The sequence below is a fragment of the Mauremys mutica genome, chromosome 24 (assembly GCF_020497125.1).
Source record: "Mauremys mutica isolate MM-2020 ecotype Southern chromosome 24, ASM2049712v1, whole genome shotgun sequence".
In the NCBI taxonomy this organism is placed as follows: domain Eukaryota; kingdom Metazoa; phylum Chordata; order Testudines; family Geoemydidae; genus Mauremys; species Mauremys mutica.
The window spans coordinates 2,467,692-2,589,587 of NC_059095.1; the positions used below are offsets into that span (position 1 = coordinate 2,467,692).

The window sequence follows — 121,896 nt, forward strand, 5'->3', positions numbered from 1 at the left end:
TGCCAAAGGCTCAGCTGACGCCCAGCGGGGCACAGAGCGCACGGGCGCTGGAACTAGGGGTGCCGGGGGGCTGCCGCACCCCCTGGCTTGACGGGGATCCCATCATACCCAGGGGGTACAGTTTGGTTCCATGGCTCCCAGCCCCCGCCCCCACTGTACAGTGTTCCCAGCCCCCACCCACCCTGAGCACAGCCAAAGGCCTTGAGGAGTCAGCCAGGGGCTGGTATTTCTTAATGTGGGAACCGCCCCCTCCCCCCAGCTGGAATGAAAAGCGCTGGGATCGCTTCACCCATGGGAAGGAATCGGGCTGGTGAGGGGAAGGGCCTGGGCCATACGCGGCACGAGAGTCAGAGACACGGGGGGGGGTGTACGTACCCCCCCCCACACACACACACTCCCTGCTTGGAGCAGGACCCAGAGGAGGGGGCTCGGCTCTCGCGGGCCAGCTCCGTTTATTCACAGCTGGAGAGTTGGGAGCCAGGTCCCCTCGGTCCGCACGTGCCCCTGGTGTATCCCTGTGCCTCGCGCATCGGTACCTAAAACCGGCAGCCCTCGCCTCGCCCCCCCCCTCCCCGTAATCCACAGGGCTGCTTCAGCAATCAGCCCCCCTCCCCCCTGGTTCCGCGGACATTACACGGGACGGGCCTGGGGAGCGGGCCCAGGACCCGAGTCTCTTGGAAAGTTGGGGCGAGGCCAAGCCCCATCTGGCAGAATCCGCTGGTTTGGTTTTTAAATGAGCCACGTGTTCTCCCCTCCCTTCCCCCCCAAAACACTGAAACCTCCTCTCCGACGGTCACGGGCCCGCTGAAAGACTTGAGCTCGGAGGACAGGACGGGGTGGGAAGGACAGATCAGGGCATTTCACTCAGGGAAATAGCGTCATTTGACCCCTCCCCCCGCCGCTATTCCTCGAAATGTCCATTTTTAATCGTTTTCCTCCTCCGCAATTGGCGGGTGGGACGCTTAGGGTTCGGGCGCTGTATGTAACCAGTTTTCGGAAGCTCCGCTTCTCTCGCGGAAGTTCCCCGACGCCCCAAATCTGCTTGAGCAGAAACGCGCCCTAAAGCAAACCAGACCGAACTCGTTCCCAGCTGGTATCTGCGGCTCTTGGCGGGCGATAATGCCTCGTGTTTGCTCCCTATTCCGGGCCACGCTCGGCGTGGAGTCACCCGCCACCTCCCTGCAGCCAACCCAGGGCTCGGTTCCAGCGTCCGAACCGATTCCTACCGCGAACCGCAGATCAAAAAGGGACCCGATTCCCTGCGAGGAACAATCGCAAATCGTCCCTCCCCGAAGCTGCCCACGGCAGCTACACCCACAAGCTTGCAGAGAAGCCAGAACTAAGGAAACCCACAACATCTCGAGCCTGTTGGCATCGAAGCCATGGCTCGGTTCTCTCGGGGGTTCTACAGGTTAACGTCAGGACTGGGAAACAAACATATTTAGTCGTTAAAAAGGGGCCCTGTCATTATTTCTGGTTTTATGAACTTTAGGCGAGGTCCTGGGAGAAAGGTTTAAACACATTCGGGGGAGCGGGGCTGTGTCATGGCAGAGATCGGAGCTGGGGGGGGGGGGGGTTGCGGGGCTTTAGAGCTTAAATACACTCAGCTGCTGCTCACCAAAAAATCATCCCAACGTCTGCAAAACACCCGATTTCCTGGTGGAGTCTGGGATTTTACTGACTTCCTGGCCTAGCAAAGGGGCAGCCGCCATTCCCTCGTGCCAAGCCAGACTGAGTTACCCAGCGCAGGGCGACGCCCTCTCCTTGGGAGCCGCTCGCCCCAGCCCCTGCATTCAGCAGGCGCCTCCACACACCCCATGTCCGTTGGTCTGAAGGGGTCTGACATCTCCGCGGGTCCCTTCTAGCGGCCTCGAACCAGGGGAGAAGGGACGGAGCAGTCGGGCGCTTTGCGGGCCCAGGGGGCTTCGCCGACGGCTTTGCTTTTTCCTCCAGGAAAGATTCGCGTTGGGGGCTGGTTTTTTACGCTACTGAAACCAGTGACTCCCCCCGCCCTCGCAGCCGGGACCGACCACCGCTTCCTCCACCCTCCCTGCGCGGCGGCCCAGCAAGGAACCCAGCTGCCCCAAACCTGGAGAAGACTCGTAACCCGACCTCCGTGTCTCCGCTGCGCAGAGCCAGGCTCCCTTCCCCCGAGGGGCGCCGCGGCCCAAACCCGCCTGGGCCTTCGCCCCACTGTTCCAGCCCAGACCTGGGGTGGCAGGTGGTTTTGGGGGAAGAGCCCAAGCCGCGAGCTGCTCCTCACCCTTCCCCTAGTTCCTGGGCCCACCAGCTCCTCACGCTCGACTGAGAACCTCCCCCACTCCTAGTTCGACACCCACCTCTCCTTCAGCTGCTCCGTCCCCCTCTTCTAGCTCGCCACGGGGGGGGTCTGCTCCCTCCGACCCCACGCTCTGGAGCTCGTCACTGGAGCTAACTGGGGTTAGCGAACAGCTTTGCAAACACTGAGCGGACACGCCACAGGGCTGGGCTCCAGAACAATGGATACCGTGGCGGTGCTGAACCCTGCATGTGGTGGAAACCACTTCAAACCAGCGGGGGCACCAGCCCCCCTAGCTCCAGCCCTTATGCACGGGGCTGCACATTCTCGTCTAGCTCCACCACTTTAAACCCTTTCTAGTCTGCAGCCCGAGACACCGTCAGCAGCCAGCTCCCTCCTCCTGCCGAGAGATCCCACTTCCCGCGCCCCCCTGCCCTGCAGCTCTAAGCACATTGTTAACACGTGCCCCAGACCTGGTTGCCGCCATGAGCAGCTGAGCCGCATTTCAGCCCCCCTCCCCCGCCTCTTCTGTGCAGAGCAGGGTGGGGTCACGTGCCCAATTACACGCGCGTTCCACGGAGCTGGTCAGCAGCGGACACGGCCGCCCCTTATGCCAGTTTCGGGCAGAGACTCGGTGCGCGAGAACCGCCCAAGCACCCGCAGTGGAGCCCCCAGGAGGACTTCGTACTTTGGGTTGTTTTAATATTTTAAGACCGATTTCATACGCCCACGTGTCCTGGCGCTCCGCATATCACCTCTCAGCCCCGCTTCCCTGTTCAGACTGGATTTGGGAGTCAATTCGGAGTATCAATGGACAGCAGCCAGACCCTTAGGAAGTCAGCTGCCTTATGTCCACAAACGTCCTCGTGGTGTAAATACGCTTCGCTTAGAAGTGATCTTGCTATCAGCTAAACCCGCTGCCTGCGGGTTTTCACGGTGATCTTTACCTTGGTCCGGAGTTTGGAAGAAGGAACCAAAGGGAAATAAAATCATTATCAATCCCCGCTCCCCCGAACCAGGCTGTGCCATCGCTGCTTATGCGTCATTGATCTTTGGGGTGAAAACTCTGCCCCCAGCTCCCCGGGACAGGGTGGGGGCCCTGCCTGGATGCCGAGATTTGAACACCAGCTGTGGGCTCCCACCGAGGTTCGGACACCGAGTAGTTTGCTCTCACCAAGGGTCTAGAGAAGGAAAAAACACCCAGCCCAGGCCAGAGGCGGCTGGTAGGTCCGATCCACCCCCAGGAACCAGATAGATCCCGGGTCTCTCCTCCGAGTCCTGTTCTAACATAAAATAAACCAGCGCCCGCCTGGCGCCAGGTCCCGGCCCGGCAAAGGCAGCTGGAGAACGTACCCCGGACACAATCTACCCGCAGGAGAAGGGCTCGGGGGTCAAGAGAGCGAGCTCCGGAGTGGGGGGGGGAGGTTACAGGCCGTCCCGCCGCAAGTCACCCTTAGCGACTTTGCCTCCCCGCCCCCACCCCACGAGCGATCGATGGAAGAACCTCCGTGACCTCGCACTACTCGACCTCGCGCCCTTGTATTCGCCCAGGAGCCTTCACTCCCCACCTGGCGCGACATTCGGGTTTGAGTCCCGGGGGCCTGATTACCACAGACCCGGGCGCAGCTCAACACACTTCCCGGATTGGGCAGGAGCCAAGGGGGTCCAGCGGGCGCCGGGCTGACCCCTGCCATAGATACAGGGCGTGCAAAAACCAACCCACCCCTCCCGAGACCCTCCCTGAAGGGGGGGTTACCTGGGGTCATCACACCCCCCCCTCGCCTTTCCACTGACCCCCCCCCAGACACCGGGCCTCCTGTGGCGGGAGCGAGGAATGTTTCTACACCGGGTCATTTCACTCTCGCTTATTTCCCCAGATCCCATTGCAAGGATCCACCGTAAGCCTCCCCCACGCTGGTCTCCGCCCCTCGTGTGCACCAGCTGTCCCAGGGGAGGCATTTCTACATACAGGAAACGACTGAGACCTTTCTTTCTTTTCAGCCACTAAAGCCAGTCCGACACCTGTTCTATGGTGGAAACTGAGCGTCTTATCCTCTCAGCTACCAATAGATTACGAAGGTCAGAGCTGGGCAAATCAGAGCAGTTTCTGAATTGCTTAAGAGTATATTTTTTCCCCAATCAAATTACCTACTCGGCTCCCTCAGTTTAGCCTGGTCTATGCACGCAGCCATACAGACCAGCGTTCCCTGACTTTCCTCGCCAGCGATCTGGAATAAGGCTGAGAAAGGGATTCCTTGGAAGCGTAGATCTACTGAGCAATTCGCGTTAAGCTGCAGGGCATTACAACCTGCAGATCCCGGGCACGCTCGGGAACACTAGACACCTTGTCTGCACAGATCAAAGCGGGCAAAGGTATTGTGTCCCCCAGATCCTCACAACAATGGGTCAGGATCTATCATTTTCCAGGGAGCTGGTCATTGTCATTGCAGCTATGGAACCGTTCCGAGCGCAAGACAAAGTACCAGCTGTTAGATCTGCTCCAGGACCGTCTTATCGTCGTGCAAAGATTGAAACGCTACAGTTCAAACGCTTCTTCCAATGCAGGGGGCTCCTCTGGAAATGCACCCAGACAGGGAGGAGACAGAGAGAAAAGGATGGCACTGGGCAAAGATCACAGCGTGGAGTTATGTTTAATCTCGCAGGCCGATGTCTCTCCTGGGAGGAGCCCAAACAGCGGGTCCTAGTCGGCTGGCAATTTGCTGAAAGATCTCGCTGTCTCCACGCGATCCGCAGGCCCGATGCAAGCCGTGCGCTTTCCACCCGCCCCTGCTAGGCGGGGCTGGATGTTCCACTCGACAACCAGCTAAAGCCGCACGATACAGGGGGAAAACCAACAAGCGAAACTGCAGCTGCCCAGGCAAAGCAAAACCCGGCTCCATGCATGCCCCGAGTCTGGACTAACAGGAGGAATAGTGGGAAACATTTTCATTTCTCTCCCTCCTCCCCCCCCGCATCATGCGCTGGGGTTAGTTTCGAGTTAATATAAAGGTCGTTTTTACAAATGTTATCACCTTGATTAGACAGACAGACAGACAGACAGAGGGGCTGCATGGGGCTAGAGAGATGGCTGGATGGGGTGTGTGTAGGGACAGACAGACAGACAGAGGGGCTGCATGGCGGTAGAGGGATAGATAGATGGAGGGTGTAGGGGGACAGACAGACAGAGGGGCCGCATGGGGATAGAGGGATAGATAGATGGAGGGTGTAGGGGGACAGACAGACAGAGGGGCTGCATGGGGATAGCTGGATGGATGGATGGGGTGTGTAGGGACAGACAGACAGAGGGGCCGCATGGGGATAGAGGGATAGATAGATGGAGGGTGTAGGGGGACAGACAGACAGACAGACAGAGAGACAGAGGGGCTGCATGGCGGTAGAGGGATAGATAGATGGAGGGTGTATGGGGACAGACAGACAGAGGGGCCGCATGGGGATAGAGGGATAGATAGATGGAGGGTGTAGGGGGACAGACAGACAGACAGACAGAGGGGCCGCATGGCGATAGACAGATGGCTGGATGGGGTGTGTGTAGGGACAGACAGACAGACAGAGGGGCTGCATGGGGATAGCTGGATGGATGGATGGGGTGTGTAGGGACAGACAGACAGAGGGGCCGCATGGCGATAGACAGATGGCTGGATGGGGTGTGTGTAGGGACAGACAGACAGAGAGACAGAGGGGCTGCATGGGGATAGATGGATGGCTGGATGGGGTGTGTAGGGACAGACAGACAGAGAGACAGAGGGGCTGCATGGCGGTAGAGGGATAGATAGATGGAGGGTGTATGGGGACAGACAGACAGACAGACAGAGGGGCTGCATGGGGATAGATGGATGGCTGGATGGGGTGTGTGTAGGGGCAGACAGACAGACAGATTAGATAAAAGGGTGGGGGGGGTCGCTCGCTAGCTAGTATAACCGAACACGCAATAAGCAAAGTAACGCCAAGTTTTGTGGGTAGCGAATAGCCGAAGCAAACGGCTTTGCAGGCGATGCACCGCTAATTGCATTAGCAAGTTTTACTTTGTTGCTCCGTCCCACTCTGAAGCAGCAAGTCACAAGATCCTTTTTTACAAGAAAATACTCACAAACCCCGGGCGGTTAAGCGACGTGTTCCCCGAGCCTGCACCGTCCCAGCTCTTCTGAACACCAGGGAGGAGAAGATGTTTATTTTTTCTGGAGTAAACCTTGGCCGTGCACGTCCCTTGTTTAGATCACAAGCGAGTTTTCCTCATGGTTCTTATTTACTATTATTTCCGTCACCCCCCAGACGCAGCCGCCGTAGAAACGTGCTTAGCCAGCGCTGCTGGCAGGGCCCCGCCCGCAGACTGTGTCCGGCCCCTGGCTCCGTGTCCGTTACAGCCAGAGGGAAGAGGATGCTGACGAGGGGGGGAATCTCCCCCCCCCCCAGGGTTGTACAGTAAAAGGCTTCGATCGCAGCCCAGCCCCCGTACGAGGGGGAGCTCGACCCACCGGAGCAGTGAACTTGGCCAGTCGCACGTGTAAGGACCGGCCTCATTTCACCCCGGGCTCCCAGCTTGGCTCGGCTGGATTTTCAAACCCTCCCACATGCCGGGTCCGAGGCAGGGTCCTTTATTTCCGCTACAAACTGAAAGGTACAAAATTCACCCCCTGCCTCCCCTTCCTGAGGGCTGCGGGTCAGCGCCCCAAGCCCAGGGAGCCGCAGGCTGCAGCTCCGCGTTAAAACAGCCTCAGTTTAAACACGATCACGTCTATTTCTACGCACCCACCGCCTGGCTTGTGCGGGTTGTGTTTGTTTATTGGGAGAGAAAAAACAACCAACCCATTTGTACATTTCATCTCCTAGGACGCTGGAGAAACGCCCCCCCCCCGCCCCGAACATTGTTTCGCGGAATATTTCCCGTTATCTCCCAATGCAGGTGTCTGTGAGCAAACCCGGCTTGTTTTTAAACGAAACTACTGCATCCCAGTTGTCGCTGAAACACCAGGCGGAGGGGAGCGGTGTCTGTTCAGATACCAGGCAAAGTTCCTAGGAAATGGCTAAGTTGGAACATTCTTTATGGAAGGGATTTTCCTTCAAGCGATTTGTTATTTGAAGCCCTGCTATTCCATCGATTGTATCCCGGGGAAATTGACTCGTTTACTGTATTTGCTTCCGAAAATAAAACAAAAAAAAGGGGGAAAGATTTTGGAAATGGTTTTACTGGGCCGCTAAAACTTGTCGTTTTGGAATTAAACTTTTTAGGGGGGGGTCTTTATTTATTCTTTTAAAATATTTCCATGGGAAATATCAATTCTAAGTCCTTTCTAAAGCTGCATTGAGAAAGCCCAGGGCCAGGACAGCTCGAGGGAGCCAGCTCTGACAATCTGATCGGTCTGCTGTCCAACTTCATTCTGAAATTAACAAGAGACACAGCAAATGGGACAATTCCTTTAAATCCCCACATCTCCCTGAGCCACTAGCCCCACCTGCACGTAGCATTTTCCCAGGGTTGGATATTAACATGGAAGGCTCCGCAGGAATCACTTGATCTTTCTATTTCTTCCCAAACAAACACCGAATTTAGTTGCATAAAGACAAGCAGAAATTCCTTCCCAGGCCGATCCAGCTACCCCGCCCCCTTCGATAGAATCAAGGGAGCCAGGACAATTCACACCAGCGGAATCTGCCCCCTCCCTCCTCCCACAGGTGAACGACTCTTTGGAACAGGTGCCAGCCAGGTCCAAATCTATCCCCCCAAGGCTGGCAAGGGCAAACCCCCCTGACATGACAATGGGTCTGCGGGGGGAGGGGAAGAAGAAGGGGTTGTTAATCGTTTTGCACAATCCCATCAGCTCCTGGTTATTTTTGAAAGGGGGGGGCAGTTGGGTCTGCGGCTGGGCCCTTTTCCAAACTCCGAAAGCCTCGCCCCGGAATTTGCTCCTTTGAGAATATTTTTCGGTGGTTGATTTTCTGTCTTTTATTTTTTTCTTCTCTAGAAAATCCCTGCTCTGGCGTGTCAGAGAAAGGGGGTTTCCTCCGGCTAGCAGCTGATGCATTTCTGATTGCGGAATGACTGGCTGATTTGTCTCCACCTCTTGCCCTTCCTCTGCAGCCGCGGCTGGCTTGTTTTGGGGGCAGAAGAACGTGTAGCTGTAGCCCCCCCCATGTGCTAACCTTTCCCCTGGCTTTCCTCTGAGAAAAGTCCCCCAGTGATGCCGTGAATGTATCATTCACCCCCACAAAGCTGCTACCTGTTCTGAGAATTGATGGTTCCCCCCCACACACACACACTCCCCAACCAACTGTGCGGGGAGACGCTACTGAGGCAGGATTTCTATGGGACGCACAGACACACCATTGTGTGACTTTGGCAGCAGGAAGTGTGAGGGTGCGCGTCTGTTGTGTGTGTCGGTCCCAGGTGTGTGTGTGTGTCCATCCATCCCGCATCCTAGCACAAAACCCCGATGAGAAGGAGCTTGGTGCAGAGGCACAGCCCCGCGGCAGCCTCACTAGCTGGCCGGCCCTATGGGGTGGTTAATGGGGGGAGCAGGCAGGGGAGGTGGGGGTCCTGGAGAGGGGTTTGTGCAGGAGCTGGTTACACAGACAGCAGTTTCCCCCATGGGATGCAAGGCCCCTTTGCCCCTTCTCAGGCACAGCAGGCGGCCAGGGCTTTGCTGAGGGAACACAGACCCTCTCCCTGTCGCTGCTTCCCCGTTGCACAGCAGCCAGAGCTCTGGGCCACCTCCGCAATCAGAGGCTGCCTCCTGCAAACCAGCGTCCCAGGCCAACACCAAGGCCCAGGAGCATGGGCCTGCGGGCACCGGTCCCAGGAGGCAGCACCTTTTAGCTGGAAGTGATGGGATAATGTGAGGAGGGGGCTCAACCCACAGCCTCTTTCTTAGTCAAGCCGGCCACTGGGCCCCATTCCCCTCACAGGCCTCTTTAAACCCCCGTCACTCCATTGGCTTCCACAGGCCCACAGATCTCCTAGCCACTTCACTAGGGGCCGGATGGGCCCCCCAGCCTGAGCCTGTAACAGGCAATGGTAGTAGGGGTGCTGGGGGTGCTGCCTAGAAGTGGGTTCCATCATGTGCAAGGTTTACAGGTTACAGGCTCCCAGCACCCCCACTGTACACATTGTTCCAGTGCCTCTGATGGGCAGCGTTGGGGCAGATGTCAAACGGGAAGCGGATCGGGGCCCTTCCTGAGCCTGCGTGGAGACAAGCCCCTGCCACCGAGAAAGCAACTGGTTTTGGTTTCCCAGCATTTGGGCAAACCCAGCCTGGAAGGGAGGTGGCCTGAAAATCAGTTCAAACATGGTGGGAGCCAGCGGCCAATGAACTTCCTGGGGAACTGGGCAAATTGCAGGATCCAGACGCCGCCAATAGTCTCTGATCATCATCACAAGGACCTGGAGTGGGAAGTTTTCCTGGGTTGAGCGGCACAGCAGCCCCCACTGATCACACATCATTGCAGAGTTGGGGTCTGTTTCACACAGCTGAATGTGAATTTACCTCCAGAAAGCCAGGGGGATCCATGCCCCTTGCATTGCTTTCTGGGTAGACGCTGCTGCTGGCGGGAACACCCAACACTTTGTGTGCCGTTGTGTTTTATATTCCTGGGCTGGGAGGATATCCCCCACCACACACACGCCGCTCCCGCTCCAGCGCCATCTCTGCCTTAACCTCATTCTGACATTTCCTGGCATCCATTCCATGCCAGTAGGTTGCCATAGCAAATTTAAATCTTACAAACAAAACCCAGAGGAGAAAAGCCCGATTAGCATATATTCAAATGAACCATGCAATAATACAAACCATAAATCATGCAGTCATTGCTATTCAATCAGTGTCTCACAATTCACCCCGTCCCCCGCCTTATTCTGCCCCCCATTCCCTGGGTTTCTCAGCTTGCTGCTACCATTCCTACATCCCTTGCTGCCTAAGGAGGAGCTGTCCCCAGGGCAGCCCTGACGCTTTGCTGGGGCTCCTGCTACAGTAGCCGTCGCTGCTCCTTATTTTTTAAAAAACTCTGTGATTAGAACTACATTAGCAATGGGCCAGGCCCCCCCTCGGCCCCAGCCCTTCCCCTCCCCCCAGACTACAGGATGTAAAAAGCAGAATCTGTCTCATCTCAAGCCATGAAGGCCCCTTCACACAGGGACATATTGCAGCACTGGATCGTGCTAATCCCGTGTTCGGCGCGTTACAGAGCAAGGCTGCCAGGGCCTGGTTGACACATGGTGGAGGAATGCACAGGAAGCCTCTGGTGGCCAACCTCTCAGGTCCTTGTGGCCCCCAATCACCATAACATCTGAGCCCCTCACTAGCTTTCTTGCTTTTCTCCTGGGGGGCAGGGCTGCGCTGTTATCCCCGTTCCAGGTGGGAAGGGAGGTCTGTCTCCTCCAAGGGGGTAGGATCGTAATGAATCAAGACCCTGCCTTTTCTCCCAGGGGGCTGGGGCTCCTGTCACATGTGCCCTCTCCCCAACCTCAGCGCCCTCACTCCCACTCGGGCTGGCTGGGACACCCGGCTGGAGACATCCGAGCGAGTTGCCATGGAGATGGTGGCTTGGTTGCCAGCTGCACTTTAGCCGTGTTTATTCTCTCCCAAAGCTGGGGCCTGCCGTGGCTACTGCTCCAGATCCCCGTTTCCTCATCTCGCTCCCCGCAGCCCCTCCAAAACGAGCATGCCTGGCCCATGTGCCCCCACGCCACATCCCCTGGCATCAGGTGTGAGAGCCTTCCCAGCTCCCCTATTCCACCTCCAGCGCCGCTCCTGGGCCTAAGCCCCAGCCCTCCGTCATCTCCTGCAGGTCACCCCGTGATCTCCCCAGCCCAGTGCACCAGGCGGCTGCCTCTCCTTCATTTACAGCTCCCCAGCCACTCAGCGCTCCCTGGCACACGCTCCAAGTTATCTGGGACAGGGCATAAACAGGGCTGCTTCCCTCCCCACAAGCCGAGCCCACGGCTGACCGACGCAGGGTTGAAAAACAAAGGGGAAGATGCTGCCTCAGTGGCTCCTGTGTGAGCCAGGGGTGCCTTTTCCCCACCCAGCTTCCTGGAAAGGCCTCTGCCGCTTGGTACCGAGGGCTTGGCGTGGCTTTGTGTAGATAGAGCCGGCCCTGAGCGAAGGGACTTGAACTGAACTAGAGTTTGTGGCTCTCTCTTGCCTGCCTGCCCTGGCCGGTGTCTCTCCATTCTATCCTCCCAACGCACCCTTGGGGCGGGGGCTGCATCTCTGGGCCTGGAACAGCACTGGTCGTTAATACACAATTAATATTATGAGTGCAGTTTGCAAATCAACTGAGCCCATCTCCCCTGCCAGCAGCTGGGTGTGAAAATCCAGCCAGTTTTGCTGGGCCTCTTCCAGCCTCACTGGGAATAAAGATTCTGCATTAAGAACTTAGCCAATGACGCATAAGGAGGAGTAGACGCTGCACTGGTCTCCCTTAGCTGGCGAAGGGGACCGGGGAGTTGGCTGATGGGACACACTCTCTCTAGGCAAATTCACATTCAGAGGGAGGTTAGCCCTGTGACACGCATGCACAGCCTTGCCTGAGTGTAACAGAAGCCATGCCATCTTCCTGGGACCCCCCTTACCCTCTCCCCCACCCAAACCTGCGAGCCAAGATGTATTCCGAGCAAAGCCCAACACTGAAACATGCAGCTAGTGATTCATTCTAGCTAGGCCGCCACTGGTTACTGCTAATTGATTCAAAGCAGCATTACAAGTTTAGCCAGCACCTCTCGCTCTCCCTGCATACACTGCACTGTTTCTAACACTGCTATCCTGGTGCTAGCATTAAAGCAGTGTCCCAGACACGCTGCAGTCGAAGTCCCGCTGTGCCTTCCACCCTGTCTGCACCCTCTGTCTGTCCGGCTGCATCTGTGGTGCAGCCAAAAGCAGGAACCCGTCATTGTCCTCACCTGGAGCCCTGCCTTGGCACCGTCCGGAAGGAACAGAGTGAGGCGCACGCAGTGTCAGACGTACTGGAGTTTGCTGTGTTGGCAGGCTAAGAGCCCTTCAGCACCAGAGCTCGGTTTGAACAGACAAGTCCTCCCACAATACGCTGCAAAACAGCTCCTAGAATGGCTTGACTTAGCGAGGGCCTAAGTGTTATGGAGTGGGACATAGGCGGTCTGGCCTAGTGGGCAGAGCAGGAATCAGGTCTAGTGGGCAGAGCAGGTGTCCAGGTTGGGGAACAAAGGCCAAGGATCGGCACCAGAGTCAACAGCCAGTTACCAGAGCCAGGGGTCAAGCCAGAGTCAGAATCAGGAATCAAAGCTGAGGGTCAGCGCCGAGGTCAGATACCAAATGCCAGAGCCAGGGGTCGAGCCAGCATCAGGGTCAGAGCCAGGACTGGTCACAGGCTTTGGAGGGGAGACGAGGATTGAGCACGGATCAGGAACAAGGTGGGAACTGGGCTGGAGGCAGATGGAAGCAGGGCCCACCGCAGTCCCAAGGGAACCCACCTTGCTGCTTGGACAAGCTTCCTGTTCCGCCTCCTGGCTTAAATAGCGTAACTGGACCAATCAGCAGAGCCGGGTGACCCTCCAATCAGAGCTCCCATGGGGGGTGCCTCGGTACACTAAGAACCACGGGATATGCCCCCAGAAATCCTGGCGCATGACCAGGGAGGTCAGACTAGCCCATCACAATGGCCTTGGAATCTATGACGGTTGTTGCCGGGCCAGCGTGGGCATGAGGTGCATGCCGCTCTGCCTGCGGCTGCTCATAGCCGGCCCGGTTAACCTGGGCTGCCAGCCAGTGCCCGAAGCCCGGTAAACTCTGCAGTGAAGAGCTACCCAAACAAACCTAAGCGGGGGCAGGGACAATGCACAATGTCTGGGGTTTGATACCCATCACCCATGGACCAGCAGCATCCCGTCCTGATGCACCAGCTGTTTGCTACATCCTGTGCTGGTTAGTTACACCACAGCCACTGATTAGAGCCCATCAAAACGTGGCATTGACTTGTTGTAATGTAAGATGACAACTTTGGAACAAAATGGGTTTGTTCTTCCAACCTCCCCAATCCAATCCCCCCCCACCCCCGGCCTATGCAGTTGTCACAAACTAAGTCTGCAAGGGGAGGGTGTTTTTCAGTGAAAATCCACATTTTGCAAAAACTAAGTACACCTCTACCCCGATATAACGCTGTCCTCGGAAGCCAAAAAATCGTACTGCGTTATAGGTGAAACCGCGTTATGTTGAACTTGCTTTGATCCACCAGAGCACGCAGCCCCGCCCCCCCGGAGCGCTGCTTTACCGCGTTATATCCGAATCCGTTATATCGGGTCACGTTATATCGGGGTAGAGGTGTAATAATTTATGCCTTTTCAATTTTAATTATTTTTTCCCCCCAAAAAACAAAATAGGTTTCCAGTCAACGGTCACCACAAGCCAAGCCATCTCGATCGGAATCTGCTGGACATCTTGGGGGTCTTTCTCCCCAGAGACCAAAATTAAGATAACTGATAAAATCTAAGTCTCCCGGGAATTGTTTTGCAATTCTGCAGTTTTAACACCCCCCGCTGCTCAGGATAAGCTCTTGGCTACTGTGCGCTCCCCTGCCTGTCTGTGGCATCTGCCTGTTGTCTGCAGATTTATAGAGATTTTGGGATAGGGCCTGTTTCTGCTCTATGTGTGTGCAACACCTCGCGCTGCAGGGCTGTGGCGTCCAGGTGCTACCACAATATCATGATTAGGCTCAAGAGTCACTGCCTGGAGTTCTCGGGCCTGCGGTGCGCAATGGGTCAGACTAGCTGCTCTGGAAATCATTGAATATTGTCATTCTGCTGGCTCCGGATGCCGTGGGTAATGAGTGAGGTGATGCACTGGGCTCAGCTTTGGGTTCTCTCTAGCCACAGGATGCAAATTCTCTGGGTCACTTGATGTCAATGAGTATAGCTCGGTGTGATGCTGATTGACACCAGCTGAGGATCTGGCCCTCGCTTGCTGCGTTTGGATTGCCCTGGGCTCCCGACCATTGGAGATGTCAGCAGAGCTCTCAGCTTCTGCCAAATCCAGTCTAAGGATTTATGTCAATCTCTGGGTTTGTATTAAACGGCACAAATTCTTCCCAGGATTAATCCTCCTTCTGTGTTTTAATCTCAAGGTACCGTTACCAATAATCTATTCATGAGTCACCCGGCAGATTGCAGGAGAGAAATGGCCAAATTCACATTTTAAAGTAGCCAGCCCTGAGCTGACAGCCCAGTCACCCCTGATGTGAGCTGCTTGCCACACGGGATGGGTTGTCATCATTAAAATTGAATCAATGCAGGGAGGGGCCCAATGTGTGTGTATAAAGAGAGACGTGCTCTCCACCCCTCCAGCGGCTCAGCACATAAAGGTTGCCAACGAACAGGTGGCAGCGTGGGCTAGTAGATAAGGCACTGGGCTGGGAGTCAGGAGACTTTCAGTCTAATCTCAGCTCTGCTCCTGACCTGCTGAGAGGCCTTGGACAGATCACTGTGCCCTCCCAGCCTCATGTCTGTTTAGAACCTAAGTTCTCTACCATCGTACAAATAAAACCTGGGCCTCTCAAACTTTGCTGTCTTTGGCTAGCAGGGCTGGTGGAATCCCAGCGCTGCATTTGAAGCACAGGTGCCATCAAAAATCACTGATGCCCAAACTGTTGTGCAGTGTTGCTGTATGCGGTTGCTGCACTCCCCCAGAGTTGGTTGCAATTTAGTGTCATATCAATGTATCAGGGGACGGGTCTTCTGCCTGACTAGACCAGATTCAGTGGGTGCAAGGGAACAGATGAACTGAGCTCAGAAGCCTGTTCCAATTATAATTTCAATGATCCACTAAATAATATTAACTCTTTCTGTTCATGTAGCATCTTCCATCTGAGGAGCCTATAGCACTTTCCAAGCACTAACATTATGGCCGTCTGCCAGGGTCAGTATTATCAGCCCTCAACCACGGATGGGGAAACTGAAGCACAGAGCAGTGAGGTGACTTGCCCATCTCAGCAGGCCCAGGAAGAAAACCCAGGTATGATTCCTTGGCCTGTGCTCTGACCACATGAGCATCCTGCAGGCCCTAGAGCTATGGAGATATTCATACTAAGCAATGCTTCCTCCGTGGCTTTTTTCACCTGCTCTGCACACCAATGATCCTTGGAGGGAAGCCAGGATCCTTAACTCCCAAACTGAACCCAGAATCTTCTGGCTGGGATGGGAGGTGGAAGAGCAGCTGTGGGATCAATTGAACACCCCCCTCCAGCAGCAAGGCTCCAGCTGTCCTGCCAATCCGGGCTGGCTGCACACTAGGCATCGCTTCAAAGGACATGGGAGGGGGGTGGTTCAAATCTAGTTTTGCAGGAGGCTGCGGCTGTTCTGGATGGCCTGCGCAGCTCCCTCCAGCAGAGCACTAACAAGGAATTCTGCCAAGCCAACCACCACCTTCCAGATCTTTGACTTGTGGGCAGACCTTAAAGCCTGTGAATTAACCCGACAATCTGCCGACCCTCCTTATTTTACGGACGCAGGAGATAGGGCACCAGGCTATGAGGATAAGCTCTGTCCTAAGCCTTCACCCAGCATGTTACCAAACCCGAGCCAAATATTTACTGTGGTTTGACAAAGTTTGGTTCAAACTTTCTTCCATTGTTTATTTGTGCTCCAGGCCATGATGGGAAGCTGAGGGGGCCGGTCGATGTCCCATGGAGGCAGGGTGGTATTTCCAGCTCCGTTTTACAGAGCTGTGAAGTTTGGAGAAGCAGCCAAACTTCTAAATGCTGATTGGAAACAAGCCACGGAGGCCCAGGGTGGTGCATACTAGTGAACACGGCAGGGTTGAGTTTGACCAAGGTAGAAATGTACCATTTTCACAGAGAAATTGCCATATTTTTAGTGGCCAAAGATCAAATGCCTGTTTTATGAAGTTGATTTCATGTTAAAGAAAAGAAAAGAAAAGAAAAGAAAAGAAAAGGCCAAACGGAGAAGGATCCAGGTCTGGCCTGTCAGGGGGCTGGAGTTCAGGCCTGCAGGGCATTGCCATATCTGAGTGGGGGAGGGGGCTCATGCCAGGCCTAGCAGGGGGTGCTGCAGGTCAGGACTGAAGTGCACTGACAGGTGGGGGGAGGGAGCTGCATAGCTGGTCAGCATGGTGGGGCATCACAGAGCTGGTGGGGCAGCCTTGAGGGGCACCAGCAGAGCTTGGGCAGAACCCAGAACTGGAATAGCAGCACGGCTGCAGGTGAGGGGCATGGATAGAGCTGGGGGAACACAGGAGGGACCCCAGGGCTGGGATGGTAGGGAACCGCAGGGCCGGACGGAGGGGCACTGGGGGGCAAGGGGAGCCCGGGGCTGGAATAGCAGGGGGGCCGCAGGGCCGGACGGAGGGGCACTGGGGGGGCACTGGGGGGCGAGGGGAGCCCGGGGCTGGAATAGCAGGGGGGCCGCAGGGCCGGACGGAGGGGCACTGGGGGAGCACTGGGGGACGAGGGGAGCCCGGGGCTGGACTAGCAAGGGGGCCGCACGGAGGGGCACTGGGGGGGCACTGGGGGACGAGGGGAGCCCGGGGCTGGACTAGCAAGGGGGCCGCACGGAGGGGCACTGGGGGGGCACTGGGGGACGAGGGGAGCCCGGGGCTGAACTAGCAAGGGGGCCGCACGGAGGGGCACTGGGGGGATACTTGGGGGCGAGGGGAGCCCGGGTCTGGACTAGCAAGGGGGCCGCACGGAGGGGCACTGGGGGGGCACTGGGGGACGAGGGGAGCCCGGGGCTGGACTAGCAAGGGGGCCGCACGGAGGGGCACTGGGGGCGAGGGGAGCCCGGGGCTGGACTAGCAGGGCACTGCGTGTCAGCAGCGAAGGGCAGCAGCAGGATGGCGTGTGCAGCTCAGCACTGCAATAGCAGCCTCGCCACAGGTCAGGGATGGAGGGCAAGAGGCTTGTGCTGGGGTCAGCCCCGGGTGACAGAGCGAGACCCTGCAGAGCCTGTGGAATGGGCGCCCGGCTCCATCCTTTCCCAGGCGCGGCTGCATGGCCGGGACCAGGCCTCACTGGGGTCACGCCTGAGGCCAGACACTGCAAGCAGCCTGGAGAAACCCCGCCCTGAGGAGCTCCAGCCCCCTGACGATTCCCTGTCCCCCAGAGCCACCCCGGCTGCCTGAGCCCCTGGGGCTTCGGAAGGAATTGGGGTGTCAGGGCACCAAAGCTCAGCAGACAGCGACATCTTGTGAGCAAAGTGAAGAACTGCAGCCCAGCCCAGAACACCCCCACTGAGCCCTTGAGGTCACCACTCCAGCCGCCCCATTCAGCTCCAGACGCCCAGCTGGATAATGGCAGCCAGACTCGTTTTCATCCAGGCCAGACCCGGGCCGGGGTGCATCACATGGCGAGTGATGGGCCCGCTCCCCGCCCGTGCTGGCATCACTGAACTGCTCGGGTGCCAGGCCCCTCTGCACCCCAGGGCTCCACGCTCAGCCCTCCAGGCTGCCGCTGAACGTCCGTAGGGCCAGGCCTTGGCCTCTGCCCGGGGAGCGGGCTCTGTGCCGGGCCTGAGTGCGCTGGCTCTTTGAGTGGCGTGGCGACCTGCTGCCCGGGGGCCCAACCCCTCAGAGCCGGTTTCAGTGACACGGATGCCTATCCCTTGGCTTGCACTGGGCTCTCACGGTTCTGGGGACAGCGTGACGCACGCCGGCCGTGACACCAGCTTCACCAGCAGGGTGCGCTGTAACACAGAGCACGCCCATCCCTGGGACTCCTGGCTCCCAGAGTGGCCCCGTCTGTCCAGCACGAGACAGAGAAGCAAACGGGGGTGCTGGGCTAGGGTCTTGCTCCCATCCTGCCCCCTCCCTCCCAGTGCCCTCAGCCAATAGCTGGACGCTCCCCGCTGTGTCCCTGCTGGAGTATGTGTGGGAAGTGGGGTTCAGTACCTGGGAGATGCAGAGACGCCAGGTTACATCCCTGGGGCTGCCCAGGGCTCTGTGTGACAGTCAAACGCTCCCCAGAGCGGTCAGTGACCCGTGCCCCTCCCAACCCCCACATTCAGGTGCTGCCCCACCCCACCCCACATGCCGTTCTTCCAGCCGGCGTTATCCCAGCCGCTCAGGGGCACCGACCACACCATGGGGCCGGAAAACCCAAATCTTTATTGGTCGAACCCGCGGCTGGATATAACATAATAAATAGAAAATAATCCCGAGCGGCACCTGAACACTGCGAATCCCACAGGCTGGCCCGGCTGAGGCTGGCTCTGTGCCGAATCCCCCCCACACGGGGGCAGCTCAGCCCTTCGCAGCCTGCCCTGTCCGCGCTGGCGTGCCCCACGCCTGTGCCCCGCTGGTGCTGCACTGGCGCTAGCGGAAGGGTGGGAGGCGTTGACGTGGGCATCAGGAGCAGACCTGCAGCTTCCGAGGCACCTGCAGCTGGTCTGGGGCATTAGGAGTGGGGTGGGGGGCAAGTGAGGGTGGGGGGGGGGCTTGCCCACGAGGGCCCCAGCCCAGCTCAGAGGAACAGACCTTCCACCCAAACATGCATTTAACATGAAATCAGAGAGTTGGAGGGAAAGAGGCTAGGGATGTATTTCAAACCGAGAGGGGGCTCCCCGTGGGCACGCTGAGCTCATGGGGCTCTGGGGCAGGGCACGGAGGGGGGCTCCCCACAGGCACCCTCAGCCCATGGAGCTCTGGGGCAGGGCACTGAGGGGGGCTCCCCACAGGCACTGTCAGCCCATGGGGTTCTGGGGCAGGGCACTGAGGGGGCTCCCCACAGGCACTCACAGCCCATGGGGCTCGGCACTGAGGGGGCTCCCCCCCAGGGACTCTCAGCCCATGGGGTTCTAGGGCAGGGCACTGAGGGGGGCTCCCCGCAGGCACTCTCAGCCCATGAGGTTCTGGGGCAGGGCACTGAGGGGGGCTCCCCGCAGGCACTCTCAGCCCATGGGGTTCTGGGGCAGGGCACTGAGGGGGGCTCCCCACAGGCACTCTCAGCCCATGAGGTTCTGGGGCAGGGCACTGAGGGGGGCTCCCCACAGGCACTCTCAGCCCATGGGGTTCTGGGGCAGGGCACTGAGGGGGCTCCCCCCCAGGGACTCTCAGCCCATGGGGTTCTGGGGCAGGGCACTGAGGGGGCTCCCCCCGGACAGACTCAGCCCATGAGGTTCTGGGGCAGGGCACTGAGGGGGGCTCCCCCCCAGGGACTCACAGCCCATGGGGTTCTGGGGCAGGGCACTGAGGGGGCTCCCCCCCAGGGACTCACAGCCCAGGGGGTTCTGGGGCAAGCCCATCTGGGGCAGGGCACTGAGGGGGGCTCCCCCCCAGGGACTCACAGCCCATGGGGTTCTGGGGCAGGGCACTGAGGGGGCTCCCCCCCAGGGACTCACAGCCCATGGGGTTCTGGGGCTTCCCCCCGCCCCAGCACTCAGCCATGCCTGTGGGTCGCCGTGGCTGCAGGGGACCCCAGGAGAAAGGTACAAGTGCTTCCGAGCAGAAGAGGAGGCTGTGACACACTGGGCCTGCCACTGCCAGTACGTACACGCAAACAGCGCGGGCGTCCCCCCACCCCAGACAGCCGGCCCCACTATCTCTGCCAAACGTCCGTCCCTTGCAGGCGCCGCATGGGGACACCCCCCTGCTGCTCCTCTGCCAGCGGCCGGGACAGGACCAGCGGGTAGTGATAGGCCTTGGCATACTCGTCTCGCTGGGGCGGGTCCCCGGGGCCTCTGGGGACGTCGCCGAGGGAGGACAGGGAGTGCTGGGGGGTGGCCGAGCTGCAGCTGACCACAGGGGAGACCCGCTCAGACTTGATGCTGACGGCCTGGTGCTGGGGCGAGCTGCTGGGGGCCGGGGCTGCCTCGTCGGTGGGGAGCATCCTGCCGCCCGCCCTGGGGAAGGAAAGAGGAGGGCGTGAGCCCGGCTGGGAGCCAGAGGGAGGCTCCGAAGGAGGAAGCCACCAGGGGATCTCTCGGCCCCAAGCAGCTGGGCTGTGGATGCTCTCGGAGTCCTGCCTCCATCCCAAGGCAACCAGAACTTTCCCTCGGCGAACTCCCTGATTGGCTGGGGTTGGGGAGCAGGGGAAACGTTTGCTGACCTTTAAAAAAAATGGCCCCTTATTCCTGGCTGCATTTCCCGCCCCCATCCCAGGCAGGAAGTTGGACTGTAAATATCCAGCCCCCCAGCTCGTGGGGACAGGGGGCATTTCCCCCCTTTAATCCCCTGGCTCAGGAATGGGGGCTGCTGACATGCCCCCACTCGGGCTTTGCACTGGGGTGCGGCTCCTCTTCTAACCAGCTACATGTGTGTGGGGGGGGTCCAGTTCCCTCCCCACCAGAGCCACCAGCAGGGTGAGCCCCCAAGCCAGATTAGTGGGAGATCCGCTTTCGTTCCCACCCACTTTGAAATGTCTCACATGCCCAGCATGCTGGCAGTGCCTGCTATTCCCCCGGGCCGAGGTTCCCACACGCTGCCCCGCCAGTGTTCCCAGACCTCCAGCAGGAAGTTGCTGCCCACGGCAGCCTCTGCCGATGGGGTGGCCGGTTTGTGCCAGTTCTCTGGGCGGCGCTGGTGCCAGGGAGACACTGAGATCCACCAAACACGATTCACCCAGCAGCCACCAGACCCTAACAGCTTCCTCGCTCCTGGCCGGAGCTAGATGAGAACTGGCGGCCCACAAGGTGCAACCCACTGCGGCACCAGGTTCCCAAGCGCTTCCCCACCCACGCGCCTGGGAGAGCAGCTGGGAGCCTGGCTCGGGAGGCTGGGGGGCCCTGTCCCCTGGGCAGAGCCAGTTTTAAATAGGCTTTGCAAACATCCCGGACCTGCTGGGAAGGCAGTGGAGGGTGTTCCCAGGAGCAGGGCTCGCCCGGAAGCAAACCCACCCCCGAACAGGGCCATCCGTGCCCAGCTGCGATCACAACTGTGTGTTGGGCCCTGCCACAGAGTCGCTGCTCCCGGGGCCTGGGGCAGACGTGGGTCCAATTACCCCCGGGGACGTTCTGGCCGAGGAGCTGGGAGCTGCCCAGGCTGGGGGGAGCTGCGCTGGTCAGGGAGAGGGCGCCTGTATCTGCCAGTCCAAGCGCTCGCACAGCAGCCAGGGCCACTGGAAGCTGCAGCCGGCCTCTGGCAGAGCTGCCCCCTGCCGCGCTGCCAGCTCCCTCCGTTTGGCTGCCAGCGTCCAGAACATGGATGGTAACGAACTCCCGGTGGGGAGCAGGCAGAAGGCACCAATCTCTTCGCCAGCCCGTGCTGAGCTCCTGCCACCAGGTGGCACCAGAACCTATGAGGAGACGCGCCTGCCCGGCCTGTCTGGGTTTTACCCTCAGCGCCAGCGGGGCTAAGGGGCCCAGTGATGGGAGCGGGGAAGGGAGGTGGAGGGAGAGCAATGGGGAAAGGGAGAGGGGGGATGCAGACGTGAAGATCTCACCCCTGCACCCAGCCCTGCTGGCCTGTGGGGAGAGAGGCTGGGGAAGGGATGGTAGCTTGGGCTCCTGCCCCCCAGAGAGAAGTCCCGCTCAGCCCCCTGGCCGAGGCTGGGAGTTGGGCATGGTTCTTACCCTAGCGGCAGGTGCGCGGAGGCTGCCATGTCTCGGTGGTGCTGCCAGGAGGCGATGGCGTTGGGCTGGAGGTAGCCAGGGTGCGAGGAGGCCTCACCGGGCCCGTACTCTGCCAATGAGAAAGCAGACGGGACATCAGGAGGAGAAGGGCTAGCGGGTGAAAGTGGAGGGAGCTCCTTGTCCACTGACAGTTTACACCAGGGCTGAGCCCAAGGGAGGGATTCCAGGGGCACGGGGCTCCCATCTGGCCATTTGGGGGTGCCTGGCTCCCTTCCCCGTGGCCATGCAGTGAGTGAGGAGCACAGCTCTGGGACGGGGATTCGAGCTGAGCCCCTGGCCAGGTGTGGGGAGACATCTAGGCACTGGGTGAGTGGGGGTGTGGGGCTAGGAGCTACCCACCAGGGCTTACCTGCTTGGCTTGAGGAGAGGAAAGGGAAGCCCCCTAGGCCATGGGCTGGCATGCTGCCACTGCCGGCGGGCAGCATGGGGCTCACGGTCTGCAGGCCAGGGTAGAGCGATCGCTGCTGAGACAAACAAGCATCCTTCGTTCAGGCTTCCAATAAACACCCCGCTCGAGTCCTTTCCCCGCTCCCCTCCGCACCACTCTGACCCCTGGCCCACAATCGCTCCCCTCCGGAATGGCTGAGTGTTTCCCCCTCCTCCTCCCATCTCACCCCCCGGAAAGGTGTGCAAGGCCATGGGTGTGCCTGCCTGGTGTGAGAGTGCCTGTGCGACAGGGTGTGTGTGTGACCATGTGCATGTGAGTGTGTGTGAGCATGTCTGGGCACATGTATCCGGCTGTGCAGACAGGACTGTCTGCATGCATGCGGCTGGGTGAGTGTGCAACTGGCATGCGTGTGCCAGACTGTGCGTGTGCCTGCACCTTGTGCATGCAAATGAGTGAGTGTGAACTACGTCCCCAAACTCTGGGCTCTTTCCAAGCCACGGTTTCATCCCTGACCCTCTTCGCCCCAGACTCCAAGCTGCCCAGAGCAGGGGCTGCCGGCAAAGAGATGGTTCTTTTCCCCAGGGAGCCTTGCCCCTCCCGGCCCCCCAGTACAAACCAAGAAACTGGGGATCCCTAAAGTACCTGCAAAGGGAGTGCTCAGCCCCCCTACGCCCCATGGCTCTGACTCCTCTGCCCGCAGTGGGGCAGGTTCTCCTCTCACTCACCCGCTCAGTGCTGGTGCAATCCACCCCTGCCCATGGAGCGACTCCTGAGCTGCCCCCTCACAGAGCAGCTGCCTGGCTGGAGCCTCCTGAGATCTCAGAACAGTGTCCTCCTTCCGTTAACCCTTCCCTCTCCGCTACCCCCGTGACAACCTGGCGCTGCTCCTCCTACGACAAACCCCGGAGCCTCCTGCAGTGCCCGCCGGGGGCCCTGCGGAATGGATGGTGGAGGCAGCTGCAGCCCAGCGGGCAGTTCTCATTAATTAAACACAGGCTCTCACAGGGGTCTGTATTTCAGAGGGACCCTTCCCAGACCCTCGTCAGCAGACGCACTGAGAGTGGCACTCACCGCTGATGTCAGATTGCTCCTGGCGCTGGACAAACTGCTGTGGACATCCACCCTGCGGCCTTCTGCCGCTAGGTAGAGAGGGGGAGGGGTCTTGGTAGCCAGGGCTCGGTTCAGGTTGCCATGGGAGAAGAGAGGGTAGCCAAGGCCTAGGCAGGGAGAAGCAGGCAAAGGTTAGTGCATCTGGGAAGCACCGGGGTGAAAGCCCAGCTCAGGGAATGGCAGGTGATTGCACAGGAGTCTGAGATAAGGCACAGCAGAGCTGCGTGCCCCACTCTGGGTACGTACAGCACCTGGCACAGCGCGCTTCCTATGCGCAGTCATAACGATAACAAGCCTTGAGGCAAATTCACCCTGTCAGAAGTGGGCTCAAGTGCACTGGAGGCGACGACCTTGTACGTGGGGTGTGGCCGGAGAAATCTCCTTTGGAGCAGGGTCATGTTTAATTCATAGCTACGTTTCTATGTCCCCAGCTGCCATCACATCCAGCCTACATCAGAGAAGAGATGCCACCTGAGCAGGAGGATTGGTTACAAAACAACCTAGGAAGGCGGAAGAGCTGCCAACTGTGGAGTCTCACACGACAAGGTGGTTTTCTTAAAGCCCCAGCTCCTGGAGTCAGGGGATTAGGTGAGGCTCTCAGCTTTCCTTAAAAAATATAAATGTCTAGTACTGCTGCCTGTGGAGAGAAGCTGGGAATTGTGAGCCACATGCAGCCCAAGGGCTCGGAGAGAGAACTCCTCTTACCCCCACGAATCACTGGTTGAAAAGTCTCATGATTTTTAAGCCAATCTCATGATTCATCATTGTTGAATGCTTGAGGTTAGTGATACTGGGGCTGGCACAAGGCACACAGGCAGGACTTCAATAGTGCCCAGGCCCTGTGCCAGGCCTCTGCACAGAGGTGAACGCCACCCTTGGGAAGCAAAGGATTCTGGGAGTCCCAGTCCAGATAGCAGAGGTGGCCCTTTGGGAGGAAGGGGACGCCGTCTCTTGGCCGAGCCAGGTCGGAAAGCCCTGGGTTCCCGGAGCGGCGCCTGAAAGCAGGGCCACTCATCTAAGAAGTGTGTGTGAGGGGAGGGAGTGGGGAGCTTGGCGGAAACCTCCTCTGCTTCTGTGACTGCAAACCCACTTCCTGCGAGAGGCCGGGCCCCGGGGCTCCTCCGAGCTGCGCTGCACCTGGGCTGTGGCCGGGACGCCAGGGTCAGGTGTGGGGGACATGACGCCGCCAGCAAGGAACGGAAACGATTTGCTAATGTGGGCTCTGAGCCCAGGACTCGCAGCCCTGCTCAGTGGCAGCACTCACAGCAGGCTGGTGCTACATCCCCAGGGCAGCAATTCCCAGGATCTCTGGCTTCCCACGGGTGGCAACCCCCCCTGCCCATGGGCAACAGTGCCCGCTCTCTGTCGCCCATTCCTCCTTATCCCCCCTGAGCCCCGCATCCAGGCCTGCTCTTCACCCGCCATGGGGCGATGGGGCCCACGCATCTCCCACAAGCACCCCGACTGCCCGCTGGCCCCAGGGCAGACAAACACACGGGACGATGGAGAGAGCCGCTCTTGGGAACACAGGGCAGCAGGACCCGGGGTGAGCCCCCCATCAGCTGCCCCCACGACCCAGGCAGAGGAGAGGGTCTGGGGTGCAGCAGGGCCCCGCTCTCACGGCTGGTTGACAGGCTCTGGGGGGGTCTCAGTCCAGCACCCAGGGACAAGAATCCACATCATGACTGTCCTCTTGGCTGGCAGCCCCAGCACAGAGGGGTGGCTGGCTGGGCCCCTCCAGACCAGGGCCGAGGGCTGGCAGGGCGGTGTGGGGAAAGCGCAGCGAGATCCGGCCCGATCGGCTCCCCTGGCTGGGTGGTTGGAAACCTCCTCCTCGGCGCACATTCCACCAGGCCTCCCCCGTGAGGAAGGGCCGCGCGCAGCGAGGACCCTGCACAGATCACACAAGCCCCGCCCACGGAGTTCGGGCTCCAGCTTTACGCGGCCGCAGCAAAGCCACATGTTACCCACCAACACCTTCGTCACCCACCCCCCCTTTCCCCCCACCCCCATGCCTGGGGAGTTTCCACTGGTCAGCCTCAGTCACTTTTTCCAGCTGACAGTCACTTCTGAGCCCGACTGCACTGAGAGCAGCTGAGGTTTCCATCTGTCCCCCACCCAGCCCTGCTTACCCCTCTGAGCTGGAGACAGGGGCCAGTGAGAACCGAAGATCCTGATCGCAGAGCAGATTTCAAACCCCACCCAAAATGCAGGGGAGCTGGGAAATGCCCATTACTAGCAGAAATGTGTGTGCCTGTGCATGTGCCTGTGCTCGCACATGTGTGTGTGCACGTGTGTGCATGCAAGTGCATGTGTGAGTGTGCAGGTGGGTGCTTGTGCATGCCTGTGAGTGTGAGTGTGCAGGTGCATGCCTGTGAGTGTGCAGGTGCATGCCTGTGAGTGTGCATAAAATCAGCACTCATGACTCAGCAAAACACAGGAAGCAGCTGTGTGGAGTGAGATGGGGCCATTTTCACAGTCGCTTTGCAGACTCTGACTGCACATTAGCCCATCCCCGCTGTCCACTCTTTGAATTTGTTAATGACCCAGGAGAAATTACAGTAACAAACACTCTGCACGTCCCTAGCGCCGGCCAACTCGGGATCCCCCAGCGCGCTACACGGGTCAGGATTCCAGCCAGTCGGAAAAGTTCCGACAAGACACTTTGTCCTCGGAACCTGCCGGTTTGTCAGACTCAAAACGGTTAATGGAGCTGGTTCAATTGACGTTCTAATGGAAACCGGCCGGGCTCCTGCCAGCTCACCTGCCTGGCTTCTCGGCAGCGCTCCTGGCAGGCTGACAGCGAGCGGACACTGGAAGGCCTGGAAGCCTGATTCTCATGCTCACGGCTTCTCAGCAGCCTGGGCTCCCAGGCCTGCCAGGGTCGGTGACTCCCGGGTAGCCAGCCAGGCAGACTGCCCCGCAGCCAGGGCTCCCCTCCCTTTCACAGAGAATTCCAACATTTTGGGCTTTTGTTCCAAAATGGAATGAAACCAGGCTCCAAGATATTGAAATCCTCCACGTGGCGGAATGACTGCTCTCCACCCGAGGCAGGGGCGTGATCCGCCGAGGTACAGCTGGGGAAACCGAGGTGCAGATTTGCCTACGATTGCATAGCGAGTCAGGGGCAGGACTGGGAACAGAACCCAAGAGTCCTGACTACAGGGCCCCAGCTCCTCTAACCACTAGGCCACAGCTTCTTTAACCAGGGCAGATCCAGGCCCTGGGCACTCGCCTGTTACCACAGGCCACAGCAGCGGGGCAAAGCTTGGGGAACACTCACTGGGTGTTGGCTCCTTCGTCAACCTGAAGGGGGCGCTGCTGAGCAACACAACGCACAAGTGCTGCCTCTAGAAGCCAAACCGCGCCCCCCCCAGATTCCGTGGCCGAGTCTCCCCCCCCCCCACACACACACCCTGGATTCCGTGGCTGAGCCCCACTTCCTCTGCCCAGGCCTGGCCACCGGGGAGACCTCACCTGGTGGCAGTGGCCCCGGGGAGCGCCCCGACGGCTGGCCGTGCTTGGGGATCGCTGACTTGAACGCAGGCAGGCGGCTCTGGTGCTGCGGGGACCCGTTGGCGCTGCTGAGCCCTCCGTCGCTCCCCGAGGGCGGTGTGCCCGCGTAGGCCGCTTCGTGGCTGGGCAGAGGGGCTGACGCCTGCACAGGGAGAGCAGGGATGTGGGGGTCACAGTGGGGCCCATGGGGGAGGGGATCGCCTTGCCAGGCCGCCCCTGTGGGTGGGGGAAGGGCACAGGGTGGATCTTGGCCATGCCAAGGCATCGCCATGGTCTCAGCCCCCTGGGTGGGAAACTGGGATCCAGCCACTCACGTAGAGTCTGGGCCGCGCCACCGTCAGGTCCACCCCCTCGTTCAGCTTCCGGATCTTCTCCACGGGGTCCAGCCCTTCGTCCAGCTCCAGCTCCTGGCTCTCCAGCCCCAGGCCCTTCCGCTTCAGCGTCTGGCAGGGAGGGAGCCCGGAGTGAGGAGGCCCAGCCGGGATTCCCTTGGCAGGCGTTGAGGGGGGGAAGGGCCCAGGGTCTCCTGGCCCTGCCTCTCCCCCCTCCCGCTACTGCCCCATCCCCCGCTCCTCACAGCTTCCTTCCCCCCAGACCCTGGCACAGATACAGCAGCTGCTCCCCCCCACCCCACTCCCTGCACGCTCAGGCTTTGCCTTGGGACAAGAGGGGCATGTGGGGCACAACTGTGTCCTTCCCTGCCTGCCCCCTCCAAGGCCCTCTCCCCCCTCGGCCTCTCTGCTGGGGCTGCCAGCAGTTACTGCCAGTGGTCACCTGTCTGCTAGGATCCGGGCTGAGACACTGCAAAACTCATTCCATGCAGCTGCCTGCCGGGCCGGCTTTGCTGCTTCGCCTCTCTCATTGCCCTGGAAGCAGCGTCAGCTCTGCCCTGCCGCCCCCGCGCGCCCGGGCGGCGTTACCTCCAGGATGTCGGAGTTGGTGCGGCTCTCGTGCGGCTCGCTGTACTCCGTGTACTTGAGCAGCACCTTGTCCATGTCGGTGCTGGCGTACTGGAAGAGGCGGTTAGTGCTGTTGAAGATGATGAGGGCGATCTCGCAGTCGCACAGCACGCTCAGCTCATAGGCCTTCTTCATCAGCCCGAACTTGCGCTTGGTGAAGGTTACCTGAGGGGAGGGCACAGAGCTCAGGGCAAGCGCAAGGCGCCGGAGCGCCGGGCCTGCAGGGCCAGACTCGCACCAGCGTAACTCCCCTGACCGGAGAGGGGTCACACAATGCCGCCCTGCCGGGACGCAGTCCCAGGACATATCCGGGCCAGAGCCGCAGGTGCGGGGCCCCCACAGCCCTGGCACACCTTCCACAGACTTCCACTGCCAGTCGGCATCTCGGCCCCCGGCTGCTCCCGTTGGGACGCAGGCGCTCAGCGGCCTGACGCCCAGCGTGGGAAGCGCGTCTGAAAATCTGGCCCTGTGCGTGTGTGGGCGACAACACAGGGCCTGCCGTCAGCTGGGAGTATAATTAGCACCGACCTCAGAGCACTGAACTAAATTCGGCGCTCGGCGCTTAGCCTGAGCGCTCCCTTGGTGAGTGCGTCACACACCCCCGCGGCGTGTCCAGTTTGCACAACGGCTGTGACCACACGCACACACACGGCACTGCCACACGAGGGTTATTTTTAGCGAACCAGTGGTAAGATCCTAGTGTAGACGAGACAGTTTGCAGCACTAGCAGGGTCAGGCAAGCCTTAGGGGGAAGGTGGCTTTACCCCATGCAGCAATGGGTGTGGGACCTGCAGACTTCTCCACACGAGGGTCGTCCCGGGGGCTAGTGACCACGGGTCGCCTATCACACGGCCAGAACACACCCTTTCTCCTAGCACAGCCAAGGCCCCGCAGTCCCCGTATGATCCCGGCCTGGCTGCAACACCTCCCTCTGTGCACGGATGCACTGAAGGGGCAGCTTTTCCGCAGCCCATTCTAAGAGCTGACATGCACTGCGTCCAGCGGAGCGATGCTCTCAGCGGATCAGAGCTCTAGAGCGCATGGGTGTTTGGTGCCCTGTGCCAGTGGGCACAGCTTGCACCAGCTGGGAGCCTGGACCTATCAGATCTGAACCTGTGCCCTCCCCCGGCAGCCCACCAGGATCCTGCAGACCCACCTCCTCCTGACTCCCCTTCTAACCTCCCCTTCCCCGATCCTTGGCCAATGCCAGCACGGGCAGCAGCTCAGAGGGCTTCCTGCACCTGGAATTCCCCCCCCCCGCCAGCAGGGTCTCAGTTTCTGTCACTGTGCAGACTCCACGCTGGGCATGGGCAGAGGGGCAGGTTACAGGAGGGTGCTGTGACTCTTCTCCGAGCTCGCGGAGCATCTCCCGGATGGAGACCCCGGCAGAGCGGGCAGGGCAGCACTAGCCGCTCGGAGTCTGCAAATCCGCATTGTCCAGCAAAAACTCATTTCACTGAAAAATTCCCAACCAGCTCGAACCTTGGGTGCGGTTCTCCACCGCCCTGCTCCTTGTGCAGCCATTTCTACCAGCGACAGGGGGAGCCTTTCACACCCACCTGGCGCTGGGGTACATGACCGTGGGGGACTGGGGCCACTGAGGCAGGCGGACCCGGAGGCGCAGCTATTTCAGTTAAGCAGATGAACTTCTGGGTGCTTATCGGCACCAGCCCTTGCCCAGAATGGACAATGTCCTCTGAGAGGATGCAGCCTGGCAGAACCTGGAGCAGCCATGCCCAATGAATGGGCTGAATTGTTGCCTCTCCTGCTAGCTGGCTGCTGCTGGTGGCTTCTCAGCTTCACTATAAATATCATCTCTCATTAGGCGCATAACTGAGCTCTCTGGGAGGCATTCTCCAGACGCCGCTCTGGAATGGCATTGGTGGCACGGTGCCCACTGCCTTTGAACTGCCAGGCAAACCTCTGCCCCCCGGCGTCACTGGCGGTCGTGCTGCCTCAGGTCACGCGAGCAGGGGTGACGCAGCATCAGCTGCGGCCGTGCACGCTGCATGCTCCTCACAGCGCTCGAGGAGGCGCATCGCGACACTGGCTGTTATAACAACCCGGGTCACATCCTGGGCCAACCCTGCGTAACACGCGCCAGGCAAGAGGCTGCAGTGCATTGGGAATAGCCTATGGAGGCTGCTACCGCTAGGTTGCTGGGTCAAGCCCAGTCCCAGGTTGAGAAACTGGCTGGCTCAGGGCACTGTGGTGGGCTGCACAGCGCATGTCCCTCTGCTCCCTGACTCCAGTCCTGCTCTCGGCTTGTAGGGATTGGACATTGCCCCGTCTGATGCCAAAGGAGCATGCAGAGTCCATGCTAGTGCGCTCCGGGCAGCCCAGGCCTTGGAGTGACAGAGACTGAGCATCTCACTGGAGGTCCTGCCGGGAGGCCCGGTGCCTGAGGGACGGGGTGCAGGAGCAGTTTGCTCTGACTCTGTGCGCGGGACATTTCCAGAGCCAACAATCCAAACCCCTTTGCCCAGCCTCGATATTGACTCTCCAGTGATTCCCCAGACCAGTGTCTGGATGGGCCTGGGGCTGGGCCTTACCTGACGGTTGCGCTGGTCCAAAATTCGACTGATCTGTATTTTTTTCCGGCCCATTTTTCACTGCTTGTTTTGAGAGGATGCTGGAATACAGAAAGAAACGGTTACTGCAGCGTCCGCATTGACAGCAGCCCACTGAGCGTTAGACGGGCTTTGCAAACAGGGCTAAGAACCACAGGATCCAGGTTTCTGAGCCTACTACCACTGGGTCACAAGATGGGCCTTGGATCTGAATCCAAACCTGACCTGGGGGGAGAAGGTGATTCTGGGGTTAACGCAGCTCTCCGGGAGCATCAGCTCCTAGGCCAAGACGCTTTGGATCCATCCACCTCTGGCTTGGAGGCCCAGAACGCTCTGCCCAGTGCCGGCAATGGACTTCACAAAAGAGGACATTTTCCGGGGCGGGGTCGGTCACTTCTGATTAAATTTTTCAATGAAAAAAATAGAAACCAAAAATTTTAACCAAAAACGATTTTCAGTTAATCAAAAAATGGAAAACGTTTCTTGGGGAATTTTGACAAAAAACTATTTCATTTTTCAAAATTCCCATAAAAATAATTGGCAATGTACAACCCCAGCTGTGTCGATCCCGCTACCCCTCAAGGTGAGGGTCTCCAAGGGGGTCTTGCTGAATTCCACCCAATGCCTGTTACAGTCAATGGGACTTGGGCACCTAAATCCCCTAGGCAGTTGAAAATGCCTCTGCCCTATTTACTCAGAGTCTCCCATTCAGACAGAAGAGGGAATCTTTGCATTTCAAAACTCCAGCCCCAGTATAAAATAGCCGTGTGCTTCTTCAAGAGTGACACTAAATGATCTCCTGCAGATTTTTATTCCTGACTCCCGGGTCTAGGTTACTTGGAGAGCAGCCACACAGGAACGCTGACCTGGCTGGGGGGTTTTCTCCACAGGACAAAGGGGATGTTTTTAGGTTGTGGGAGAGGGGGTGTTACAATTTTTTTTAAGCAACTTTTTTTTTTCTTTCACATACAGACTAAATTTGACCTCAGACATGTTCGGGTCAGGAAGTGGTTGCATGAGAAGTTGTAAAATGCAAACCACCCACTTCTTTCATAGTGTGTGTTTGCGAGAGATGGGGCAGGGGGACTGGAAGGGCAGAAGAGAGAGACCCCAAATCTCCTTGCTGCCCCAAAGAACAGGGACCTTTTTCTTCTTTCATATCCCCCCTAGGATATGACTAACTCCTGCAGGACTCCTGGGTCCTGAAATCTTGTTAGCTCCATTAAGTAGGTCCCTAGTAGTGAGCCTGGTGTGAACTGATTCCAGTGAAGGTCCTGGCCCCCATTAAGAAATCGACTTGTTGCAATGATGAATCCCATGAAGTTGTGCTGAAAGTGGCCCAAGCGCTAGCCCACACAGGACCAAACCGGGTTCAGCTCTGGCTCCACGGGCCCAATGGCGGACAGTTGGCTAGGGCTGGAGCAGAAGAGGCATTGCAGGTACCCCAGCAAGCCCCTGGCGTCCACATGCAGCAGCTGCCAGGAGCGTTGGTTGTAGCAGCTGGTCATGAGGCCGGGGGGAAGGTCATGACAGTCTCACTGCAAACTAGGGAAATGAGCTGTACATCAGCGGCTCCCAACCTTTCCAGACTGTTCCCCTTGCAGGAGTCTGATTTGTCTCGTGTGCCCCCAAGTTTCACCTCACTGTAAAACGACTTGCTTATAAAATCGGACGTCAAACTACAAAAGTGTCACAGCCACACTAGTACTGACAAATTGCTTCCTTTCTCATTTTAAACATATAAAAGAAATCAATTGGAATATAAACGTTGTATTTACATTTCAGTGTATGGTCTATAGAGCACTATAAATAAGTCAGTGTCTGTCTGAAAGTTTAGTTTGTACTGACTTCTCTAGTGCTTTTTTGTAGCCTGTTGTAAAACTAGGCAAATATCTAGATGTGTTGATGTACCCCCTGGAAGACCTCTGTGTACCCCCAGGGTACAGGTACCCCTGCCTGAGAACCACTGGTCTAGATGAAATTACTATAAGGCGCGAGCAGAAGTGGTTGAAATACACTCAAAGCGGAGTTATTCACGGTTCACTGTCAATCGGGGAGGTGTATCTCGTGGGGTGCTGCAGGGGTCGGGCCTGGCTCTGGTACTACTCGATACTTTCATTAATGACTTGCGTAATGAAGTGGAGATTATATTTATAAAATCTGCAGCTGACAGCAAACCGGGAGGGGTGCAAGTAGTTCGGAGAACAGGACTAGAATTCAAAATGATCTTGACAAATTCGAGAACTGTCTGAAATCAACAAGGTGAAATCCACTTCACTGAGGAAGGGAAAATCAAACGCACAACTCCAGAATGGCTGGGTTGTCTCGCTGCTGAAAAGGAGCTGGGGGTTACAGTGGATCACAGACTGAATGTGAGCTGCCAATGCGATGCCCTAGGAGAACAGCTGATATTCTGGGGTGTATTCACGGAAGTGTCAGATGTGAGCCATGGGAGGTCATTGTCCCGCTCTGCTCGGCACTGCTGGAGTCCTGTGTCCAGCTCTGGGCACCGCGCTTTAGGGAAGATGGGGATAAACTGGAGAGAGTCCAGAGGAGAGCAACAAAACTGGTAACAGGGCTAGAAACCTGCCCTCTGAGGAAAGGCTAAAACCCTGGGCATGTTTAGTCTCGAGAAAAGAAACCTGATGGGGGGACCAGAGAACAGTCGTCAGATCTGTTAAGGGCTGTTATACGGCCAGGGATCAATTGTTCACCATGTCCACTGAAGGAAGGACAAGAAGCAATGGGCTGATCTGCAGCAGGGGAGATTTAGGTTAGATAGTAGGGAAATGTTCTAACTCTATGGGTCATTAACCTCTGGACCAGGCTCCCCAGGAGGTGGTGGAATCCCCGTCACTGGAGATTTTTTAGAACAGGTTGGACAAACCCCTATCAGGGCTGGTCTCGGGTTACTTGGTCCTGCCTCAGCGCAGGGCTCGGTGACTTCTCGAGGTCCCCTCCAGCCCGACATTTCTAGATCCAGCTGAATCAGTGCCACTTGTTGGGGTTTTCAGCCTGGCCAGGAAGCCACGAGCTTTCCAACTGCCCTAGTTCAGCTATTTCTTCCTTCCCACGAGGCAATTACCCCAGACCCCCTGGGCACTCCGGGAGAGGAGCTGCAGGAGTCCCAGAATACTATACAGCTATACGGACAGACCCAGCAAATCCCCCAGCATTGGGACCTGCTATACCAGCCAGAGTGGACCAGCTGTCCCCAAGTGGGGGAAGGAGTCTGTGCATGCTGACCTGCTGCTAACCCCAGGGGACGGGGTGGAGGGATGCAAGGAAGAAACCGACAGAGAAAGGACCAGGGTGCAGCTGGCAGGAAGATACTTGGAGGCAGGGATTCTTGTATCCAGTTTTTCCAGGCATCTCCAAACCTTCCTTCCTATTTTGGATTTAGACCTGGGTCAATTTGGGCTTAAGAGCCGTGTACAGAAGCTCCCCAAACCTTCTCAGTCTGACCCTCGATCTGGGAACCTCTGCAGACTGGGGATCTCTCATGATCCTCCCAGGCCAGAACTCCCAGGGGAATGGTCCTTCGCTGAAGCATCCCCAGCTCTGCTCCCAGCCCCGCAGAGGCACTGTGCAGAAAATTCACCCATGCCCCCTTCCCCTGAATGCTCAGTGACTGGGACTTTTCCCAAAGCTCTGGGTGGGGTTGAAATGCTGGGGCTGGCTCATCCCACACCGCCCTTCATTCACTCAAATGCCATTTCGCATCCCGCTTCCTTCTCACAAGCCCTGGCCATTTACCCTCTTCCTCGGCTGCTATATTTAGCTGATCAAAACTAATTTTAATTTATGGAAGGAAATTATGCTGGAGTTCCCACGACCCGCCTGCCACTCTCTGTCCTCAGCCCACGCATGACACGAAGGTATGCCCGGCGTGACGAGAATACCCCAGCGCTCGGGACCTGCGGCTCCGGCGGGAAGGGACTTACCGGAAAGAGTCAGATATTCCCTGGTGAAAACTTCCCAACTTACTTCTCCTGCTGGCGAAGGGGCCTGGCTCTCAGTCGCCCTGCCTGGGTGCAATCGCGGGCACTGGTGCAAAGCAAGGGGGCCGGGCCAGGAATGGTGGATTTTTACACCCAGGCTGCACAGGATGCAAGGCCGTGGGGAGTCCGGCCCTCAGAGCGGGTCTAGGCTAGTGACATTTGCAGCTGCAGTGCAAACACTTAATGCAGGTGCAGCTCACTCCAATGCTACATGTCCCCTTCTGAGCCAAGGCACAGAGGTGGAGGTCTGTTGCAGCCTCCTGTGGCTGAGCTTAAAGCTGATTGGCCAAACTGGTGGCCATTACATAAACACGTTATATTTGTTCCCAGTGGGGCTTGCACCAGCATGACTCACGGTGTCCTCGCTTACACTACTGCAGTGCGTTTGCACCAGGATAATGGCGTTGGCATAGCCACACCAAGACACTCAATCCCGCCATAAACGAGGGACTCGGGTCCTGCCAGACCCAGTAGCTTTGTGCATGTTTATTCTCGTGCCATTGCTGGGGGGTCACCTCATCACATTCATTTTCAAAGGGAGCCTGCAGAGTTAAAACCTCACAGAGGAGCCCACCCACCAGCGGGGAACCAGCAGCGGGAGAACACAAGAGGAGACAAAGCCACCAGGTTATAAGCTCCACAAGCCGGGTCTTGTAAACTCCCTAAGCCCCATCCCCAGCCAAACAACCCTCCTCTCCTGCAGCGCTGGTCAGCTCCAGATTCTCCGCATGCGCCTGGCTCCCCATTCCTATCACCGCCAGGGTCTAAATACGCTTGTGGGCCAAAGGCCCCGGGTAAAAACCCCTCCACAGTGAGTGGGTCCAGCCCCAGGCCCTGTTCCTGCCAGCACCCACACAGCCTCTGGTGGCACCTGCAGGGAGATGGCAAAGGGCCCCTCTGACATCAGAGAGCATCTGGCCAGGAGATCTAAAGTAACAGCAGCTAATTAATTCTCTCCCCGCTTCAAGGGCTTCCTCTCTCCCCTCACTTAACCCTGCGCATGCTGGTCCCTCCTTCCTCCCCTATCAAACTGCATCTCCCCTCCACCCTTAGAGCCAGTGGGTCACTTAACACAGGCTCAGGCAGGCCATAAGCTATGAAGACAAAGGGGACGGCTTGGGAGGAGTGGGATATCGAAGCACCAAGGGGCAGAGCCATTGCTGAGCCAGCACAGGGTAGAGGGGATGAGTCAGCGGCTGGCAGCGCAGACTAAAGCAGCCCTGAGGCTGCCCTAAGTTGCCCCCTGATGCACTGGCTCCTGTGGGGCTTTGCAGGACTGCACCAGCCCCAGCATGTAGGTCCATCCCACTCCTGCCTCCTCCAGCTTCTCCTCTACACGCCCACTCTCCACCCCAGCATGCCCACTGCACTCTGGGCTGCTTGCCTCCAGCCCCAAGCCTAGCCGCTATAATGGGACCGGCCCCAGGCTCCCTGGACCCAGTGATCTATTCGGAGCAGGACCAGCTCAGAGGAAGGCCCATGGACTCCAGTGCAGGTAACTGACCTCCCCGGCACAGCGCTGCCCTGCACGGACATCCCAACCCCCCGGGTGCTGGGCCTTTGCCTCTCTGTCCTTGGCCAAACATTCCCCTTCGCCTCGCTGCTGTTCCCCAGAGGTGGTTGCATCTCCCTGCTACTCTTGCAAAGCGCCTTGGCATCCTTTGAGATAAAGGCCCTGGATAAATATTTCTATTCAATCACACAAATAGTGTCTGGTTTTCAGTGGGTTCAGGAAGGACCAATCCCTCCATCTCGAGGGCCAGCAGAGCCCTCGAGATGGAGGGATTGAAGGTATGGAAATCCCAGAGGTTTTTCTGTGCCCACCCTGTTCTGTGGCAGGGCAGGGCTTTCCTCTCCCCCTCGCCCCCCCCGAGCAAGAGAACCCAGTGAAGGAAGGGATTCGAATAACCCCATGCCCTGTGAGTGACAGGTCACGTCCCCTGGCCCCCCACCCACCAGCAACTGCAGAGCTTGCTGGCGTCACAACAAGAGCGCTGCGGTCACTAGCACGAGGCTGAGAATAGAAGGGGGGGAGGAGACGTGGAGTCTAAAGTGAGAAAAGGGGAAGTTTCAGCAGTCGCCACGCAGGGATGGGATGTCTCTGGAGAGCAGGAGCGGTGCAGGCCTGGGGCCACGCCGGGATCTCCGGTGCAGCAAGCCCTGGACTTCAGCAGAGCCACACGGGGCCTGGCCTAGGGTATTTAGCGACGAGGCAAATTAAAGCCAAGAGCAGCTGAGCTCCAACCCAGGGCAGCTAAAGGGGCACAAGGAAGAAGAGCGGAGAGGGTGGATCTTAATCCCAGCCCTGTCCCTGATCCCTGGGCGCTGCATCTCTCTCCCCACCCACCGAGCTCCCATCACCTACAGGGTATTCACTGAATAACGCAGGTGGGGAGGGCTCATGCAACAAGCAGGCTGGTTTCATCAGCTGCCTCCCCGAGCAGCTCATTACAGGGCAGAGGGAGCCGCTTTGCTGCAGCTTCGCTGGTGCTCGGGCAGCAACGGGCAGCAGGGGTGGGGCCTGGCTGCCTGGGGGGGTGTCTCTGATCTAGACCAACAGGCCAGATGGGGCCGAGGTTTGTGAAATCAGTTGGGTCCTGCATGTGCACCAGGAAAACACACGGCAGCCTGGGAAAAGGGCGATTTCCCACCAGAAGCAAAGTCCCCACTTGGCTCCTGGAGGGGGAGTGAAGCGGGGGGAGGGGGGGCGCGCTAGTCGGTCCGGAGGCAGGGGAGTGGGGCAAGGAAGGGTTGCCTGATGGAGAGGGCACTGCCCTGGGGGTCTGGAGAGCCGGTTTCAATGCCTGCCTCTCACAGAGATGTTCTGTGTGACCGTGCGCACCCTGGGTCTCAGAGCAGGTGTTTGTGGTGCTCCAGGATTTGTCCACATGGCATTCGGGAGCGAGCGGGAGCAGCCACCGGGCCGACAGACTCGGGCTAGCAGGGCTCGCGCTAGTGCTCTGAACCCAGCCGTGGAGACAGCGCTTGGAAGGGGGTGGGCCCCAGGCCCACATCATCCCTCCGCTTCAGAGCCCACAGCACCAGCCGCAGCTTCGAGCCCTAGCGGGTCCCCGGGCCTGTCAGCTCAGGCTGGGAGGCTCGCTCCAAACTGCTGTGCAGACCTGGCCCCTCCTGGCAGAGGCCCCGAGCACCTCCCAGTGCATAGGTAGTACCCCCGCCAGGCCCGCGGCTGCTCTCACCCCCACCACACAGGGGTCCAGGCACTGGGAGCCTGGGGCAGAGCTGGCGGCTGAACGTGGCTCTCAGCTCCCAAGCCAGTGCCCTGGTCGCCATTCCCTGGGGAAGAGAAAAATCCATTCATGAGCATGAGCAGCCCAGCTGCATAGTGCAGAGCATTGGCTGCAAACCCCTGCGTGAGCCGGTGGGAGACGCTCAGGAAGCACCAGTCAGCAGAGATGCCTGCACCTTCCTGTGCCATGACAACACCCTGCAGCCTGCCCTGCCCTTCACACCCCTTCCCCTGGCAGACTGCAACTCCCACGCTGTGCTAAAATCAGAGGTGAGCGTCTCGTCCTCTGCTGGGGAGCAGCATCCCCCTCTGCTGTCCCTTCCATCTTCAGTCTGCCTGGTGTGGTGAGTGCACCTCCTCCTGTTTCCATTCACCGTCGCTCCCGTGCAGCAGCCTTGTAACTGCTTGTAACTGGGACACGCAATCTGCGGCTCATCCCTCAGGTCCCACCGCCCTGGGATCAAACCTCTGGCCTTTCCATCCATCCTACCTTCCTGCCATACCAGGCGGCTGGTGGGTCTGGGCTGGTACCCTGGCACTGGGCGAAGGGTACCAGACCAGAGTGGCCTTTCTTGAGTGTGGGAGGGAGTGGGTATCCCCTGAAGATCATTCCTCGTTCCATTATCCTCTTCTTCTTGTGGTCTGGAGCAGGCCCGAGGATTTGCTGTTGTTTTAATATTGTGGCGAGCTCAGGTCACTGCGGTGATGTTTCTGGTTCACTTTCCCAATGGGCCCCGGGGAGGAGGCTGGATTCCTGTTGGCTTCGCTCCATTAGGTATTAAGGAGGGAGATGTTTTCACTCCAGATTTTAATTGCTTCACCCGCTTGCCTGGCTGATAAGCAGATAAGCAGCATTAGTGCTGCAGACAATTATCCCATCCTGTGCGCGAAGGGCAGAGGCCCGGGCTGCCTTTCTCATCTCCAGGCAGCGGGGTGCAGCAGATTATTAGGAGCAGCTGCCCTCTGAGCTCAATCACCGCCCGCAGGAGCCTCGCCTTGCAGCTCCGTGGCTTTCAGGCTGCAGGGTCAACCGATGTGTAGACGTGCCAAGGACTCCAGACTTGCTCCTGCTGGGCGGCCCGTAGCTCTGAGGGCTGGCAGATACTTGCACCAGGCGTCCAATGAGTGGCTGGGCTTAGAGCTTTTCACCTCCAGGCTGCCACTTCCAGCCCAGCCCCAGCTCAGGGATAACTTGTGCCGTTCAGATGCTGTTCTGTGGGCTGGTGGATCCCATTGGACAGGGGCTAGCGAGGCCCCTCACTGTGGTCTAGGAGCGACGTCATCACCCAGACTGGCATTGGTCTGAACCGAGCAGTCTCAGCAGAGAGGCCATGGACTGAACGGACCATGAGTCCTCCCAAGTGAATGCTAAGAACCTCCCTGACCGAGTTCCCCCAGTGCATCCTAGGAGCCCCACTGCCTCTCCCCCTAGACTTCTGCTTATCCCAGTGCCCACTGGGAGCCTCTCAGCAGCCCCCCACCCCCAACTCTTGCTCACGGATGCCCAGTGGCAGGGGGCATGATTGTTTGGGAGCCATGGGCGAAGAAGGGGTGCTGTGGCCGGGATGGGGCAGGGAGGGGATTGAAGACGTAAGAAGGTGGGTGTGGAAAAAGCAGCAGAGTGCGATGTTCTGCCCCAGGTGTGCCTGGAATGTCCTCCAGACTCGGGGACCCCAGCTCCGTAAACCCCCTCGGCAGCAAGATGGAGTGAGGGGAGCGGGTAGGGGATAGGCCCCAGGGGAAGCCCTGCTGCTTCTAATTGCATTCTTCTCCCCTGCTGCGAAGCAAACAGCTTCCTCATTAGAGAGGCTGCCACTGGGGACTTGTGGGGAGAGGGCTACCCAGCTGCCAATCAAAGAGTGACTCAGGTCAGAGGGGAGCTCCCTGCTCGCCCCAATGCACCCCAGCGTTGGGAGTTACGCCCCCTGGGCCACTGCCATTCGAACAGGGCCAGGGCAGGCAGTGGGAAGCAGAGAGATGGTGCGAAAGGGACAGGCTGAGTGTGAATGGGGTGGGGGGTGGACTCCCCGTGAAATGTACTGTACCAAGGAGCAGGGACAGAAGGGACGGGGCTGGTTCTAATCCAGCCAGATGGCTAAAGGCGCTGAGGTACGGCTCTGCTCAGCACTGCCAGGCCTAAGTGAAGGAGGCGGCTAATGCCCAAAGCGCCCGAGAAGCCTGCGATCGGAGGTGTGGTTGCGGCTCGGGTTAGCACACCTGCGCGAGCAGGGCTAAGATCAGCAGCGTGCATGCTGGAACCATGTGTACATCCTCAATGCCTAGCCCGTACTGGCCATGTCTTTCCGGCTATTGGTAGCCACACTAGCTAGCTTAAAGCTGGCTGGCCTGAGCTGCCGTCCCACCTCCTGCTGCAGTGCAGGCAGGCCCTAAGACCCGCTGACTTTCAATGAGAATTAGGCTCCTAAGTCACTTTTATCACCTTCAGACTCGGGGTCGTAGAGACCCAGCATCACTCCCTGCTGATGGGAGGCCCCTGCCTGGAACGAGCTCAGGGGTCTCTCAGCCCATTGCCATTACAGCAGCCAACCTCCGGGCGAGTGGTAAGAGGCACAGGGTCCTGGGGACCAGCTCTCTTTCTGCACCAGGAGGAGGTGGCTGTGGCTTGGAGGTACGTGGAGAGGGGAATCCTGTTCCCTGCTCCCTGGGATGTAGCTGTTCTGGGGCCAATATTATTCCTGAGCCCTAATCCTGCCCTCCCTCCTGCGACTCCCGGGGTGTGATGGGGTCACACCAAGGCTGGCCTCAGCTCTCCTTGTTAGCAGCACTTTACAAGGTCCTAGGACCTTCATGGTGCCCTTGTGCATGACCCAAAACCTTCGCCCTTGTGCACTTGGGTTCACCGAGGCCCACAGAGGGGGAAGCACCTTGCCCTAGTGCACCGATGAGTCGGTGCCGGAGTTGGGACGAGAGCTCCCATCCACCGCGGCTCAGGCCAACCTCTCGAGCCAGTCACACTCCAGAGCTCCCAGCCCAGCCCTGTGCAGCAGACATAGGCCTGGTCTGCACGAGGGCAGCAGGCACCAACTGGTGTAAACTGATTTACACCACTTGAGCATCGGGCCCTGGGGCTTAAGCTGCTGATACAAAACTCTAATGCAAGCCCCTGGTGCAGACACGATTCCCACCAAGGCAGTGCCACTTGCCCCTGTGCAGCTTATCGTGTTGACGCTGGGGGCTTGCAGCTAACCCCACCCCTGTGCCTGGAGCAGACGAGGCTTTCCACTCTACCAGACGAACGGCTGCAGGGCCTGCTGCTGACTTGATTTTGCCCAGCTGTGGTTCCGGTCGAGCTCAGAGGCTGTAAATCCTTCGGTGGGTTTGGCCAAAATGGAGCCCGGATGCGAGCTGAATTGCTTCTGCTCTGGAGACTCAGAATATGCCAGAGCGTCTCCTTTTAGCTGCTCTGTCCACTTCCCCCTTCCCCAGACGGAGCCGTCCCGCGGGCTCTGGTTTGAGCAGCCCTTCGGAAGCCTATTTTCAAAAGGCAGTGTCTGGGCTCTGCGGCCACGCCATTTCACAGCCACATACGGTCCTCCAGGGCGTTGGCTGCAGGGCTACTGCTCGAGGAGCCAGGGACCGGCCCCATCCAAGAATAACAATAGCGCCCTGCGGTCACACGTGCTCGCTCACCGCAGCCTCCCCCGCTCTGTGCGCGAAGCCAGGCCTATCGATGACGGTGACCGTGGCCTTGAAACACGGCCGGGTAAAAGGACAAAGCGGGGTGTGAGCAGACGGGTGGGCTGGGTTTGGCAGACAGTGCACCTCTCCGTGCAATTCAGCGCCAGGAGACGGGCGTGTGTGGAGGGCTGCGGGTGTCTCACGGGGGGCATGGGTGAGGGCGGCTTTCATGCTATCCTGTGGCCTCACCCATCATTTAATTCCCTCCAGAAAGGCCCATCCGTGGTGCATTTGGAGGAGCAGGAATTCTGAGCGAGTTGGCGTAAAAAGTTGACATGGGGAGGCGGTTCCTAACAGCTCCATTCAACCACACAAACCAGTGCCTGCCGTGAGCTCGAGCTAATCCCTTTCCAGATTGGCTCCAGAGGAGCTCCTCCCGCCCAGCTCTCATTGAATGACATCACACTCAGCCAACAGCGCGGAAGATGGAAGCATTACCTCCTGAGAACTTCCTCTGAGTGGCTGAACACAACCTGAAGGCAAGATGCTGACTCAGCAAACTGCAAAGAGCTGATTCACTTTCTCCTCAGTGTCCCATCCAGCAGGAGCCCCAGGGACCATTCGCTCCATCCCGCTGCCCCACAGAGCTCGGTGCAAATCCATGAAGCTTGAAAAGGCTGGGCATGGCTCTCTATAGCCTCATGGGTCACGGAGATCCGGGACTGAATGCCACCCCAGCCCCCATGGTCCCCCGGCTTCTAGTCCACCTGAGCCCCCGCTGGAACCCATCTCCAGCCTCCGTTCGAACCAGCTGATGTTAAATGCAGACGTGATTCTGATCGACATGCCCCCACAACCCGCCACGTGCTGACAGGTCCATTGACCAGAGCTAACTCTCATGTGCTCTGTATTTTTTGCGTGCTCTCTCGCACACCCCCTGGCTCCTCACAAACAGTCGTGTCCCATCTCCAAGGCCTTCTGCCTCTCGTTCTGAACGTTGCTCTACAGGGCAGGGGAAACATCGCAGGAGTCCCGAAACTCGCAACCCGTCGCTCCATGGCCTTGCTGCTGCCACGAGGATTAATATTAACTCTGAAGTTGTACTGCACATTTATGGGTCATTTGCATCGCAGCAGAGTGTGTAAACTTCCTATCTGAAGCCCTAATTAGTGCTGTGAGATGCACTCGAGCCCCCTGAGGAGAGCAATGTTTTTCCATGCGTTGCAGCAAAGTCCTAATGTCACACGGAGCAAGGAGCGAAGCCAGGGACTCTCTGTGGATGTAAACCCTGCTCAGAGTTTGGTGACCACAATGGGCAAAGCTCCACAGGTTTGATCCACAGGAATTGATGGGCACTGTGGTGCCAGCTCTGGTCCTTGGGGCATTCCCACCCTCTGTGTCAAGTTTGAGTGAACCCAGCAAGGCAGCCCAAGCTGTCCAGTTCAACAGCTTTCACTCAGATCCAGAACTGCGATCCAAGCCCCCCCAGATCTCAGCCTCCCCAACCCAGCTAGGGTCCTGTGAAGAGTTTAGCAAAGAGATCAGGCCCTGGGCAGCCCCCGCACACTGCTGCATAGTTTGGTGACAGAAAACGTGGCCAAAATGTTTGCAGAGGACTCATCAATTTGGGGGCACCTTGACGTTTTGAGGCCAAGCGTGTGCCACCTGAGTTTTGAGGAGCAGGTGCTCAGCACTGAACACCTGGTCCCTTTCAGCTGTCCCATCTCGGGTGTCCAAAAACGTAGGCAGACAAAATCCCCACTCACCTTTAAAAACAAAAGTCAGAGCCTATATTTCCAGGGGATTTGGGGGCCCCAATTCATCCTTGATTTACCCACGATTTACACCAGTGCAAAGTGGGGGTAACCGGTTTTCAGATCAGACTGGAAGAATTTTGCACTGGAGTGAATGATTGTGCAAGGTGAAGGCAACAATGAATTGGACTGTACATCCCCACAGGAGCTGGGGTCCCTGTCTGGGCCTGGGGAGGTTTTTATTTATCTTTAATCCCAATCCCTTAGTGGGTGGCAGGTTTTTTCCTCTGCTGATCATGGAGCTTTAGCAGAATCACCCAGGAAAAGCAGGAAATTGAAACAAAGCCACCTCTGGTGTGAAAACAAACAAAACAACAAAGAGAAAACCAGCAGCTCCTCTGCAGGAAACCACTAGAGAAAAACTGTGCAAACCACAAGAATAGAAAGGAAGGGAGTCCCGTCTCTAGGAATGGATGCGAGACACCAAGCCCCTCTCCATCCACTGCGGTAACCAACTAACTGCAGCGAAAACAGCCAGGAGGGTAATTCAAGGCCTGCGGAATCCCACAGCTCCTATCAAAATAACAAGGCACCATCCTCGGCAGAAAACTCTCAGCTATTTGGTTGTCCATTGAAATGCTCCCCACCTACTGAGGAGACCAGGACGTGACAGACATGAGTCTGGTGTCTAGCCAAGGGTGGCTTTACTTTTGCAAGTGTGTCACCTGGTGACCAACTGTCACGATCAGCAGTTCTGGCTTTCAAACCACTTGCCCAGTAAACCCTGCATTGTGCCTGCGTTTCTCCCAGGGCCGGCTCCAGAGCCCAGCGGGACAAGCACCCGCCTGGGGCGGCCCTTTCCCGGGGGGGCAGCAGGCTGGGCCGGCGGACCTGCCGCAGTCATGCCTGCGGGAGGTGCACCGGAGCCCCGGGAGCAGCGGACCTGCCGCAGGCACGACTGCGGGCGGTTCGCTGGTCCCGTGGCTCCAGTGGACCTCCCGCAGGCATGACTGCGGCAGCTCAACCGGAGCCGCCAGACCTGCGAACCGCCCGCAGCTGCGGGAGGTCCAGCCGAGCCGCGCGACCAGCGACGCCTCCCGGGCATGACTGCTTGGGGCGGCCAAATTTGTAGAGCCGCCCCTGGTTTCTCCAGCAAAGCCAGGGAGAGCACCAAGTGAGATTCCGCCTGGGGAGTTTTCTCTTAGCTCATTTCTCTCCCTTATGGGTGGAAAGAGATGAAATTTGCATGTTTCTCCCTGTTTTTGGATCCCAGGATTACAGCTCTGACATCAAGGGCTGAGTAGGGAGAAAGGTACACCAAGAAGAGACACACACACAGGTTATTTCCTAACACACCTGATGCTGAAATACCAAAAATGGGCATTTCTGTGCCATCTGCAAAAAGCAACTTTTTGGCAAAGTCAGACCAGTGTCTCTTTTAGAGCTGGGACAACATTCTTCCATCAAAATATTGTTTCTATGGAAAACAGCATTTTTGAAAAAAACAGAAATTCTCAGTAAAAATGTAATTTTTTGCCACAAGTGTTCAGGTTTTTGTCAAAACCCTCAAACCTGAAGATTTTTTGGTTTTAAACTAATTCTGGATGGACGGGGGCCTGGAGTTTTGGTTGTTTCTGTTTTGTTTTTTTATAAACCCCTCCCCCCCCAAATGGCAAAGAAAAATATTGACAAAAATGAGAAAAAAATCATTTTCATCAAAATATTTTGCTGGGAAAAACAAGTGATTTCCCAAGCAGCTCTAGTCTCCTGCACCAGCCTGGACAGACGACTCCCAGACCAAACCGGTAAATCCCTGGTGATCATGCCACACTGATCTTCTGCTTCATTTGGGGGCTGACTAGTTGAATTGGGCCTGAATCAAACCCAGATCTGAACCCCCTGGACACCCCGAGAAAGTTCGGCTCCTGATCTGCTTCTCTGTGCCTGGGGCTTCATCTCCTCATGCGAGTTTCACACCGAATTCTGCTTAAAGCAGCATTTTACCCCTGCCTAGCTCCTATCCCCTGCACAGTGACTCTGCTGAACTGTCCCTTCATATCCCAGAGATGCTACAACCCAGCAGAGCTCCTTTCTCTTGACAGTCCCAAAGGGACGGTTGCTCTTGGTTTCTGGGGCCTCATAATGCAAACAGCATCCCAAGTCCAGCTCAGGAAAAGTCAAAGTTTACCAGCATTTTTGCTAGAGTTTGACAGGGCTTCCTGCTTTTTATAGCTTGTTTAAACAACAAACCAGGATCAACCAGAGAGTCTGAAATGCAGCACAGAACTGTGCAGATAGAGAGAGGGGGGAAACCAGTGCCACTGAGATTCCAGCCTAAGAAAAAAAATTTAAAGAGACTTCTGCAGAGGAGAAAACATTTGAACCTAATAGATTTACTACACCGACGGGGCTTAGACTGCACAGATCAGATCCTGGGAGTTTGACTAGTGTTAAATGCACTGATGGCACATATTCTGTCTTCCAGCAAGGACTCTCTCTCACTCTCAACACACAGGTTCAAAGCAGCACCAGAAATTTTCACAAGAGCCAGGGCATTAATTGTGGGGTCCTGGGCAAATTCCAACAGGCTAATTACATTCTGCCTCCCTAAGAATCCCACCCACTTCAGTCTGGATACAGGCACACCCTTCTCTGCCTCCTTGAGGCTGCTGTGTAGCGCTGCTGTGCGCTGTTACAGAGAAGCTGGGTAACATCCCTGAAGTGGCTGCATTTCGGCAGTGGGCCAAGCAATCACCTCTTATAGTCTGTAGGCTCTTTGGGTGATAGGCCCTTGATACACATCAATCCTTTTATTCCATTTCTTTTAAAGAAACTGGAGCCTATTTTGCACTTGATGGAACCCCCAAATATTTCAGCCTGAGGAAACAAAGTGGGAACACTTCATAATAAACGAGCCAAATATCAGAGACGGTCAGGGTATTGCATGAGACACCTGCTTCTACCCACAGCCCAGTTTGTGAGCCAGACTGGCTAACAGGGCACATGCGATTTGCATTCACAATTCCTTTTTTTTTTTGCAGCATCCTTTAAAAATCAGGTCCAAAAAGCCTTTTGAAAATCCATCATCTCCCACACAGGAGACCTCTATAGACTGAGCAATCTTGGTTCTTTCCCCACCCCAGTCTCTCTCTTAAAATCCTGATCCGTCTTATGGATCAACAGCTGGAAAAATGGAATCCCATCTCCTACCACCACCACTTCCTCCTCTGCAGGGGCTGCTGGATGACTGTACTGCACACATTCAGAAGTGCAGTGAAGTGTTGCACTGGCCACACCGGGTGCCTGCACAGAAGGAGCCCAGCTATGCTGACAGTGATGCAGAATGAAAGTCCCACATTGTTTCGATGCATCACAGTTGTCTCGTTGCAAATCCACTTACAGTGAAACTTCTGCAGAGGGCGGAGTATTTTCTGTTACAAAAATAACTGTGATGGAATCATAGCAGATCAGCGTTGGAAGAGACCTGAGGAGGTCATCTAGTCCAACTCCCTGCTCAAAGCAGGAAGAAGAGGATTCTATTGTACCAGAAGGAGAAGGCCTGGTCTTTTTAGAAATGGATGAAACACAAACACACACTTCGGCTGCCTTCACACGACGAGCTAGGGGTGCGATTCCCCTGCTTGTGAACACCTACTTGAGCTAGCGTGAGTAAGAACAGCCAGGCAGCCATGATCACAGGAGTAGCGGCAGCAGAGGCAAGGCTGAGCCAGGCCAAGTATGTACCCCCTGGTTTTAGGCGGGCGTGTACTCGGCACAGCGCAGCCACGCCTCAACTGCTGCTCCCCTGCGAGCACGGCTACCTCTATTTATACTCACACAGTGCGAGGAGAGGTAGTGCGTCCATATGTGCACGAGCAGACGAATCACTCCCCTAGCGCGTAGTGTAGACACAACCGTAGAATATTAGAGCTTTGGGACGGGACTGTCTTTTGTTCTGTGTTTGTACAGGACCTACCACAATGGGGTCCTCGGTCCTGATGGGGCTCCCAGACTGTACCGCAATAGCAGTGATAAATAAACACTCACAGACAAACCCTAACACCCTCCCTTTCCTTCTGGCCTGAGACCTTCTGTGGTTCAGCTGGGAGTTTTGTTTTGTTTGTTACATTGGAAAGTCGATGGGTTTGTTGTTGTAGAGTTCTGGCCAGGGGCTGAGCACATCAGTGTGTTATAGGTGTATGGATCATCACACGGGTTTGTTATGGTAGGGTTACGGGCGCTGGGCTGTGAGGGCTGGTTTGTTATGGTAGGGTTACGGGTGCAGGGCCACGTGTGTGGGTTTGTTATTGTAGGGTTACGGGTACTGGGCACACGTGTGGGTTTGTTATTATAGCGTTATGGGTGTGGGGCCACGCATGTGGGTTTGTTATGGTAGGGTTACGGGTGCAGGGCCACGCGTGTGGGTTTGTTATGGTAGGGTTACGGGTGCGGGGCCATGCGTGTGGGTTTGTTATGGTAGGGTTACGGGTACTGGGCACGCGTGTGGGTTTGTTATTGTAGGGTTACAGGTACTGGGCACACGTGTGGGTTTGTTATGGTAGGGTTACGGGTACTGGGCACGCGTGTGGGTTTGTTATTGTAGGGTTACGGGTACTGGGCACACGTGTGGGTTTGTTATGGTAGGGTTACGGGTGCGGGGCCACGCATGGCAGTTTGTTATTGTAGGATTATGGGCACTGGGCCGTGGGGCGCTAGGTTGTTATTGTAGGGTTATAGGCGCTGGGCCATGCACACTGGTTTGTTATTGTAGGGTCATGGGCACTGGGCTGCACATGCCGGTTTGTTATCGTAGGGTCACGGGTGCCGGGCCACGCATTCTGGGCCACGCGTTACTTGGGAGCCGTTAACTATTTTTGTTCAGACAAGTGCTGACGATCCCACCTGCCCCCACTCGACAAGGCTCACAAGGAAAAGCTCAGATTTATCTTCATGCTGTTTCTTCGTGAGCTGGATTTAAATCACGTCCAACCCCACTGTGCCAATGATTCCCCAGCTCTTGATCCCATGCAAACCCCACCCGCTCTGTCCCCATTTCAGCGCCAGGGTTACAAGTTATAATCCCTGATCCCTCTGCACCCTCTCTGCTCTGACTGTCCCAGGGCCAGGACCCGTCCTCAGCCTGGGCGTTCTACAGGAAGGAGAGCTAGGGTGCGAACGAGCACGCTGGTCGCCACTCACAGGGTGGGGGGGGACCCTTAGAAGTTTGGTGATGAAGCTTTTCCAACCCCCAAACTCTGGACCTCTCCTCCCACCTTTCCCAGCTCCCCTGCGCCCCCCTTCCTCCACACAGCCCTGACACCCCCTTCACTTCCCTCTCTCCTGTGGCTTCAGCCATACAACCCACCTGCCAGCCAGCTTACAGCTGAGATCTCTGCCTGCTCCCTGCTCCCAGCACCCCCTGGCCGCCTGTTTCTAATGCGCCCGTCACCTTGGTGCCCAGCCTCATTCTCTGTCCCCACCTCCCACCCACACACACCAGCACTGGCTGATCAGGCGTCCAGCCTCCCTCAGCAGCCCCCCAGAGGGAATCCTCCTGGGTTCTCCTGATCACTGCAAACTCGCCTTGAGCTCGGGGCTCCTCTGCACAGCTCCACGGGTGAAATCCTTGGCCGCTTTGACACCGATGGCAGTTTGGCCCTGGACTTTAACGGGGCCAGGATTCCACCCCATGTCTTTACATGCAGGCCCCTGTTGACGGCTGCTTGTTTCTCAAGACACAGAACCTGAGTCTCATGGTCCCTATGGGGATATAGGGACAGCTCCTTGTTCCAGCAGAAGCTGCTCCCTGCTCACTCCAGGGTGTCATGCTGGGCAAGGCGCTGTGTGGCACAGGGTGAGCTGCCCCAGACACTGGCTGGGCCAGCATCCTGGGAGAGGTGGAAAGGGGGCACTCAGCTGAGGAACCAAGAGATTTTTCAAGGTGGGGCGGGGGAGAGAGAGGAAAGATCATTTTCCTCAAACACTATTTTAAGTTTATGTCAAATTTGGGGCCTGCCAGCCTTGACTGCCTCCCTTTGCCCCAGGGCGCCCAGAATTTCCCAGGACAGTCCCAGAGTCATCCACTCTCTCCCACCCCATTTCATCCCCAAGTCAGCTGCTCTGATCCTGCAGGCACGAGAGTAAAATGTAAGTCTCCCCAGTACACAGAGCACAGCTGAACTGCATGTGATTTGTAACCCGTTTGATTAGCTGGCAGGAACACAGGGATCGCTGGCCTGGGTCAGCCCAGTGCCCCATCTAGTTGTCTGTCCTGTCTCTGACAGTGGCCAGCATCAGATGCTTTAGGGGTAGGTATAAGAACCCTGCAGTAGCAGATGAGGGATAATGGGACCTATGAGGTGTCATCCTGGTGTCTAATAGCTAGGGCTTGGTTTAAGCTCTGAAGCAGGAGGTTCTTGCCTTCTAGAAGCTGCACAGATCTCACCAGCAAGCTGCAAAATTAATTGCTTACTCGTGAAAACCCCTCTCTAAAGTTAGCAGCCCTAGGAAACTTTCCATCACTGTAAGAGTAAAGCTCTCAGGGACAGGGTCTTGCCGGAAATCAATTGCAGGTGGGCAGCAGAATACCGCAGAAGATTCGCCGGACCTGTCCCCAGAGAGGAAGTTTAAGGTAATAAGATGCACTTGTACCAGACAGGCGGGGGCTTCTGCTGTAAACTGCATATGTTTATAATAAACAGAGGAGCGTGGATCAGATTCAGGGCCCACCTAACACAGACCCTGGGTAAACACTTGCTCTGGGGAGCTAGTTTGCAAAGCTGGTCCCACCAGTAACTTAATAGATCCTGTAAGTAGATTCTTGGGCACGTGCAATATTCTTTGGGCAGCACGACCCACGATGTTAAATTAAAGCAGAATGAAACCTTGATCCTGCAGCCCCCTGCAGTCAATGGGACTTGGCACAGGCTCCCGGGGTAGTTCTAGGTGATCGTGAGACAGGATCAGGGCCTTAGGTATCTGACCTTATCACACTTCCCTCCCTTTAGCCTGCCAGAGGCCAGACTGCCTGCAAAGCCACCCTCCTTCCTTGGAGTTCAAGACAGGGCTGCGTGGCAGGACGCCTGGAGTCAGTATTGCTATGGAGGTGAGGTGTGGACCATGGTTTTCTACTGTGCATTTTAATTACCGCTGGAAGTGCCCAGTACAGCAGATGGCATTTGAAATCAAGTAAAAAAAAGAAATCAGTCAATCAGTATAAAGAACCTTTGCCCTCAATGCGTTCCTGTGATGCCTGTAAGTCATCTGGGGCCAAACATATACCTGGAGGAAGCAGGTGCAACTCAGCCCTTACTGCTACAACTTGCTACACGCTGTGCGTTTAGATAACGCCGAGAAAGTCAAGGGACACGAAGGTTATTTTTTGGAGAGCGAGTGCTCTGTGAATCTGAGCTCCACGGAAGCAGTGATGCGTAGTGTACAGTAGAAGACAGACAGTCTTGTTTAGTGGTCAGAGCAGGAGTCTGGGAGCCAGAGCCGTTGCTGCCTTAGCATATCTGTGATTTTGAGCAAACACCCTCAACTTTCTGTAGTTCAGTTTACCCTGCTGTACAATGGGCGTGGCAGAGCTGACGAGGGGGTCGAGAGGCCTAGCTGATTAGTTATGGTCTGGAAGGTGCTTGGAGACCCACGGCAAATGGCACTAACAGAGGGACACTGTGTTTTTACGACAATCTGCACTTTTGGGTTAAACTCAGACGTTCCTCTCTGAGCAGACACAAAAGTAAAAATAACTGCCAAGTACAAAGTTAACCACAGGCTTTTTTTAGAACACGATCCCTAAAACAACAGGCCACTTAAGCAAAACTTTAAGCAGTGCCCAAACACACAGCTACAAGGCCTTGGCATGGCTACAGTCGCTCTGTGTCCCTCTGACTCCCAGCACTTAGCAGGAAATCTGGTAGCCTCAGAAATGCCTCCAGCTTTCTCAAACAGGAGCGCCGAGAGGTCCCGATTGAGACTGGAGCCCCATTGCACTAGACGCTGTGTAAACAGGTGAACCCCCCAGCCCTATTACAACCAATGACAAAACTCCCACTGATTTTAATAGCCAGGATTTCAACCTAAGTCAGAGAAAGCCCCTGCCCCAAAGAGTTTACAGTCTAAATAGACATGATGGGCAGAGGCCAGGAGGAGGAATAGAGAGGGGAAGTGACTTGACTAAGGTCACACAGCAGGTCAGTGGCAGAACCAGGGTCTCAGGAGTACCCAGCCAGGCCCCTTTCTATTGGACCACTTCCTGCTCAGTCCATAGCTTAAATACTGCAGCCTCTTTCGTAGCACTGGCTTTGGATGTGCGACTAGAGACCCTTGTCCTGGATTTCCAGAACCGCGGAGCATCCAAACTCCAGCCAAAGTCGACGAGAGCCGCCTCCCTAAACAGCCTGATTTCCAGCGACACCCAGCAGCTCCCAGTCAGTCCCACTGGCGAGACTGGGTGTTCAGCACTTCTGACAATCCGGCAGCTCCCTTTGGTGCCTGCCTACGACGTAGGAGGCTAACCATGGGCCCCACTTAGTGAAAATCTTGGCTCATTACAGGGCCCCCCCAAAAGGGAGGCTCGGAAAATCCGTGTCACTACTGGGAACGTTGGTGTAGGACTCCAAAGCCCAGCCATAGCTGGGAAACGTGTGATTAACGCCCAGGGCAGCCACAGGAGATGGGACCAGACGTGGCATTTTCAAAGGCTCACTCCGGCCCCTTGGGGTATCTCGGTGATGCTGGAGCGGGCAGGCTGCCCTGTGCCATCACTGTCCCTCGGATAGTTTCAGTGACAGCACCTGGCCACCAAGCTCTCAGACTTTCTGTGCCATCGCACAGATTGGGCGTTAGCAACCCCCCATCCCCCACTAGTCCCTCTGCCCTCCCACCACGCTGAACCTTGAGGCACAAATCACATCACAGACCTCCTGGGCACGGGGAAGCGAGCTCTGCAAAGGAGAATCAGCATCAACCCCACCCTCCCGCCATCTGCGTGGCAGAAGCACACAGGGTGTGAATCCCCCACCCCCCCCGGCTCAGCGCCAGGCGAGGGATCCGAACCTGTGCGTGCGCCTCCTGGGATGCCAGGATCGGACCCTCCCCAGCCCTGCCCCAGAGGGAGCCGCGCACCCCGGGGAGGGGCAGAAGAGACCCGGGAAGATGCTGCGGCCTGCAGACGGTGGGAGGAGGTGAGAGGCTCCCGGGGGGGCAGGTGGTCTGCAGCTGACCCCGGCGGAGGCAGGTACACGCGACCTAACTTCCGCGGGGACTGGATGTGGTAGGCGGGGACGCGCCGCTGCCCAGTGTCTCTGGCTATCAGCTCCCCGCCTCCAGGCGCCCCTCCCCGGGCACCCTGCCCAAGGTGCCCCCATTCACCCACACACCTGGTCAGTGGCTTTGCCCCGACACTTCCCGGCTGCTCCGCTCCGGCAGGGCGGCGGCCCCGGCTGGGTGGCGAGGAGGCGAAGCGCAGCCCCCGGCCCGGCTCGGCTCGGCTCGGCCCGGCTCGGCCCGGCGCTGTCACTGGCTCGGGGGGAGCCGAACTGCAAAAGTGGCTTGAAAAGTCACGGCGGCTCCAGCTGCCCGGCTCGCGGCTGGCTCTGGCTCCCGGGCGGCAGGGACGGTCCTTTGCATAGCCACGCCCCTCCCGCCGCGCTGATTGGAGACGATCCGGCATCTATTTGCATAGAATTGCCGGGCCGTGTTTCCATTGGCGGCTGGCTGGAAAAGGGTCTCTCATAGCTCCGCCCCTCAGCGTGGCGGGGCTGTGGCAAGGCAGCTGGATCCGCACACGAATTACTCGTGCGGCTGGGGCGGGTGCTGAGCAGGGGGAGGGCTGGATCCAGGGGGCTGGAGGCTCTGGACTTTGGGGCCTGGATCCCGGGGCGGGGGCGGGTGTTTCTAGATCTGGGGGTCCTGGATCTGGGCTCCAGCCAAAGCAGGGACCTCTGCTCTGGTCATTTCAGAGAACTTCCCACAGCAAGTCACACTGGACTTTCCCTTGCAGCTCACTGGCTGTTTGCTCCAACCCTTCCCCTCCCACGCAGCCTAGTCACTTGAGCTTCACTCCACACCTGCCCCGTCCCACTCCTTCCCCTTCCCTTCCATTTAACTTACCCCCCCCGCCCCCTAAGTAACAACCCCCCCTCTTCCCCGCCAAAAAACAGTGTGCCAGCTGTTCCCTCTGCTTGTGTGTTGTATTCCTTCCCCCAGCCTGGGAGCCAGGAGAATGGGGCTCTCTTCCCACCTCTGACCTTGGGTGAATCCCTCCCTCTCTGCCCCTCTGTTTCCACTCCTGCCCTGTGGCTGTCTTGGTTATTTAGATTGCAAGCTCTCTGGGGCAGGGACCAGCTGCGATGCCATGGTTGTACAGCACCTAGCACAATGGGGCTTCATTCTTCAGCACCACCATAATAAACATGATTAATAACAACACTGATCGGGGGTAGGAGGAAACCTGAGTGGGGGCAGACGTGCTGTGGTGACATCATGTGAAGGAGCATAAGAGGAAGCTTGAAGGATGAGCAGTGGAACTACTGGCTACAAAGCACAGTTGCCAGTTTTCACGTGGTAAATAAGCACCCCGACTTTCACAGTAAGCCAAAAATTGAGCTAATCCCATTTCAAAATGGCCAAAACAAGCCAGTCCCTAAGAACCCCAACACTCTATGTGACTAGATTCCCCCGGCCTGCAGTCTGGGACTGTGGTGGGCCCGCTGCACCCCTGACTCTCTCCCCCGCTTACCCCTGTTTGCCCCCCCCTTGACTGCTTACCGGGAGCCGATCAAAAAAAAAGAAGCACCAAGCAACAAGCTATAAGCCAAACAAGCTACAAGTCAAAAACTAGCCAACAAGCAACTCACAAGTCATTGAGCCAAAAACAAGCCCAATTTCTGCAGTTTTTTCACAGGTTCGGCCTGTCTGCCACAAAGCGCCCAGGCTGCTGAAGTGTGTCTGTTTACAGGAAGGTGCTATTAAAACGAGCCATGGATCCATGCATCTCAGGCCCCAAAACAGAGAGAACGCTGAAAACCTGGGCCAGGGACCATGGACATGTGCTGCGATTATCTCAGTACTTTTACCCCACGTCCCAGTGAATCAATGCATCAGCCTTGCAGCTGGAAGCCCCTCTTACATACATCACGAATGCCACAGAGCCACTGTCAAGCAGCTGGCCAGGAATCTGAACTCTGCCAGAGTCCACAGCTTTACGCATTGAGGGCCAAACCTAAGGCTGACTGACCCCCTGTGAAATGTCTTTGGCATCACAGGTTGCAAGTCCGTGCAGAATCTGGCCCTTGCACTTCACTTGATTAGTTTTACTGGGCAGCTCGTGGCACTGGAAATGGGTGGGACACTGGTTTTATTGGTTAGAGCAGTGGACTGGGACTCAGGACTCCTGGGTGCTTTCCTCTGAGTGGGAGAGAGTGTGGTCTGGTAGTTAGAGCAGAGGGGTTGGAACTTAGGACACCTGGGTTCTATTGTCAGCTCTGGAATTAAATCGAAGTCAAGACCTAACAAGTCCCTCTCTCTGCCTTAGTTTCCCCATCTCTTCAGTGGGTGTAATGCAGCTTCCCTACACAGCAAGGGAGGGCTCTGAGGTGTAATCCAGGTTTGCAAACACCCTGGGGAGTGTGACACAAATCCCAGGGCTTTATTGTTCTTTGACTTTGTTACATTTTAAATGACCTCCCTCCCCCCACTCAAGTCCCAGAAAATGCTTGAAAGGATCAGAAAATCTTATCAGCACCTGGGATTTCCCCTCCTTTCTGACTTCCCTTCCCCTCCCAGCAGGGTCCACTCCAAAACACCTGGCAGCCAGTCTCCTCCCTTCTACCCTGGCACTCTTCGCTGTGTGACATGGGGTGAGCCACCAAGCAAAGCGATGACAGGGCCCTCCCCTTCCCCCAAACAATGTGGTCTTTGTCGGTGCCACGACAGAGCCTCCAATTCAGGAATGGGAGGTGGAGCCTTTCACCTCTCGGCCACGCATTCAAATTCTGCCAGACACTCTGCAATGAGTTGGTGGGGTCTCAGCTCAGGACAAGGACCATCCTCACAACAGGAACTCTAGTATAACTGTCTCCTTGGCAGCAGTCTGAGCTGACATCCAGGCCTGAGCTGCCCTCGGGCCTGACGTCCCCATTCCTTCCTAAAGGTGCACTCCCAAGCTGAGGCAGTGCGGGGATGGGAGGTTGTGGAAGAGGAGGCAGTTTGCCCTGACACCGTCTGTGCTGTGCCATGGTGGCACACACGGGGCTCTGTGCTCCAGAGCTGTCGGCCCGACCCCTTTCACAGCGCTAAGGGCCATACGATTCTTTGAACTAAATCCCAGCCAGACGCAAGCACACGGGCCCACTGAAACTGGAAGCTCTTCGGGGCACAGACTCTCTTTGAGGTCTATGTTTGCACAATGCCTAGCACACCGGAGTCCTGGGGCATAACTGCGGGTCCTAGGTGCTACCATAATACACGTAAATAATACACACGCAGACACAAACACCGACACTTCCTTATTCCCTTCAACTACAGCCATTTCCCACCCAGACCCTTCCGCTCGGTTTCAGGCCCAGACACACCCTGGACCTGGCCTGGCACCACCCCCTGCTCCCCTCTGGGGCCAACCCGGACAGGGGTTTTTTAAAAACGACATTGTGCGAGGTGCCAGAGATGGGCTGAAGCTGCTGCTCTCCAGTGAGGGAAGATCCAGCCGGCTTCCCAGGGATATGCCCAGAGCGAAGGCAAAGCCTGAGCTAATTATTGCCACAAACCATTTTTAGTGGCTTATTGTTCTAAACTGCAATCAAGGCCTCATAATAGTGAGATCTAAATAATCCAGGGCAAAGTCACAGTGGAATAGCTGAGGCTGAAACTGCTGAAATCTCCCTTCTTCTAAACACATCCCAGGGTGTTAGGGGCTGGAATGTTACAGGGTATTATCAGTGCATCTCTCTCTGGGGCCCGAGACATTTCAAACTCAGCTAGGTAAAGCACCACATCTCATGGGCCAGATTCTCTTTTGCCCTCCAGCTTGTGCAGACACTTACAATAGTGCAAAGTGTTGTTAGATCAGAATAGCTGCGTTTTACACTCAGACTGCACTGGGGTAAATGACTGGAAATGGTGCAGGGCTATGGGAAAATCAGGCCCAGTGTAAGAAACAAGCCTGCACTGGCCAGATTTAATAGGGCCTAACACAACCATTTCATGATTATTAATTATTTGTATTATTGCACCATTCGTCTCTGACCCTCACACTTTACACAGCATTACTAGCAGACTGACTGAGCCTTTCTAATGACAATGAATCCTAATAGGTCACACGTCTAGGGGCTCGAAGCATGTTAGACATGAGTAGAAGGTGCTATAGATGGTTATAACTGTGGTTGTAAGTAACCTAGTGACCTGTGGTAATTGATCAGCCATTTATCGAAACATCTACTAATCCTTTATTAACCCTTTATAAACAGAAGCTGAGCACAAGGTGCGCCCCATTCATTTTTAGCTCTTAGCCAGTACTTTTCATCCCTGGATCCCCACAACGCATCACGAAGGAAGGTCAGTCTCATTATCTTCATGTTACGAGAGGGGAAGCTGCTGCAGGCCTGTTGGAATCCTGCTAGGACCTAATCTGGAGCTGATCAAGAATGAGCCCTGAGCATCTCTCGTGATGGGACACCAAACAAAAGCAATCTCCATGAAAGGTCTATGACTCAAACTCCTCTCTGAGTTCTGCTGGTGATCTTGCCCTAGGGTAGGGGCAAGGTTTTTGGAGGGAACACAGTAGGGCAGACGAATCCTGCCCCAGATGGGATGGATACTACAGTCCATGATTGCTTTTCCCAGGCAGCATCTTTCTGATGCTGCTTTTAATCAGGTTAAAAGCAGATAAAATCTGTGTGAAACCTCACCACGATCACGCCCACCATGAGCGGCGAATCTCCCACCCTCCGCCCGGGGACCGGTGCTTAGAATCTGGAGCGAGGCAAAAAAATTGTCAGTTCTGGAAAGCAAAACATCCCTCCACCGCAAATGCAAAGAAATGGCAAAATTCCACCCTGGCGCCAGTCTAGATTCATGGGAGAAGAGTCACAGCAAGAAACTTTATCACCAGCAAAATGTTCTCTGCCTGTCTCTGTGACGCATGGGGATGTTGGGTTAGGGTTAGGGTTAGGTTAGCAATTTGCTGAGCTCCACACCAGAGATAACAGGGCTGATTGGTTTCTTAGCCCTGCTCTCCCAGTGGTGCATTTCCCCCCAACTCTCTAGTGACAGAAGATGGCCTGCGTGTGAGATCCCCAAGGCATCATTTTCAATGCACACAGAGTGACTTCACAGCACAGCTCCTGAGCAGACCAGCTCAGGCCGCGGGATCATTTCCCCTTTGGCTTTTCTGGTGCAATCACCTCCCTGATAAGCCCTTGTTCATTTCAGCCTTGCAGGTCCAGCCTGGGGCCAAGGGGTTTCCACCTCTCTGGCTTCTGGCCACTAGCTGGATGGCAATCGGCATGCGACTGTCAAGCACACATGGAACAACATGTCTGCACCAAACAGCAAGCCCCAGGGTCTATCAGTACTGCGGATATTTGCTCTGGGGTAGCTACACCCCCAATGCAGATGTGCTGCACCAGGATGACCCAAGACTTGCTCCCAGGCAGCTTATTCCAGTCTGAAAGCAATCAAGTGCTGGGGGTTTGCATCAGCAGAGTGACACCAGTGCAAAGATCCCCACTGCCGACAGGCCCCAAAGGCAGCCAGGGCTGGGCAAGGGGGAACTTCACAGGAGATTTGAGAGTCAAGAGACGTTTGGACTTCCCAGGGCAGTATGTTGCTGGTGAATGGAATAATCCCCCATCTGCGTGGAGGCAAAGCTGGACTCTTGGCTTCTGCTCGAGACAAGGCTTCTTACAAGAGCTGGGAAGTCACCCAGGTGATGCCCGAGAGCAACTGAAATGGACCTTCGTTCCTGGACAGGGATGTAGGAGACCTGGGTTCTAATCCCAGATCTGCCACTGACCTGCTGGGTGACCCTGGGTAAGTCACTTCCCTTCCCTCTGCCTCAGTTTCCCCTCTTATCCCTTGTCTACGTAGACTGTGAGCTCTTTGGGACAGGGACTGGGTTGTCCTTTGTGTCTGTGCAGCACCTACCCAGTGGCGTTCTGATGGCTGTTGCGCCTCTGGGTGTGACTGTAATAAACGTGCTCACTCTTGGTTCAGATGTGGTTACAACTCTGAAATTTGGGCTGAGGCTGGTGAAGTTCAGGGTGGGGCTGGCTGGGGGGAAGGAACTGGGGCTTTTGGCAGAGTTTCACTTTGAGTCCTCAGGCGTTTTCAGACCTGCAGTCTGGGGGAGGTGCAATCCCATGGGGCAGAAGCGAGAATAGGTTTGTCCCAGGCCAGCTGGGTTTGCTGGCCATCGTCCGGCAGACCCTGCTTACCCTCCAGGAAGGGAATGTGTGTCTGCACTGGCCTCACGGGCTACATTGAGTGCTACTGGACGCTGAACGGTTAGACCAGAAAGGTACTTCCCATTCCCCTGCCCGGGGCGTTCAGCGTGGCTCCAGCTCTGCTCCAGACAGCAGTAAGGAGCTGTCCTGGCAGCTGGATTCAGAAGCCTTGGGGGAGCACTGGGGGCCCTGGAGAACACCACTGTTTACAGCAGCTAAATGGAACTGATGCAACTTCTAGGCTCTAGTTACGTGATAGGAGCTGCCTAGCTACCAGGTGGGATGCTGGATTAGAAAGGGCTTGTCAGGAAATAAACTCTCTCCCCAGCCCGATGCAGGGTCACCCTGGGCTGACATGGCTCCTGCCTCCAGGGAGAGTCTGTACGTAATGAACGCCCCCGCCCATTAACCCGAAGTTCCCAGCCCTGAAAGTAAAACTCTAAAGGACACTGGCATGTTACCACAATGGCTTTGAGACTCATCCAATTTCCACAGGTAGCGAATAAACGTGGGTGGATAAACAACAGGGCAAAATTCCTATGGGACGTCCCAAACTAACCCTTCCAAAGGCCAAAACAGGGTCTGTTGCTTCCTTAGAATGGTTAGTGCTGGGGAGACTGGCTGGCCCAGGATTTAGGGGGATGGGACACCTCTAAGTCACCAGTCCAAATCCAGCTGGTGTGCTGATAGTGACCAAAAGCCAATCAACTGAAAGGTCTTTGGTGGCCTGTGTGACATCAGGGTGTCACGGCAGAGAGGCCAAAGACTGAACGAGCCCTGGGGGCAAGGGGCGGCAGCAGTCACTGGGGAAGAGGGAGCAGAGGCAGCAGTCGGTGCAATGTTGCCTGGCACAACACTCAAACCACTGAGCTCCGATGCACAAGTATCGCCGTGCTGAGCGGAGGGAAGTCTGGCTGCCACTCAGAGCTCTGGCAGGGATCTGCCGGGATGTGGGCCCTCCTCTGCCTGCTGCCCTCAGACGCTATCGATGGGGAGAGCATACTAGATTGCTGGGTCCATCCCTCCTGCCATGCTGGCGTGTTCAGGATGTCTAGCGACAGCCAGCTCTCCTGCTAGGCTTTGGTCCTAGCCACTAATGGCCATGTCCTGAATACAGGCACTGGGTGAACGCTGTGGGCTCCTCCTGAGATGAAGGAGCAGTCCTAGGAGCAGCAAGGCGTGAGAGGGGAAGCAGAGCGAGGTGGAAGGTCTCTCCATCCTGACGCTGGGAGAGGCTCCCCTCACCGGCAGCTCCGGCTACACGAGAGCAGCATCTTTCCTAGCCCTGTGGCTGCTGTCCGCTTATACATCTTGTGATTTATAGAGGACTGCAGAGTGCAATTAGCAGGGTGTTAATTAGCCTCGCTCATAATCTTAATTGATCCTGGAAGGGGAGGGAGTGCAGAGGATATGTCAGCGTGTGTGGAATGCCACCTTGTATCCTGGGGTCTCCTAAGAGCTCCTTGGAGCACAGAATAAGCCTCTGGCCTGGAGAGAGCCCCGCTGCCTCAGACCTGCACTGAGACACCCCTGCCCTTGTAGGCCTGAGACTCAGGAGTTCAATCCCTATGGCCCACCACCGGCAGTCTGATCTCTCCTTAGCCTGCCAGAAAAGGGGGCCCAGAGGTGTGTCCCTGAGGGTCAGGGCTGGTTGCCAGCTGCAACATTTGTGCCCTCACCCTGAGGCTGTGGGTGGGCTGGTGAAAGCTCCTTCTGCTTTGTGGATCTAGTGGCCTGGGCATGCTGCTTCTTCAGAAAGCTCTGGCTGGTCATTTCACTGCAAGTCCAGTCTCGGCTCTTCCTGCCTTTGGTGCTCGGAGCTTGCGCTCAAAAGCTTTTGGCTCCCTCTTGAGGTCTTTCCTGTCTCTAGATCGAGAGCCAGCAGATCACAGAGATAAATCAACAAGATGAAGACAGCCAAGATGCCTGGCAGGGGCCCCTCACTGCTGGGCGTTGTCCCCCGAGAAGTGAGCTAAGCAAATGTTTGACCTTAACCCACCTCGAAAGAGGCCTGGACTCAGAATAGGGAAGTGGGTTTTCATGCACCATAGAGGGCAGAGGGAGTAGAAAAGGGGCTGATCCAGAAAGGAGGGGAGAGTCAGTAGCAGACTGTGGTGCTTATGGTTAGTGAGACAAACTCATCCCTGCCGTTCAATCAGGTGCAGCTCCACTGACTCCAATGGAGTTGCACCTGTTTACTTCAGGTGCCTATTGGGACCGGCTATGGAGTAGCCCAGCTACGCACTAGCTAGTCCGTCCCCCTGGATTGTTCTACACACAGTGTTCTCAGCCTTGGCCGAACCCAGAAGAACGCGGACAATATCCCATTTAGGCTCTCCCTTCGGGGGGCGCTCTCTGTGCCGAAATGACCTAGAGCCTCTCGGTCGTCGCCTTTCTTTGCCAGAGGGGTCTGTGACCTGTTTCCGAACTATGCAAGAGAAGCAGCGCAGCTAAAGTCAGAAAGATGTGAATCCGACTGACCACTGGTCACATTGTTAAACCTTCCCTCCCATGGGCTGCTGGACGCTGGGCTGTTAACTGGGACAGCGATGGAGTAAATCTCAGCGCAGCCCAGGGGCACCAGAGTCTCTGTGTTCCAAAAAATATTCCCAAATCTGCCAGGCTTCTCCAGACAGACTCAGAGGCTCTGCTCACATCTTGCCACTGACTGTCCGCTGCCTGGAGCAGGAGGCAGATGGCAGTGAAGGGGATGGGAAATAAATGGCACATGACCCTGGGCCATGTTACAATAACACAGGCCAAGGAGCTGAAATCCCCCAGGGCAAAAATGTTGGGTGGTCTGGAAATTAACAGGCGCTAAAACAGACTTCCTGCCAAAGCCAGCAGGCTGGCTTCCAACACAGCCTATGTACCTTATTTTTGCTGGGCAGAGGTGGAAAGAGGCAGGCTGGTACATACTACCCACCCAGGTGAGACCAATTCCACAGTGATACAATTAGTAGCATTGTTGTCTCTCCACTAGGAGGTCCCGGGTTCAAATCTCCCATGAAGACTGAGGCTCAGACCCAAATACTGATAGCACAATGCAAGCCGCGGCTTTGTGCAGGCACAGACATGCAGGGCTGGAAGTGGCCTTGAGAGGCCGTCAATGGCTATATCGCCTGAAATGAACAGTGTGACCAGCTTGTCTGACTGCCTGCAGAACCTGGGCCTTTCCTGGATTAATCCCTGTTTGAACCAGAGCAGATTGTTTCGAAAAACATCCCAACCGGATTTAAAAAGTATCAGTGATGGAGAATCCACCACAGCTCTTGGTAAGTTGTTCCAATGATTCATTACCCTCACTGTTGAAAATTACTAGCTTCAACTTCCAGCCACTGGAGCTCATTAGACCTTTGTCTGCTGAACCGAAGAGCCTATTGTCAAATTGTGTTCCTCCTGCAGGTACTTACAGACTGTGATCAAGTCACCCCTTGGCCTTCTCTTTATGAAACTAAATAGCTCTAGCTCCTTGAGTCTATCACTATACGGCATTACACTGCGTTCCTTCCCTGTCTCTGGTGGGTTACCTGCATGGACACAGCGATTCTGGGGTACATTTAAAAAAGAGTCAGGGACAAGCCCGGAGTCCCAGCCAACGTTCCCCCTCTCAGTAAAGCATGATCCAATGTTGTGTGTGAGATGTCGCTGGGCCCACAATGGTTGCTGCCTTTGGCCGCAGCCACTCGCCTGCTCATTGCACAGGGAGTGCGTAGAATCTGAAAGGCACTAGGCCTGATTCTGCCCTACACCATGAGTAGTCACTTGCACCAGTGTAACATGCGGCCACCCTGATTCACTAGCCTTTTGCTCTTGTGTAAGTGACTACACCAGAAACAGCCCTCCCCTCCACACTCTCAGCAATACAATCCTATTCTCTCAGCAGGTGAACAGGGTACTGACACATCAGATGTTGCTGTAGCACAGTTCCATCCTGGCATACAAGCCAGATCACTGCAGCTTCAGGGGGAGAGGTTTCAAATGGAGGCAGCTTGGACAGGCCCTGTGTAAGTCAGATGATGGATGATGCTAGGAAACTGGGCTGCCTACAGACCCAGAGTCAGGTCGCCTAAAAGGTGGATGGATCGTGACAAGTATCTAAGCAGCAAGTGTCTTCCTTGGCACGTCTTCGACCCGTGGGCATAACATGATGCCAGGACAATAACAATGACTGAACCCCCAGCCTTAGAACAACATGTCCTCTGCAGATTGATTCTGAGACCAACACGGCCTAGTGGTGCAAAGAAAGGAGTGGGTGCATACGGAGCTCCAGCACCCCCGCTCCCCACACTGACTCCGTCAGCGGCCTTGGACTCATCTCAGAACCTCTCTGCCTCAGTTTCCCTATTTTATAAAATGGCCCATCCCCCAGCAATGCTAATGTTTGTGACATACGCTGAAGAAGTCAAGTGGGAAGTATTTGTGCTAGTTATTTCCTGGGCTAGGATTTACAGAGGATCCTTTTATGAATGAAAGAACTTTGGCCAAGGCAGATGTCTCCCTGTAACCAGCACTCTGGGCATCCCCACTCCATGTCCAGGTACTTCTCTGGCCCCCATCACCAGAGTATCTGAGCCCCTTGCAATCTTTAAGGTATTTATCCTCCCAACAGCTCTTGATATCCCCGTTGTACAGATGGGACCTGGGACACCATGAGACTTGCCCAAGATCACACAGGAAGTCTGTGGCAGAGCAGGGAATCCGAACACCCAGGCTACTGTCCTAAGCATCCCACCATCCTTCCTGCTTATTCAGCATTCCAGTGGTTCACGGCTCAGAGCACGTGGATTCTGCTCAGTCTGAGTCATAGAAATATGTTTGTGTGTGTTTCTAGGGATCACAAAACAGGAAGATGAGCTTCGCCCCCCAACGAGACACAACCCCGCAGAACCAGGACCATGGATCTGTTTCTGGGACCAGCCAAAACTCCTGGTGAGCTATGGTCAATAAAAACATCCCCCTCTCCGCCGAAGGGTCAGCCTTGCTAGGAGGAGGGATGCTTTCACACTGAAGAATGTGATTCCCTGGGAGCGTCAGCCAGGAGGGCTATGCCAAGGGGAAAGGCACTGCTGCTTCTCAGAGATATTTATAAGAGATGGCAAACCCCTGTCAGCTCTAGCGGACCTTTTGCTGAGTGAACACCAACGTCCAGACCTGTCATTTCTTAGCCTTGCTGCTCAGTGATGTATCTTGAGGGCTCTCGTCCCTTGCTCGCTCCTGACATTTTTAATAGATTAGGAATAATACCCCAGGCTGCGTGCAGCAGCAAGAAGAGATGCCTGTCAAGGATCTGATTTTCAAAAGAACCTAAGCATGAGTCCCACTGAGAGTCACCATGCTCCTAAGCCTCCTGGGCGCATTGGAAAATCCCCCCGCCCTCGAGTGCGAAGTGGTCCCAAACAGGTGCGAGAGTAGGCAGCAAAGCACTGTATGTGGTACTGCAAAGAAGTCCAAATTAAATGCACCAGACTCTTGGAGAGTCATAGAACTGTAGGACTGGAAGGGACCTCGACAGGCCATCTAGTCCAGTCCCCTGCACTCAAGGCAGGACTAAGTGTTATCTAGACCAGCGTTTCCCAAACTGTGTTCTGCACGATGTGAATAGGTGTCCCGTGAAAGACTCTTGCACTTGATTTTTGTACTACTTTATACACGCTTTCCAGTTCGAAATTGTTAGTTCAATTGTTATTTTAAATTTGTATTGTTGCTTTGTTTTATAAAATCAAATATATTTGAGCATAAATAACACAATTTTTTACTTGAAAACCAAACGACTATAAAATAATATTATAAGTGTTCCGTAATAGGCTAAAAAGTGTTCCGTGGCCAAAGAAGTTTGGGAAACGCTGATCTAGACCATCCCTGACAGCTGTTTGTCTAACCTGCTCTTAAAAATCTCCAACCATGGAGATTCCACAACCTCCCTAGGCAATTTATTCCAGCGCTGAACGAGGTGGAAATTGCTGTGGGCACAGCAGAAAAAGCAACTAGGAGGAGAGCATGGGGAAAATCAGAAGTCACAAATGTACAGAGAGTCAGTCTTCATTATACACATCCAAGGGCTAACACAACAGGCATCCACACAGCAAGAGTCAGGCTCTGTCACACCCTGTGTCACAACAGCTGGTCACAGCCACATCTCATGGAACAGGAGTCACAATTGCTGCCTCAGTGATTTCCCCGGTGCAAAGGGTTGCTGTTCCTTATGGAGATCCAGACTGCCAGGTAAATGACAGAGCTTGGATACTATGGTGATTCTGGCTATATAAATATCTAGGTCAGTTCATGCTTAGGAGAATGCCTGTGTGTCCATTGCTGCAGCATCCAAAGGGCAACTCTCATCTTTTCAGGTGCTGTGTATTTATACCTGCTCCTGTATTTTCCACTCCAGGCATCTGATGAAGTGGGTTCTAGCCCACGGAAGCTGATGCCCAAATCAATTTGTTAGTTTCTAAGGTGCCACAAGGACCCCTCGTGGTTTTTGCTGATACAGACTAACATGGCTGCCGCTCTGAAACAAGCAAAGGGTTACTGGCATTTCTATTAAAGGGGAGGGATGGGGGCAGTCAGCATCCCTGATTGTTATGTCCTCCCAGAGAGCTGTGTGCACAGATGCCTCTGTGCGGTGCAGTGCGGCACAGCTTTCAGCCATTTCACCTGCCCGGCTGGGAGCATGGAGACCCTTTGGGGCTACGGCCCCTGGCGTGCCAGAGGTGACCCTGCTCTTCACATGTGCACACCTGACTGGGCAGCTAATGGCTGAACCCACCCCTGTTTCTACATCTGCACCAACAGCTTCCAGTTAATCTGTAACAGGAATGCGGCACCAGAGCGCTGAACATGGCTCACCTCGTGTTCTTCATCTTCATTTGCAATTAACACCTTGTACAAAGGGGACTAGGTGGGAAGGGAGAAAAAGCACGAGAAAAACAGACACAAACCAAAGCAGTCTGGAGTCCCCTTCCCTTGCATTAGGGTGCAGTCTAATCTGCAGGCATCTCATCTGCGTGGAGTAGGAAGGGACAGGGGGACTGACGAGTATTTACCCAGTTGCTATGGGGACCTGCAAAAAATGCCCCCCTTGGAGTGAAATCTTCATATGTAGTGGGGACAGAGGGCAGGCGCTGCTGAGCAAGGCGAATAGAGCATCGTAATGTATTTAAGCACAAGATCATGCAAACCATGGGGAAAGAGAGAGGAGGGCACCCATTTCCAGAATCCCTCTCTGCTTTCATTCCGGGTTCTAACAGAGCAGCTTGAAGTGCGGGGGGATTTGGTGAACGACAGGGCAGGCGAATCCGTTTAGATCAAATAACCAGCACCCCAAAGCTGCCGCTGAAACTCACAGGAAGCACGAGACATTTGATTGCTGCTATTGCTCCTGTCTCTGTGTTTCCAGGTTCTGAGCAGGCCCACAAACAGTGGAACCTCAGCCAAAAGCCCTGGGAATCTCCCCACAGCCTCTCTCCTTGTCACATGTCTAGCCTGGTTTCTGCAGTGCCAGGCGGCTTGAAGGGGTCAGTAAAGCAGTGGAATTCCTGAGTCCAAACACCCAATCCCCCCAGCCGTTACTGATTGACCCACTCCGCCTGCTCCCTTCGGCACCCTTCCCCAGGTCTGGTGCTGCTTCTACACCCGTGCTGCTGCTGCTATGGGGCAGGAAGGCCGTGCAGGAACATACACAGTACAGGCAAGGGCCACTGCTAAAAATCCAACGAGCAATGGAAAATGGTATTTATAGAGCCACTGACTCTGCAGAAGTCCCTGCTACCTCGATAGCCTCAGTTCCTTCCTGTTGCCCCCTACTGAACGTGATGGGCTGTGGCTTTCTTAATGCTTCATTTGGACACATGGAAGGACAATACATACACCTGCAGGGAAGCAGACATGGAAACAATGGCTTATCCCTCAGTGCCGCCTGAAGTAGCTGTTAGTATCTGCAGGAACTGGACATCCTTTGCCCCAAGTATTACCTACAGAACCACCCACCCAGGCATGGAACATCCCTGACCAAGTTCCCATTTGAATAACCCAGTTCTCTCTCTAATTTCCCTCTGGAGCTTGACGTATATGTTGTATTAATCCTTTCCATTTCTAAATGACACGGAAGTGTCACTGCGAGCTATTTGGCAGCTGCCATGCTCCTCCCCAGAGATGGCTGCATTTTAGCCCTTAACCAAGCAAAACATGTCCAAGATCATAGGAGTTTTGCCTGATTGTGGACTGCAGAATGGAGCCCATAGCGTGCAAAGTGCTTTGAGATCTTCCTGATACATTCAGGAGCCCAGGGTGACTGACTACCAATGGAAGGCGGATTAGGCTATTGTGTTGTTCTCATAACGCAGGCAGGACAGATTTCCCATTCCTCCTCCCCAGGACTAGATAGCGCCCCATGCCCGCTGGGGCTGTTTACTCACAGGCACTTAGCTATACAGAAGTGCTGAGCCTAGACCTGTGAGTTATGTTAATGGGGTTGATCCAAGTCCTTGACGAACTTGAGAGCATTTTCTCACCATACAGGAAGTCAGGGTTAGCTGAGTCGCCATGGGAACGGTAGGGGAAAAAAGTGGACAAGATGAAACTTCGGAGAGAAGCTTAAGGGCTGCGCAAAGAGCCACATGGAAGAACGTGAGAGGAAGAGAGGAGCTGGAGACGCTGCTGTGCAGGCAGCACAGGTCCAAGTGGCAGCCAAATATCATCTCTCTCCTCCCCCTTCAACACAGAAAAGCACATGGGTCCTCAGCTGATGCAAATCCACATTGCTCTGGTGAAGCCAACAGATCTTCCCCGATTTACCCCCTCTGAGGATCTGGCCCATTATAGATAAAACAAACCAACCAAAGGTAACACTGACCCCAATTCCTACAGGCCAACGGTTCTTGATGCTGCCTTCTGGCTAAATTACATGAAAGGCCCTGGGCCTGAGTCTGACCTTAGACCAGTGGGACTCCACTGACTTTAATGGAGTTACTCCTGGTGAACCAGGTCCGAATTCTCCTTCACTAGCCAGGGACAAACTATAGGGCTCCGTTGAAGACTCTGCTCCTCCAAGGCCAGGTTTTCAAGAGCTCCGCACTCAGCAGCTCCCAAGAGCCGGATTTCTGGAAGAGCCCAGTGCACTGGCTAAATGGGTGCCAAATCCTGATCTACAGGACCTGATCCAAAGCCTGTTGAAATCAATGGGAAACTTTTCCTGGACTTCAATGAGTTTTGGATCAGGAGCCCGTAGGAGTTTGGAGCAAGATTCATAGTTGGTGTAAATCAACATACCTCTATCCAGAGTTATGCTGATTTACACCAGCTCTGAATCTGGCCCTTGGTTTTTACAAATGAAGGGCTGTTCTGCTGTCTGTTAAGCTGATATCAAACAGAAGTGACTGGGCTAAACTGGACAGGACTACAGCACTGTAAAAGCTGGGGTAACTGAGAGCAGATACTGGGTCCCAACATTAAAGGGCCCATCAAGAACATTCCAGCCTTATTCCTTTTTTTAAGGAAACAAACAAACCTTTCTCTGCAAAACAGATTTTCACCGAGGGCACACAGCTGTATCCTGCAAGGCCTGGCTGGATTGAAAAAAGATGAAAAGGCAGAGAGGGGAAGTGCAGAGCAAGCTGGATCTTTCAACACAGATTCTGCCCAGGTCCCCCTTGAAGCCACCAGCTTTTCTTTCCCGGCAGCTAGCTGTGCTGGGCAGAGTTGGAGTGAAATTGAGCAGACGCAAACTGCCCACAAGGAGGGGCAGCAGCCCTCGCTCCCGGGCTGGAGAAAACGCCTCCTTTGCGCAGGGAGCTTTGCTCCATCGCCAGGAAAGTTTGAAATCCCTAATTAATAGAAACATCACGTGGGCAGAGGTGTGCGCGCGCGAGAGACAAGCTCCAGTGTGCGATTAGCACCGCCGGGCTCCTCTGGCGGGTGAGACCCAGCTCCGCTCCGCTCCTCCCGGGACGGCTCCGGGCTCTGCAGCCGGCGCCCCCCGGTCCCCGCGGCTCGGCTCAGGGGGGCAGAAAGTTTAGCACAACTTTTTGGGAGCCTCTTTTATCTCCCCCGCCCCCGAGCCCTGCTCCCCGCGATGCCCTCCGCCTACACCCAGCGCTCCCTGGCCGTGCTGCTGCTCTTCGGCACGCTGGCGGCCCTCATGGCGGTGCTCGCCTCCATCCTCATCTTCCAGCTGCAGGCGGGCCGGGCCCGGGCCGGCCCCCCCAGCGCCGTCTCGGAGCGGGTGGCCGGGGTGCTGCTGCCGGTCTCGGCCGTGCTGGCCGCCCTGTGCCTGGTGCTCAACGTCAGCTGCCTCCTGCTCTGCCTCCTGCACAGCTACTTCAGCGCCGAGGCGTGCCGGGGAGCCGCGGAGCCGGACAGGTGAGCAGGGGAGGATGCTCCGGCCGGGGCATCCTGGGATGCTCCCAGTCCCCCTGGTGCTGGAAGGGAAAGGGGCCAGGGGGCCGGGGAGCATCTTGGGGCCAGGCCCCAGGGCTCTGTCTCCTGCCGGGGGAACTCTGTGCACAGAGCCTGTGGCTTCCGGAGGAATTGAACCCCTGGCGCTCGAGGGCCGGGGTCTGCATGGTCACCCTCCCCGTGCCAGCCCCCTGCCCCCGGGGAACTCTGCATGTGGAACCCCCGGAGGAGCTGACCTGCTGGGGGCTGTTTAAAGGCTCCCAGATTGCCCGGGATAAGTGTGCAGAGAGGAGGGGCAGGAGGACTCAGATAAGTTCAAGACCTCCCTTGGCAAGGGGGAAATGGGAGATCTCCCTGCTCCACCCATTGCACCAGCCTCCTCTGCAGCTTCATGCAACTCCTGCCTGGTGCAAAGTCCCACCTTTCAGCTGAGCCAGTCCTGGCACTCTGCTGTCTCCCACTTGCCCAGAATCCACCCATGCGGTTCCCATTCCCTGTCTGATTCCCTGGCCCGGGACTCCGGAGCCCTGGGTTCCAACTCCCTGCTCTGACACTGACACCCTGGGCAAGTCACTGGAGCTTTGCCTCAGTTTCCCCACTTGATAACGGGGATCCCAGCTCTGCTCTGCCACATAGGAGAGCATACAGATGGGGGCCAGATAAGCCCCTGGATGAGCTATGTTGCTTAGCATCATTATTAGCTACCTGACTATGCCAACATTCATCTTCTGAGTGTCTGGCTGTGGACTGTAACCCATTTAATACCATGTGTGTGTACTTGTGCTTAGCCACTTTTATTGACTACCAGAGCAAATGTACAGCTGCCTTTACATCTGGTTACATTAACACAGTATTTAACTCCCCCAACACTTGCATAAATACCCAGGGCCAGATGCTCAGCTGGTGCACATTAGTGTCACTCCGTTGACTTCAGTGGAGGGATGCCAACTGAAACCAGCTGAGGATCTTGCTTGAAATACATAATCCAGTCTTTAGCCAGCAATGCTTGCCTGAGAGATACAGCACTGGAGCATCAGCAGGCAGCTAGAGGAGACATTAGCACACACAATCCATCCCTTGTAGACTACGGGAGGGGGCAATACATTAGCTGAGCACTGGCTATTTTAACCTTCTGTAGTGCTGTCCACCTGAGGAGCTCAAAGCACTTTTAGCACATCAATGAACCAAGGCATCCAAGAGCCTAAATGCTATTAGAGCTGTTCTGTAGAGAAAGGGAGGCACTGAGATTAAACGGCATGCCCTAAGGTCACAGAGTGGCAGAGAACCCCGGAGTCCTGATTGCCAGGGGTGGCTGGTAGTCCCAGGCCCACTGACTGCTAGCAGTGGCTCACTTTAGCTCCTCTTCTGTGTTTCTAGCTGCTGTGGCTGGCTCACTCGCAGTGAAGAGCCTGGGCACCTGCAGAAGCAGCTGGACAATAGGGGAGCTCAACCAGCTCTCCAGGCACCACAGCTTCAAAACCACACTGACACAGAAGATCTTTTAGGGTTAATATCCCTCCTCCTCCCCCCACCTCACACCCACAACTAACGCTGCAATTCATTAGCATCCCAGATACTTAGCAGATTCTATAATAGGACGTGCAAAGTCAGAAAAGAAGGTCAGCTGGCCAGATCCTGCATCTCTTTACCCCAGCTGGAGATCTGGCCCAAAATTCTGTCCTTATTTGCAGTGCTTACAAGTCGTCCCCCCGCCCCTCCTCCTTTTAGGACTTGGCAAGCTGGATTCTCTTGATTGGCGTCTGGGTGGTTTTAAAGGTGACCTGCACAGGAATATGACTCAAGACCCCAAATCATTAACCCAGAGACACATGTTGATTTAATAACTGCCAGCACATTTACATCTGCAAAAACATTTCTGAACACTGCCTCTTTCCTTCGCCTGCCAGGAACCCTGCCTGGGTTCACTGCTTCCCCTGCACGGTTGATGCAGGGCTGGTTTTGGCCAAGCACACGCACCTCACCTTGGGTGGGAAGTAAAAAGGGAAAGCGATTTGCAAATATTTGGTCTGAAAATTTATCAGCGTCAGATGACATCCGCACGTACAGGCCCCTCGGTGTAACTAATGCCACAGACTTCAGTGGATTCACACTAGGGATCAATTGGACTAGAGATGAGTGAAATTCAGAATTTCCATCCTGCGGGAAATTCCAATATTTCAACATTTTGTTTTCATCCTACAGCGAGACAAAATGTTAAACATCTACATTTTTCGTGGAATGAAGAATTTCAAAAAAGGGCAATTTGAAAATGACAAAATATTTTGTTTTGGCCTTTCCAATCAAAATGAAACACTGACCTTTCTCGAATCAAAATGTTTTGTTGTGGATTGTTACACCTGGAGTCTGATGAACGTTAAACTTCATTTCTGTGTGGGGGCACATTGCCTCATGGGAGTTGTAGTTCAGAAGCCACATGGCTCCACTCTGCCCTGTGGGCCAGGCTCCCTTGCTAGATTACATCTCCCAGCCTGCGCCTGCAGCCACATGACTTGTGCTGGACCATACTGCTGAGTTGGAGGGAAACCTGCATTACATCGTGGAATATGTAGTTGGACCAGGGAGTCCAGCCCATAGCAAACAATGGGACCCAAATTACAACGTGCATAAGGCAACATGCACAATAGGGAAATACAGTTTAATGTTGAACTGATGAAAAACTAAACGTTTTGGGTCAGTTCAACAATCCAAAAATATTTCAGTTTGGGTCCAACCCAAACCAAAACTTAATTTGACTTTCCCAACAGAAAACTGAATCACTTCTGCAAAACCAAAATTTTCCTGTTGAAAAGTCTGATTTTGCAGCAATCACATTTTTCCATTGGAAAAATCATTGATGGCAAAATTCCCGACCAACTGTAAATTTGACCCAGCACCTAATACTGAGTTCAGCTCTTAAAAGTTTTATTTATTCTCAAAGCTCTGCAATTCACCTTTGAAATCCCCCATTAAAACTGGAACAGGTCAATCAGCTAATTAGATAGCTAAATGCAAGGGCATACATCTAGGTGTGGAGAATGCCGGTCCCACTTCCAGGATTGGGGGCTGTATTTTGAAAAGCAGTGATTCATTAATGGATTTAGAGGTCAGGGCAAATAACCAACTGAACATGAGCTTGCAATGCAATGTGGTGGGTAGGAGAGCAAGTACAGTCCTAGAATGTAAACGCATGAGAACGTTGAGTGGATGTAGGCAGATGTTCTGACCCTTGGGTATGGCATTGACGAGAGCGGTTCTGGTGTCCGCTCTTTAGGGAGTAAGTTGGAAAGGGTTCAGAAAAGAGCTACAAGAACAATACAAGGTCTGAAAAACCTGCCTCCCAGAGAGAGACAAAAGAAGTCCAGTTTACCAAAGAGGAGGTTGAGGTGAATTGATCAGAATCTATAATGGGAAGATTTCTGATAGCAGAAGGGTCTTGACTCTAGCAAAGGCAGAACAAGATCCAGTGGCTGGAAGCTGAATAACTTCAGATTAGGAATAAGGTGCCCAATTTGTACAGTGTGGGTAATCTTAGAAACATACAAATGTCGGGCTGGAAGGGGCTTCGAGAGATCATCAAATCCAGCCCCCTGCACTGAGGCAGAACCAAGTAACCCGAGACCATCCGTGGTCTAACCTGTTCTAAAAAATCTCCAATGACGGGGATTCCACAATCTCCCTTGGAAACCTGTTCCAGAGCTTAACTACCCTCATAGCTAGAAAGTTTGTCCCTATTACCTAACCCAAACCTCCCTTGCTGCAGATGAAGCCCATTATTTCTTATCCTACCTTCACTGAACCATTGAAACAGCTTCCCTACACCTCCAGATGTGGTGGAGTCTCCATGACTTGGGGACTGGCTGTCTTTCTAAAACAGATGCTCTAGCTCAACCAGAAGTTATGGGCCTGATGCAAAAAAAAGTCTGATGAGTGAAATTCTCTGGCCTGTGCTGTCAGGAGGCCAGACTCAATGATCCTAGCAGTCCCTTCTGGCTTTAAAATCTATTAATCACACCAAAATGTTCCTGAAGCAATTTGATCCTTGCTTACAGGGATGGAATGTCACTAGTGGCTAGAGGAGATGGAGACTCTGGACTCCTGGATTCTACTCCCAGCTCTGCCACTGACTGACCATGTGACCCTGGGCAAGTCACGTCCCCTTTCTGGGCCTCATCTCAGAGAGCTAAAGAACCCTATCAGCTTCCTCCCACGCACGTGGCAAGGTTCAGTTAATCCATGTTTGTGAAGACCCTTGGATGCTCCAGAAGAAGCACGTCTTTATTCTAGGGCTACCAGTGAAGTATACAGCCTAGTGCAAAGAGCTCCCATTAAAGTGAGAGAGATGGTTGCAGGGTAGTCGGAACCCAGCGCTGGCTGACAGGATGAGTTTCTATCTAGTGTGCTGGTGGGAGAAGGAAGCAGGGCTGAACACGGCTGCTCATGTCTTGGGCACAGTAGGCAAGAGCCTTTGGGTCTGAGCAGAGCTGGTACCTCACCACCCCATTTGGTTGGTTTGCTGCAGTCACAGGCCGTTCTGGTGACACAGGCTGCCTGCTGCCCCACTCTGCCAGCAAGAGTTGCCATTTGAACCCTGCTAGGGCATTGGGGGGGGTTCTCCTACCCCTCACCAGCTCCAGTCCCAATTGCTCCAGTTTCTGTTCCTTGTTAAGCTCTGAGCTTGCCAGCCATAGCTCTCTGCCTTGTTCCTGCGTAGGGGAGACCGAATGCACCCACTCAGGAAGGGCTGGGAGGGGAGGGGAGCCCTAGCTAACTGCAGGTGCATCTTGCACAGGGTTAAGCATCTGAAGGCAAGGCCTCAGATAATGGAATCAGGCACTCACCTGATCCCTTGTCCCCACAGGGCAGAATCATTCTCTTCAGCTGCAGACAGTGGTCTTGCTGTGAGGGGAAATGAAACAGACCCAAGCTGCAGAGACCCATCCCAGCTCAGCAAACTGGGAATCAGGACTCCTGGGTTCTATTTTTAACCCTGCCACTGAATCACCCTGTGGCTCTGGAGCAAGCTACTTCACCTCTCTGTGCCTCAGTTTCCCCTGTTTGTGGAACTGGGACAGTAATTCTCTGTCTCACAGGTGGGGTGAGAGACTTAATTAACTGATGTGATTAAAGAGCTCAGAAATTCAGAGGATGTTTCTGTGACCCGTCTAGCCGGACCCAGCCTGCTTCTAACACCAGATTACAGAAAGGTTCTGGATTTCCCTCTATAAAAGCTGAGAATGTCCCAGGTTCTCTTCATTGTCAGTAATTTATTCTGAGCCCACGAGGGCAAAAGAACGGGGGGGGGAGGGGGGGAGGAAAGTATGATGATGCCATTCAGCAAAGGGCTTCCCACCTATGAGACAGCTGGAGCCAATGCACCAGAGGTGGTGACCTGGGATTTAGATCCATCCTCCAATCCAATCGCAGTGCTTGGGCCATGCACCTTGCTGACGCTGGGCCAGGCTCCAGGAAAGCCCCCCACAACCAATTTGATTTAAATAGTTTCTCTTAAATTAGCTCCCCCCCCCAACCCCGCACTTCTTAAGCAAGGCGAGGGGCTGTTACTGCTTCACCCTTCTGCTGCTGAGGGCATGGGCGTCCCTTGAGAGCTGAGTGGACTGGAGGACTGATGGGAGGCAGCGTGGTTAGAGCAGGGGCCTTGGAATCAGGACTCCTGGGTCCTGTTCTCTCTGCCCCTCGTGCTGGGTGATCCTGAGCAAGTCATGTCACTTCTCTGTGCTTCAGTCTCCCCATCTGTAATGTGGGGGTTATACCCCTGGGGGGGGGCAGGGTTGTGACACTCAAATAATGTATGTTTGCAAATTGCTTTGAGATCCTAAAGTGGAAAGTGCTGTTATGGTCTAAAAATGCCAGCCCATGAAGGGTTAATTCTCACAGCCCCTCTGCCCCCATTGACATGCAATTTGCTATTGTCTCCCCATGTTGGAGCTTGTGTTTTCATCCTGCCCATCCCCACCTCTGGGGGACAGCCCTATCCCCCAAGAGGAGCCGGGGCTCTGGCTTCATTAGGGGATCTGCTCACGTAGCAGCAGGCTTTCCCACGTTGGGCCTGTCACGCTGCATTACTGCTCCGCACTCAATAGCCTCAGCCTGCTCGAAACAAAGGCTGTTCTCCCCCCCACTAATCCCCCAAATCATGTAATTAATAAAACAAAGTGGCTTCTCTTCCCCGACAATGAACGAGGAGCAGGAGCCCTTCCAAGTTCTATTAACAGCTCCTGACTGCAAACTCCCAGCACTAGGCAGGCCCAGACATCCCAGGAATTCGGCATAGACAAGATCCTGTGGCCTCCATCTCATCCACCTTGTAACCTCCCAGGCAGGGGAAGGGCCGTTCCCTACAGGGGCCGTTCTAGGGACAGTGTTTGGAGGCTTTCCCCCATTGCCTTTTTCATGCCCGCAAACCCTAGGTAGCCAGATTCCACAGAAAAGTATAGTGCCATTTTGGTCACGCTGGCCAGAGCATCGGTGGTGTTGCCTATCAGGTGGCTGGTCCTCAGGTGGACTTATCACTGCTTTCATCAGCTGGTGGCTAGAGAGCGCAGTTAAAGTCCCTTCCCTCTCGCTTGTTCCTTATGCAGTTACTCCAGATGCAAGCAAAGCTGTTATTCTTCTGCTTTCTCAGACTGGGGGTGTGTGTGTGTCAGTACAGAGGATTCCCACACACACCCCATAGGCTGACCAGCCCTTCTGAACCAGCAGGGCTGAGTACCAGAGATCAAACTCTCCTGGGTAGCGTTTTCCCAGCACCTGATCTCACTGACCCTCCCAAGTCCTTGCTAAAGCTCTCCCTAGGGAGACGTGATGGAGGGAGAAGGTTAGGAAAGACACTCGCTCACTTCAAAACAAAAAGACCCAAACTCGTTCCTGGCTGAAGGCAATTCAGTGGCTCTTCCATGTCACGAGTTGTTAGGTCTCAAGTCAATTCCCAATGGACAGAGGTCCACATTACAAAAAGAACTGCCACCATCAGCACTAACTGGCCCCTTTGCCACCAGTTTTTGAGGCAGGAGACTGAACTGCCCTTCAACTCCTGGGGCAATTCCTCAGTGTCCAGGCCACTGCACGCATTGTGGGGTTTGTGTGCGTGTACTGCTCAGAACAGAGTGCCGCTCCCCAGGGGTTGCCAACCCATCCCGCTCAGCAATGTGAAAACCCCTCCCTGTGTCAATCATTCCAACATCACAATCCGCCGCCTCTCTCTCCTGGATGAGCTACACAATCCTTTCCTTGTCTCCTACAGAGACAGTTGTGCTGCAGCATCTTTCAATCACAACCTTTAACCACACTTAATCCTACAGCACTTTGTGTCCTTTTCCCATTGTGTCACCTCCTTTCATGACTATGTTCCACTCTCACAATTAACAAGAGGCTGGCGTGCCGGCTTCCTTCGGTGATAATGGCCCATGAAGTCCCATAAGTGGAGCGCTGAGGTTCTGTAGGTCACCTCAGCTGTAATGAAGAGAACAAAAAATCTCAAGCAGCTTTCACAGGGTGGACAAGAACAGCTATTGAATGCCTGCTTGCTCGCATCTAGTGGCAGGGCTGCTGGCAAGTCTCAAGGGAGTCTGTGCACTTGCAGAAACCATCCAGTGTCACAACTGGAACAAGCTGAATCTATCAAGCAGAAGGGCTCAGACACTACCGGGAGGGGCATGGAATACATGCCTAGAGAGGAGCTGATCTTTGAAGTTTTATGCACTGTTCAAAAAGGTGGCCAACCCCTTCCAAAATGTGCATCTAAATGAACACGGCTAGGATCTGAGCTGAGCTAAGCAATTCAGCACCGAGGATGAAACTGCAACCTGGCGTTGTTTAGTTCACTGCAGCAGCACTTCACCCTTTCATGCTTTTAAAGGGCGACAGACTTATGGACTAACACGCATCATCTTTTCTCTTGGCTTTGTTTCTTCAACAGTCTTTAAGAAGCGTTGAAATATTTCCCTCTCCCACCACCTTTGCCCTCTTTTCCAGCTTGCAGCCTCTTTAGGTTTATCTCCCTCCTTGCCGAACTACAGAGCTGAGCAAAAACAGCTCTTTGTTCGCTCCTTTTCTGTAGCTGCATCATCAGTGTTTGGAAAAGTGGGGGTGAATTTGGGCTCCCCCTGCTGGCTGGCTGAACCTCAAGCAGAGCTAACGGCGCATGGGCTCGTTTGTCAACTGGGGATTGTCTCGCTTTGGTTTTCATTTCTCAGCCAACAAAACAGTGAGTGGGGGAACAGGAAGGAAAGATATTGAAATGGAGACAACCTTGCCCCACCGCAGTAGAACAACGGCCCAGGCAATCCTCTCCTCTTAGAGCTGCACAGCAGATCTGGGATTAGGGACTTGGCTCCCCCTGCACGCGTGACGCTTCCAGCGACATCAGCATTCTGTGCTTGCAGAGACCGGAGTAGACAGCCCCATGCACATTGCTGAGGGGAGAATTCGGCTCCCTAGGAGGCAAGGTTAGGGCTTAAAACGCACCTCGGCATCTCTGAGACGCTCTAGAACTTGCAGCGAATGCACTTTTCACCCCAAGTCCCGATTTTGGACTGAGGAGCTTTACTGTGTGTAGAAACCCCGAGCCTGGGCCATCAAACTAGATCCAAATCCCAGTCTCTTAGATCGATTTGAATACTGGGGCCTTAGCATAGCAGCTCTGCGCTGCTTTATGGAGACTCAGAGAATATAAGATCTTAGGGTCACTAGGTGACAGTCAATCCCCTTGTAGGTCCAGGAAAGGCCTCTGCTAGGGATCTCTCTGATCAGATTAAAATGATACTGCACTGGGATCAAGGCAGTGGGCATCACTAGACATTGCTCTATTTTACCACTGAAAACCTCCCACTGAAGTGTTTCTCTCTCTTGTTTTGCAGAGCTGACTGGTTCCTGTTGGACAGCCGCATGATTCGGCATGTTGCCATTGGCTTGTTCTGCTGCGGTGTTTCCGTCTATTTAGCAGGCAAGGGGGGATTTTCATTTCTCTGCAAGCGCCAGGATCTCATTCCGCCGGGAGGGAGGGCTAGACCCCACGCATTTCATCTAGGATGCTCAGGCCCCTGCCTCCCCTGGTGCTTTGTAGGTTGCTGAACATCTATCTATAGGTCAGGCTGCACTGATCGCTTGTTTCCCAGCCGGTGTCACCAGGTTCCTGAGTCCAGGTTTATTCCTGCAGTGGTGGGACCGGAATCCTGTTTGCAGCCTGGCTGCAGCGTAACTTCTGGCGAGCCCTTCAGCCAAGCACCCCTGAGCATGACACCAGCCAGGGCTGTGCCAGGACTAGGGCCAGCTGGCTTCAATTCCCTGCTGTGCCGGAGGCTCCCTGCGTGACCTTGGGCTAGTCACTTACGCCAGATCAGGGAACACAAGGGGGATTAGGTGCCTAACTACCTTTGAGGAGCTGGGTTTTCATCTCTCTGGGACCCAGTTCCTATCTGTAGAGCAGGGATAAGAGTCCTGTTCTGGCTCACGGGAGGTTGTGAGGCGCTCAGATCCTGCACTAACAGGGGCCACAGCCGGACCTGCTGTGCAATCTTGGCCAAGACACTTAGCTTCTCTCTGCCTCAGTTTCTCCCTTTGACGAGGCCATAACACTGAGAAAGGCGCAGAAGGCGGCTGTGGTGTTTTGGGATTCGGGGGTGGGGGGAGAGGGACAATAGCAAGTAGTTTTAAAAGACTTTCTTGTGACCTGGTTTTTGAGATACTTTAATGTTCTGCCACTTGTTTTATGCAGAAGCTGCAGCACAAGCCCTGTAGGGAGGGATTCAAAGGCACAAGAAACAGAGCCCCCACCCCATGATGCCTCTCCGCTGTGCTGGCTTTCTCCCGGAGATTGGTGGGGACAGCACACCTCCGTTCTCCCTGGAGTCTCTCATAGGGGTGGCAGGGAAGATCAGCTGTAACCGGCAAGTCCCAAAACCCAGCCCCTGGCTTGACACAAACAGGGTGACTAGTCAATGAGCTAGGGGGATCTCGGGCACCAGCTAGGGCCATGACATCTGCCCACGGAGATCACAGCCCTTCACTGGGCCTTTATACACCACGCGTGGCTAGTCACTTGTGGCTTTGGCTTCAGAAGCTTTTAAAAGGAGTCGGCGGCTCTCATCCCTGCACGTCCCCAGAGACAAGGCGTGTGGGCAGCATCCTCTCTTGACACCCAGGCCATCCAATGCTGCAAGAAAATAGCAGGGAGCTCACTAGCAAATGTCATCACTGATGAGCACCTTGGAGGCTCAAGGTGGCACAGCCAGAACTCCCCCCAGGCACCAGCACTGCAGAGAACCCCCCTCGCGCTGCCTCTAGGGGCAAAGGAATTGCCAGGCTGGATCAGGCAAGGTCCAGCTAACCTAGGTTCCCGTCTCCAACTATGGCCGCTGCCAGCTGCTTCAAGGGAAGGTGTACGAGTGCTGTGGGGGTGGGATAACCCAGACCCAGGGAAAGTCCCCTCCTGGATCTCTGATGAGCTGGAGGCCAGGTTCCAGGGGCCAGGCTGTGGCTCTGTTAATGGAGTTCTTTCAGGAGTGGGGCATTCAGACACCTTTAAGATTTCAAAATAAAAAATTAAATCCAACTATTTAACAGGCAGCATGGGCACAGCCAGGCACCAGCTGCTGGTAAAGAATGAGCAGAGCAGCACAAGGAAAAGCAAACACCGAGACCAGGAGAGCGGAGCACACAGGGATTAGTCACCGGTTAAGCCTCAGGAACGGGTACTGTGCATGCCTCCATGAGTGGGGTTTTCCAAAGCACCCAGGTAAACAGGACTCATGTTCCTAACTCACTTAGGCCCAGATCCAAAAGGGAGATAGGCACCTAAATACCTTTGAGGACTGGAAACTTGGGCGCCTTTGAAAACACCCCCTCCCCACCCAGAAATGGGCCCTGTGGGTACGTGAAGTCTGGAATCAGGCTTGTGAGGCAGTTGCAGTGTTGCAGAGCCAAGGAAACTGCTTTTGCTCAAATTGAGATGGGACGTCCCTCCCTATCAGCTCGGCCCTTGCTCAGCCGCAAGAGGTGGGCTGGGCCCAGGACCCATTTCCCTCGTGTGTCAGGCGACTGGCCTTATCTCTGCCTTGCTCTCCTTCCCCTCCAGCTCTCTCCATCTACATGCTGCTGCTCTTTGAAATCGAGACCGGCATAACCAGCGCCTGCATCCTGTCCTCCGGGATCATCGTCCTGCTGATCACGGTGATGCACGCCTTCGTCAGGGCCTCCCAAGCCTCCCGGCGCAGCCAGTCTGAGCTCTGCCGTACCCTCTACGAGAACGACTCCGCCCGGCGCAGCGACACCCCGGCTAGCGACCTCAACAACAGCAAGAACGTGGCTGCAGCCCGCCCGCGGCCAGAGATCCACCGAGAGTTCTCCTACCCACCGTACATAGAGCAGAAGCCCCACCTTGCCTCACCAGCCAGAGGCAGCTTCACCTTGCCAGGAAGCCATAGGCCACTGGCTGAGAAGGACTGCTGCAACCTGCCCCGGACACACAGGACGCTGTCGGCAGAGCCAGGCCTGCTGCAGGTACAGGGCAAGCCCTGGAACAGCGTCACCCAGGAGATGAGGAATATTTTGTCACGGAAGCCAGCAGCCTCGGGGAAGGATTCAACTTTGGTGTGAAGGCTGGAGTGGGGAAGTCTCATCCCAACACTGCCAAGATCTGCATCTCCCTTTAGCCCTTAACATGGGCCACTCTCCGCTCCGTCCCCACCTGAACAGCTGAGATACCTGCCCAGGAGCTCGACCAGATATTGGGCGAGGGGAACTCTACTGTCCCACCCAAATAAAAGGGACTTGGTGTCCCTCCTGCCTGGACTGCACTGAGATGGAGGGGCTTGAGAAGGGTGCAGAGTTTTAAAATTGTATCTTACTCCTCCTGAAGCCTGAAGGATTATATCAGAGCTCCTTCCTAGCTGGGGCTGCCGTTAACCAGCCTAATGATTGTAGCGGGCAATTAGAGCTGGAAAGGTGGTTCTGGAAAAACTACAGCCTGCTGCATTCTGCCTCTTGCATCACCCTCCTGTGAGTAAAGATCCTACCCTGGAAACTCAGGTGATGCAGGAGACAGAACTGGGCCCATGACAGCTCTGCAGGACGGAGAGTGGGGGTGAGTGGTAGAGTCACTTGTCTGATTAGAGCTGCACTTCAAAGTCCCCATCAGCCCTTCCCTGCCGGGTCGGGTCGGCCTGAGCTGGGAGGGGCAGACGGGAACTGGCTCCGCACGGCAAAATGCCATTCGCTGCGTGTCAGAAGAGGGCAAAAAACCAACAGCCAGGATCAGCCATAGGAGAGCGGCCGTCCTGTGTGCTGCCTTCTCCCGCAGCCCCGTTCCCCTCTGCACTCCAAGTGTTTGTCCTCGCTGGTCCCTCTCCAGCCTGCTCCCCTTATTCCTTAGCTAGCGCTAGGGTGGTTTAGACAGTTCACATGGAAGACTCGCTCCTCAACACAGCTGCTGTATGTTATGGTGAAGCAGAGATTGCTTCCACTCGGAGAGGAAAAACTAGCCACTGCTGGGAGGGGTAAAAGAAGATGCAGCTGGAGAGTTAGATTGAGAGAGAGGAGGTTGGAAGGTGGGAGAGAGAGAGAGGGGCCTGCTGCTCACTGACCTGGCCTTGCCTCCAGGACTGGGCACAGACACAACTCAGTCAACAAGATCACTTCCTGTGGCAAAACCTTTGCTCCAGCATGAACCGCTGTGCCTGAACACAGGCAGCTGCTGCCTGCCAGAAACACGGCCCTGCATGTAAACACCAGCCTTTGTATTCACTTTTCCTTGGTCTTTAATTGCCTACAAAGGGCATTTGCAAGGAAACAAGATCTTTGTTCATCTGGCCCTACTGCTGGTTTCCCCACTGAAAAGGATAATCCTGGTGACAGTGCAGTGGGGGATGCCAGGAGATTGGTGGTTATACAGCCAGGGCTAGGATTGACGGGGCCGGAGCAGGTGAAACAAGAGCCCTGTTTGGTGCAACTGCGCGGTTAGTACGAGACAGAGAAATGCACAATAGGAAATAAAAATACAACAGATGGTGCTGGTTACCGTGAGACACACCCAGTTCTTTAAACGGAGTCTGATTCACCATTGGGTGACTTTCCCTGTTAGAACTCCATTGATTTCCAAAACCAGCGAGGAGTCCTTGTGGCACCTTCGAGACTAACAAATTTATTTGGGCATAAGCTTTCATGGGCTAGAACCCACTTCATCAGATGCATGGAGTGGGACATACAGGAGCAGGTATAAATACATGAAAGATGTGAGTTGCCTTCCCAAGTGTGAGGTCAGTCTAACGAGACAATTCAATTGACAGCAGGATACCAAGGGAGGAAAAATACCTTTTGAAGTGGTAATGAGAGTGGCCCATTTCAGACAGTTGACAAGAAGGTGTGAGTAACAGTAGAGGGAAATTAGTACTGGAGAAATTAGGTTTAGGTTTTGTAATGACCCAACCACTCCCAGTCTTTATTCAGGACTCCTCGTTGTTTTTGCTGCTACAGACTAACACAGCTGCCGCTCTGAAACCTGTCTCCAAGCAATGCATCGATTTCCATGTGTTTTATACCAGGAGTCCAAGCACAATGAACTGGCAGTAAGTAAAATCAGGGTTTTTTTAAAACCATGTTTCCTGCCCTGCCATCTGCAAGGTTCCTTCCAGGCTCCCCAGAGCAGCAGTGTGATTGATTTATTCTGACTCTTGGCTGTGTTACTCGTGTGCTAGCTTTAGGACAGCGATGGGTGCGGCATTGCAGGGAGCGAGTGGAGATGGAGACCACACTGCTGGATTAACAAACCTTGAGCGTCACGCTATTAAAACACGCTGTGTTCCTGAGCACACAGCAATGGCTAAAATACAGAGTTTCTCTCGTTAAAGTGGGGTGTGATTGTGCGGGGTTATTCACCACTCTCAGAAAATGCCAGGCTAACAACCTGTTTTCTGATCTCAACCCCCTCAAGACCCTTTCTTCCCAGCCCTGGGAAAACCACCTGCTTGTTAAATTCCTTTCCATTGGAAAGAAACATGAAGTTGTCGCTCCAATGGAAAAACAAAACGTAAGCGACACCCCTCTCCAACTGCCAAGCTGCGTGCAGGCCTTTCCCATCCCACTTCTTTATGCTGTCTAAAGAAGGTCTTTGGGGTCCCAACTACCTTTGAGGATCTGGGACATGTGCATTCCAAAATTAACCACCACTTCCCGCCGACATAGTCAATATCACTGCCCTTTGCTGCAGTGTCTTTCCATTTAAAGGGGAACAGTCTTCTAAGCTACCTCACACAGACTGACCGGAAAGTTTAAGGGTGGAAGATTTCTCGCCCTTCCATCTGGCCAAAGAGATCACTGACCTGGGCTGGATGAAAAAGGCAGAGGAAGGCCAGTCTGGTCTGAAATCAGGAACTGGCTGGCGGATTCAGGGCTTGCAGGGCAGCAGTGCTGTAAGAAAACAATCACATCCACCAGGAGATAAGGACAACGGTATCCAGGGGAGCCTGAAGCACCAGGGCTTCCTCACCTACAGCCTCTAAGCCTGGAGCCCTCCATGTGCAGCGTAGGGGCAAGTGTGCCCATTGGACACGTCCATCTTTAATACAGGGAGGTAGCCGATGGAGGCTACATGGCCCCTATACCTGCCTCCTGGGATGTCAAGACCCACAGTCTCTGTGGCCTCACTTCCAAGAGCTGTTGGAATTTGTTCCACTGTGTGCAAATTAGGCATAGCCCCAGGCAAGTTAGCAACATGGCAAAATAGGAGAGCTCGTAGCCACAAACATCGAGTACAGAAAGTCACTTGGCACAGAACCGGGCATTCTGCCTGCTTTAGCCATGTGCTCACAACAGGAAATTCAAGGCTGTTAGGTTTATGGAGCAGCATTCGTGAGTTTCATTCCCACAACACCCCTGACACTCATGCCATTAAGGCTCTTGGGGCGATGGATTGAATATATTAGACTCAGCCCATCTATTGGCAGATGCTGGAGTTGCTTTCCTTGTGCTACACAGCAAAATGCATCCTCCAGCTACACTGACCAGTGTAAAATCCCATCCACAGACAGAGCCCCGCGAATGACCTAGTGAACAGTCTCCCACCCAGGCGGAGACCCTGCTTAGTCAGACACTCCTGTCCTCAGCACTAAAACATTATTTTATTATTATGGCCCTCGCCATGCTACAAATATATTTAACACTGCACAAAAATGCTACATATTAGCCAAAAAGTCCCCCCCTTCTTTAAACATAGGGAAATAAGTTATTTTGCAGGAAACATTGTAAACAAGAGGCTTTTCTTCCCAAAGTAAAGTGAACCAGAGTTACACCGCAAGGCAAGGAGCTTATTCTTTTAAATAATCGCCCAGAGTCACATTACAAGTGTAACTGCTTGGCTTGTCTGTAGTTTGCAGAATAACAGCCAGTGAAGCCTTCAGCAGTCACAGAACAATCCTTCCTATAAAGCGGTAGGGCAGTTATCAGAATTCAGGGGGTCAGACTCCCGAGCTACCTGCGGCCCTGAGCGGAATTCAGCTGATCCTTCACAGCGATGGCATGCTTGAGCAGCCTGTCGATGCTCTCAAAATACACACTGCTGTCCATCATGTTCTTTATGGCGCTGAAACAGACCAGGTGGAACAGGGGATGCAGTTAATACCTTTGAGGGCTTCACTGGTTTAGAATATACATGCACGCCGGCGAGGGGATAGCTAAGGAGGATTTACAGCTACATTTGGCATTTTGCATCTTCAAACACTAGCTAAAGGGTGGATTTCTTGGGAGAGACTGGCAGGTCTGTATTGCCCGCAACGGCCGAGGAAGAAAGGCTGCATCAGACTCAATGAAAAGAACTAGACCTGACAGTAACATTTCAGAGAGCCGTGCCTGCTGTCAGCGTGCCTCAGGCCTGACTCTGCTGAGATGGGGCCCGTTAGTGCCAGGTGTGGACTCAGTTCATCACTGCCCTGAACCTACACCAGTGCCAAGTGAGTGCAAACTGCCTCCACTCTGGTTTCTGCTGCATGACACTTACTTTGCAGTGGTGCGAATGGCTCCCCTGGGCACCTGGGATGGGAAGGATGAACTGGGCCTTGTGCTGGTGGAATGGGGGGTGGGGGGCAGGAAGCTCTTACAGAATCTTGTGTGTGAGAGCATCCAAGCAACGCCCATAAATGGAAGCGTTTGGTGTTGACTGGATTTTAAATCAGAGGCCAAAATGTCCAAGTCGAGGTGCCTAGAGTGAATCCATAATTAGGCTCCTAAATACTAGTGGCTGGATTGGAGAGGTGCTGAGCCCCCACAGCTCCCATTAATGCCCAGAAGAGGGGAGGGTGCTCACCCTCTCTGGAAGGCAGCTCCCTTCATCGAAGGAACCATGTGTGCAGGTGCCTGGCTTTGACCTGCCAGGTTTGAAAACAAGAGCTACGTTTAGTTCTTAAAATACTTCCCCTCCCCCGAAAGGCACAATCATCGAGCCAAGCAACTGACCCCCAAACTAACGAACACAGCGTCTCGTCACTGACCAGCAGGAGCATGGAATACCTTGGGCACCACAGTGGGATGAAAACACCTGTACTGTGAAATCACCGGGGGAGAGAACAAACTGAGCCTCCTTGCTAGCGCCTTTGATTTACCACAGGTTTAAAAAGGGAGAGCGGTTGCCCCAGAGAAGTGCAAACTTCAGCGCTCTCCCAGCACCCTGCTGTACCTGCAGGCGTACTCCACGGTGTAGATGGCTCCTTGACTCTGCTCCTCCCAGCTCTGCATGTCAGCCTGAAAGGCAGATCACGGGGAACACAGAATGAAACTTCTTGTCAGGAAAAGTGAAGGCACCCCTATGTACTAGACAGACATACCACCCACATCACACACACAACTAGCGCCAAATGCAGCCCATTCACTGACACGCTACATAAGCATATGGAACACCTGAAGAAATGGCCACCTGTGGTCTAGCAGGGAGACAGTGCAGTTCAGTGGTTAGAGTAGCAGGTTGGCAGTTCTGCTCCCAGCTGTGTTACTGACATGCTGAGTGATCTTGGGCAAGTCATGTTTCCTCTCTAGGCGTCAGTTTCCCTATATGTAAAATGCTCTTTTCCTTCCTTGTAAAGTGCTACAGAGCTGGTAAGAACGTATCGTTAGCGAGGCTCGACTGGAAACGCACTGCTCAGCCAATGATACATACCACACATAGGTCTTTAATTCCGTGTAGCATTTAATTCACTGCCATCCCCTGCAACATCCGACAGCCAGATGTCGCCTTCCTTGTAGGCTTCCCTGTCCCCCTGTCTCACACAGCCTCAAGTTCTCATTGTTTATAGCTGGGAACTGACAGCAGGCAGGCCGAATTCAAGGCTGAGGTTACAGTAAATGTTGTGCACATTAAGAACATGAATCCCACATCACTTCCACCTTTGGCCTCTGCTGCTTTTTGCTGGGCATCGCATTATGAGTCCCTCTCCCATTTCAAAGGCTAGCGTCACCTCTGGGGCCTTTTCCGAGAGCCATACTCAGACTAAGAGTGCACTGGTTTTGTTTTAAAAAGGCGCTTCTGCCTGGAGCGAAATACTTTGCACAAAATTTCTCTTGGCCGTGAATGCATCCATGATACAGCTGAGAGCCAAGGTGAGGCAGGGTCATACCAATGAGCTGCTAAAGCGAATGCTACTGATCGTCTAGAAGTTCCAAAACATTCCACACAGGTGGTACGTCCATTCCAGCTGGTGCAGCTACCATCAGAGCTGACTCGCTTCCCATCAACTCCAATCCAGAGCCCCAAGAGAAAAACAGACAATCAGCTTCTTTCACAATTCAGGAATCTCATAGGAATTGTTCTGGTGAACATTTTTACAGCCTGCTTGCAAACAGACTTTTCCATCCTCCAGTCTGCTAAGAAATCCCAGTGCACTCAGAGCCAGAGCATAAGTAATGACTAATACTATTAATAATAATAATGCACGTTCCTATAGTGCCTTTCATCTCAAGGGCTAAGTAAGTGCTACACAAACCATGCATAGGATCACTTCATGCAAATCTGATAAGCTGCAACTCTGGTGTGGGACATAACAGCACACAGCAACATTATGGAACAGCTAAGAACCGAAAGTGAAAAAAGCAAATCACAATGAAAAGGCAGATGAATTTAGTGAGAGGGGGAAGATGGAAATGATTCATACTTAAATTTGGCCAGAATTTGTAGGCTTAATTTGTAAAATTTACAGACGTGCCTAAGTCATTTAGACACCGTTGAAAATGTTACCCAACAAACTCTTGTCTCTGCAAAAAGTGCCAGGGGATCGTGAATGATCACTAGTGATCACAATGGCTCTCACCCCAAACTGGCAGCACCGTGCTGCTTAGCACCACTCTGGGACACAGGTTCACTAGTGACTCAAAGGGAAGAGTACCCCAGTCAAAAAATCCCCAACACTGTTTCTGCAGCAGGTAGTTGCTCCTTGAAGATTGTCAGTTCAAGTACTAACCCGGCTCCACACTGCTCTTAGCTCTGTTCTAGTTACTTGTGAGAGCCAACAGAGTAAGAGTAAAAGGTGACAGAGCTGGGCTGGGCTGAAACAGTGGCTGAGGTAGAGGCTGGGAGAGGGATGGAGGAAATTACAAAGCTCCAGAGACTTTGGCCCTTGCACTAGTAGATTTCCAACGTTGCCTTGTATCTGAGGCCAGGCCACGACGTCCATCCCCAGCATTCTCACCACTTCCTGGGGCTTTCATGTTCTTAACTAGGAAAAAGCCTTTCCGCTGTGCGCCTGTCTTTTTAATCTTTTCACGACATCCTCTCTCAGAATTCCCACGGCACCCCTCGCATGGGGTTTAATAGCTAAAGCCAGCTAATGATATGCAATAGCACTAATGATGAATTGTGGTCGCTCAGCAATAAATTAACAAGGAGTTCTACACCCCTGAAAGATCAGGGGAAATCCCAAAAGGCGGCTTTGTGCAGCGCAAGAGCAGAGCTTAGCAATGCAGCTCAGACACAGCAAGGCACCCTGGGCCCTGCATCTCGCTGTATCTTATCAGTGAGGTGTTAAGTCTGCCTGGAGAGCTTGAGATGGATGAAGGTTTAAGATTAGTTTTAATCAAATCAATGAAAGTCACAGCAGCGACCTTCTTCCTGCACCAACCTTTCCTCCCAAATCACCCCCAACAGTTTATTCCTATTTAAACCCACTGGGAATCTCTAAGGCCGTATCTCCAGAGAACCATATGACCTGGAACAGGCGTGGCCTATTAAGTCCCATCTAACCCACCTCCGAACCTGTGCAGAATTTTCCCTTACAGTAGATTTTCTAGCATTTTGTCTATCAGTTCTAAAAGATTCAAGTGATGGGGCTTCCACTGCTTCCTTTGGGAGCTAATTCCTCAGTCTACTTCATGGGAGACGCACAGACAACCTAGAGAGAGTTGAGAGCTTCAGAAGCGGGGGGTAAGGATTTGGACTACAGTCAACATCACTTATGCTGCTCAAAGCCTGCTCTGTAACAGGATATTTTGCTACATGGCGTGGAACTGAGAAGGAGGCAGGACTTTTCAGTCTGCTATTCAGTCAGTTCTCTGTACGGGAGAGGATCCTTCACAAACACAAACCACTGCAGTAGCAGAGATCTCACTCAAAGTCACCCAGAAGACATGCTCAAGACACAAACCATGCTTTACCAAGTTTCTATATGCTGGTCGCTGAGAACATGCTTCGCTAGATGAAGACAAATAGCTTTTAAAGGTCTAATTTCCTTTCTACCATTTCTGTTGCATTTACTTTTTTCATGTCAATTTGGAAAGTAAAATCAGCCTGGTCAGTTTCACTTTTGTCTCTAGCGAATTTCACTGTCTGGTTTTTATGTGTAGGTTTCTAACACCACAGGGCAATGCCAAAAGAAAAAACTTTTCATAGAAGTAATTCAATCAATCAATCAATCAATATATTTCTTGAGAGAGAGCATGGTGCAGCAGATAGACCACTGGACAGGGACTCAGAACACCTGGGTTCTATTCGCAGCTCTGCCAATGACCTGCTGTGTGACCTTGGTCAAGTCAACTCCCTGCTCTGTGCTTCAGTTTCCCCTCATTTTTTGCCTCATCTCTCCATAACTGAAGATAACTCCTTTGTAAAGGGCATTATGATCTACCGATAAAAAGTACTACATAATTGCTAGGCATTATTTAAGATCTGCAGGATGAGGGCTGTCTCATACTCCTATTACAGTATGGACAGTACTTAACACAACAGGTTCCGACCTCGGTCAGGGCCTCCGGGTGCTACTGTGCAAACAATAATATTCGTATATACTCTCCCCAACCCCTTTTTCCTTTCATAGAACCTAATTTTTGGGCCTAAATTAACTTGAAATGGACCCTTTCAACAATGGATTTTAAAAAACAATTTGGAAGAATTAAAACCAAGTCAATAAGCCATCGTGGTTTGGAGCGAGATAAAACCGGACAGCTCTTCCCTAGAGCACGGCCTGCCTGACGCCCTCAGCAAGTGCAAATTATTCTGTCCTGCCAAAAAGTCAACAGGCCCTAGCAGAGAGACAGAAAGAATCCACCCTGCCCCAATTGAAAGCTTTCCCAACGATGATAGCCAAGCCCCTTTCCCGTTTGAAACAGCGCCACAGGAAGCTGAATAATAAAACAAGAACAAGCTCAAGAACAGAAGAAACAACCTGACCACGGATTTGTAGTTCTGAGTAGCATTAAGAATGCTCAGGACACAGCGTCCTTTAGTGAGCTCTGTAAGAGGGGGGGTTACACAGAACTACACGGGAATGGACCCCAGCAACTAGGACTGTGCATTAGCGAACACAATGTTGTGTTGTTTATCATAAACCGTTCCTTCTTAGTTCTCGGGGGACAGGGGGGAGGCAAGCAATGCTGAAGATGCAGAGAGAGAACACTCGCTGTCCTCTGTAGCCAGCACAGTCCCAGCTGCAATGAATAATTCTCTTTCCATCTTTCTCCTCCTCACGCCACCATTAACAACCAGGCAGAAACCCAGGAACTATTTTAAACACCTGAAGAAGCACAAAACCAAGACCATAGGCCCCATTCTGCCCCCTGAAGTCAGTGGTATGATCCTGGTGCGAGCAAAATCAGAATCAGGCCCAGTTAGTGGGGGAACTATATTATCCAAGTGACATCAAGATGCAAGCAATGCAGAGACGTGGAAATAACTGAGAGTGTGCAGACATCACACGATTACTAGAGACTCATGCCTCATCTGGGAAGGAATCTCGTGTACAGGATTCTGGAGCTACTGACACTAATCTTCAATACAGAATGAAGACTACAGAAGATTTAGGAGGTATCTGGGGGAGGGTGGAACTGAAGTGGATTCTCTCAAGCCCCACAGCTCACCCCAGATACTCTAAGGATCCTCACTACTATCCTTTGTGGGTGTGACTACTCTGCAAAGGGAGGTGTGACTGCAACACACCAAGGCATACCAAGCCTAGCTTTAATCTAGCCAGTCTGGGTACCAACAGCAATGAAGCTGCAGCAGCACGGGCTAGCGTACAAGCCCACCAGGGAGCCTGGAGACATCCTCCCTGGCTAACCCGTGATGCTGTTGCTTCACTGTTATTGGTACCCAAGCTAGCTAGACTGGAGCTCGCTGCAAGCACACCTCCGATTGCAGTGTAGACATACCCTGTGAGACATGTAAGGATGGCCAGACTGGGTCAGATCAATGGTCCATCTAGTCCAGTATCCAGTCTTCTGACAGCGGCCGGTTTCAGATGCTTCAGAGGGAATGAACAGAACAGGGCTATTATCGAGTGATCCATCCCATCATCCAGTCCCAGTTTCTGGCAACTGGAGGTTTAGGGACACTGGGAGCATGGGGTTGGGTCAGTGACCATCTTGGCTAATAGCCATTGATGGGACCTATCCTCCATGAACTTCTCTAGTTCTTTTCTGAACCCAGTCATACTTTTGGCTTTCACAACATCCCCTAGCAATGAATTCCACTGGCTGACTGTGTGTTTGTGTGAAGAAGTGCTTCCTTTTGTTTTACACCTACAACCTATTAATCTCATCAGGTGACCCTTAGTTCTCATGTTACAAGAAGGGGTAAATAACACTTCCCTATTCACTTTCTCCCCACCACTCATGATTTTATAGACCTCTATCATCTCCCACCTCAGTCATCTCTTTTCTAAGCAGAACAGGCCCAGCCTTTTTAAACTCTTCTCATGTGGAAGGTGTCCCTTACCCCTAACCATCATCACACTCCACATCTAGTCCATGAAGGCTCCCTTTGACCATGCTGATTCTATACTGGCCAGCAGAGGACAAAGCAGAGCAATCTGACATTCATCTGCTGCCTTCGCAGAGGTACTAGGTAAATTATTTTCCTCCCTTTTCAGGCAAAAGTCACTCCTGAGTCAGGACTGGTGGCCAATGCAGGAGAGGGATCAAGCGGAGCATCAAGGCCTCAATGCCTGCATGGGACACGAGCATGGGCAGAAATAGGGACAAGGCCCTCTGGGTCACTGAAATCTGACTAGATGACAGTCTTCTTTTTGTGGGAGGAAAGTGAAAAATGACAGCTACCTTGGCTAAAAACAGGAGGGACGGCAAGTAGCTACCAATGTGAACTCAAGCAACCTCCAGAGAGGTCAGTGAGTTTTGAGGATACTCATGAAGACGACCCTGCCGAGCTGAGAAAGTCAGTAAATAAAAGATTTAGAAGGCTCCCCCTCAACAACCCACCCCCCCCACACTGCCTAACAACATGCTGTGTGTCTCATGCATTCACCCCACTGTCTTTTCCAGTAGGGTTTCAGTGTCCCCCTACCTTCCTTGGCACAAACTGTTCAATGCTGGCACCCAAGCTCTTCCCTTTGCATGGCTTGGCATACAATCGGCTCAGTTTTCTTTTGTTCAGGACACACACTCTGAAATTGGGCCTATTCTGATTAAATCAAGGTGAGTGACAGCTTGGGAATTGTATTACAAACCTGTCCCCCATGTCCTGGTGATGTGACCAGATTAATGTTGCACTACACATACATATACAGCTCTATATACCGCCGCTCACACACAGAAACGTACATAAATAGTTAATAAATAAGTGAATAATAAAGTGCCACAATCTGGGTTAATTTGGAAACTAAGGCTGTAAAGCGAAGGTGAGAAATGAGGCCTGACAGTGCATTAGCATAGACACGGAGCAGTAATCTATTCATGAGGCATCACTCCTAATCAATCATGACTGGCAGGAAAGGGAGACGGACACCAGGGCTAGCATTAAAGTGTCAGCACTCCATGGTTCAGAGGAAAGGGGACGCGCAGCTGTGGGCTGCGATTCATTAGTGTCCTTTGCCTCTGGTGGGCTCTTTTTACTTGTTTCTCTCCCCATATTTTATGCAGGAAATAAAAACACCTTGCAGCACCGCCAGGGGAAATGAGATTTAACATCTCCCCTCTCCCCAGACAAGGCAGGTAGCCTATTTTCCTCTGTCTCCACGTATGGGCTGTCACCCAGTGGCTAGAGCCAAGGGATGGCAGTCAGATTCCTGGGTTCTTCTCTTGGCTCTGCCTCTGTCTCAGGGCGTGAACTTGGAAAGGCATTTCACTTCTCCTGATTCCCGTCACTCATAGACAACCCCCAGCCTTCACTGGTCCAGGGAGCAGGGAATCGAAACCCAACACAGTCCTCTAGGCTCCCCCCGGCAGTGCAAAGTGCAGCCACTAGAGGGCCCTGGCCAGCTGCAAAGCCCTTTTCATTGTTTTAGTCCAAAGTGAACCCAGCAGCAACTTGGAGCTTTAAGGTCAACCAAAACTGGGAGATCTTCCAAGGGGTTCTGGTCACTTTGGGTCTACTACTGCCAGCAACTATCTGAAGCAGCTTATTATGTTACATTGCTTTGCCCTTCTGAGGATCCTTTCATGTGAAGTTCTCAAAGTGCTTTACAAACATTAATTAGATAAGTTTCTTAGCAGCCCTGGAAGGCCAGTCGTACCATCTCAATTTTACAGATGGAGAAACTGAGGCACAGAGCAGCAAAGCAACTCTCCCAAGTCACAGAACAATTCAGTAGCGGACCCGATAGAACCCAGGAGCTCTGGGTCCCAACCCCTTTCCTCTAACCATTAAACCATTCTCCCACCTGGACTTGATTATCCTGTTCTCTCCCGCCTCACAGAGTCAGGAAAAATGGCCAGGGGTGCTAGTGTCATGGGGAGAAAGGCAGCCTGCACCCTGTTCCTGCCAGCCCTGGACTCCTGACCCAGACTGGCTCTCACCTTGTGCTGGGCTAGCTCCGGAAGGGAGCGCCTGACATGCTCCTGCAGTCGGTACAGTGCCACAGACGGCTCGTTGGCCAGGATGTACATGCTCTCCGTGAATTTGTCTGTAACTAAAATAAGCAAAACAGCAGCATTATTTAAAATGGGACTAAACGGGGAGAAGGCAAAGCTCCAAACCCCTTTGACACGTCTAGCCTATCAGCAGGTACGTTAAAGCAAAATCAGGCTAAGCACTGATTTCTGTTTAGAATCTTTCCCCCCAGACTCACAGCACAGCAGCAGGGTTTACTGTACCCTCTGGGGCGCTGGAATCTGCTGGCCCTTCTGGGTTTGCTAGCCACAGATCATTCAGGGAGGTCACCTGCAGTCCTGTAAGACCACTGGCTTTTCTGGGATCAGTAACATCTTTGAACAGATTCTGGGCATCTTAGCCAGGCCAGCAGATTAGCAGAGCCTAAAATTAATCTTGAAGGGGAAAGTTGGCTCTTGTTCCAGTGCGGAGTGTCTGAGCAGCCCGGGAGCTAATGGCAGAAAGGGGGTACTGACAACACAGAAATCTAGACTGACCTCGGATTTGAGGTTCCCTTTCCAGCTGCTCACCCAGTTCCATGCATCATGCTCCTTACATCTCAACAGCCCCCATGGGGATCCTAACAGAGTATGCCAGGAACACACAGTAGCATGCAGTCGGTGTGACAAACCCACCATATGGACATGGCTCTGGGCCACAGAGTGCCTTGCCAGAAAAAAACCCTAGAGAGCTACAGCACAATGGTTTTAAAACCCAGTAAACTGCTTTGAGGCAGGAGGTAAACTAATTCCCTTCCAGCCCTGCTGATGTCTCCATGACCAGCTTTTAAAGCCACTAAATGCTGTTTCTTGAACATGCAGCATCACCTTCAAGCTCTCAGTCCTGAAGGCTGTGCATCACCTCTGTGATCTCCCCGATCCGTCTCCCAATCTTCCTCTCCTGCCATTCCTAGCATTGCACTGTCTTTCTCACCACCCGCTGTGCTTGGAGCAAATCAACTCCTCTCTCTTCCTCCTAATAGCACAATTCCTTTAGGAAACCTTCCCCCATGGATATCCCCACAATGTTCTTTGGAGAGGCAGTATGGTCTAGTGAGTAGAGCACTGGAGCAGGGATCAGGAGATCTGAAATCTATTCCCAGCTCTGCCACTGACCCACTGTGGGACCCTGGGCAAGTCACTCCCCCCCTCCGGGCCCCCCACCCCCTTCCCTTCTCATCCTGAATCTGTCTCTTTCTGGAGCTCTCTCTCACTATGTGTTTGTACAGCATCTGGCACAAAGGGGCCCTGGTCTTGGCGCTAAACATGACCACAATACAAATAATTGACATCATCTTTCTTGTGATTTAAAATGTTTTATTTATTGAGCACACACAGCGTGCCTAACCCCATACACAAAGGGGAGACGTGAGCCCTGCCTTCTGGCTCATAAGCTCCATATCCTGTGAATTAGACTGCAAGCTTTTGGGGGGAAGAGAGTGCCTCCTCTTTGTGGGTTTGCAATGCCCATGTACACCTACAGCTACCTGAAACACAAAGATCAGAGAGGGTTTTCAGAAGTAACCTTTCAATAGTGGATGTAGATTTTTTTTTTTAATCACAGCAAAAGTAGTGGGTATTTTTTGCCATATTTAAATACACTGGTTTATGGCTCAGCCAGTCCTGAGCCCATGCATAGCGTGAGCTGGCTGATCTTTTGGAACTGAATACATTTTTTTTTAAAACAAGTTCCTTTTAAGGCAAATAGTTTTGCTTCCCCAGCTCTCAGCTTTTGTTTCATTTATGAGTGTTCAGTTATTGCAGTGTTTGCTGTTAGCCAACTTTCCAAACGGCTTGAATATAGATGTAGATAAATGCTGAGCTTTGCAAAACAAGTTGTAGCCACGTGCCAACTACATATTCCAAAAAGGATACGGACACCCACTACTCATCTGACTTGCAGATGTGAGGCCATTTTGTGTTGGGACTCACACAATGTGCTGTGGCAAGGAGGGGAGAGAAAGAGGAAGTAGCAATGATGTGACTGTTATTAAGCACAGCTGAACAGACCCTTGGATGGTAGGGCACTGGAATGTGAGATTCAAAAGGGGATTGGACAGTTATCTGGACGGCAAGGATATCCAGGGTTATAATAGTTAATGCTAATAAAAAAATTGGAAGAAATATTAAACCTCATGCCTCAGATTTAAGCCAATCTCTAATGATTAGAGATCAAGATGAAGTGTAAGGCAGGCCTGCATCTGCTACTGGGAAGTTCTTACATCTTTCTCTGAAGCATCAGATACTGGCCACTGTCACAGACAGGACACTGAACTAGATGGATGCTGGGTCTGATCCAGTCTGGGATTTCATAGGAAATCCCTTTTACTTCCTGACTCACACCTTTGAGGATCTCTGTAGCAAGATACTTTTACAGACACCTTCAATCTCTGGCCTAGAACCTTTCTTGCACATCCTGCCGCTTCATATCAGCTGCCTTTGTATATTTCCAAATGCCCACAAAACACCAAAGCCCCGAAGTGGTTTTTTTTAGACCTTGTCAACACTGGGGTTTTAGTCACCAGTGTAAACCACCTAGCATAGACATGGTTTACACCAGTGCAACAAAACTTGCACTAGTGCATCTTATCCCAGTTTCCAGGTGCCTGCTTCAAACTGGGCTGCAACAACATAAAGTCATATCTGCACTGGTGAAGCTAAACCAGTAGCAAAAAAACCCAGGTGAGATTCTTTTAACCAAATCCTTCCTCTCATTTTAATTCACATGTGAAGGCTCTGCCTGCTAACCCCAGACCTGCAGCAAGTCAGACAGCAATGGATTTAATACACTGCAAGAGGGCAAGGCATTCCACTGAAATAAAAAGTCAAACATTTTAAAATGTATCTTTTTTTTAAAAAAAGGCTCTTTAAATGAACCACAGGAGCAGTCTGCGGAACTCCTTGCTGCAGGAAGCTCAGCTTAGGAAGACTAAAAAAAAATCAGGATTTATCTGAAGAAGAGACACAAACTAGCAGCGGTCAGGGGACTCCTCAGGCTATAATTGTCAGCCCCCCACCCCCCATCCATGGGAGGCCACACAGAAACCCTACAATTGCACGACCCACGGAGCTGACCTGGGGCTCCATAACTGCCCTGCCCCAATACGGAGAACGCCCTGTGACCACCCAGGAGGGCAGGCCTGGGCCCTACACCCACCGAGGGGGCTGCCCTGGGGCTCTGTAAATACCCCCCGCCATCTCTCATCTCATCTCGGGGAGGCCACACAAGGGCCTTATACCCCCCCCCATGCCCCGCCCATCGCGGCCCCCGGGGCTGGTCCGCCCCGCCCCCGCCGGAAGCCCTGGCGCCGCCATTTACCTTTTTTCACCTTGAGCTGCATCTCGGTCTCCTCCATCGCGGGCTGGGGGGGGGAGGGGGGTAGCGGATGCCGCAGCCGGACCGGAATCCCAGCCCGCGGGCAACTTCCGGCTCCGCGGTGCAGCGCTCGAAACGGCCCCTCTGGAAACCGCGCGATGCCGCAGAGGTTCCGCCTCTTCTCTTACTCCCTGGCCGGCTCCTGTTACTGAACATGCCCTAGGCCGCTACCATCTGGGGCCAGTGAGCGACCCCGCCCCGGGGGACCCTCACCTCCCCGCTGTGTGGCCCCATAGGATGTGGCTTCCCCACCCCAGCAAACCCCAGCTTCCAGCCCGAAGAGGCCGGGACTTTCTGCGGAAGACATAATGGGACGTTGTCTCTGCCCGTGAATGCACTAGAATTAAATGTGAAGGGTTATCAGGACAGCTGTTGTAAATTCTACCCATGCTTACCCCTTGGGGGCCCCCACCTGGAAGGGACGCAGTTGCTGGGGCAAGCCCCCAGTGTTTCCAGGTCCCCTGGGTTCATCCGAGTGCTGCTAATTGCAAGTGGTCAGAACTCATGAGTCAGGTTCCAAAAAATCATGAGATTGGTGCATCGGTGCCCTCCGAGTGTGAACCCCTCCCCCATTGCCATGTATCAGGGCCAAGTGGAACTTCCCAAGGGAGCTACCCCTGGTGATTATAGAATGGGGGTGGGGGAGGGTTCTGCCCATCACGCCTGCTCCTCTTCACAAGGTAGTTCCATCACTGGTCAATGAGCCTCACTTGCCTCTTACCTACCGCTGCCCTCTTGTGTGGGGAGACTCCCCTTTGCATTGACGCAGGAGCGGGGCAGCTGGCATCACTGGCCGGTGCTGGTGGCTGTCACCAGCAGTGTACAGCAGGGCAAGTAGACACCAGCGCTGCACACGATCTTGCTTGTTTGACGGCACTTTACGCTGCTGTGACCTGGCTTGCCTAACAAGGTCAAGACTCTTTCAGTCTAAGGAGAGCAGCTGACACGTCTTGCCTCAAAGTGGCTCAATGGCAGACATAGGCCCAGGGGCACCATAGTTCACCCTCTGTATATGCACTAAGCAATTCTGCATGGCCCCGGCCTCTAGGGAGCATTGCATTGTGATCCTGCCCCTTGTACAGAGTGCGCCAAACTCTCTGAGCCTCATAAAGGATTTCTTTGGCCTGTGTCTTTTGGTCAGTTGGCTGTACATACGCTCCACGGGTGAGAATCCGGCCCAGATGGTGTCTTTAGAGAGGGGGAAATTGCTCACGAGTAGTTCTGTTTCTCTGGAGATATTGTCTGGCAGGATTCTCATCCCACCCAGCATTCCCCTCCCCCCGCACCATTTGGATTTTCTTTGAGGAGGGAGTGATGTGTGTGGGGTTCACAGTCTAGGCAATCACATACTAGGTACTCAAGGCCCATTCCTGATCTGCAGTGCTCGTCGCTAGAGCGAGAAAGGGGGTTGTTTATATTCTTGTGGAGTGAGGTGCCTGCATGTCTCACACTGGAGACATGAGACCCAGCAGTGAGAATCCAGTGAGATGATCCAAGAAGCAGAATGACAGAGAAGTAATTTGCCGTTACCCTCCTTCATTCAATAGGTACATAAAGCTCAGGTGTCCCAGGACAGAAAGAAGGGCAACACACCATTATTCCGATTCCCCAGAAAGAACACACATGGATTATGATGTGGGGGAGAGGAGGGATTTTCACTGGCAATTTTAATTAGCAATTAGTAAAGATATTTTTAACTCAAATGTAGTTTCAGTGCTAACATACAGCTGCAAGAGCAGAAGATCTACCAAAACGTTAGACACCTTTGAAAAGAAGTGCCTATGAAATATCCTGGGAATTGGATGGAAAGATTTCATCAGCAACAAAGAGATCCAAGAAATCACCAACCAGTAGCTCATCTCCACTAGAATCAGAAGGAAGCGCTGGACATATGTAAGGCACGTACTCTGGAGACCAACACGACAGAGCAGCTGGAAGCAACAGCAAATGACAGAGAGGAATGTCCAGGAGTGGGACTAGTCTCCACCCTGTGCAGGATGCAATAACAATAAATGAGATCTGGAATCCAGGCACCTTGGCATCTAAACTAGTACCACACCCGCCCTGTCTCCTACCCATGCCACCCTCCCATGCTAGCTGAAGGCCTGGCTTCCTCCAGCACCTGGCGCAAGGGGAGCCAACAACTGGCACCTCTGGGCAAGGGTGTGTTACAAACAGCAATAATCCAGGTGACAGATTCTGGGTTCTGGGCTTGTATCGATCTGATTCGAGCTCTCCGGGCGGTTTGCACAGACCGCACCAGTTCAAGCATTAATAAGGGCCCATCATCAGTCCAGATTTGGTCCTATTTGCACCCCCAGAAAGTCCACAGACCTACCCTGCAATAAGGGGGGAAGCGAGTCTGGCCACTGCCCGTATAAACTCCACCCACACCCCCCCTTGACATCTGTGCATCGCCAGCCGGATGGTTTGGCAACCCCCCTGTGACCCCTTGCTGCGGGGCTGCATAACCCGGTCCGAAAGAGAGGGACTGTCCCTTTAAAGCCAGACTGTGTGCGAAGCCCTTCCCACAGCGCGTCAGCTGATAGGGGCTCCAAGCCGGTGCACCGCAGCCTTCTCCCCGCGCCCCCCGCCCCCCAGCTTTGCAATGCACGCGCCCCACTCAGAGCTGCTCCCCCCACTGCAGCCCCATCGGAACTCTTAAAGGGCCAGGCGGGCTCCGGCTCTGCACCAGCAGCCGCTGCTGCAGGGCTCAGGTGCATTGTGGGACAACAAAGTTACTTTCAGTTCGGAGTGCGGAAGGGGAGGGGGGCCCAGGGGAGCTGCGCTGGGGGCCCCCCAGCCGCGGGGGCAGCGCGGGGCTCTGTCTGGGCACGAGGAGCGGGTAGACAGTGCAGCGGGCGGGGAAGGGTCGCTGGGGGGCGTGGGGAGCGGATGCAAAGAGAGAAGTTGGTGCAGCTCGCCAGGCTGTGGCTCGGGGGGAGGAGGGGGCAATGCCCATGCTGCCTTCAGCCCCGCTAGGCCCTGCCTTGCCCCCTTGCAGTGGGATGTGCCACCAGGTGCCCACATGCCCAAGGGGACCATACCCAGTAGCGGAGTCTGTGCCCTCTGGCAGATGGATTGGCTGCGTGAGCAGGCTTTGCAAGTTACTGCAGTGGGGGGGAGGGTCTGGAGCCAGCAGCTCCCCATGAACCCAGCCAGCAAGAGAGGCACTGAGCCAATCTGGGCTGGGACCCGCTGACTGGGGTCCTCTGCACGCCTGATGTGGGCCTAAGATGCAGGCTGGGGCTGGCCCAGGGGAGGGGTTAGGATTGGGGTCCAGGCTTTGCACAACTTGCTAGCAAAGTGCCGTTAAACACAACTGTTACCACGGGAAGGTTTTTCCTTCCCTTGGTGATTTCTTGTGTTGACCTAGAAGCATTTCTACAGGGGCCTGGGGAAACTAACGTAAACCCTTCAGTGCAAGATGCCAAAGTGTGTCTGCTGGTTGGAGCTGGAAATCCTGAGAGTCTGATTTTTGGGTACTGACTTCTCAGACTTGGGAGCCCCAGGTTCAATTCCTAGTTCTGTCAAAGACTTCCTGCGTGGCATTGGGCAAGTCGCTTAGCTTCTCCGTGCCTCAGTTTCCCCATCTGTATAATGGGATGAATTGAATGTCTTTTCAGCATGGGGGGGAGAGAAAGTGCATTTAAAGATAGTGAGGTGCTCATAAGTATCTTAGAGAGTAACTAGAGAGCCAGAGTGGCTGAGGCCATATCTTTAATTGGACCAACTATAATATAAGATATGGCCTCCTCCACCTTGTCTCTCTAATATCCTGGGAGCCACCCAGCTACCACTACACATAGATAGTAATCAGCGTAATGGGACTTCACAAATGAACTCTGAGTTTCTGATCGACACTGACTTGCTCAAGACTCGGTGCCGAGAGCAAGCGATTTGGCATGGAGAAGTGCAGCGAGTGTGCAGACACAAATCTCTGATATATCCCAACCCTAATCCCATTTAAACCAGTCCCAGAACTCCTCTGGATTTCAGTTGGCTCCGGATTATGCCCACAGAGAGGCTCTGCAGAACAGATCCACTTTTAATCCTAATTGCAGCATATACCCTGCAATCCCCAGCTGTGCTCCTGCCTTATTGATAAGTTATTAGTTCCACTGGGAGTTTCACTCTGGGCAAGCTCTTTGGAAGCCCATTCCCCGGTAGGAGTGTGCATACATAGGTCTACGTCCATCTCTGTAAAAGACATTTTGTCTGTTACTTTCCCAGCCTTAATATTTCCTTGTGTAACAGCAGCTGTATCCAGGGAAGGTGAAAAAACAGTCACCACCCCCTCTGCAGAGGGCTCGGTAAGCAGCAGACGTACCACTGAGCGCCTGAAGGAGCGTAACACTGAACGATGGAAGATATCCCACCAGGCGATCTGGACACGGCTGCTGGTGGGGATCAGAACAGCTCAGCGACAGTGTGTCTGCATTTGTATCCAGGCATGCAGGACGATGCCAATCCAGATCTTGACCAAGGCCTTGCTGCACAAACCGGTTAGTTGCTTGGGGCTGGTGGGGTGGGGAATGGCTGGGAGGAATGGATCCAGAAGCTGGTGGTCACTGGGCACCATGAGTGGGAGATACACCCAGCAGCAGAGGAAAATCCCTCACTGTGCTCTTAGGAGAGAAGAAGAGGGAGTGTAGGAAGAGTTGTCTGGAATGGCTGATTATCTCCATGCCACTTTATTAACCCATCCCTTTACTGGGCTTATAAAGCCCACCCCAGGGGGACCCTGGCCAGCCGCTGTGAACTAAACCCACTTCTATCATTCAAATAACCAAGGAACAAATGGATAGTAAGTGGTGCCTTTGTACAAGCAGTGCACAAATAGCACCCGAAGGCCCCTCGGCCTCTGGGACAGCTGATCCACAAAGGTATGAGTGAGAAGTCTGCTGTGGCTGGAGCAGGAGCGTGGGGGTCAGGACACATGGGTTGTGTCATTAGAGGACTGAACACAGGACTGGGAACTCGAAGCTCCTGAATTCTAATCCGAGCTCTGTGCACTCTTGAGCAAGTCACTCAGGTCAAAGATAGCAAAAGTGGTCCCGGGTTTGTGAATGTCCCAGTTTGTGGGTGTCCTGTTTGAGACCCCCCCAGGCCTGGCATTTACCGATGCTGCACGCTGCAGCCTTCATCAACTTCGAATGGAGTGGCACCGGCACCGCTCTCTCAAGTTTGGCATCCAAAAGTCGACAGCTACTTTTGAAGATTTGGGCCTTAAACTCCAGTCTGGTTCTTCTCTGTAAAAGAGGGAGGAAGATTGATTTATTCCCTACGGGTTAGCTAGGAAACGTATAGTGCTTGGAAGATGGGTGCTGTGTAACCTTGGGCATTGCGTTATGTTATATAGTGTCAGTCCCTCTTTGGGAAACATCACTAGCCCAGATTCTGCTCTTCAGCAAGAAACAACTCACATTCTCAACCAGTGTTTCACTTTTTATTTTATAAAAAACAAAGCAGGTGCTTCCCTGAAGCACTCGACCACCCTGACAGACAGACAGAGAGGCAACGAGGTCTCTGCCCTCCCAGCAACCCTCGACAGTGAGTATCACAGGGCTTCAAGATCCCATTCTCAGAGGCACAACTTCCGCTGTGCCACACTCCTGGGAAAGGCTGTGACCCAAGACTCCGGAGTCTTGGCATTTCCTTAGTGTTCAGCAAATAACTGTGAATCTCACCACCAAAGTGTGTGTCGTGTCCCCCTCTAGGGGCAGGGCCACACAGAAGATAATAGCTTCTACTGCTGCCAGTGACTCCATTCGCTCACATAGTAGAGACCGTGCTGTGAATCCAAAGATCATGGATTTTTGGGGTGGGTTGGTTTTTTTTTTAATTTTTCCAAGTTTTCCTTTTTTAAAGACCTTAGGAAATTGCATTAAAATATGGTAAATAAACATTCAGGTTAGAAAGTCAAGCTTTCAGAAGGTAGGAAATGCCAGAATTAAGGATGCCTGTGCAACCTAACTTGGCCCGCTGTGTGCGTGTGCATTATGGCACAGTATTTAATTACGGGATCACATGCTATTTTGAACACCGAAACCCTGCCTCATGCAGTGCCCAGGATGGCTGGTGCTACGCGAATGGTCAATATTCTGACCATTCGCTGGTCAATATTCTGTTTTCTTCTCACTGTTCGGTGTGTGTTACTGCACACTATTCTAACCCTGCTCTGAATACAGAATTAGAATTTCCTCATGGGCTTTTCGGCAATACTCTTCACTATGGCATCGGAGTGTTTTACAAACATTAATGAATTTGGCTTCGTAACACCCCTGTGAGCTGAGGGGATTATTGTTACCATACTACAGGTGGGGAACTGAAGCACAGAGAGAATAGGATCAAAAGTGTCCAATAATTGTGGGTGCCCAATCTGAAAGGGCGAGGGCTGAGTTTTCAGAGTCCTTAGCATTAAAGAACATTTCAGACGTTCAAAGAACAGCTCCCATTGACTTCAGCTCTTCCGTATGTCAGACCCCGGGGGGTCAGGGTGGGCCCCCAGAAAACGAGGCATGCACAATTAGTGGCCACCCGCGTAAAGTCTGATGTAAGTGACTTGCCCAGCATCACACAGGAACTCTGGCAGAGGCAGGGGTAGAATCCAGTTCTCCAGGGCTGCATTCGACCACCTTAACCATGAGACCCTGCGTGCTCTTCCTGCAGTCCCCTGCCTTCTTCGCTGCACACCTGCCAGCTTCTGCAACAAATGAGACAGGGGCCTTACAGACAACAGCCTCCTCTGCACAACCTGAGTACACCCAGCCTGTGCAGTGAATAAGGCCGGGTTTCCCAGCTGTTTGCTAACACTGAGAGTCAGGAACTTCCACCGTCTCGTGGGGAATGTGCTGCAGTGGACACAAAGCCTTCTGCCTCGGTCCCATCCATCTTGTCCCTGCCCCCTCTTCGCCCCACCCTGCACTCCAGCCTCCTCGCCTAGCTAGGCTTCCCCCTTGGACTCCTCATGCCTCCCTGCCCCTCCACGCCTGCATCCATCTCTCAGGGTCAGGCCAGGTGGAAACTCAGCCTGGAGTGGCCTGGCCGATGTCACACCTCTGCGGGGTTGAGCGGGGCTGCCTCACAAAATGGTTACCTCTGATATCACAATGGTCTAGGACTCCTGCTTTGGCATAGATACACGCTTTACTGTGGCTGAACGTCCGTGCTGTCCCCCGCTGTCCTCTGTAAAGTCAGAATGGCTGAGACCTTCCTGGGTGATGATAAACCATGAGCCCCACGGATGCCTGACCCTGGTGATATTCCGAACACAGAGTCGTCAGCAACGCTTGTAGCTGCTCCCCTTGCTTCACGCTGACTCGGCTGTTCTAGGCTTTCCAGTGACCGTCCCAGAATCCCGCGGGACAGATTTCTGTGCTATCTGCCCCTTGCTGGTGGAACCTCCCCCAGGTGGAACAACCCCGGTTCTGCTCTGCAACAGGTCACCACTTCAACTCTTTTTGTTTAAACGAGGCAGGTACGTCCCTGAAGCACTCGACCACCCTGACAAACAGACAGAGAGGCAACGAGGTCTCTGCCCTCCCAGCAACCCTCGACAGTGAGTATCACCGGGCTGCGAGATCACACGCTCAGAGGTGCCGCTTGCGATGGGAAAGATGCTTATGTGCTAGGGCCAGTGTCCCTCAACCTTTTTGATCCCAGAGACCAGATTGCTGCCTTCCTAAACTGTGTCTGGGAGATCTCCGGGACTGGTCCTCGAGGCACACTGCACTAGGCTGTGTCCTCAGCCCTGTGGGCCAGGGAGAGGACAGAGCAGCTTTTGCAGCTGAGACACCAGTAGATGTCCACTCTTCCTCCTTTTCTCCTGCAAGTCACACGGGCACTGCCGCTGTTTCCACAGTGGGGTGCTAATCAGGGCATCCAGCAGAACATTGTCCTTGCATCTCCCCCTTACAGCGAAATTGTTCCCAGAGCATTTTTACTGCATCCCATTTGTTTTAATGATATGTCCGCTCCTCCCCGGCACTAGTTAACCAATAGCAGGGTAGTTTTAAAACAACTAGCCTGGTAAGTGATGGTAGGAAAAAAGTGTCATTTCCCCATGTTTTTACAGCTCCCCAGTCGCTGTGAACTTTGTTGTAAATCTTTCAAACCAGATCAGTCGGATATTTTATTGTATTTGTGTTGTTTGTATTTGCCTCATATGAATGGGACACTCAGCTAGCTAAAGATTAGGTTGAACAGATAATTTTTTTTAAAACAAAACGTTTATCAAACTGTAATGTCAACGGAGAAATGTTTGTATGAAACTAAAAAACAAAAATCCGTGATTGTTTCTGTTTAGATGTGAACATCCCTGCAGGGCAGTGCTAGTGCAGAGGAACTTGAACGCAAAACGAGCCAAAGACAGTCAGTTTGTGGCTAACTGTGCAAATGGATGCCAAGCAGCAGCCCTGGTGGTAAAAGGCAAGGCCTCAGTCCGGCAGACATTTAAACACGTGTGTAACTAATATGCATGAAGAGTTGCAGTGACTCCATGCATTGGCATCTGCAGATGAGGTCCTCCAGTGGGATCTCAGAATGATTTTTGCTGTGAGGCTGGGAGTAGAGCTAATAGATAGGCAAGGGGGGTTTGGTTTTTTACAGATGGGATCTTTATCCCAATAATGTTTCTCATTTTATCCCCTGTTTCAGTGAGAGCAAGTTTTCTGAGCAGGATCAGTGAGGAGGAAAAAACCCAACTCCTAATTCACCCATTCTGGCTCAGTTGACTCTGCCCCACACTCCCACCAGAGCACAGAATGGGAAGCCATAATGCAGCTGCCTGATCTTGCCTAGGCTGTACACGGACTTGCCTGTATCTCCGGACAGCAAATACGACAGGACGAAATTCTAACGTTTTGTTTCCTTTCCAACCCCAGCTTTGTCCATCCACCAGCTGGCTGCTCAGGGTGAACTCAGTCAGCTGAAAGAGTATCTCCGAAAAGGTGCGTGCAGCGAACTTCAAGTCTGTCTCTCTGTCTCCTTCCCCCACTTTATCCTGGTTTTTAGGGACAAGCTACGTTTTTGATGTAGAACTTTAATGCCTGCACAGAGTCCTAAGCACATACCTGGCTGGTCTCCCCTGTTGCTCCAAGAGGCCTCTCCTGGAGTAGGAAGCGTGTGACAGGCGATAGCACTTCGATCACAGCTGCCTGCTGACGTTTGGCTCTGCGTGGTAGGCTAGAGACATGGCAAACGCTCAGCCTGCCAAGGGGGGCTGCAAGGGCAGAGCCTCTCCCCAGCTCCAGCCTTCCCTTTGCATTTATTGCACTGAATACCTGGTGTGAGGAGTCAGCAGGAACAAACCCCAGGTGCCATCACAGAAGGTTTTCCTCAAGGGAGGCTAGTTCTAACGAAGCCAAGCCCAGTTCACACAACCCGACTCCTCTGGTTGGAGCACCAGCAGGGTAGTCGTCTTCTTCCCCACTGATAACGGGCCAGTCTCTGTCTCACAAGCAGCCAGTAGATAGCCTCCCTCTGTGCAAGGCTAAGGGGAGGCTGAGATTAACCCCTTCTTCCCCAGGGATCAGGTAGTGCTCCCATACGTCGTAGCACCAATTCTTCTCCAAAATTCATTTTGTATTTTCCTTTCATTTTCTTCTTGCTTTTTGATTTGGTTTCCTTCCCCCATATCCCTCCTGGAGCCATGTTGTTCCCTTCCTTCCTGGGGCCAGGCTCTGAGCCAGTGTTCCAGGCCCAGGAGAGCAACAGACAGAGTGGTACACGAGCGAACTGGGAAACGCCTCTCTCTTTGGGAGCACTGAATTTTTTTAAAGACACAAATGCTCCCACAAAAGCAGTGGGGGACAGGGAGCTCAGTGCGGCCTAAGCATAGGAGTGGTAACCAGGAACCTCTCTGACCTCTTCTCCTGCTCTGTGACCTTGGGCAAGTCACGTCATCAGTCTGTGCCTCAGTTTCCCCATGTGCAAAATGCAGCTAATGCTACTGAACCAGGGGGTGGAGAGGAATATTCTTATGACTGCAAAGCCCTCTGCAGGCTGAGTTCTTGTAACCACAGGAGCAAATGGTGGATGGTCCGTATGTACAAGGCTCTTTTTTCTTGTCTGCTCAGGGGAGAACTTGGTGAACAAGCCCGACGAGAGAGGCTTCACTCCTCTGATCTGGGCCTCTGCCTTCGGGGAGATTGAAACAGTCCGTCATCTGCTAGACTGGGTAAGAGCCCAGCGCCAGCCTGGGTGTTTATATTGGCTGGCGGTTGGGCGAAGATGCCCCTCTGGATTTCTCCCAAAATTGAGTGCCCTGCGCTGACCTCTCCTGGCCACACAGCACAGAGCATAGCCGAGCCTGGCAACCGCTCAGCTTAGTCAGCCAGGTTTTGATGGAACAAAAGAAAGCGCCTTCCCTTGCTCTCCCCCGGCCCCTCTGGGATGAAGGGGCCACCTCCGTTGTACTTAACCCTGGAAACCCAGTCACAAAACTTGCTCCTACACTTTGCGCACCCATCTCTCTTCCCCTGCCGCCCCTTCCCATTGCGCTAGTTACGGTATCAATCTGACAGCAGGATCATTGTCGCTGAAAAGTCTCCGGATTGCCATGCTATCTCCAGCTCAGGTCTTCACAGAAGGGTGGTTTTTACTGGTGGATTTATCAGCTGATTTTTTTCCAGGGGAACAAAACAGATACATTAACCTTGCAAAACTGTTTTTCCAACATCTATTATCAGACAGTTCTGATCGAGCCATCTGTAGGCTAAGTCAGGAGCTTAACGAGCCTTATCTTGCGACTCGCAATAGCTGTTTGTAATTAAAGATCTGCATATTGGTAATTTGAGATCCGCCTTATCGCTGGGCTTCATAATCCACCGGTATTTTTGCTCAAGTATTTTTACGTTTAATAAACTCTGTGCTGCATTGTCCTCGGGCTGCACCCTCGTTTGATTGGGGCCTTTAGAAATGTGTCAGTTACAGTCCTGAAGCAGTGGAGGGTTTATTGTTAGCTTTTGGACAAAGCAAAATTCCTTGCTGCATGGGGTGTTTAATCCAGGGGGAAGCTGCTACCCCAGAGGGTTCAGAGAAGAGTCATGAGAATGATTAAAGGGTTAGAAAACCTGCCCGATAGTGATAGACTCCAGGAGCTCAATGTATTTATTTTAACAAAAAGAAGGTTAAGAAGTGACTTGATGTCAATCTAAGTATCTACCCGGGAAACAAATACAGTAAAAGCTGTTTTATCCGGCATGTTGGGGGAGTGGGGGGTGCTGATAAGTGAAAAGTGCTGGTTAACTAAGAGGGAGGGAATTTGGGTGTGGGAGGGGGCTCAGGGCACGGGAGGGAGTGTGGGGCACAGGCTCTGAGAGGGAGTTTGGGTGCAGGAGGGAGTTCGGGGTGCCGGATCCGAGGGGCCCTCACTTTCAGCGGCTCCCCGCAAGCGGTGACCTGTCCCAACTGCTCCTAGGCGGAGGTGCAGCAGGCAGGTCTGCGCGCTGCCTCCACACGCAGGGGCTGTCCCCGCATCTCCCATTGGCCGCAGTTCCTGGCAATGAGAGCTGCCAAGCCAGCACTTACGGTGGAGCAGGGGCAGTGGGCAGAGCTGTCTGCCGTGCCTCTGCCTAGGAGCAGCCGGGACAGGTCACAGCTTGCGGGGAGCCGCCCAAGGTGAGCACCCCCCCGGATCCGTCACTCCCAGCCCGCACCCCCTCCTGTACTCTGAACCCCTCATGGCCGTTCCTCTGTGAATTGGAGCTGCTCAGGTGAGTGGATAAGCCTGGCAATGCGTGTGCCGGCGAAGTGGCACGTCACACAGTGGTAACCATGAGCGAACAGAGCTTTGACCATCCCAGTGTATTCGTGTGTGACCTGTTTTCTTCTGCATTGTCCTGTGCCCAGGGTGCGGACCCCCACGTACTGGCCAAGGAGCGCGAGAGCGCGTTGTCGCTGGCCAGCACCGGAGGATACACTGACATAGTGACCATGCTGCTGGAGAGAGACGTCGATATCAATATATACGACTGGGTAAATGCACTGGTGCTTATTGCCAGGATCACTCCCTGGAACAGCCATCCTGGGCTTTTGCTATTGCTAAAGGTTGGCTTTAAAAAAATATCCTGCTTATGGCGGGGGTTAAAGAAATTAATTTGAAAAAGAAACACCGATGCCAAGCTGGGGAGAAATTCATTGCCCCCCATCAAGCCCGTTGGTCTGTTTTCAGTTAAGATGCCACATAGGACAGCAGTGTCTTGAATGCCCCCTTCAAGGACCAGGCAAAATCGTTTCTTTAATGAACTGCCCATCCTGGGGAACTTAGGAGACTTTAAAGTGGCCCCTTCAGAGAGGCAAGTGCTCATCCCCCGCGGTGGTTTACAAACTACAGGCCAACGCCTTTAGAAATAAAATGACTTTGAAAGTAAACTTCTAACCCAAAAGCTCCGGAGAATGCAGAGCCTTGAAAAATCAAATCCAAAGCTCCAGCCAGCCCAGAGAGACACAACCACGAGACGTGGCACAAGGGCAGGCCTGGTATGCCGCTGAGATGTCACCCCCTCAGACAGAGCTCCCAGCTCAGCCTGAAGAGCAGCAGAATCGAGTCCTTCATTTACACAGTTCTTCCGTTGCGACTTGCTCGGGGCGCTGCTATGGCGGGTGGGTGGTGGGAGCTGGGTGGCCAGCTTAGCTCACCCCACAGCTGCTGACTCTGTTTAGCTGCCGCATGACTCCCTGTGAAATTTCTTTGAGTTCTGATGGTACCTGAGCGTTTGGCATCCAGGTGAAATTCAGGGCGCACTCTCAGGGCTGCCGTCTCCTGTCTCCCTGCAGAACGGAGGCACCCCGTTGCTGTATGCTGTGCGTGGCAACCACGTGAAATGTGTCGAGGCTTTACTAGGTAACACAGATTTTCACATGCTGGTTTTTAAGTGACTGTTTACTGCTAACGCTGCCTGGAAGTGCTGACGTGGGGAGAGGCATGGAATTATTTAGGTATCAGAAGGTGACGTGCATCCCTGGACAAATAGTAGCACGTAACAGATGGGCCAGAGCCAGGGCTCCCGAGACCCAAAGCAGCGAGTTTCCAGTGCTTGCACCTTGTCCTGGGTCTCTGCATGGAATGGCCAAGATAGGCAAAGCCTGGGTGTCACGCGCCAGGTCATTCAGCTCCGGCATCTCAACTCCGAGCATTTACAATGGTCCTTCTGCTATTTCCCAGAGTGGGCGCCCAGCCTGAGCCGGGGAAGATCAAAGCCCCCAGGCTGGCCCTAGAGCCCGCTGCTCCGTAGAGGGAGAGGAGCTGTCTGTGTAGAGAGGGATCCGCTCCTGAGCACGCGCTCCTGTCTGCTTTCAGCTCGCGGTGCTGATCTGACGACGGAAGCAGACTCCGGCTACACCCCCATGGATCTGGCCGTGGCCCTGGGACACAAGAAAGGCAAGTGTCCTGCCCTTCGGACTATCTAGAATGGGGGGGTTGGACCCGAACCCTGCCCCACTCCAGTACGGTTCCTCAGTGCCGAGTGCCACCCGTGGCATTCCCTAATCTGCACGGACGTGGGATCGTCTCACTTTCCTGCTTCCTGAATTTGGCCCAGAAAATCAGATTATCTAGAGAGGCATTAACACAGCACAGCTCACGCCCAGCTGCTCACAGGGCCAAGCCGGGGAGGGGTTGGGTGCGGTACGTGGTCAGCCAAACAAACACGTCTAAATGCCAACGTCCAAGGGGATGCTGGAAGCAGAACGACTAAGAAACTCCAGTGGTTGCTGCCATGTGGGGAGTGCACAGAGACTGGCCACACTCCAGCTGTGCCTGTTTGAAACTTTACTGGTGTCTCTTCTCTTTGTACCCATTAGTTCAACAGGTTATTGAGACCCACATCCTCAAGCTGTTTCAGACCAAGAAACTGGAGTGATGCTGGCTCGTGCTCCCTGGCTGAGAGAACCAGGGCTTTGCTGTCTCCGGATGCTGCATGGGAACAAGGTGGCCAGACACGCTGTCTCTTTCCAAGGGCTGACGCTCCTGCAGCAGATCTGCGCTGCCACTGCCGAGCGAGCAGGTGTGGAGGGGGCTTTAGAAGCTGGGCTGGCAGGAAATCCCTGATGGAGGAGGAGCTGTTTACTCTCCAAGCAGGTGGCAAAGGAGAAGCCTCCCACACACAGCGAGACACTGAATTGTCCAGGTAGCTGCATTTCTGCTGCGAACAAGACTGCAAGCTGCCTCCCTCTTCCCCCTGTGTGTGTATTAAATATTGCCTAAAGCACCCTGCCCGAGTGCAGTAGCCGCGGGGTGGGGGCTGTGTTGGGAACTGGGGCTTACTCAGAGAAATGCTCTTTGGGGTGCTGCCTGTTCTTCAGATGGGGTGAGGATGAACCCTGCCGCCTTCCAAAGGGAGGCCATAAGGGGATTGAAAGCCTGCCCTGCTGAAGCAGCCCTCCTCCCCGGCCCACGCCACGGCCATTGACCATGCTTGTTGCAATGGCTTAGGGAGGGTTCAGGTCAGTGCACCGCATGCTGATCATGCTGCATCGAGCTCTGGGGGAAGCAGGGCAGGTGGGGAGACCGTCTGCTTGACAATTCCCTACCTCCCCGGGCTAAACTCCCTAACCCTAACCAGAGCCCCCCTCACCTTGCTATTCAGACCAGCCGCGTAGGGCTTGAAAACGCTGCCCTGCTGCACTTACCCTCGCTCCCAGGGCGGACAGAACAGGCAGCAGCGCTGGGAGTCCTGTCCCACAAGCAGCCTTGTCGGTCATGGGGCTTCCCTCCACCATGCTGGTGCTTGGTGAGAAATAGTCACACTCAGCAACTGTTATTCACACAGGTTCCGTCCTGGCAGCTGTTGTGTCTTTGGAGGGGAGAAATCTGCTGCTTGTATCTTCGGACCTTCCAGCATCAGCTGGGCAGCAGATTAAGGGGATTTGCAGGCCCTCCTGTAACTAAAGGGCCAGTCCCCCGGTGACACTCATTGAGGTTTATGCCCGTCACATGTTAGTAGCTGGTTAGATCACTCCCCCCCCCCCCAACACTGCATGTGCTTCAAATCTCACCTCTTTAAAGGGCCAGTTACCCGCTCTAGTTCAACCCTAGATTAAAACAAGGTGTCCCGCAGTGATCCCAGGAAGCCCTGAGCCGCTGTGCTGCCCTGGCCTGCAGGGCAGCCCCGGTGAGCGAGCCACCATCTCTCTGTCCAGAACGGGCTGCTGGGTCGGACGGATGGGACCAACGCACGTGCTGGTGGACCCGCTGGGGTCAATCCCATGGCCACCAATGGCACGTTGCAGGGAGCGTTAGCAGCAGTTTCTGCCTGGTCCCCTCCAGTGACCACGGTGCATCTTTGCAGCATTGTTCCAAGCTGCTGCGTGGGTGGACTTCCCCCCCCCCCACCGAGGGGCCTATCCTGTTCATCACCTGCAACACCTCCACCTGTCCCTGCCACCTCCCCACTTCCACATGCCTATTTTAGCCTCCCCCATCAAACCCCGCCCTTGACTCGCCCCGTTCCCATTTGTCCCTTTCAGTGCTGGGGTCAGAGGTGCCGCCCCTTGTTAGGTCTCTGGGCAGGCCTCTAGGGCACCCTCTGGAGACAGCTCCACGCCGCGTCCGCCCAGTCGGCTCATCTCTGCGCACGGCCCCGTCCGCTCATCGACAGAATCCAGCCACCAACGTTAACGTCCATATGGTCCAAGCTGAGCTCCCACATTTTCTCCGTAAGTGTCCATTGCTGCGTGGAAACCTCCGCTAGCCCAGCTGCCTTCTCCCAGGTCCAGAACCTGGGCATCATCCGCACCCGCCCATGTCACATGGGCGGCGTGAGACTGCTTAAGGTGCTCTAGGCACGTCACTAGGTAGCCATGGGCTGGTCCAGGCTTGTGTGCAACGCCACCCTCTGCCAGCTGCAGTCGAAGCTGGGACTTCAGTTAGAAGAGAAACCAGCTGAATTATATGCAAAGCCATTAGCTTTGAACCCAAAGAAACCTAAATTGTATTAGACTGGAGAGCTTCTAGCGCATAACTAGCACCCTGCCTCACTTAACCGAGGGACGACAGTGTTTGTTTAATGACGGCGAAACCAAAACAGCCAGAAACCCGGCTATTCTACGTGATGGGGGTGGCTAGTTTATCGCTTTTCCTTTGAATGCTGAAGTCCCACAATGATGCTTTCGGGAAGGTGTATTTAGAGAAATGGGATTGTCATCTTATTTAAAAAAGAAATCACAGAAACGACCCATTTGAGAGAGAGAGAAATGCAGAATGTGCAAAGTGGAAAAGGGGTTGGCATAGGGTGATTGGTAGATTAGAAATGAGCTCTAATGGAATCTGGCCTATGTGATGGGGGCTGGGCTCGGTACCAGAATCTGACCCCCTCCCAAAATCAACGGGGGAATCGTCTGCTCCTTACTTACAGTTGCTGGGGCACTTCCCTGAACAGCACAGACGCTGCATGCAGATGGGCCGAGCTACCCCAGGGATTGCCCCACTGCTGCCTGGGTATGGCAGGGTGCTTTGGGGCACACAGCCTTGATCGTTGGGCGCAGTGGGATTGTCGCCCCCGTACGCCATCCCCCATAAGTAAAAGGTCTGGAGCGAGTGGACTGTCGGCTGATTGTTTTTATGTAGGTGTTAATGATACTTTGGACAATCGGTCACAGGCCCCTTTGGTCTTATCTCGCCCCCTGCAGAGACGAGGGCAGCTAGCCCCATTCTCCATCACAGCTGAGTGTTAGGGGCTTGAAACTCACCAGGCTTCATAGGCTGCAGCCCTGCGATCAGGAGCCCTAAGGAAGCAGGTGTTCCTGGGGGAACAGACACTTCCCAGCTCTTCAACACCACTTTCTGAGCGAAGCCTGGAGCTGCCACCTCTGTGACCCCACTGGATGGGCAGAGTGAGCCCGAGCTGCGGGGGAGGGAGGCAGCTTCCAAATTCAGTATGTGATTCGTTTAATCTCTACAGAACCACTCGCTTGCCCCAAATCCAGCGTGGTCCGGGAGGCAGGATGCATTTATTCAGCCATTAAACATGAACTTCACTGCGTGACAAGCCACTAGAATACAGCGTGTGGATTGTCATGCACCGTGCAGACAGCCCGTGAACGCCACGGTGCGCTTCCAGGGGCTTTAGATCCCACTGTGAGGCCGCAGCTGGGTGGGGAGAGGGCCAGGATCCCAGCCTTGTTCTGTTAATGCCCACGGCTGTTTTCTGTCTGAGCGTTTCCTAGTTTACTTCCAAGTGGCTACATTTCGATTGCAGAACAAGTCTGGCATCTCCCCTCTCTCGTAAGAGGTGCTGACTGCCAAGGCAAATATGCCACTGGGCCCTATCGGACAGGGTGGGAAGGCAGAGTGCCAGCTGACCAAACACCAGGGAACAAACCCACTCGGGTGATGGGCTGCTGTTCTGCCCCAGGTTAGAGCTTTTCCCCGAGGACACTGAGGCGATACACGACGATTCTCCCGAAGAAATCCGTGCTGTTCTCAAAGGTGATTTTCAGCTTATCCAGCATTGTTTCTTCTGTCCTGAAGCTGTGGACGGAGCAGTAAAGGAAGAAACAAGGGCAGAGGGGTCCATGACACACACACAACTTCCAATACAGCAGGAGAGTCACTCACCCGGCACAACCCAATCACAGCAGGTCGTGAGCTAGGGAATGTGCTATGAACCCCCATTTTGGTGAGAATATCTCATGCCCCCAGCTTCCTTGGTACCCTCCGCAAACTGCACAGAGTGCAAGGATTCCATCCAGCACCTGCTCCAACAGATTTAAGGCCACCTGCCTTTCAATATGCCTGCGTTAGACAGACCCTGCCCTGTTGATGTTGTGCAGCATTGAAACAACTTCTGCAGGGCTGCGGTCGATTCTCCATCACCAGCAGGTTTAATATCAAAATGGTTTTGGTTTTCTAAAAGATAATATGGAGCTATACCTATCTCATAGAACTGGAAGAGACCCTGAAAGGTCATTGAGTCCAGCCCCCTGCCTTCACCAGCAGGACCAAGTACTGATTTTGCCCCAGATTCCTAAGTCGTCCCCCCAGCAATTGAGCTCACAACCCTGGGTTTAGCAGGCCAATGCTCAAACCACTGAGCCAGCCTTCCTCCCCAATCCGCTTGACTTCAAACTGGCATTAATTCAAGGAAGTCTTATGGCCTGTCCCACACAGGAGGTCAGACCAGGTGATCACAGCAGTGCCTTCTGGGCGTATACTCTATGGAAGAGCCATTCTAACCTAGCCCACGGGGGTCATGGATCAGCATTCACGCTGCACTCCCCGTCCGTACCCAGCCCTAGCCGTGGACCAAATTTGGTGACGAATCCTGGCCACGTGCCCTGCGCGTCCGCTCAGCAGACCGAGCCCCCAGTGAGAATGGAAGGATATCTGCAGGGCATTGATGTCCTCAGGGTAGAAGTCTGATATCTTCACAAGTTCTTCACCTTTTCTGCCACCTAAGAAGCAAGAGGAGAGGACAGAAATGTCTGCACTGGCTGCTGAGTTAGATTAGCATCGTCACTGGATGTCCAACTGTCTTTGGCACTTTTGAAAGCTCCCACCCCTATGGCTTTAGTACAGGACTGGGGGTCAGACCAAGAACTGGGTTTCAATCCTAGTTCTGACACTTAGCACTGTAGAGATTATTTGTCCAGGTACCTGTATAGCCCTCACTGCTCTAGCCTAGACAAATCACTTCATCTCTCTGGGCTTCAGTTTTTCTGGTTATAAAATGGGATCAGTCTAGGCCCTGTGAATTCAAATTGAACCAAAGTTCCACACACCAGCACCGGGGAAAGACATTCCACTCCAGAGATTTATGTTGAATTAAATACAATTGATACTGTAACATCTAGTTCAATGCAATCCTCTGCATCTGGATATACTGCCAGGCATTGCACAAGGCCACCCATTGAGCTGCAGAAGTGAACATGACGGGCTGTGGATTTGTGATCCAGTGTGTCGCAGGCTCTCTGGCAAGGTGCTTTCACATGAAAGGCACAGGAGAACTGCAGAGTGCTCTTGTGCATAACTAAACATAATTACAGTGCATCGGCCACAGATCTTTCTCTGGATTAGTTCTTGTCTCAGTTCATCTGGCCTGGCCGCAGCATCAGTAGAACATTGTCTGAGCCCCAGTCTGCCTCTATCCCGTAATTAGAGCCCTTCCAAATCCTGAAAGAGACCCTGCAGTTGACATGAATGAACGGCACAGAACGCCGCAGGTTGTTCCCCCACTGGGGAGGCGCTTTACCTTCCAGTGTACACAGCTGGCTCGCAAATCCACCCTGGAACTGAATCTGGAGCTGGGAAACCTTGACAGTCTGTGGAAATTCCAGCATCACCCACTGGGAGGAGCCCTACAGCCAGGAATGAAACGGGAGCGCAGGTTACAGTCAGCTTTCCACAGGGGCCACTCGGCCAGTTACATCCAGCGAGGGCGGATTCTGCAGGGATCCTGTAAGGCCCGTAAAGGTGGGAGTGAGCACTGGTTAAAGCGCCCCCCCGTGGTTAGCCAGGGCCAGCGCTGTGTGGCTGGAGCTAGGGCACAGCAGAGCACTGGGGCAGGGCACAGCGCCTGGCACATGCAGCACTGCGGAGCGATGGCACAGTGGCCGGGCACGAGGCAAGCATGGCAGCCATTCTGTGCTGAGCAATAGCCCCCACGTAAGCTGGGCCGGCCGGTAGTACCCGATTCCCTGATCTCAGACGGGACGTTTGCTCCAGCGGGTGGACATGCCATCGTTCCATTTTCCATGGTTGCCCCGACAGGGGGCGTCTGTGCAGCTCACCTGGTCCGAGTTCCAGCAGGTCTCCTCGCTCCCGTCGAACATGTGCTTCTTCCCGAACTGCTTGGCGTCCCGGTTGAGCACGGAGCTCACTCTGCAGAGACAGAAACCAGAGTCACGAGGGGACGGGGCTCTGATGCCTAGTACAGAGAGCGCTCCACTCCCACGGCGTCCGCAGCCACAAGGCCAGACTTCTCAGGAGATCGTCTCTAACAACGGCGCTGCACCGAGACCAGCCTGGGATGGAGCCGGGTGTTGGGAGAGGTGCCGACTACGCAGCCCCGGAGCCTGAAGTCCCACAGAGCAGGTGCAACGCTGACAGCGGAACAAGCTGCCCCCACCCCCCACCCCCCACAACACTGACCCTTCAGAGCCCCTCTGAGGGCGGGGAGGGGAGGTCAGGAGCCACCCATCTCTGCTGACCCCGATAACAAGCGGCTTCAGGAGCATTCACTGAGCAGGAATGAGGCTGAGAGCCATCAAACTTGTTGCACCCAGGGCAGCAGAGAGCCGCCAGGTGGTAACAACATGAACCTCGTCCAGTCCTAGCTCCTTGGGGCTTCAGCCCTGTGTGTGGAGAGCCTAGCGCGCTGCTGGCATTAGCAAATAAACCATAATCCGTGAGTGTTCTGACCCAGTGCAGGTGCACCGGGGAAACCAACCCACCCGAGAGCTCATTTTTCTCTGGGTGGCGGGATTTTCCATCCCGCTGTGACTCATCCACCAAGGACAAGTTCACTACAGCATGGAAAAATTCAGGGCAGTGATGTTCTTCGGGACACGGAAAGGAAAACTCACCTGCTCACAGTCTCGTTGCAGATCAAGGGTGCCATGGGCATGTCGCTGCTGAAAGTATCGCTCCTCTCCAGCCAGGGCAGCCTCCAGCACACTCCACTGATGAGGTTCGGTGCCAAAGCACCCAGGTGCAGCCTGCGATGGAGGGGCGCCTGGTAATGGGGCCGCAGCAGAGTTGCAGGGTTCAGAGGGGAAAGAGGATCTATTCTCTGTTTGCTGCAGAAAGATTAACGTCACAGAACACGGGTCCTGAAACGAAGGAAACACTCCCCAGAATCAGTTGCAGACTCCAGGAGACAAGTAGCACTATCCAGACAGCAGCCTTAGCCAGCCAGCCGTGCGTTGGCTGGGGGGTCGGGAATGATGTGCGGTACCGTATGGGTGGCTGCAGATGCTGCCACATCCTGGGTCAGTACCACGGCCCGAGTCCTGCAAAGGTCAGAACCTGAAGTCAGTGGGGCTGCAAGCAGCACACACTGGGGCCCACGTAAGGCACTTGCCTAGATCCTATTTTGATCCAACCCACCATCTGCAACCCCCAAACAGAAACGATTAAAACATCCCCCCAAACAAAACAGTTAATCACAGACTGGGTGAAAACAAGAGGAGGCAGAACGAAAACAAACAGAGGCTGAAAACCCGGCCCCTCTTGCAGTGCGTCCCCTCCAGAGCAAAGAGAGCACCCCGAGAATGTTAACGATCCACACACAAAACACCGCCCGGCTATTTCCTCCAAGCAGAGAACTGGAGCGTTTCCATCCCGGTGTTCATTTAACTCAAAAACAGCTGGAAAGATCTTGCCCACACTTAACTCCCCCCACCCCCACGCCCGCTCTCAGTTGGCACCTGTGGGCACCAATGTAATGTAGACTAATAATGCCCCCTCCAATCCACTTTCAGGCTCAGACCAAAACTGGAAAATACCAGCTCCTCGCACAGTTATTCTGGGAGAGTCCCCAGGGGTTTAGCATCAAGGACTTGGGTTTTATCCTGCTGCCCATCACCACAGCCTCAGAGCCCTTCTACGTAAAATCAATAGCAAGCCTAAGGAGGGGGATTCTATCCAGGGAAGGACTCTGAAAAAGATCTGAGGGTCATGGTGAATAATCAGCTGATCCTGGATTATTCCCGCTCTGACACTCTGGGTGTAGAGCGCAGGGGCGGCTCTAGACATTTTGCCGCCCCAAGCACGGAGGATCCGCTGGTCCCGCGGCTTTGGCGGACCTCCCGCAGCACCGAAGCCGCGGGACCAGCAGACCCTCCGCAGGCAAGCCACCGAAGGCAGCCTGCCTGCCGCCCTAGCGGCGACCGGCAGAGCGCCCCCCGCAGCGGAGCAGAGCTAGATTTAAATTAAACCACCCCCAAGGAGCAGCCGGAGCTCCGGCCACAGGAGAGTCTCCTGCCGACGTAGCCCGTCCACACCGGTGAAACTTATGTCGGGGGGGTATTCACACCCTGACCGACAGAAGTGCTAGTGCAGACGCAGCCTCAGCTCGAATCCAGGGCAGGTTGATGGGGGGGCGGGGGGGGGTAATTAACCAGCGGGATTTCCCACGGGTGGGGGCTGGATTCTCCATCACGGCCAATGCTTAAATGGCTCCGGATGTTTTCCTACCAGATCTGCCCGGGGGAAGTTCCAGGGCCCCAGGAGGAGCTGACCCCCGCGGGCTCCTCTGGCCGGAGACGCTGCGCGCCCCGCGCCCAGGGTGTCACCAAAGCCCGGGCCCAGCTCCACGGCCCAGCGCTGGGTGCCCCGGCGGAGGCCGAGCCTCAATCCTGCCCCGGCAGCGCCCCCAGCCGCCGGGAGACGAGACGGAAGCGGCCCCGGCCTCCCGCGGACCTACCCCGGCTCCCGAGCGCGCTCCGCGCTGCGCCCCCGCGTGCGCCCCGGGGACGGGCGGCTGCCGGAGGGAGGCGCACGCCGGGGCGGAGCTGCTCAGGAAGCCCTGAACTGCTTCCTGCGGCTGCCGGGGCCTCTTAAAGAGACACCGCCCCGTGTCAGGGCCCCTCCGTCCCCGAGCCCGGGTGGGGGGCTCCGGCCCTGCCTTCCGGTGGCTCCCCCAGGGTCCCACAGCTAGTCTGGGGAACACAGGAGTCCCGACTCCTAGCCCCCGGCCGGGGGGTCCCAGTGCCCACTCCCCTGCTCTAACCACTAGGCAGCACTCCACTGGCAAAGCTAGCAAAGGAACCCAGGCGTCCTGGTTCTCAGTCCTCCTACCCCTGCCAAAGGGCGGTGGCTCTGAACTGCCAGGCCCACAGGTGCCGGGGCTCATCCCTGGCAGGCCCTGGCACTAATTAAGCCCTGCATGGGACCCTCAAGGTAATACATGAATCCTCCAGCATCATTTTATTGCCTCTAGCACGCCCCTGTAAGAAAGCTAGTGGGTGGGGGGAGGGGCTTGCTGCCAGGACTCCTGGGTTCTGTGCCTGCCTTTGGGATGGAGTGTGGACTGGCCTTCAGCAGTGCTGACTTCCTGCTCCTGGCTTGAACCGGCCTGTGTCCCTGACTAAAATGGGGATATTGCTGCTACCCTGACATGCAGAAGAAGGTGACAAGACCCTGCCAAATAGGGCCACGCCTGTAAAACTTACAGAACTGGAGTGGGGCCAGAGCGGACTGGATACGATAGGAGGACGGGAGTGTAGTGACAAAGTGCCCCCAGTCGTCTCTGTGTAAAGGCTGCAGATGTCGCCCTGGAAGTGTTTAACTATTAACCTCAATGTGCGCAACCACCTGCCCAGCAGAAAGCAGCTTTTAAAATGCAGATACCAAAAAGTGTCTCTGTGTGTGAGTGGAGGGATGTGTCATGACTGCACGGCCATTGATGCACGTGTGTGCAGCTACCTGTGAGCATGCATGTGTACACAAATGTATGTATATGCACATCACATGTTAGTATGTGTCTGAGCACATATCGCTGCATGTGCATGAATGGGTGACTCCACACGTGCATGTATGTGAGGATGATTGCGACCCTACAGAAGGCAAACAGGAAAGGAGAAATCCCGGGGAAGCCAGTGCATTTATTCCTGTGCCCCGTCCTCGCCCTGAGCAGCTAATCTCACCCTGGCTAGTGGCTGAACAAACACACGGAACATTTTGGAGGAACAAAATGGGGAAAAATGGAAACATTTTTGCCCGGAATTAAACAGGCACCGGGGCTGTTTTTCCTACGCCGTGTTTGTGATAATGACGGCAGGTGTCAGACAGAGCCAGGGCGGGTGGTACATTAGCAGCTAGATCGTCTTTCCAGTGCTTTGGCCGATCACTTTAAGCAAAAGTCAAATTTTTCTTTACAACCCCCTAACAGTCTCTAGTGCTTCCAGCTGCAAAGAAAAGGCTCCAAAGGTGGCTCATTGCATTGCCCCCTTCCTCTGTCTGCAGTAATATTTATTATCACTGTTGAATGAGCGTTTGTATGCAGCACTTTAGGGGTGCCCGGTGCTGCACCGGGTGAGAATGCACGCATGGCTCCTCCCACTGGGTGCTCTCTGACTGCTGGGGCCTGCTCCAGGACTGTAATCCTGTCCCACGCAGCTGCCAAGTGGTTCTGGAAGCGCACGCCAGCCTCCTGGGGAAGGCTCTGTAATGGCGCAGAGATGGGGCCCATTACATGCAGCGCCATGGCAGGGGAATTACTCAGAGCAGAACAATCAGGGAAGGAATTAAACAAATTGAAATGATGATCTGGAAATTGCTTGAACATAACGACCCCGGCCAATCAAGGAATGGCCCAGTTCCTTCTGTTCCCAGGTTAGATGTTTGTCGGGGGTTGCTTAATGTTGCAAACACAATCTCTGATTTTGCAAAATCCCTCACCCTGCCACTCTAAGCGCTGTCACGGTCTCTGAGCTCTCCCGCCCAGGGCCCCCTCACCAGGACAGTTAGAGTCAGGAGAACAGGAGGAGAGGAGAGGAAATATCCTTCCTAGAGCTGATCAAAAGGGCTCTGTGCGGCGGATCCCTCTGGCACTAAGTACTCGGTTGCCCGGGACTGAATGAATGAGCCAAAGATAGAAGCAGAACTGAGGGGCCGAGATTGATCCTGCAGGACAGATTTAATTTATGCCACGGATACAGGGTTCCCTTCCCCAGCCACCCCCCCTCCTCCCTGGGGGGTTCCAGCAGAGACACTCCTACCCGAATTGCCCCGAGGCAAGGGGAGTGCTCCAGTGGGACCTGCCAGGCAGTGCAGGTTCGCTCGCCAGACTGGGGAACCCAGCCCCCGGTGTGTGGGACAAAGGAAGGATTATTCTCCCGTTTCACACCCAGAGCAAGGCCCAGTGTCTGCGGCAGAGCCAGGAACCGACCCCAGCTCTCCTGATTCCCGGCCCAGCCACAGGGGAATTCCTCTTCCTCCGCAGAAAGTTCCCAAGCGGTGCTGACAGCGAGGGACGATGTGGGGTTCTACCAACACCTGCCACTTGCATGCGAGGGCTGGCCAACGAGAAGAGGCCGGAGTGATCCCCACTGGGGGGGCGCTGCCAGGGCCTGGGCCAGCTGGTCACATTGCCCGTTAACCAATGGGGAATCCAAGCTGGAGGCACAGGTTGGGTTAGCGCCGTGGAAGCTGAGCATCAACAATCCAGGATGTGGAGCTGCGTCCCGCCGTGCAGACGGGAGCACTGGATTTCTGTGAGCGAAGGGGGGAAGCCCAGGGGGCAATGGCACCCACTGAGCTTTGATTACACTGGGAATCACAGGGCCAAGACCCCGCAAAGCTCTCTCTGCAACCCAGCCCCCGGAGACTGAGACCAGCTCAGAACCGGCCCCCGGCAGTCGTGCCTGGCTGGTGCGGCAGGCGCCGCAGGCCTGGGGAAGAGGTGG

At 54.4% G+C, this 121,896-nt stretch overlaps 5 protein-coding genes across 22 annotated transcripts; 2 read left to right on the forward strand and 3 right to left on the reverse strand.

Moving 5' to 3' along the window:
* Positions 1-19,516: 19,516 nt before the first annotated feature.
* Positions 19,517-52,647, reverse strand: MEF2B (myocyte enhancer factor 2B). Of its 3 annotated transcripts, none has more exons than XM_044998315.1 (9): positions 52,407-52,647; positions 30,362-30,441; positions 27,771-27,974; positions 27,165-27,293; positions 26,812-26,992; positions 23,296-23,441; positions 22,186-22,300; positions 21,777-21,885; positions 19,517-20,108 (listed from the first exon to the last, which is right to left on the reverse strand). In XM_044998315.1, the coding sequence occupies exons 2-9, from the start codon at positions 30,413-30,415 to the stop codon at positions 19,805-19,807; spliced, it is 1,242 nt and encodes a 413-aa protein (XP_044854250.1). In that variant the 5' UTR covers positions 30,416-30,441; positions 52,407-52,647; the 3' UTR covers positions 19,517-19,804. The 3 variants fall into 3 exon arrangements, with proteins under 3 accessions (XP_044854250.1, XP_044854252.1, XP_044854251.1); XM_044998317.1 differs by having other exon boundaries at positions 22,186-22,297; positions 52,407-52,645; XM_044998316.1 differs by lacking the exon at positions 52,407-52,647 and adding an exon at positions 30,605-30,762.
* Positions 52,648-68,541: 15,894 nt separating this feature from the next.
* Positions 68,542-82,087, forward strand: TMEM221 (transmembrane protein 221). The gene is made up of 3 exons (XM_044998737.1): positions 68,542-68,828; positions 77,741-77,826; positions 79,957-82,087. Exons 1-3 carry the CDS (start codon positions 68,542-68,544, stop codon positions 80,475-80,477), a joined length of 894 nt encoding a protein of 297 aa, XP_044854672.1. The 3' UTR covers positions 80,478-82,087.
* On the reverse strand, positions 78,554-96,593 carry BORCS8 (BLOC-1 related complex subunit 8). Of its 3 annotated transcripts, none has more exons than XM_044998735.1 (6): positions 96,490-96,593; positions 93,099-93,211; positions 85,546-85,610; positions 84,349-84,456; positions 83,198-83,285; positions 78,554-79,035 (listed from the first exon to the last, which is right to left on the reverse strand). In XM_044998735.1, exons 1-5 carry the CDS (start codon positions 96,524-96,526, stop codon positions 83,243-83,245), a joined length of 366 nt encoding a protein of 121 aa, XP_044854670.1. In that variant the 5' UTR covers positions 96,527-96,593; the 3' UTR covers positions 78,554-79,035; positions 83,198-83,242. The 3 variants fall into 3 exon arrangements, 2 of the variants coding, with proteins under 2 accessions (XP_044854670.1, XP_044854671.1); XR_006575219.1 differs by having other exon boundaries at positions 83,139-83,285; XM_044998736.1 differs by lacking the exon at positions 78,554-79,035 and adding an exon at positions 79,062-79,401.
* A 2,513-nt stretch (positions 96,594-99,106) lies between these two features.
* Positions 99,107-110,759, forward strand: RFXANK (regulatory factor X associated ankyrin containing protein). 9 transcript variants are annotated; one of them, XM_044998480.1, is made up of 11 exons: positions 99,107-99,263; positions 100,807-101,051; positions 102,016-102,099; positions 104,023-104,107; positions 104,855-104,976; positions 105,432-105,497; positions 106,626-106,726; positions 108,400-108,525; positions 109,327-109,393; positions 109,850-109,930; positions 110,353-110,759. In XM_044998480.1, the coding sequence occupies exons 2-11, from the start codon at positions 100,910-100,912 to the stop codon at positions 110,409-110,411; spliced, it is 933 nt and encodes a 310-aa protein (XP_044854415.1). In that variant the 5' UTR covers positions 99,107-99,263; positions 100,807-100,909; the 3' UTR covers positions 110,412-110,759. The 9 variants fall into 9 exon arrangements, with proteins under 9 accessions (XP_044854415.1, XP_044854414.1, XP_044854418.1 ...); XM_044998479.1 differs by having other exon boundaries at positions 99,109-99,263; positions 100,804-101,051; XM_044998483.1 differs by having other exon boundaries at positions 99,109-99,263; positions 100,804-101,051; positions 102,019-102,099.
* A 2,711-nt stretch (positions 110,760-113,470) lies between these two features.
* On the reverse strand, positions 113,471-119,010 carry LOC123355787 (nuclear receptor 2C2 associated protein). 6 transcript variants are annotated; one of them, XM_044998490.1, is made up of 6 exons: positions 118,914-119,010; positions 117,073-117,318; positions 116,278-116,368; positions 115,740-115,845; positions 114,777-114,942; positions 113,471-114,019 (listed from the first exon to the last, which is right to left on the reverse strand). In XM_044998490.1, exons 2-6 carry the CDS (start codon positions 117,111-117,113, stop codon positions 113,905-113,907), a joined length of 519 nt encoding a protein of 172 aa, XP_044854425.1. In that variant the 5' UTR covers positions 117,114-117,318; positions 118,914-119,010; the 3' UTR covers positions 113,471-113,904. The 6 variants fall into 6 exon arrangements, with proteins under 6 accessions (XP_044854425.1, XP_044854424.1, XP_044854426.1 ...); XM_044998489.1 differs by having other exon boundaries at positions 117,073-117,498; positions 118,914-119,004; XM_044998491.1 differs by lacking the exon at positions 118,914-119,010 and adding an exon at positions 118,685-118,862.
* Between the last annotated feature and the right edge of the window lie 2,886 nt (positions 119,011-121,896).

What these genes read in the sequence shown, in the direction of transcription:
- MEF2B (XM_044998315.1), bottom strand. Translation starts at nt 30,415, where the DNA reads ATGGGCCGGAAAAAAATACAGATCAGTCGAATTTTGGACCAGCGCAAC. An exon ending in CCCGGGGCCACTGCCACCAG is followed by an intron (nt 23,442 to 26,811) that starts GTGAGGTCTCCC and finishes CTCCCTGCCTAG; the next exon opens with GCCTTGGCTACCCTCTCTTC. An exon ending in CCTCTCCTCAAGCCAAGCAG is followed by an intron (nt 21,886 to 22,185) that starts GTAAGCCCTGGT and finishes TCTCATTGGCAG; the next exon opens with AGTACGGGCCCGGTGAGGCC.
- TMEM221 (XM_044998737.1), top strand. Translation starts at nt 68,542, where the DNA reads ATGCCCTCCGCCTACACCCAGCGCTCCCTGGCCGTGCTGCTGCTCTTC. An exon ending in GGAGCCGCGGAGCCGGACAG is followed by an intron (nt 68,829 to 77,740) that starts GTGAGCAGGGGA and finishes CTTGTTTTGCAG; the next exon opens with AGCTGACTGGTTCCTGTTGG. An exon ending in TGTTTCCGTCTATTTAGCAG is followed by an intron (nt 77,827 to 79,956) that starts GCAAGGGGGGAT and finishes CTTCCCCTCCAG; the next exon opens with CTCTCTCCATCTACATGCTG.
- BORCS8 (XM_044998735.1), bottom strand. Translation starts at nt 96,526, where the DNA reads ATGGAGGAGACCGAGATGCAGCTCAAGGTGAAAAAAG. An exon ending in ACCGTGGAGTACGCCTGCAG is followed by an intron (nt 84,457 to 85,545) that starts GTACAGCAGGGT and finishes GGTCTGTTTCAG; the next exon opens with CGCCATAAAGAACATGATGG. An exon ending in AATTCCGCTCAGGGCCGCAG is followed by an intron (nt 83,286 to 84,348) that starts GTAGCTCGGGAG and finishes GTTTTCTTACAG; the next exon opens with CACTGCTGCCCTGCAAGCCC.
- RFXANK (XM_044998480.1), top strand. Translation starts at nt 100,910, where the DNA reads ATGGAAGATATCCCACCAGGCGATCTGGACACGGCTGCTGGTGGGGAT. An exon ending in GAAAGAGTATCTCCGAAAAG is followed by an intron (nt 105,498 to 106,625) that starts GTGCGTGCAGCG and finishes TTGTCTGCTCAG; the next exon opens with GGGAGAACTTGGTGAACAAG. An exon ending in TCCGTCATCTGCTAGACTGG is followed by an intron (nt 106,727 to 108,399) that starts GTAAGAGCCCAG and finishes TCCTGTGCCCAG; the next exon opens with GGTGCGGACCCCCACGTACT.
- LOC123355787 (XM_044998490.1), bottom strand. Translation starts at nt 117,113, where the DNA reads ATGCCCATGGCACCCTTGATCTGCAACGAGACTGTGAGCAG. An exon ending in CCTGCTGGAACTCGGACCAG is followed by an intron (nt 115,846 to 116,277) that starts GTGAGCTGCACA and finishes TCCTGGCTGTAG; the next exon opens with GGCTCCTCCCAGTGGGTGAT. An exon ending in TGGTCCACGGCTAGGGCTGG is followed by an intron (nt 114,020 to 114,776) that starts GTACGGACGGGG and finishes CTCCGTCCACAG; the next exon opens with CTTCAGGACAGAAGAAACAA.